The sequence below is a fragment of the Equus przewalskii genome, chromosome 9 (genome assembly GCF_037783145.1).
Source record: "Equus przewalskii isolate Varuska chromosome 9, EquPr2, whole genome shotgun sequence".
NCBI lineage: Eukaryota > Metazoa > Chordata > Mammalia > Perissodactyla > Equidae > Equus > Equus przewalskii.
The window spans coordinates 13,614,891-13,755,455 of record NC_091839.1 but is presented as its reverse complement, the minus strand read 5'-3'; the positions used below and the strand labels follow the sequence as shown (position 1 = coordinate 13,755,455).

Here is a 140,565-nt window from a genome sequence, read left to right as displayed (position 1 = left end):
TGTTAATTTGGAAAAGATATTAAGAAACATATAGCTTTCTTAAGAAATTAAAGAAATATTTTGTTTCTGCTTTACAAGTCTTTATTTATAATAGGGGAATTATTTAAAATTTATCGAATAGCATTTATAGAAGAAAAATTTATCAAATATATTTTAACAACCATTGAGATGATTGTTTGTGATACATATATTTCTCCACTCAGCAGTTTTTATTGAATGCCTTCTAGAGCCAAGTGTTGTTCTGAGCATTGGGGCACAGCATACCTGTTGGATAGACATACTTTTAGTAAAGGAATTCAAGATATGTTTCTTAATTATAATTATCAGTGTTTTCTCACTGTCTTAAGGGCCATCACACACAGTGCTGCTTTATTTTATATGGAGGGTTTTGACATAGATTTTAGTAGGTTTTTTTTTTAAAGAATTCTACTGCTAAAAAACAAAAATGAAAACTTGGGTTTCATTCCGAGCTCACCTACATCTTCACTGTGTGACCTTGGGCAAGTTACATGAACTCTCTGAGACTTCATTTCCTTCTATGTAAAAAAAATTAATAAATAATGTCTCAGTCAAAGGATAGTATTGGAACCAAAGGTTGTGAGTATTAAGTGGAGAATGCCTCCAAAGCTCTTAGCCTATGCTTACCTCATGGTAAATGTTTCATAAATGTTAGCTATTATTGCCATCACTCTCAGTTCATGAGTCAGAAATTCCAAATTAAAAGGTCCTCAGGCTTATGGAATGGGAAATTAAATCATATTCTCCTCTGCTCCTGATTTTGTATGATATTTGTATTTAATCTGTTAATATAATTGTTAGATTTTCTAATTCTGAACCTGCATTGTTTTACCTAGGAAAATTCAACTTGGCTATGGTATGTTGATATTTTAATATATTGTGGCATTCTCTTTTTTGTGATGAGATATACATTTATGCAGAAAATCCAATGAAGTCTTGCTTTTGTAAAAAAAGAAAATAAAGTGACATAATTTGTGATGTGGCTTTTCTCTGGTCTGAAAACAAAGGCAGTGTTCTTTGTCCAGCTCTCATATCTGAATCTGGATATTTCTTTGCATTTTGTTCCTTAGTTCATTGTCTTTCTCTACATCAAAGGCTTTTCACTAACTTAGAATTAGATATCTTGAAGTGCTTATTGCTTCCTTGTCTGCATATTCTCTTTTGTGTCTCTTTGTTCTTTTATTAGCTGATATTTCTTGATTTCAGAAACATGTCTGCACCATTAATCTGGTTAGAATTCTCTGAGCCAGAAGAAATTATCTTTGAAATGTCTTTCCTTTCCTGTCCTATCACTTGAAGATTCATAACTTCCTCTCTGCCACCCATCCCAAGCCTGCTTGACCTCAGGTGTACCCAAACAAACACCACTGGAGAAGAAAGGATTTATTTATTGAGCACCTTAATCTGTACTACCTTCTGGGACATGACCTCACAGAAATCCCACCAAAATCTTGCAAGGGAAGTTGACCGTTACTGCATACAGAAAAATCGAGACTCATAAAGGATAGTTTTACTGGAAATATCGAGTTTGGAACAAATATTCTTGTGACTACATGATGTTCTCTCTTTGGTGCTGAGCATCTTCATGTCTTAAATCCATGCTGATGGCTGCACAGTATATATGGAATTAGGATTTGGAGTCTGATACTCTTGGGTCTGATTTTCAGCCGCACCTTTTATTAGCTGTTACGTCACGGGCAAATTACTCTTTTTCTGAGCTTTCACTATCTTATGTATAAAATAGTGATATTTTTAGTCCTTCCTCTAGGACTGAGGTGATGCTCTCTGAGATAAAGCTCTTACCACAGTGTCGGGCACATAGTTCATATTCCAGCTCTTCTCTTTCTCTCCCTGTTCCCTTCCTCTTCCCCCAGTCTTGACTCCTCCTCCTCTCCCCACTGTTCTCTATCTCCCCACCTTCCTTACTCACACCTCCTTCTTCCCCTCCATCTCCTCTCCTTCCCAACACCCTCCTCATCACTTTCTCCTCCTCTCTCATTCCTCATCACTAACTCCCTTGTCATTTCTTTTATTTTATGAAGCTACTAGTATCCTTGACTAGGAGAAATAGCTAAGATGTGTGTTCTTGGGAGAATTAAGTGTGGTTGACATTGAGTGGAAAGGAGTAATGGTGTGCAAGGAGAGACCATGATCAGGTGAAACAGACACTACATCCACTGAAAGTATCAATGATATAATTGACTCAAGGCAAGGAGAGCAACAAGGATATCTCATTTCTTGTGTTAGGGGTGATATGTTTTTTCTGCTTTATCTCCCAAAATCCCTGCGGTAGATAGTTGTATATCTTAGCTGAAGGTCCTTCTAGTTGTGGCATGTGGGACGCCGCCTCAACGTGGCCTGACGAGTGGTGCCGTGTCCACGCCCAGGATCTGAACCAGCGAAACCCTGGGCCGCTGCGGCAGAGTGCACAAACTTAACCACTCGGCACGGGGCCGGCCATGGGGGTCATATTTAATAAACATAGCTCTTCTTTGAAAAGCGGAACATGTCAGAGCCACAAGGAAAATGGAAAAAAGGAAATGGGAGTAATACTCTTCTTGCATTTTCTGTCTTTATCAATTTCTTCTCTAGAGTAGCTTTTTACTCCTAGAATAAGAGTACTTAATGTGCAAAGCCCACATTAAACACCATGAACTTTAATAATTGTTTTGAAACTCATGTACAACCCATAATATTTGTATATCCCACTAAAAATCCTACTATATTCCCCTCCTAAAAAAATTCAATAGGTAGAAACCCCATTAAGCCAAGATTCCCAGTGAATCTTTTCCTAGCATCTTTGAGTGTCACAAATAACCTCATGTATTTGGTGTAATTTTGAACTCACTGAGAAATTTGTGTCAGGTCAGGCAGGCAAAAGTAGATACATAGACAGAGATGGAGACATGGGGAGCAGAAACAGAAAGGAGAGATAAAGCAATTTTGCTTTCCTCTTTCAGTGTGAGGTATGAGAACAGAAACAGTGAGAATCATATCAGATTCTCCATACTAGAAGGAGGGTGGAGATCTGCAGGTTACCAGACAATGGGCCATTGATGCCACTCCTAACACTTTGATAGTACTGGTAGGATCATGAAAGAAATAGCTATGTTGTTCTGATCACCTCCTATTTACTCCATTGGTGATGGAAGGATACCCACCCTTAAATTGTGTGAGATGACCAAACACACAACACTCAACACTGCACAGAGGAGGTTGACAGCAGTATAGAAGTCACATATATTCACAGCCTGGGGGAGGAGGACTTGGTACATCCCACAGGGACCCCCAGCAGTTGCACTCTGGAGCAGAGTGAATAAGCAGGGACTGTAAGAGGCAGGCTTTGCGGTAATAAGAGAAGGAGGTGTTCCCTGGTTCTCTTAATTCAATGGAAAATTCCAACTATGAAAATTCATGAGGTTGATGCAGGAGGGTAATGTGTCTATAGATTAATCCATGGGAAGATATCTAGGACTTTCTGATGAGTATCAAGAACATTCAATCCCTGGAAGAGAAAAACTCGGTGTCCATCTCTCCGGCTGACTGAATATTAATCCAGGCCGTGGGACCCAGTGTAAGCATCCAAGAAACTTCCCTTTTCTCTTGTTTTTAAAAAGAGATTTCTGAAGTAGTTTGTGTACCTTAAAATACACCTGTTTGAACTGTACAAAACATTGTAGAGAGAAATTTAAGAACATTTAAATCAATGGAAAGACATCCCATGTTCTTAGATGAGGAGACTTAACATGGTTAAGATGGCTGTACTCCCCACATGGATCTTATTATTGTCTCTGCCCTTTCCTCTCTTCTTCTGGTGCTCCCATTGTGCATATGTTGCTATACTTGATGGCGTCTCATAAGGCTCTGAGATTCTGTTCACTTTTCTTCATTCTTTTTCTTTCTTGTCTTCTCATTGGATAATCTCTATTGATCTACTACCAAATTTACTGATTCTTTTGCTAGTTCAAAACTGCTGTGGAGCCCCTCTAGTGAGGTTTTAATTTTTGTTATTATACATTTAAACTCCAGAATTTCTATTTGATCCTTTTGGAAAAAATAATTTCTAACTGTCTCTTGGTATTCTTTCTTTGATGGGTCAGTGTCATAATACTTTCTTTTCTGTAATGGGTGAATCAGTCATGGGCCCTTTAAGACCAGGCTGTCAATATCTTATGTTTGATAGTTTTTCTGGGGATATTCACCCTTGGTCTTAGTATCTAATAAAGCCAGGTATCATGGCATTCATCTCAGTTGTGCTGAATTCTAAGCCTACTTATGGTGGCATAGCTCTCCTGCTCACATCCCCCGCTCTTCCAGGAAAAGCTTTGCACCTTAAGCTTGCTCTGGGCTGCAAGGTGCTGTGGCTAGAATGTGGTATATTCCTCCCCAGAAAGGTATTTTTGCCTCTTCTGCCCCTGCCAGGGTTGTCCCCTGTTGTGGGGTTCTTTTTATCCAGTTTCCAGTTCTCTCTCAGAGGAAGTTGTTCCACATGTAGTTGTAGATTTGTTGTGTCCGTGGGAGGAGGTGAGTTCAGAGTCCTCCTGCGACACCATCTTTCCAGAAATCCACATAATACTTTCTTTCAATTCTACAACATGATTTCTTTTTCTTCTTTCAACATATTCGTAATGTATGCTTTGGAGTCTGCGTCTCGTAAGTCCACCATCAGCACTGCTCAGAGACAGCTCCTACCAATTGTTTTTCTCCTGTTTAGAGGACCATTTTTCTTTCTTTGCATATCTCATAACTTTTTGTCAAAAAGGTGATAGATTGTCACCAATATGAATTTTGATTCACTCCCCAATCCAGTGTTATTTATTTATGTTGTTTATTTGTCTGTTCCTGGACTAATTCTGTGGCATCTGCTTACCCTGCCATGACTGTGATGTTCCAGTTCAGTTGTTCTTTCTAAGTTCTTGTTTTTCTTTTTAAACCTGGCTTCTCAGGGGTCACCTCTGTTTCAGCATAGCATAGTGGCGAGCCAGTGATGGGTCAGAGGGAGTTTGAAATATCTTGAGTCAGTCCACTTACACCATGTTCTGGCAGATCTTTGTATGAATTGGGCAGCACATTTAAAGTCTGGGCAATGGACAGTTATGCACCAGGTTTTACTTTTTATGGACACACTGCCTTACAGTCAGCCAGGAACAAGTAGACAACTAGGGCGCTCTTTGGTCTCACACAGGCCTGCACATGAGCCTGGACTTCTAGATCCCCAAGGATATGTTGCAGCTTATCTAGTCCTACTTGGGCCATCTTATTCCCTAGATCCCCTGTAGAACGTGGTTAGTCTGCTGCTCTGTTTTTTGCCCACCGGCCCCACAACATTGCTGTGATGTGGATCTGTCTTAAAGTTTGCCCCTGGAGGTTGCTGTTGTTTCTGACAGATTTCTATGGGTATGTATTTCTGTGATGGCTGAAGCAGAGAGGAAGATGAGTTGGGAATGGAGGTCATCTAGGAGAGGTGTGCTGAAGGATAGGCCTGGAGAGTTACCTTCAAAAAGGTCACATTTTTCAAGGTGAGAGTTAAGATACTCTACTTTTCAGCACACAGTGTGTGGTTAAATTAGAGGGCTACAGGAGGCACAGAGGACAGACAGAAGGACCCGTGGATTCCCACTCATGGTGAGCTTGTGTTCACAGAACACCTATTGTGTATGGAGTCCACACAACAGCTTGAAGTTTCCAATATACATATGGCACTGTAAGGAAGGGATTATTATGCACATTTTGCAAGTGAGAAAATTGAAGCTCACAGCAAGGGTTTAGCATTTCATAATGAGTAAAGGAGATCCCCAGGCCTTTCTTCTCTCCTCTGGAAAACGGGCTGTGTGTCCAGTGTGTCTTGAGCTTTGAGCTAGAATGGAGAACCTGTTTGTGGGAGATTAATATGGTCAGGTGTGGCACGTGGCAGGGAAACTTCCACTCTGAAAGTATTCACTAGGCTAGGTGGGTTCAACAGCCGGTCTGCCCCAACTCACCCTGTGCCCTTAAGGAGTTCTCTGAGCCTGTTTCCTCCTCCTTTAAATGGTGACTTGCATGGCTGCCTCATCAGGTTGCTTTGAGGCTCCAACAGGAAGCTGGTTGAGCTTTGTGCCTGATGCTGAGTCTGTGGTCAGGAAATGAGATGGATGCTGTTGAACACCCATGAGAGAAAATGGTCTTTTTCTTCTCCCTTCACCCTCTTGCCTGGTAATGGAATACTGAAACTGAAAAAGATTTTACAAACATTTTTGCCTCATTTTTAATGTATTTTAACAATTGAGGCTCAGGGACATTAAATTGCTAGCCAATGTCCTGTGCATGCTACCTGAGAGATAAAATTGAGCTTCATGCTATAAAGCTTAAGAATGCACAAGCACTCTCCTGGTGAGGTTGATTCTCATCAGGCTGATGCTGTTTGGTGTAAGGGGTAACAGGGTATAGAAAATGGCAGTGACTTTGTTGATGTTGTCTGTCCAGGGAAGGCAATCTGCCATGGCACCACATTTGGGAATCTTTCTGATTTGGGCTGTTGCCTGTGTATTCTACAACTGGATCATTTCAATCGAGATGAGGGAGGGGAGATGGGCTGGAATTGGTGTGGAAGAACCTGCACCAGAAATGGATTGACGTGTAATGGAATGATTATAATAGTGGCACCATATATATCTGCCAATTCTTGGTATGCCTCAAGGACCAGACACTATTAAGGGCTTTACATTTTAAAAAATTTTCAAACAAACCTTTGAAATGTAAACCTAGTCAGTCTTACTCAAAAGCCCACAGTGTTATTGGCTAACAACCCTCATGACAGCTGTCTCATTCCTAAATAACCATTCCAATGTCCCAGATCTGGGCAGCCTATACACAGGGTTAGTCATATTGTTCAAAGGAAGAGTTTTTGATGTAAAGAGGGTTTAATGTTTGGACGAACAGAAGAGGTGTAATCTCAGGGAATGTCTTACAATTGTTGTGGTGTAGAGTCTCAGCTTTGTTATTGAATTCATGTGTGTCAGTATGATAGCAACGAGAAAGTATATGATTCTTACTCATCTTTTATGCTTAGCCCTCTAGTACACACTAGAGTGTTTCTATTCAGAAGAAGCAGGGATGTCAAAATGTGAAAAAACATTACAGTTTTGCTAACTGTAGTCTCTATTGTACAGTAGATCTCTAGAACTTACACTTAAAAATGTGTTGTGGGAAGATTTCGTGTCAAGTGTTCTTGCTACAATAAAAAATTATAAAATTATAGTCAGAAAAAAAAGAAAGCTAAAGATCCAGAGAAGGTCCTACTATTGAATGTATTCAGGTTGCCTTAATTTTGTTCTCACTCTTCCTCCATCCAATTACTCTACTCCTGAATTTCTTCCAGTTTGGCAGCTCCTTGAGACCTGCCCTTTTGCTGAAGTGAACCCAGGAAACTGATGTTGGAAAATAATGAAAACAAAACAGCAATATAAAATAAAACAAACTAATGTGTGTGGGGTGGTAACTTTGATTGGGTCTTCTGAGGTATTTTACATGCAAGAGCTAACTTCGCCCTCTCAGTAACGGGAGGAGGCAGATGCAGACATACCCCAGGCTGTATGTGAACAAAGGGCCCTCCATAGAGGTGATTACTCATCAAGGCCAAGCAGCCTGTAGATAGTGGGACTGGAATCTGAACTCAGGTCAGGGCTTCAGAGCAGGTGCCATATGCTGAGATAGACAGGGCCTCATTCCAACAAACAGTGTTCTAATAACGGAGCCTGTCCAAGAGGCATAAGGCAGGATTTGGTGGGGAAATAGTATTCAAATATAAACATGCACGTGAGTTGTAGAGAGTTGATACTTGTGTCCAGTAAATCCAGTGATGAGGCTAGGAGAATTCATCCAGGTCAAAGATGCCTCAGCCCAGGTCCACATAACCACAAAGCCCTCTGGCTTCTAGTAGTTTTCATCTTCGATCCATTCAAATGCCTAAGTCAGTGCACACCGAAACTATCTTAGATATACCATGATGTGGCTCAGATAGAAATCAAGCTTCCATATGATGTGAGGCAGAATATTAATGACAAGAACAAGAAATTGCTTGTGTTCACAGAGATAAAATCTCTTTAGACTTTTGTTGTTGAATGTGGGAAAACAGAAACTACAATTCTAGATGTGACAGGATAACAGGTGATAAAAATTATGATGCAAAATCAGGCTACTTTGTTGTCTGGCAAGCTCGTCCATTGCCTGGCGCTCCAACATCCATGAGAAATGACACTGGGTAAATAACATGTCACTGGAAGAACCTTCCTAGTCCCTGAGGGCAGAGACCACATCACAATTACCTTAAAAATTCCTGATCCTTAGTAAAGGGCTCTGTACATGGCAGGCCCTTGGTGGTGATGAGCTAGCTGGAACAGAAACTTTGCCAGAGTTACTGCAGAGATAATGATACCCTGAAGAGCTGATGAAGAGAAAGTCTTTGCTTTTTACAAGATAATAAATGTATTTTCCATTCACCCATGTAGGCAGTGGTATTTGGATTGCACTGATGATGATTTCCTATACTATTGGTGCCCTCTAACTGAAAATTATTTGGAGAGATGCAAGGATTGTACTGAGGAAGTTGTATATGCTGCTTTTCCTCATGTGAAGAGCATGTGGCTTCCAAGTTGAAGGGAGAACTTCCATAACTGCTCCCTAGATGGAAGTCTCAGGAGTTACCTTGTCTTGCTCCACTTGTTCCATTCATGTCCCTTTCTCTTGATAAGATAAAAAAAAAGTTTCCACCAAGAACATTCTTACCCATTCCTCCTACTTTTCAGACTACACCCAACGTGTCTTTCCCTTTCTCTATCATGGCCAAACATATGACAGTAGTACAACAGCTGGGAGTGTCCTTGGGATGTCTTTGTGCTCAGTCACTGCTAAGTATGACCCTGATGGAGCTGGGAAATATTTCCAGTAATAAAAGGCTAAGCGGCTGGGGAGGATGAAAAAAGAGAGGAGTGAGCAAAAAAGAAGTAGAGCTGGATAAAGAGATGAAGTAAGGTGACACAGAGAGGAGTGAGAAGGCAAGAGGAGACAGGTGGAGGGATGGGGTAAGGTAGAAAGGATGCAGGAGAAAGAGTGAGGAGTAGATATTTGTAGAGGAGAGAGAGAGAGGGAAAAGACAAGAATAGTTGGAAAGAGAGTAAGAAACAAAAGGCAAAACGCGGAAGATGCAAAGTCAGAAAGGAGGAAGAAAGAGAGTTTTCAGGGTTAACAACGCAACGATGAGTATCTGGGGAGGATTAGTGGCAAGAGAAGGTAGTGGGAAAGAAGGTGAGAGGGGAAAGAGAAAGCGCATTACAGTCTTTTAAGCAAGTGTGTAAGAGCAGGAGTAGAGATGGGGAAGAGCAGAGAGAGAGGAGAAAGAGGAAAAGAGAAATAGACCTTCACACTCCTATGACTGACAGGAAAAATAAACAGAACTCATTAACATTGACACCAACACCATGTTAAACTACTGTACAGTGAATCTACCCGTGGCCATGGAAGCAATCAAGTCTTTGAAACCTAAATGAAGAAAATCAAGCAATCTCAAGCATGAAGGTGATGACCTGTGTGACAGAGGTGAAATCCTTTCCCTGAAACTCCACCATGTTCCCAATGTGCATGGGTTCAATTGATAAACCACTTTCTCTGCAGGAGTTGTCTTGTTTTCCCTTCGTGAAAGGACCCCTCTTTCCAATGGGAGGGTCTTAGTGTGCCCAGTTTGATCACACAGGATCTTTATGTCCTGCCCCCTCCCCCTCCAGACCCTGATGGAACATCAAGACACATCAGAATTGCCTTTTCCGTGGACTTGATTGAATGGCAGTGTAATGTTGAGGTCACTGGGGTGAGGGTGGGAGGAAGATCCCAGAGGGTATGGAGGACTGGTCCCTATCATAAATGATTTGTCTTTCATAAGCATTTGACTTAAGTTAAGTCTTATTTCTTCCTGGAGATATTCTTCGACTCCCCAATATAAGGAGTCCTGATTATGTCCTTCTAGTTCATCCACTCTCTACTTTCAATTAAACTATCCATCTTCCCTGGGGGACTGGAATCTTTGGGAGGACAAGATGAACTGTGTCCTTTGCCCTGGCACCAAGTACTAAGTGCAGAACCTGGCACCTCCTTAGCCCTCAGACGTTTTTCAAAAGACCTACTACCCTTTTATTTAAAAAAAAAAAAATCCAGATATTCTAGAAAAATAATATTTCAGTAAATAGCTGGGCTTGAATGAGTCAAAGTTAAATTCACATATGCCAGAAATTAAAAAGGACCTCGAAGGGTTGGCCAGGTGGCATAGTGGTTAAGTTCACGAACTCTGCTTTGGCTGCCCTAGGTTCATTGGCTTGGATCCTAGGTGTGGACCTACACACTGCTTATCAAGCCATGCTGTGGTAGCATCCAACACAGAAGAACTAGAGGGACTTACAACTAGGCTATACAGCTATGTACTGGGGTTTTGAGGAGGAAAAAAAAGAAAAAGATTGGCAACAGATGTTAGCTCAGGGCCAATTAAAAGCATAGCTTAAAAAAAAAAAGAAGACAAATTATAAATTCTTTTTTTTTTTTCTTAAAAAAAAGACCTTGAAGGTAAAGCCTGAGCTTTCTTCTGGTGCATGAGCAGCCCAGAGAGATATGGAAAAGTGACTGTAGGACGTGGGGACGACTTTTTAGTCACAGTTCAAGGAGATCATCATTCGTGGCCTCTATGATGTTGGAGTTAGTAATTGAGATTAGAACTTAAAACCAGGTCAGTGTAAGGGCTGACCACTTAAGGAGACGGAAAGTCTTCTCTTGTGGTCCCGGAGAACTGGAAACAAATTTCTATTTTTGTCCCTCTGAATGGGTTATAGAGAGACCTTTATTCAAGAAAATGTACTAAATACCACTCAGAACATCAAGAGTCTGTGGGACTTTATGGTCCCCACTCAGCCTACCACCCAATCACAGTTCTGTGTGATGAAAGTAACGTTATGAGCAACACTATGAGATCAGGGAAAAGATAGACAGCACTGCTAGAATGACTGTCTTTCCAGGGTGACTGGGTGTATGCCCAAGGAGAGAAAATGGACATCACTGAAATAGTCCAGCCAAGTCACTAAACAAACAAACAACAAGCTCTGGGTAGTTAGTAATCATTGTTCAGAGATGGGTCAATATGTTATATGAAATGTCTAGGTTTCAATAAAGAAAATTGAGACATTCAATGATATAAGAAAGTATGACATACACAAAGTTGTAGGGTACAAAATAATTTTAAAAATCAATTGTATTTGGATACACAGGCAATGAATAATCCAAAAACAAAAAGAAGAAAACTATTTCATTAACAATAACACCCAAAATAATAAAATAGGAATAAACTTAACCAAACAAGCACAACAGTTATACTCATAAAAATGAGAAAATATTATTGAAAGAAGTTAAGGAAAGCCTGAATAATGGAAAGATTCCCTGTTTATGGATTGGAAAACTTAATATTGTCAAGATGGCAATACTCCTAAATTGATCTCCAGATGCAATTCAATCCTTATGAAAACTCCAGCTGTCTTCTGTGCAGAAAGCGACAAGCTGATCCTAAAATTTGTATGGAAATTCAAGGGACCCAGAATAACCTAAACAGTCTTGAAATGAAAGAACTAAATTGGAGGACGCACACTTCCCAACTTCAAAGCTTAGTGCAAAGCCACAGTAATCAAGACAGTGTGGTTCCGACGTTTGGATAGACCATAGAATCGAACTGAGAGACCAGAAAAAAATCTTCATACTTATGGTCAAATGATTTTTGACAAGTGTGCCAGTACTATTCAATGGGCAAGAGAAGAGACTTTCAATAGATGGTGCTGGGACAGCTGGCTATCTACATGCAAAATAATGAACTTAAAGCCCTGTGTTAATTTCCTAGGACTGGTATAACAAAGTACCACAAACAAATGGCTCAAAACAGCAGAGGTTCAGGGGGCCCGCCCCATGGCCAAGTGGTTAAGTTTATGCGCTCAGCTTCGGCAGCCCAGGGTTTCACCAGTTCGGATCCTTAGTGCGGACATGGTACCACTCGTCAGGCCATGCTGAGGTGGCGTCCCACAGCCACAGCTAAAAAGACCCACAACTAAAAAATATACAACTGTGTACTGGGGGGAATTTGGGGAGAAAAAGCAGGAAAAAAACCCCAGCAGAAGTTCATTCTCTCACATATTTGGAGGCTAGAAGTTTGAAATTAAGGTTTTAGCAGACCCATGCTCTCGCTGAGACTCTGGATAGAACCTTGCTTGCCTTTTCCTAGCTTCTAGTGGTGGCTGTTGATCCTTGGTGTTCCTAGATTTGCAGCTGTATCAGCGCAATCTTTGCCTCTGTCATCACAGGTGCTCTCCCCGTGTGTCCCTTTTTTTCTTGGAAGCACACCAGTCATATTGGATGAGGGCACACCCAACTGACTTCATACTAACTTGGTTACATCTGCAAAGAACCCATTTCCAGATTAGGTCTTTGTATTAAATAATATAAACATGTCTTGTTAATTATAGCCATTCTGACCAGAGTGAGGTGACAGCTCATTATAGTTTTGATTTGCATTTCCCTGATGGCTAATGATGTTGAGCATCTTTTCATATGCCTGTTGGCCATCCATATATCTTCTTTGGAGAAATCTCTGTTCAGATCTTTTGCCCATTTTCTAATCGGATTGTTGGTTTTTTGTTGTTGAGCTGTGTGAGTTCGTTGTATATTTTGGATATTAACCCCTTTTCTGATAAATGGTTTGCAAATATCTTCTCCCAATTGTTAGGTTGTCTTTTCATTTTGTTGATGGTTTCCTTTGCTGTGCAGAAGCTTTTTAGTTTGATGTAGTCCCATTTGCTCATTTTTTCTTTTGTTTCCCTTGCCCGGTCAGACATGGGACTTGAAAATATGCTCCTCAGACAGATGTCAAAGAGCGTACTGCCTATGTTTTCTTCTAGAAGTTTCATGGTTTTGGGTCTTAAATTCAAGTCTTTAATCCATTTTGAGTTGATTTTTGTGCATGGTGTAAGGGAATGGTCTACTTTCATTCTTTTGCATGTGGCTGTTCAGTTTTCCCAACACCATTTATCGAAGAGACTCTCCTTTCTCCATCGTATGCGCTTGGTTCCCTTGTCGAACATTAGCTGTCCATAAACGTGTGGGTTTACTTCTGGGCTCTCAATTCTGTTCCATTGATCTGTTTTTGTGCCAGTACCATGCTGTTTCGGTTACTATGGCTTCATAGTATATTTTGAAATCAGGGAGTGTGATACCTCCAGCTTTGTTCTTTTTTCTCAGGAATCCTTCGGCTATTCAGGGTCTTTTGATGTTCCATATAAATTTTAGGATTCTTTGTTCTATTTCTGTGAAAAATGTTGTTGGAACTTTGATAGGGATTGCGTTGAATCTATAGATTGCTTTAGGAAGTATGGACATTTTAACAATATTAATTCTTCCAATCCAAGAGCATGGAATATCTTTCCATTTCTTTGTGTCTTCTTGGATTTCTTTCAACAACGTTTTATAGTTTTCGGTGTACACTTCTTTCACCTCTTTGGTTAAGTTTATTCCTGGGTATTTTATTCTTTTTGTTGCAATTGTAAATTGGATTGTATTCTTAATTTCTCTTTCTGTGACTCCATTGTTAGTGTATAGAAAGGCAACCGATTTTTGCACATTGATTTTGCATCCCTTGACATGACTGTATTCCTTTATTGTTTCTAAAAGTTTTTTAGTGGAATCTTTAGGGTTTTCTAGATATAAAATCATGTCATGTGCAAAGAGTGACAGTTTCACTTCTTCTTTTCCAATGTGGATCCATTTTATTTCTTTTTCTTGCCTGATTGCTCTGGCTAGGACTTCCAATACTATGTTAAATAAGAGTGGTGACAGTGGGCATCCTTGTCTGGTTCCTGTTCTGAGAGGGATAGCTTTCAGTTTTTCTCCGTTGAGAATGATATTTGCTGTGGGTTTGTCATATATGGCCTTTATTATGTTGAGGTATTTTCCTTCTATACCCATTTTATTTAGAGTTTTTATCATAATTGATGCTATATCTTGTCAAATGCTTTCTCTGCATCTATTGAGATGATCATGTGATTTTTATTCTTCATTTTGTTAATGTGGTGTATCACGTTGATAGATTTGTGGATGTTGAACCATCCCTGCATCCCTGGAATGAAACCCACTTGATCATGATGTATGATCTTTTTAATGTATTGTTATATTCAATTTGCTGGTATTTTGTTGAGGATTTTTGCATCGATGTTCATCAGTGATATTGGCCTGTAATTTTCTTTTTTTGTGTTGTCCTTGTCTGACTTTGGAATCAGGATAATGTTGGCTACATAGAAGGAGTTAGGAAGCCTCCCCTCCTCTTCAATTTTTTGGAAGAGTTTGAGAAGGATAGATATTAAGTCTTCTTTGAATGTTTGGTAGAATTCACCAAGGAAGCCATCTGGTCCTGGACTTTATTTTTTGGGAGGTTTTTGATTGCTGTTTCGATCTCCTTACGGGTGATTGGTCTATTCAAATTTTCTATTTCTGCTTGGTCCAGTTTTGCAAGGTTGTATGTTTCTAAGAATTTATCCATTTCTTCTAGATTATCCAATTTGTTGGCATATAGCTTTTCACAGTATTCTTTTATTATCTTTTGTATTTCTGAGGTGTCTGTTGTAGTCTCTCCTCTTTCATTTCTGATTTTATTTTTTTGAGCCTTCTCTCTTTTTTGCTTGGTGAGTCTAGCTAAGGGTTTGTCAATTTTGTTTATCTTTTCAAAGAACCAGCTCTTGGTTTCATTAATTTTTTCTATTGTTTTTTTTTAGTCTCTATTTCATTTATTTCTGCTCTGATTTTTATTATTTCCTTCCTTCTGCTGATTTGGGGCTTTGTTTGTTGTTCTTTTTCCAGTACCTTTAGATGCAATTTTAGATTGTCTATTTGGGATTTTTCTTCTTTGTTGAGGTAGGCCTGAAATGCTATAAACTTCCCTCTTAGAACCGCTTTTGCTGTATCCCACAGATTTTGGCATGTCGTGTTTTCATTTTCATTTGTCTCCAGGAATTTTTTGATTTCTTCTTTGATTTCTTCATTGACCCAATCGTTGTTCAGTAGCATTTTGTTTAATCTCCACATTTTTGTGGCTTTTCTGGTTTTCTTCCTGTAGTTGATTTCCACTTTCATACCTTTGTGGTCAGAAAAGATGCATGGTATTATTTTGATCTTCTTAAATTTATTGAGACTTGTTTTGTGGCCTATTATGTGATCAATCCTGGAGAATGTTCCATGGGCATTTGAAAAAAATGTGTATTCTGTGGTTTTTTGACGGAATGTTCTGTATATATCTGTTAAGTCCATCTGGTCTAATGTGTCCTTTAAGGCCAGTGTTTCCTATTGATCTTCTGTTTGGATGATCTATCCATTGGTGTAAGTGGAGTGTTAAAGTCCCCTACTATGATTGTGTTACTGTCTATTTCTCCTTTTATGTCTGTTAATAATTCCTTTATATATTTAGGTGCTCCTATGTTGGGTGCCTAGATATTTACAAGTGTTATGTTTTCTTGTTGGATTGTTCCCTTTATCATTATGTAGTGCCCGTCTTTGTCTCTTGTTACAGTTTTGGTTTTAAAGTCTATTTTGTCTGATATAAGTATTGCTACCCCTGCTTTCTTTTCTTTGCCATTTGCATGGAATATCTTTTTCCATCCTTTCACTTTCAGTTTGTGAGTGTCTGTAGGTCTGAAGTGTGTCTCTTGTATGCAGCATATACATGGGTCTTGTTTTTTTATCCAGTTGGCCACCCTATGGCATTTGATTGGAGCATTTAGTCCATTGACATTTAAAGTAGCTATTGATAAGTATGTTTTTATTGCCATTTTGTCACTTTTTTTTCTGGGTGTTTAAGTAGTTCTTCTCTGTTCCTTTCTTTTTCTCTTGCTCTCTTCCCTTGTAGTTTGATGGCTATCTTTAGTAATATGTTTGATTTCTTTTATCTTACTTTTTTTCTTGCTTGTTATAGGTTTCTGATTTGTGATTATCATGAGGATCCTATCGAGTATACTATGCATATAACAGTCTATATTGAGTTGATAGACTCTTCAGCTTCACCTCTTTCTAAAGCTCTACTTTTTCACTCCCCTCCTTCTACATTATATGTTTTTCAAATCATATATAGTCTCTTGTTTAGTGTGTGTCTATCCATTACCCTCTTATCATTGAAATAGGTGATTTTAGTACATTTGTCTTTTAACCTTCATATTATCTTCACAGGTAGTTGATCTGCTACCTTACAAGTGATTTTATTGCCTGTTTGTTGTTGTTGTTGTTGTTTTGCTTTTTTGATAATTTTTTTAATCTCTATTTGTGGTCATTGTTTTCCCACTTACATAAGTCCCTCAGCATTTCTTGCAGAACTGATTTCTTGGTGGTAAACCCCTTTAATTTTTGCTTGTCTGGGAAGCTCTTTACCTTTCCTTCCATTATGAATGACAACCTTGATGGATAGAGTATTCTTGACTGTTGGTTTTTTCCTTTTAGCACTAAATATGTCATGCCATTCTCTTCTCGCCTGTAGGGTCTCAGCTGAGAAGTCCACTGATAGCCTGATGGGCTTCCCTTTATATGTCACTTGTGGCCTTTCTCTTGCTTCTTTTAGGATTCTCTCTTTGTCTTTAATTTTGGACATTTTGATTATAATATGTCTTGGTGTGGGCCTTTTGGGGCTTATCTTGTTTGGAGCTCTCTGTGCTTCCTGAACTTGGATGTCTTCCTCAGGTTAGGAAAATTTTCATCTATTATATCTACAAATACATCTGCCCCTTTGTCTCTCTCTTCTTCTTCTGGGACACCTATAATCCGAATGTTAACATGCTTGATATTGTCCCAGAGTTCCCTTAGACTGTTCTCATTCTGTCTACTTCGTTTTTCTCTTTTCTGTTCTGCTAGGGTGATTTCCTCTAGTCTTTCGTCTAGCACACTGATCCATTCTTCTGCTCCCTCTACTCCGCTATTGAGTCCCTCTAGTGAATTTCTCATTTTGAGTGTTGTATTGTTCATTTCTGATTTTTTTTAATGTCTTCCAGTTCTTTGCTGATGTGCTCACTGTGTTCATCCATTCTTCTCTGCATATCTGTGAGCATCCTCATGATATTTTGTTTGAACTCTTTGTCCAGCAGGTTGCTAGTTTCTGTTTCAGTTAGTCCTTTTTCTGGGGTTTTGAACTCTTCCCTTGTTTGAAAAGTATTCCTTTGCCTCCTCATTATGCCTCTTTCTCTGTGCTTATTTCTATGTATTAGGTGAATCAGCTATGTCTCCTGATCTTGGAGAAGTGGCCTTATGTATGAGATGCCTTATGAGGCCCAGCAGTGTGCTTCCCTCTTGTCACCAGTCCATAAGAAGCAGGAGTGACCTCTTTGTGGGCCACTTGTGTCCTTCTGCTGTGGCAGGGTTACTCCCACTGCAGGTACCCAGGGAGTCTAATCTTTCCTTCCCTGGCCAGCTGTTTGTAAATTCGGTTTGGGGAGCTTCAGCACTATTGGCTACAAAGTCTATCAGCATACTCCTATTGCAGTTTTCCTCTTAATTGGGTTGGTACCTAGTGTAGCTGGTTGCTAGGCTCAGGGGCATACAGTTGTGATAGGCCTCAGGCCTACAAGGCTGTTGTCAGTTCTCTTAGGAGTGCAGCTGAGTGGGGCTGGCCCTAAGCAGGGAGCACTCGATTGTTCCAGGCTTTGGAATGTGGGGCTGATCCTTTTTATGGTTATTTGTGAAGCACAGGTCTTCTGCTGCTGATAAGCCTCACCCCCCTCATGACCATAAACACCATCACCACAGTCCTGGTCCATGCACACTTCTCAACCACCTGGAGTGTACCCCGATGCCACACTGCAGAGGCCCCCACCTCTCCACAAATGCCCCCCACAGTTCACCTGGTCCTCACACAGGCCCTGCCCCACAGACGCAGACACCATTGCCTGCCTGTAGAGGATCAAGGCATCCAGTCAATGCGGGCTGAAAAGTAGCCTGAGGGCTTGCTGTTAGGTGGTGCGGGTCTCTAGGGCGGGTTGCCTGCCCTGGCTGAACTGGATTAAATCTGTTCTCTAGTGGGTGTGGCAGACCCCTGGGCTAACAGGCTAAGAGATGAACCTCAATGGCTCCCACTGGGGTCCATGTCAACACACCTGGACCAGCTCAGAACAACGGTCCCCACCAATGTGTCAGTCTCTGGAGAGGTCCCTCCTCTCACTAAGATGCCCCCAGAGCCCACCAGGTGAGTCTCGTTTCACCAAAGGACTGTCAGCCTTCTCTCTGGTGATTTTAGGTTGCTGCAATGAGTGAGTTTGTGTGTGGGCCCTTTAAGACCTGGGTCTTTTTGGCTTTCACCAATAGCTTTTCTGGGGGTATCCTTGCTGCAGTTAATAGCCAGCAAAGCCAGACAGTAAGACCTCTGTCTCAATTGGGCTGCGTCTGAAGGATGCTTATAGCAGTATCGGCCCCCGCTCAGGACCTCACTCCTCCAGGGAGGGCTGCGTACCTTAGGGTGGCTCCCACCTGGCCAGCTGAGAAGATCCACTGCTCCCAAAGGTGGCTTTTTTCCTCTCCAGCCAGAATTACTGCCTCTTCTGCCTTCGTCAGGACTGTCCCTTGTTGTGGGGGTTCTTTTTATCCAGTTTTCGGTTTTCAATCTGGGGCAATTGTTCCAAAAACTGTTGTAACCTGGTGTGTTCATGGGAGGAGACAAGGTCAATGTCTGCTCACACCACCATCTTGATGAGATCTTGTGATCCTTTTTAGTTATTTCCTACCCCAAACCCCATTCTAGATAAGCACACATCTGCTTTCTGTCACTTTAGATTTAACTTTCATTCTCTAAAGTTTATATAAATGCAATCATACAGTACAGACTCTTTGTTTTTGTGCAGAGTCTTTCATTCAGGATAATTATTTTGAGATTCATTGTGTTGCTGTAGGTATCAATAGTTCATTCCTTTTTTTTTTTTTTACTGATTAGTATTCCATTATAAAGACATATCATAATTTATTTATTCTTTCACTGTTGATGGGCATTTGAGTTGTTTCCAGCTTTTGGCTATTATAAATAAAGCTGTTATGAACATTTGTATAAAAATCTTTGTATGGGGGTTGGCCCCGTAGCCAAATGGTTGAGTTTGTGCATTCCACTGTGGTGGCGAAGGGTCTCACTGGTTCAGATCCTGGGTGCGGACATGGCACTGCTCATCAGCTCATGCTGAGGCGGGGTCCCACAAGCCACAACTAGAAAGACCCACAACTAAAATATGCAACTATGTATGGGGGGAGCTTTGGGGAGAAAAAGGAAAAATAAAATCTTTAAAAAACAATCTTTGTATGGACATATGTTTTTGTTTCTTTTTGAAAGGAATGGTTGAATCCTATGGTAAGTGTACGTTTAATTTTTTAAAAACTTCCTAAGATTGAGAACAAAGCAAAGTGTCCACTCTTATTAATTTTATTCATTGTACTAGAAGTTCTAGCCAGTGCAATAAGAAAAAAAAGAAATAAAAGACCTAAAAATTGGAAAGAAAAAAACCTGAACCTATTTGCAGATGACGTGATTGTCTACTTAGAAAACCCCATGAAGATCCAGCCCTGATGGCCTAGTGGTTAAAGTTCAGTGCCCTCCACTTTGGTGGCCTGGGTTCAGTTCTTGGGCATGGAACCACACCACACATTTATCAGTAGCCATGCTGTGGCAGGAGCTCACATAGAACTAGAAAGACAGAATATACGACTATGTACTGGGGCTTTGGGGAGGAAAAAAATGGAAAAAAAAAAGAGGAAGATTGGCAACAGATGTTACCTCAGGACGAATCTTTCCCAGCAAAATAAATAAATAAACAAACATCATTTAAATAGAAAAAAAGAAAATCCCACGAAATCTACAAAAGAACTCCAAAACTAATAAAGGAGTTCATCAGAGTGGCAGGATATAAGGCCAACACACAAAAATCAATTGCATTTATTCTGTATAGTAGCAATGAAAAATTGAAAAAATTAAATTTACAAGAACCATTTACAATAGCTTCCAAAAAGTGAAATAAGTATGAACTTAATGATATATGTTGTGGGATCTATATCCTGAAAACCACAAAAGTAGAATTCTCATATATTACTGGTGGGGAAAAAAAAGCACTGTGGAAAAGAGTTTCTCAATTTCTTGTGAAGTTGCACACACTCTTGCCATGTGATCCAGCAATCTTAGTCCTAAGTATTTACTCTAGAGAAATAACACTTTATGTTTGTATAGAAACATGTGCACAAATGTTCAAAGCAGTTTAATTCATAACTGCCCCAAACTAGAAACAACCCAAACATCCTCAATGGGTTAATGGATAAACAAATTGTGGTACATCTATACAGTAGAACAATATTTATCAATAAAAATGAATAAACTGTTGATATAAACAACAATATAGATGAATCTCAAAGGCATTATGCTAAATGAAAGTAGCTGGTCTCGAAATGTTCCATACTGTATGATTTCATTTCTATGACATTTTTGAAAAGGCAAATCTATAGTGATAGAGAACAGATCAGTGGTTGTCAAGGGAGGATGTGACTACAAAGGAGTAGAAAGAGAGCTTTTGGGGAGAAAAAACCTGGTATTCTGATTGTAGCATTGTTTACTAGACAAGTGATATTTTGCTCTCAGAGAAATTTCTTATTTTTTTTTTTAACATAGTGCTGGTTTAATGATGTGTTGCACATCCAAAAAATGTGTCTGTCACATTTTTCTTATCTGTTCCCCTAGTAATGATATTTAAGTTGCCTCAAACTCCCCACCAGAAACACACTGTGGGATTACACAAATTGTATTTCTAAAGTTCTGAGCATAGAGCCAGAAACAGATTAATTTCCCAATAAACGATAATTATTTTTATTAACATTAAATTATAATAAAAGGACCTAAACAATTAGTTTCCTAGCCCATGATCAAAGCTGACTCCCACTCTGATCTCACTGCCCCAAATCAGGATGTGCCCCCATGGCCACTATAACACCATTGAGGAAACAGAGGAATCTTCAAATTCTTACCTTTTTGCAATGCCCATTCTTCTTAAACTTCTGCCTCTCTTCTTCTTCTCTACCCTCTAGAACTTAGTGCCTTTTTTCTCCATATTAGCATCAAGTGTAAGGTAATTGGTTGCAGTTGGTGGTGGTTAGTTTAGTTGTTGGAGAGAGGTATGTGTGTGTAGGGGAAGTTTGGTTCACTTCAATAAGCAGTTCTGGAAGACCCCAAACATCAAGTTTCCAGTCATATCTTATGGGTGCTGTTAAGTTGTAAAGCTGTTGGAAACAAGGCCTGTCCCTGAGGCGCTGCTAACTTGTTGGAGGAGACAATACTTTGTGTAGGACACAGTAAAATATTGAAGCGAGGCAGGCAGATGTGCTGGGGCTATACTGAGGGAGATCAGTGAGTGCTGGAGAAGTCAGGAAAGGTCTGCTGGAGTTGGCAGTGAGGTGTCTAATGGGGCCCTCATGGGTGGCTAGGTGGGAAGGGGACATGGAAATTCAGGGAGAGAAAAACATGAACACAGCCCTGGAGGGAGCAATGAGTATCATTTGTGGCAACAGAGGCCAAGTTGAGATTGATGAAGGAGCAGATGTTTGGCAGGATTCTATTTTGCTATTACTGTTGTCTCCCTGCTCCCCAATTCTTTATCCTACTTCTCTTGCTCCTTATCCTCCCCACCCCGCAATTCAGTCAATAGGGCTATTACTACAGAAATGCAAAGAGCCAGAGTGAGTGATGTCAGCATCATGGCGGAATGACCTGTTTCCTTAGTCTCTCCTCACCTAAGTTACAACCAAACAGACATTCATTAACCAACAGAGGATTCCCTACAAAGCACAATAGGATGTCTGAGACATCCACACAGCCATACATTTGAGGGAGGGGTACTGGATCCCAGGGAAGCAGTGGAAGGAGGTGAGCAGGAATCCCCTCCCCCACCCCACAGCAGCAATCCAGGTGGCAGGTCCTCATGCAACAGCTGGTGTGCAACTGTAAGAGGGGGCAGGAGAACAGGCAGACCTGTACATGAATGCTTTCACTTTCAGAGTGGCAGCCCAGCCCGCAGGAACACTCTACATTGAGTGGTGTGGCTCAGCCAGTGTGTAGGTGCCCTCACAAAGAGCCACAGCTGAGGCAAACCACCCATGAGTGCAAAGTGGGCCCATGTGTGCATGAAAGAAAGCAGCACCCCACTTTATCTAGTAGACCAGCTCAGCTGGTCCCCAGCCAAGGCAGCGGTTCTGCACCAGAGCACCTGCAGGTGCGTGTGTGACCCACCAAGCAGCTGTGCCCAGTGGGCAAATTGCAGACGAGCCCTGTCAGCACAACTTCCCCGCAGATGTGGCAGGTTCAGAAAAAACAGCTCTTGCCCGCCCCCCAGTGGTGGCAAGTAGAATCTGCGACCTGATGCTACCCATTATGTGCTAGCAAAGGATTACACTTCATCAAACACTAGGAAGAACTACATTAACACTCCAGAGCATAAGGAAAATGAGAAGTCTCCAGAAATCAACCCTGAACTCACAGAAATTTACAATCTAAATGACAGAGAATTAAAAATAGTTGTCATAAAGAAAAGCAACGAGTTGCAAGAAAACTCAGAAAAACAGTTTAATGAAGCCAGGAATAAAATTAATGAGGAGAAGGAATTCTTCACAAAAAAGATTGGAACTCTAGAAAAAAACCCAAACAGGAATTCTAGAGATTAAGAACACAATTAATGAGATAAAAAAAAATCTAGAAACCTTAAAAAACAGAGCTGATTTATGGACAGAATTAGTCATTTAGAAGACAGAAATATAGAAATGCCTCAGGAGGAGGAGAGAGAACTAAGACTTAAAAAAAATGAAGAAATTCTCGAGAAATATCTAACTCAATTAGGAAATGCAACATAAGGATTATAGGTATTCAAGAGGGAAAAGACAGGGAGAAAGGAGCCAGAGAGCTTGTTCAAAGAAATAATAGTTGAGAACTTCCAAAACGTGAGGAGGTATCTGGACTTACAAGTACATGAAGCCAATAGAACTCCTAACTACATTAACACAAAAAGACCCTCTCCAAGGCATATAATAGTAAAACTGGCAAAAGTCAATGGCAAAGAAAAATATTAAGGGTAGAGAGGCAGAAGAAAATAATCTACAAAGGAACCCCTATCAGGCTTTCAGTGGATTTCTCAGCAGAAACCTTACAGGCTAGGAGAGAGTGGAATGATATACTCTATCTAGCAAAACTATCCTTCAGATATGATGGAGAACTAAAAGCTTTCCCAGATAAACAAAAGCTGAGGGAGTTCATCACCACTAGACCTCCCTTACAAGAAATGATCAAGGATGCCCTCATACCTGAATCAAAATGGCAAAGGTTTACAAATGCTTGAGCAAGGAAATAGACAAAATCAGAAAATTGCAGCTCTCTGTCAGAACAGGTTAGTAAACACTTAATTCTAACAGAGAAGATAAAGGGAAGGAAAGCATGAAAAACAATTATAAACATTTTATTTTAATTAAAAGCCCACAACACAAAACAGAATAACTTGTGACAACAAGAACTTCGATGGGGGAGAAGAACGGGATGGGACCTGCTTAGGCTAATAGAGATAAGAGGTTATTGGAAAATGGACTATCTCATCTACGAGATCTTTTATACAAAACTCATGGTAATCACTAAACAAAAAATCAGAGCAGAAACACAAATCATAAATAAAGAGAAAACTGAGAAAACCATCACAGAAAACCACCAAACTGAAATGGCAGTCAGAAATACAAGGGAAGAGAAACAAGGGAAATAGAGAACAACCAGAAAACAAGAGAGAAAATGGAAGTATTAAGCCCTCATATGTCAATAATCAGTCCAAATGTAAATGGATTGAATTCTCCAATCAAAAGAGACAAACTTATATGCCCCCTTATTAAAATTTGTTTGTGCTCCCTCTCCCTCTTTGGAGAGATTCAGGAAACTGACATGAGGGGGAAATGTATGACTAGGGACAAAGATAAAGTATTAGCTGGGGGGAGTGGTTAGCTCAAAGAGTTGGTTAGAACTAGAGAACTTTCCAGAAAGAACTTGACTGGAATATACCATGGCCAAGCTCCTCCATCCTGTCCTTTGTGGGAGGGGTCAATAGTTTGCAATAAGTCTCTCTGCCCACCCCCTGTGCAGTTTACCATATGTCAATTAAGCCCAATAAAACTGTTCTTAAAAAAAAAACCAAAAAACAAAAACTGTTCTTAAAAAATGAAAAAAAAATCTGTTCCCCCTTACCTTCTCTACTTTTACTTTGTTCTATACAACTTCTAGTTCATTGGAGTCTTTTACAATAAGATATATTTTGTGTGTCCTTGAGAAATAAGTAAACAAATAAGCAGAATCTAACCAAAACTTCCACCCAGGGGCTGGCCCAGTGGCATAGTTGTTACATTTGGTGTGCTCTGCTTTGTTGGTGCAGGTTTGGATCCCAGGCGTGGACCTACACCACTCATCAGCCATGCTGTGGTGGCAACCTATATACAAAATAGAGGAAGATTGGCCACAGATGTTAGCTCAGGGCGAATCTTCCTCATCAAAAACAAAAAACAAAAAGCTTTCCCCCAATAGTCCCAAGCCGCCATTCATCACAGCCTACTGAGCCCCAACTACCCTCCCGAGTCCTCTCTGCCCACTGAAGAAGTGTGAAGTAGGAAGCAGAGAAGGGAAGGAATGATGCAAAGTTGGCAAGAGACATACAGGACACAGGAAGATGGAGACCATTATAATGGAAGAATTGGGAGTCTGATTTTTCTCATTCTGCCATACCTCCCAGGGAAATATTATAACCGCAAAACCGTTGACTTTGTCCATAAGATTGGGCTGGGAGTGCTCTGGAGGAATCTAATGCTAGTCTCTCACCCAGCTAGCAAGAGAAGTTAGCCTATTAGAGTGAAAGGAAAACCAGACTTTAGGTCAAACTATCAAATTTCTGGTCTTGGCTCTGTTCATAGCTATGTAAATGTGAGAAACTTGCTAAAGTGTTCCAGATCTCCAATTTCCTTTCTGCAAAATGCGTGGGTTGGAGAAGACGAATTTTAAGGGCCCTTTCAGCACTAAAATTCCACTTCCAGTCTTAGGTCATACACAAATCACAGCAGAAACTTTATTAGAAATGTCAAATAAATCCACAGGAACACTCTGTTCTTCAAATCTGCACCCGCTCCTCAACTTGTTGATGACCAGCAGTCAGAAGGTTCCCAGTAAAAAGAGATCCTTTGACTCTGGACCAGAAGTGCCTCCTCAGGAACAATGGACAACTGATTGCAGTAACAGCAGCAGCAACAGCTCTAACCTCCAAACCGAAAAGAGAAGCCAGGTGGCCCCATTTTCAGCTTTTCGGGGCTGAATGAGAGACGGGTACTGACATACTTCCTTCACCCACATGGGTCCTACTGTAAAGACCCCAGCCATCAGCCTGCAACCAATCACGGATGTACAGCCTTTGACCTCCAAAGGTGAGTTGATGCCTCCTATGGAACAAGAAAGGATGGGGAGACACACAGATGCTTTAGGAAATCACAGAGGAATCTAGTCCTCCCTCCTTCCTGGAACCCTGAGTGTCAAAACCTCTTGGGATCCACTCAGACGTTTGGTTTTCAAGCCTCTGAAACCATCAACTGTTCAGTTTACCTCCAATGATCTGAAGTTTTCCTTGATAACATCGAGTCGTATCATTAGGACAGGGAAGAGAAGGAGCATTCAAACAGGTCCCCAAAGCCACACAGGTTGGGCAGTGGAGGTTTGCCGTCACCCTGGGAACTGGAGGGGGAAAGAGAGGGACATTTAAGGATATGTCCTGCCTCTGGAGTTGTCTCTCCTTGCTTCCTTCTCTTTCACAAGTATTTCCGGCTGACACCACTCTAAGCAAGGCCTATTACTGCAACCCCCTACCCTTCTCCAGTTGACTCTTCCCTGCTGTCAGAACCCCATTCAATATGACTCCCAAACTCTGTGCTTAGGTGTGGAGATACAGAGATGAAAAGGACACAATTTCTGTCATCTAGGATCATTGTCTAGAAGGAGAAAGACATGCAAGGAATTAAGTACAACTCAGTAGGCACTGTGTCCAAGATATAATGGAAAAGGCATGGAGGAGTACGTAACTACCTAAAAGAATTTGGTAACTACACAATATCGGGGCCTTGAAAGGGTGTAGGTTTGACCTCAGACTCCTGAGTCTGAGGGAGACAGGCCTAAAAGACCCCTAAAAGAATTTGCTATTCACACAGCGGATACCTGAGTTGAGATGGAGGATGAATAGAGGTTATTCACTGTGTGAAAATAGGGGTTGGATAGGGATAGCAAAGGAAACAGCAAGGACAATTGCCTGGAGATGTGAGCCAGCTTGGTGGATTCGAGGAATTGTGAGAAACTGCAGTACTGATATTCAGCTGGTAGGCACCGGTAGGGCTGGACTAGTTTTACAGCCAGCATCCATTCTGATTGGCCTGTCCCGTATCCATTGTTAAGTATTTTGAATACTTGCCCCCAGCTGGAACCCAATAAATGAGAGAGGGAAGAGAAGGAAACGAGTTGCAAAAATAGGGCCAGACTACTATAGGTCTTGAGGCCAAATGGAGGGAAGTGGGCTGTGGTTGTGCAGCAATGGGGAAGCAATAATAGTTACACCACACCCTGCTCAGAATCCTCCACTGACATGTTACTGTTTAGTAAACAGAAAACCCAATTTACACCCCACCTCTCAGTGATATCCCTCTGCTCTGAGCAGTGTTCAGACCCCAAGGTAACAATATAGAAAAAGAAAGACAAGCAGAAGTTCTGAGGTCCTTTTGTGTATGGCCCACTTGGGCCCAAGCCAAGAAAGAACACAAAGAAGGAAGACCTACTCTTCAGGGGTTTCTAGAGTTTCTCTTAGCACCCATCTCTCCCCTCCCAAGGTACCTTCGTTACGTTCTGGCTTCCATATCTGAAGTAAGTCCTCCATATCGTTGCAAAAGGACTCCTCACAGTAGTTACTGTAGGAGACTGTGACTATGCCGGGCGGTGGAGAGTGCTGGATAAACGTCATTGCCGGTGACCCTTCTGTGGTGCAGCCCTTAGAGGCCAAAACTGCTGTCTTGTTCCCTGTTATGAGACAAGAGGGAAAGAAAGTGGACGGCAGGCCTAATGCTTGGCCTGGGGCAGGGGGAATCTCATTTACATGGACACAATCACCCTTCCTCCCACCCAACCCAACTGCCCCTTTCTCTTTTTACCTGCTTTAATCAACAGCACAGATTCCTGGCAAAATGACCCATTGTCACAAGCCTCAACTTTCCCAGTGGTCCAGTTAAATGCATGTCTTGGATCATCTTCTATACTTATGTATACACCCTGGTGACAATACAAATTTTGTGCCACTGGGGAGACAATGAGAGAAGGATGAGCATTTGCCCTTCTCGGTGGGGCCCAAATCACTCTTTTTTCACCAGAAATCCATCCTCTTGACCCAGCTGCTCTTCCCCCCATCTCCCATACATACAGCTCAAGGGGGAGGCTCCCAGGAGAAAGAGCAACAGCCAACCCTGGAGAGGACGGGTTCCCATGGCTTCTTCTAGAGAGGCTTGGAAGAGCCGATCAGGATCTGTGATCTGAGGGAGAGGAAGAAACCTTTCAAACACACAGAATGAAATTAAATCTTCTTTCTGACAGGTACTGACTTCAGGGCAGAGTTTACTGTATATGAGACCATGACCTCTATAGTCAGTCCGTCCCTATCTAGCTTGTGAGTTTGAGCAAGTTAACGGGTTTACTGTGCCTCCGTTTCGACAGCTGTAACTCTCGGACCCAGCCACCTATTCACTTAAGACCCAGGAGTTCAACAATGTAATACCCTCCAACCTAGGGCCCCAAGAGTCTGGCCCAAAGGCCCGTCTCCCTCAGACTCGGGAGTCTGAGGTCAAACCTACACCCTTTCAAGGTCCCGGTATCTCAGCCCCCAGCCCCCAGCTCCATCAGAATCCGGAGTTCTGAGATCCCAGTCCCGGCCGACCTAGGGACCAGGAGTTCAGGTTCAGTCACCGTTTCCCACAGGACATGATTCTGGGACCCCAGCCCTCGACCCCGACAGATCCAGGAGGCCAGGCCCCCAGCCCTCGCCCCGCCTCAGACCCAAGAGTCCTGGCCCCCAGCCTTCTCTTTCCTCAGAACGCAGGAATCTGAGTCCCCAACCCCCTTTTTCTCTTCAACGGACAAAAATTCTCCAGGCTTCCAGAAGATCTCACAAGAATCTCACGGTGCTGAAGGCTCGACGTCGAACACCCCTCTCCACAACCTGGCTTGTCTTACGAGCTCCTCATAGCACGGAAGGCGGGACCAACCTCACTTATGGGTCACTCGAAGCCCCATTGGTCGACGCGGAAATGTCTGATGAGCTCATTGGATGAGCCTGGAGGAACGCCACGCCCCATTGGCCCAGGAAAAGCCTGTTCCTGGTAGTCTTGAAAGATGCGCATGCGCAGAATGGTGAGCAGCGAGCAGCGAGCTTGGGGAAGGAGAGCTGGGTTTTGAAGCGTTAGGCGTGCAGTGGCGGGCAGGGTCGCACATCCCGAAATGGATTTGCTTACCCTTCTCCCTCGGGTTATGGAGTCTCTGCTTGTCCAGCCACACTAGGAGGGCAACCCCTTGGCCGTAATCCCTGAACTTCCCTCCCTATCCAAATGGCCTCTCATGTTCCCAGCTGGGCCCCTGCCCCAGCACCCACCCAGTGGCTATAGCCGCTGGGAGTCGACTTGGCCTCCTCACTGTTCACTTGCTCTGGTTCCCGCTCAGCCCAGGCATCATCTTCTGATCGAATCATGGCCCCAGCCCCCTCCATGGTCTTCTGGAAGGCTGAATAGAGGAATGCCGACTTCAGTGTTATTTCCGGCGCTCCGAAAGTATAGATTTTTAGTACTCCGATTGAGTAGTAACTGTGTGTTGACACAGGTTGCCGTCATCTCTAACGCACTTGTCCGGGTCAGCGCCACAAGTAAGATGTGTCATTTAGATTACTTGTGCCTGGCTGGAAATTCTATTTCATGTATATATACGCATATACATATATATGCAAGCTTTTCAGATGCAACATGAAGTAAAGATGCCCTTTATGTGCTTTCAGACTTGGTACTGTTTCTGTGAGTTTTATGGTATAAACGAATATTTATTTTTAATAGCGAAAATACCACAATAGGAATGGTGTGGGTAAAGCCTTTAATTTTACGTAAAAATATATTAAGAACTTTCAAGTGGTAAAAAAAAAAAAAAACTATGGACAGTTAATACAAATATTAAGAGAAAGCAACTTAACTAGCTTAGAAAGAATAAGTCCTTCTAGAACCCCCAAAAAATGTTTTAAGAAATTTAATAATCAAGACAAAAGAGCTATAATTAGATTTTATTGTGGCCCTAATTATTTGATGGTCTAACATTCAAAACGCTAAGAATAAGCTTTGATTCATGGAAAGGATGGGAAATAATTAGGTATCAGATGCCCTTAGGTCCTGGGGCTACAGGACAGGATGAGTTGGGGTCATCAGGAGACAGGAAAGGATGAAACATCTCAGAAAAGGGCGATGGCCAATCCCAGCCTTGCACCAGCGACCAGGCCAGCGGCAGTGCCCACAGACTTCAGGGGAGGGGGTCTCTCTGTTTTGATGGTAGTGAGCATTGGTGATTCCATCATCACTGTCTGGCTGGCATATTCTGGAAGCTTTGGCAGTTCTTAGAATAACTGAAGGGACTGTCTTGACTGGTGCCATTTAACAAGGAGCAGACTTGTGGGCCGGACAGTCTTCAGTGCTCATGTCATTTTGATCTCACTTCCAGGAGCAAAGTTACAGGAAAGACAGCAAGAAATTCACCACTAATACTGGGTCTCTGATGCCCCTGGTCCTCTCATCAGTCAGGAACCTATGGATCCCTGTCCCTAGTTACCTCCTGCCTCAGGCTGGGGAGTCCAGGCCCTCAACTCCTCCTCCCTCAGAGCCAGGAGTCCAGGCCCTCAACTCCTCCTCCCTCAGGCCCAGGAGGTCAGGCCTTCATGATCTTCCTCCCCTAGTACCCAGGAGTCCAGGCCCCCAGCCTACTATCATCAGGACCCAGAAATCTAAGTCACTATCCCAAGTTCTTTCTTTCTTTTTTTTTGGTGAGGAAGATTGGCCCTGAGCTAACATCTGTTGCCAGTCTTCCTCCTTTTTTTTTTCTCCCCAAAGCCCCGGTACATAGCTGTGTGTCCTAGTTTTAGGTCATTCTAGTTCTTCTATGTGGGATGCCACCATAGCATGGCCCAATGAGTAATGTGTAGTCCTCGCCCAGGATCCAAACCGGCTAACTGTGGCAGCTGAAGCAGAGTGCATGAGCTTAACCACTTGACCACGGGGCTGCCTCCAACTCTTGGCATCTAGATGTAACATGAAATAAGGATACCCTTTGTGTACTTTCAGAATTGGTGCTGTTTCTGGGAGTTAAGCATAAATGAGTATTTTTTAATAGCAAAAATGCCACAATAAGAATGGTGTTGGTAAAAGCTCTTAATTTTGTGTAAAAATATATTAAGAACTTTCAATTGGGGACAGTTAATATTAATAATATGATTAATAATATAATATGATTATTAATATTATTATCAATATACGCATTAGGGACAAATATTGAGATAGTCCTGGTCCTGAAGACCCTGTCCCTTAGGACCCAGGAGTCTAAGCCGCCCTCTCTTCTTTTCAGGACTCAGGCATGAAAAGGACTCAAGACTCATCTCCTTCCATCTGTAACAGTATGCAGTTTTCTGGGGCACTGTATAACTACAGGCATGGGGCAGGGTCCTGGACCCTGGCCGCAATTGCCAGTGTAGGGCCAATGGGTTAGAGGAAACTGGAGGGCAGAGAAGGTGGTTGGGAGCTGCACAGCCACCTGCTTTGAGCACCAGAAACTTGTCTCTGGTCCCTCATCCCTCCCCATGTCTCTGCCTAGCACTTGCTTTTCCTCTTCAGTTCTGCAGCTGGCTTCTAGGACCTGTACTGAAGGTCATCTTTATTTTATTTTATTATTTTTATTGAGGTAATGTTGGTTTTAACATTATATAAATTTCAGGTTACATCACTGTATTTCAGTTTCTGGGTAGATTATATCATGTTCACCACCCAAAGACTAATTGCCATCCATCACCATACACATGTGCCTAGTCACCCCTTTCTCCCACCTGCCTCCCCCCTCCTCTCTGGTAACCATCAATCTAATCTCTGTATCTATGTGTTTGTGTGTTGTTGTTGTTGTTTTTGTCTTCTATTTATGAGTGAGATCATATGTTATTTGATTTTTTCCCTCTGACTTATTTCACTCAGCATAGTGTCTCAAGGTCCATCCATGTTGTCACAAATGGCAAGACTGCATCTTTTTTTAGGACTGAGTAGTATTCTGTTGTGTATATATACCACATCTTCTTTATCCATTTGTCCCTTAATGGGCACTTAGGTTGTTTCCAAGTCTTGGCTATTGTGAATAATGCCACGGTCAACATAGGGGTGCATATATATTGACGCATTCATGTTTTCATGTTCTTCAGATAAATACCAAACTGTGGAATAGCTGGATCGTGTGGTAGTTCTATTCTTAATTTTTCTAGGATACTCCATACTGCTTTCCATAGTGGCTGCACCAGTTTGCATTCCTACCAGCAGTGTATGAGAGTTCCCTTTTCTGCACACCCTCTCTAACACTTGTTATTTCTTGTCTTGTTAATTATAGCCATTCTGATGGGAGTGAGGTGATATCTCATTGTAGCTTTGATTTACATTTTCTTAATAATTAGTGATGCTGAACATGTTTTCATGTGCCTGTTGGTCATTTGTGTATCTTCTTTGGAGAAATGTCTGTTCAGATCTTTTGCCCACTTCTCAATTGGGTTGTTAGCTTGTTTTGTTGTTGAGATGAATGAGTTCTTTATATATTTAACCCCTTATCAGATATATGGTTTGAAAATATCTTCTCCCAACTGTTAGGTTGTCTTTTCATTTTGTTGATGGTTTCCTTTGCAGTGCAGAAGCTTTTTAGTTTGATGCAGTCCCATTTGTTTATTTTTTCTTTTGTGTCCCTTGCCTGAGTAGACATGGTATTTGAAAATACGCTGCTAAGACTGATGTTGAAGAGTGTACTGCCTATGTTTTCTTCTAGAAGTTTTATGGTTCCAGGTCTTACATTCAAGTCTTTAATCCATTTTGAGTTAATTTTTGTGTATGGTGTAATATAATGGTCTATTTTCATTCTTTTGCATGTGACTGTTCAGTTTTCTCCACATCATTTATTGAAGAGACTTTCCTTTCTTTATTGTATGTTTTTGGCCCCCTTGTTGAAAACTAGCTGTCCATAGATGTGTGGGTTTATTTCTGGGCTCTTGATTATCTTCCATTGATGTGTGTGTCTGTTTTTGTGCCAGTACCATGCTGTTTTGATTACTATGCCTTTGTAATATATTTTGAAATTGGGGAGTGTGATACCTCCAGCTTTGTTCTGTTTTCTAGGATTCCTTTTCTTTTCCACTTAAATAAGTTCCTTTAGCATTCTTGTAATGCTGGTTTCTTCGTGATAATCTCCTTTAGTTTTTGCTCGTATAGAAAACTCTTTCTCTCTCCTTCCATTCTGAATGATAAGCTTGCCAGGTAGAGTATTCCTGGCTGTAGGTTTTTTCCTTTTAGCACTTTAAATATATTATGCCACTCCCTTCTAGCCTGTAAAGTTTCTGCTGAGAAGTCAGCTGATAGCCTTATGGGGTTTCCTTTGTACTTAACTTGTTGCCTTTCTCTTGCAGCTTTTAGGATTCTCTCTTTATCTTTAATTCTTGACATTTTAATTATAATGTGTCTTGGTGTGGGCCTCTTTGGGTTTATCTTGTTTGGTACTCTCTGTGATTCCTGTACCTGGATGTCTGTTTCCTTCCTCAGGTTAGGAAAGTTTTCAGCTATTATTCCTTGAAATAGATTCTCTGCCCTTTGTCTCTCTCTTCTCCTTCTGGGACATCTATAATACAGATATTAGCGTGCTTGATGTTGTCCCAGAGGTTCCTTAGACTGTCCTTGTTCTTTTTAATTCTTTTTTCTTTTGTCTGTTCAGCTTGGGTGATTTTGTCTAGTCTTTCATCCAGCTCACTGATCCGTTCTTCTGAATCATCTACTCTGCTATTGAGTCCCTCTAGTGAATTTTTCATTTCCAGTATTATATTCTTCATCTCTGATAGGTTCTTTTTTATATTTTCCTCTTCTTTGCTGAAATTCTCACTGGGTTCACCCATTCCTCTCCCAAGATCTGTGAGCATCCTTATGACTAGATAGATTGTTTATCTCTGCTTCATTTAGTTCTTTTTCTGAGGATTTGTCCTTTTCCCTTATTTGGGGCATATTCCTTTGTCTCTTCATGTTACCTATTTCTCTGTGCTTATATCTATGTATTAGGGAGATCAGCTATGTCTCTTGATCTTGTAGAGATGGCTTTATATAAGAGATGCCTTATGAGGCCCAGCAGTGTGCTTCCCTCTGCTCGTTAGTTCCAAATGTTCCATGAGTGTACTTTATGTGGGCTATATGTATCCTTTTGTTTTGGCAGCATTGCTCTTGCTGAAGGTGCATGGGGAAGGTAGGCTGTGACCCTGGCTGGCTGGTTGTAATTCTCAACTGTGTAGCTGCTTTTGTCCCTTTGGTCATTTTATTGGGCATGGGGAGCCCCAGCACAGTTGGCTGCAAGGTCTAATAGCATGTTCTGGCTGCAGTTTTTCTGTTAAGTGAGTAGGATCCCAGCATGACTGGTTGCTAGGCTCAGGAGCATACAATTGTTGTAGGCTTCTGGCCTGCAAGGCTGTTGTCAGCTCTCTCAGGAGTGCAGCTGAGTGGAGTTGGCCCCAGGCGTGGCAACACACAATAGTCTCAGACATTGGAATGTGGGGTCAATCGCCTATGAGGCTGTTTCAGAAGCACAGGTCGTCTGCAGCTGACAAGCCCCACTACCTGCAGGCCCACACATCTCATCAACACAGTCCTGCCCTATGCACACACCTCAACCCACTGAAGAGGACCCACTCACTCCACGGCAGAGGTCCCACACACTCCGCCTATGGGGGCCCACAAGTTGCCCAAGGGCTTGCTCTTGGGTGGGGCCAGTCATTAGGGTGGGCTGTCTGCCCTGGCTGAGCTGGATTATTGCAGTGCTCTAGTGGCTGGGGCAGACCCCTGTGCTAACAGGCCAGGAGAATAACTCCAATGGAGTTCTGAACTAGCCCACAATAATGGCTGCTGCCAATGTCTCAGTCCCTGGGGAGGTGGTCCCAGTCTGGGGAGGTCTCACCTCTTGCAAGGTGCACCCAGAGCCTATCAAGTGAGTCTGTTTTCACCAAAGGACTGTGCACATTTCTTTCTGGTGATTTTAGGTTGCTTTCTGAAATGGGTGAATTTGTGCATGGGCCCTATAAAAGCCAGCTTTTCCTTTCCCTTATTTTCAATAGCTTTTCTGGCGATATTCCCCATTGTAGCTAATCGCCAGCAAAGCCAGATATTATGATACTCATCACAGTTGTGCTGAGTACGAAAGCTGCTTATTGTGGCAAAACCCTCCTGTTCAGATCTTGTGCTCCGCCAGGGAAGGCTTTGTACCTTTAGATTGCTCCTGGCCATGAAGCACAGAGGCTAGAATGTGGCTTTTTCCTCTCCAGAAAGGTATTTCTGCCTCTTCCACCTCAGTCAGCACTATCCCTTGTTGTGGGAGTTCTTTTTGTCCAGTTTCCATTTCTCTCTCAGGGGTAATTGTTCAAAGAGTAGTTGTGTCTGTGACAGGAGGTGAGTCAGAGTCTGCGTATGATGCCATCTTCCCAGCAATCACAAGGTCATCTTAAGTTGACTCTTGGCCTGTGTATTTGTTTGCTAGGGCTGCATTAACTGAGTACCACGGACTGGAAGGCTTAAACAACAGAAATGTATTGTCTCACAGTTCTGGAGGCTGGAAGCCCAAAATCAAGGTGTCAGCAGGGTTGGTTCCTCCTGAGGGTTCTTAGGGAAGAATCTGTCCCAGGTCTTTCTCCTTGGCTTGTAGATGGCTATCTTCTCTTGTGTCTTCATGTCATTTTCCCTCTATTCAAGTCCAAATTTTTGCTTTGTGTAAGGACATCAGACATATTGGATTAGAGCCTACCCTAATTACCTCATTTTAACCTGACTGTCTCTGTAAAGACCCTATGTCCAAATAAGGTCACTCTCTGTGGTAATGGGGGTTAGGACTTCAATGTATGAATTTGGGATGGGGGAGGGGACACAATTCCACTCCTAACAGACTGGTACAGAGATTTGTGTTCAGACTAAGTAGTGAGTATGGAATAGTGAATAGTGCTCCAGAGGCATCCCAGGACCATTTTGTAATTTCCTCTGTCTTAGTATCATTCCTGATGCAGCCTTTGCTTCTCATGGAGGCTGCCTTGATGGCTGGTGAGTGAGGATGTAAAGATGCAAGATGGAGGGGGTATCCCAAGAGTGAGTCAGGGGCCTGGAGGCTCACTGAGCAATTCCACAGGGGCAAGAGGAGTGAGTTGAATTCAGGGTCCCCTGTTCACACAAGGTATATACAGGGCATCCCAGTGAGTGTGTGGAGGGATCACCCCTTTCCACCCTAGCATACTCACCTGACTCTATTATGAGAAGACTAATGGAAGAGACCACCTGGGCACATAGGTCTGATTATTAGGGGACACTGTGGGATTTCGCTTGCCTTCAAGTTTGCCCCATCTTTGACGTATTTGAATGATTAAACATCAAAGGATCGGGGAGAAAGTACCCCCATTATCATCCCATGTCTGTCCCTTCAGGTTCCCAGCTTGAGAAAGTGATCAAGTTTTTAAGTCACACTCTGAGCGACCTGGCCACAGAGTCCCTCAATCTCAGATGTAGAAGGAACCTAAGCACCCCTCCTCTATCCTTCACCCCATTTCTGCTTATACATTTGTACAGATCTCCTCTCACCACCACCCCTTCTTGGAGAAGTGGCTCTGCCTTTTTTGGTGTAAGAGAAATCCATGGATCTTCCTTAGCCTGAGCTAATCTCTTTTCCTTTCTGAGCCTCAGTTTCCTCATCTGGAAAATGAGAATGTCTGAAGCAATGGTTGGCAAATTATTTATGAAATTACAGGGAGCATTTGTAAAACAAAAAAACCCAGAAATAATCTAATGGCTAACATAGTGAGGACACCTTTTTTAAAACACTTATGACACCATCATTTTTCACCTGGATTATTGCAATACACCCTGCCCTTGCCCCACTTCAATCCATTCCCCAACTGGTATCAGAGTGCTCTGTTAAACATAAGCCAGATTGCGTCCCTCTTTTGTTTAAAACTTTCTGATTGATTCCCATTTTACCCCAAGCAAGATTATAAGTCCTTAAAATGGCCTATAAGGTCCTCCATATCTGGTTTCCCCTACTTCTCTGTCCTCATGTCCTGCTCTGCTCTTGTTTGCTCATTCTGCTTCAGCCACACTAGCCTCCATGCTGTTCCCTGAATACATAGCAGACACACACACCTACCTCAGGGCCTTTGCATCTGCCTCCCTTACCGTGGAACCATCCTTTCCCCTATCCCACTTCATCACTTCATTCAAGTCCTTGTTCTGCCATCACTCTTTGCTGACTCTGTTATGTAGAAGAGCAGAACCTAAGTCGATCTCTGGCACCTTGCCCTGCTCAAATTTCTTCTTAGAACTTATCATGGCCTGATGTAGTATTTGTATGTTCAATGACTAAGTTTCCCTGACAAAAATGTAAACTCCAAGGCCGGGAATTTTTTGTTGTTCTGTTTGTTCCCTGGTGTATCCCCAGCATTTACCACAAAGCCTGGCAGTAGAAGGGGATCATTAAATAAGTATAGATCACATTAGTGAACAAGGCTCAATGAGGTGGTGACAATCAAAAGCTGGGACTAGAACACATCTTTCTGTTTGAGACACTAGGCTTTTAACTGCTGTGCTCTCTTGACTGTGCCAGCCCACCACTCTCACTGGGACCACCACCCAATTGCTTAGGGGGCTGTCAAGACTATTCACATTCCAGCCCTTCTGTTCTTCTTCAGCCTGAGCTCCTGCCATGGCTCATCTTGGGTAATCTTTCTCTTGCCCCCAGCCCTCTCCCACCCCCATGCCTTCATAGGCGCTGTTCTGCCACCCAAGAATGCCCTTCTCTCATCCACTTATTCCCTGAAATCTTATATCTAGCTTATGATGCCTGGTCTTGCTGATGCTCAAGAAATATTTGCTAAAGTGCTGATGTCCAAAGTCTCTTGTCTGTGCTTTTGTGTTAGGAATTTTTGCTTTGTTTTATAGTGGCTGTGTGTGTGCATGCATGTTTGTGTGTGCACATCTGTATGTGTGCGTGTCTATGTCTCTGTGTGCATATGTGTGTCTGTGGTGCATGTCTGTATGTATGTGCCTATCTGTGTCTATGTGTATGCTGTGTGTGCATGCATGGCTGTATGTGTAGACTGTGTCTGGGTGTATTTATGTGTCTGTTTGGTTCCTTCCAGCTAGGTCTGATCCATCTCTGTGTACCCAGTACATGATTACAGTGTAGGCATCCAGTAAATGCTTGCTGTTATATAAAACTCCTATGACCATTCATATACAAGCCCTTGTTTGAACATATATTTTTATTTTCATGGGTACATGTGAAACTGCTGGGGCATAGGGTAGGTGCATATTAGGTTTTATAAGGAACTTCCAGGCCTCCTTCCAAAGTGGTTGCACCATTTTACATTCTCATCGACAATGTATGAGAATTCCAGTTTCTCCACATCCTTGATAACCCTTGGTTTTGTCAGACTTTTAAATTTAACCATTCTAGTGGGTGTGTAATTGCATCTTATCATGCTTTTCATTTGCATTTCTCTGATAACTAAAAATGTTGAGCATCTTCTTATGTTGTCATCTTATTATTGCATTATAATAGTTCTTTGTGTTTTCTATATATCTACTGCGAATATTTTCTCTTAGTCTGTGACTCGTGTTTTTACCATTAAGAAAATGACATCTTTTGAAGAGCAGTTTTTCATTTTGAGAAAGTCCAGTTTATCAATTTTTTCTTTTATAATTCATGTTTTTTGTATTCAATATAAAAATCTTCATCTACCCTAAGGTCACAAAGATTTCCACTATGTTTTCTTCTAGAAGATTTATCATTCTACATTTGCGTTTAGGTTTATGATCCATTTTGAGGTCATTTTTGTGAATGGTGTGAGGTAAGGATTGAGGTCCATTCTCCCCTTAAATCCACTGGTTCCAGGACCCCTGTAGCAAAGATTGTCCTTTCCCATTAAATTAATTTAATTTCACACCTTGAATTGAAAATCAATTGACCATATGCATATGTATCTATTTCTGCACTCTATTCTGTTGTATTTGCCCTATATGTCTAGATGATACCCACGCTGTTTGATTGCTGTATTTTTATAGTAGACTTAAAATCAGATAGTATAAGTCCTCCAACTTCCTTATGCTTTTGTAAAATTGCCTTAGCTATTGTAGGTCTATTCTATATCATAAGTTTTAGAATCAACTTGTCCACTTCTACACAAGGAATGCTATACTTTTGATTGGGATTGAGATTTTATTTTGATTGATTGGGATTGCATTGAATCTGTACATCAATAAGGGAGAATTGATATCTTCACAATATTGAGTCTTCTAATCCATGAACGTGGTATATCTCTCCATTTATCTAACATTTCTTTAATTTCTGTTAGCTAGACTTACTAGCTTTCAGTGTACACATTTTCTACATATTTTGTCAAATTTATTATTTGGTATTTTATGCTTATAGGTACTATTGCAAATGGTAATTTTTAATGTTTCACTTTCCAGTTCATTGCTAATGTATAGAAATATTTAAAAATACATAATATAGAATAATATAAATATTTAAGTTTTGTTAGCATGGATATAAAGTAGACTTTATTCCGTGGCTGGTTTAGCCCTATTCCTAAGATGAAACTTTTCTGGGGTCTCTACTGAAGGTCCTATGTGTTCAACAAGATCCCTCTGCCTGGCTTATGGGAATTTGAATGTTCTCTTTCTGTGTGGGCTTTGGACATTTTTCCACATATAGCTCCCTGGAAGGTTTTTTTAAGTTTGTTTTTACAGAGTTCACAATTCACAAGCTTAAAGGGCTTTTTTTTTTTTTTTTTTTTTTTTTTTTGCCTATTCTACAGTACATTGCCTATAACTGCTCACTTAATCCTGGTCAAGGAAATGTGGCATTTTTATTTGTGTGCTTTAAATTTGTTTTTGGCTCTTTGAAGATGGCCCCAACCCACTTCTAAATAAAGTAATAGAAAAGCAGGCATTCAAAGTTAGTGTGGGTTTAAAATTTTATTTGTTGATGTGAATAAAGTAACAGTAAATCTTCCTTTAGTTTCAGTTTTTAGAGCCACCAAAAACTTAGTGAAAAGCCAGCCCTGATGGCCTAGTGGTTAAAGTTTGGTACACTTCACTTCCCAGGTTCCCACAGCCCAGGTTCAGTTCCTGGGCATGGAACCACACCACTCGTCTGTCAGTAGCAGTGCTGTGGTGGCAGCTCACATAGAAGAACCAGAAGGAGTTACAACTATACACAACTATGCACTGGGGCTCTGGGACGGGAATGGAAGGAAAAGGAGGAAGATTGGCAATAGATGTTAGCTTAGGGTGAACCTCCTTCTTAAAAAAAAATTAAAAAGGAAATAATTTGACACCAAAGGCTGTTGTGGGTGATTTTTCATAAGAAGCAACAAATACTTAAAAAAAAAAAACTCAGTGGAGATTCTTAAGAATTCACTATTAATAGTGAAAATGACAAACAGATGGAAAGGGAGTCAATGAATTCATTCACCTTTGTCTTCAGGTAATTCAGATCCCAAAGTGGTCAGAGGTTCTTTGACTGAATGAGAGGTTCTCAAGTCCCTGAAACTAAAGAAGCAAAGAAAATTCTACAGAGTGCCAGGCCTCTGTGTTGGGAGACAGCTGCAGAAAATAAAGCCACCTCCTCAACTAAAACATTTTATGTTGGTATATGGTGTAGATTGTTTAATGGCTACAGATTCCTCCCATCCCTATTCGCATATCCCTTTGCAATGTGTCTTTGCTGCTCTTCCCACCCAAAGTTGTAGTCCGTTTCTCCATCCCTTAAGGCTAGGTGTGGCCATGTGACTTACTTTGGCCAATGGTATCTTAGCAAACATGAAGCACTTGCACACTGGGGTTTCCCATATTTTACTGCCTGGAGGCCGTCACCTGAAGAAACCTAGGCTAAGCTTGAGCATGAGAAATCTTGTAAACAGAGAGGCCCAGCTCACAACCGGCACCACCTGTCAGACATGTGAGTGATCCATCTTAGACCATCCAGCCTCAATCAAATTATCAGACAAATGTAGCCACATGAGCATTTCCAGGTGCAACCAGCAGAAGAACCACACGTTGAGCCCAGTTCTATTTGGTGACCCATAGAATCGTGAACAGATAAAATAGCTTGTGTTTTAAGTGACTGGGATGGTTTGTTATGCATCAGTAGATAATTGATATAATGTAGTGTTGGAAAACCCAAATGACCATTTGTGGCTGGACCTGGGGAAAGTAGTGTTGAAGAAAAATCTTAGACATGACACGTGACCACTGAGTATTTTTATTTCTTTTTTTAAAAGATTGCCACCTGAGCTAACAACTGTTGCCAATCTTCCTTTTTTCCCTTCTTCTTCTCCCCAAAGCCCCCCAGTACATAGTTGTATATTCTAGTTGTGAGTGTCTCTGGTTGTGCTGTGTGGGACACTGCCTCAGCATGGCCTGATGAGCTGTGCCATGACCACGCCCAGGATCCGAACCAGCAAAACCCTGGGCCGCAAAGCAGAGTGCACGAACTTCACCACCCAGCCACAGGGCCGGCCTCCAGTGAGTGTTTTTCTTGTTAGCAAAAGAGAACTCTCTGACAGGTTGGCTAGAGCTCAACTAAAATGCTTTAACAGGAAGTACAACTATGAGCTTATATTCAATTTAAGCATAAGTTTGGGGTTGAAAAGTTACTGATTGGTTCTTGGCTGGGTTCATATATAAATCTGAGTATCCTTATTAATCTTTCTCATTGGAAGGTTTGTAAGAGTTAAAAAAAAGTCAGATGAAATATATGGCTCTGGTCACCCAAGTTTTGTAGTTGTCTCATCTGAGTGGTCACAGGCCAGTACAGAGCATAGAAAGAATTTTGTCTATTGTTTCTGATTTTTTGTCAGCTTTCAGTGGCCTGCGCCCGTTGCTTTCTCTTTTACCACCTTTCTTCTACCAGGAGAATCTAGCCTTCTTATGTCTTTGGAACTGTGGGTGGCTGCCCCTTGACCATGTTGGGTGGCTTCTCAAGCCATAATAGGGAGACCCACAGAGCCGATGGTCTCAGTGCTCACACACCACACACTTTGGCTATTGGAGTGCACATTTTTCTGGCAGTGACCACACTTGGTCCTTTACCCACCCACCCAGAGGTGAGGGTACCCTGATGGGTTCAGAGACAGAAGGGAGGCCAAGAATCAGTTTCAAAAGAATTGAGAGCTCAGAGGATCCTCAAGTGCTCTCAGGGCAGGGTATAGTCATGCCAACATGTGTACACTCACTGGCTCTCTCAAGGGGTGTGGGTAGTAGCGTGCTGGATCTGACTCCGACTGGTCCACGAGAGCCAATGTTTAAATTTTCAGGAATTTCACAAGCCAGTTGCTAAACCCACAGCCATTATTAAAAATTAAATTATAGGGGCCGGCCCAGTAGCACAGCAATTAAGCATGCACATTCTGCTGTGGCAGCCCGGGGTTCGCCGGTTTGGATCCTGGGTGTGGACATGGCACTGCTTGGCATGCTATGCTGTGGTAGGCATCACACATATAAAGTAGAGGAAGATGGGCATGGATGTTAGCTCAGGACCAGTCTTCCTCAGCCAAAAGAGGAGGATTGGCTGCAGTTAGCTCAGGGCTATTCTTCCTCAAAAAAAAAAAAAAAAATTATATGAACTTACAGCTAAATTGTATTAAAACGGGGCCTGCCTGGTGGCATAGCGGTTAAGTTCACACACTCCACCTCAGTGGCCTGGGGTTCAGTGGTTCAGATCCCGGGTGTGGACCTACTCACTGCTTATCAAAGCCATGCTGTGGCGGGCGTCCCACATGTGAAGTAGAGGAAGATGGGCACGGATGTTAGCTCAGGGCTAATCTTCCTCAAAAAACTAAATATATAAATTATATTATAAAATCTTTAAAAAAAAAAAAGGGCTGGCCCCGTGACCGGGTGGTTAAGTTCGCGCGCTCTGCTGCAGGCGGCCCAGTGTTTCGTTGGTTCGAATCCTGGGCGCGGACATGGCACTGCTCATCAAACCACGCTGAGGCAGTGTCCCACATGCCGCAACTAGAAGGACCCACGATGAAGAATACACAACTATGTACCGGGGGGATTTGGGGAGAAAAAGGAAAAACTAAAGTCTTAAAAAATAAATAAATAAATAAATAAATAAATAAATAAATTATATTAAAACAAAGGTAACAAATACTCAAAAATCGTTCCTTCCTAATTATCTTCATACATTTTACTATTACCTGTGCTCTTGAGCTTATTAACATCTATCGTATCTGTATGGTCTCAATATTATATGATGGTTGCTCTTGGGCATTTCTTCCCAACTCCGTGTTCAGTGACATCATGGTAGCTTGAAATGAACCATGGTAAAAGTATTTACACCATGGAAATTGGCAAATGCTAAACAAATCAGAGCTTTTTTTTCTCCCCTTGGGGAACCATTTGTTAAATGTTTTACCAGCACACCATTAGTGTGTGTGGCACTCAGATGTGGATTTATGTAGAAAGGAGCCTTCTCCTCATTTCAGTATTGAACCTTTTTATACTGGTTATATAACTATGAAGTGCATGGCACCCGCCCTGGACACAGAGCCTTTGTGCAGTGCGCAACCTGACCTAGGTTCACAGTGGTCCTGACTCTCTGTTATGTATTGTCGCAACAAACTATATATTTAAAATACAGGATTACTCTCAACTCCTGCACCATCCTTTGTGCTGACTCTGGATCCAATGTTACATTTGTAAGCAGCAGTTCCTTTAATAAATTCTACTCAGATTACCCAATTTGTGTAGACTATTCATTTCCTGCTGGGACCCTGATCAATTCAATAATTAGGATCAGGAGTGACACCCAGAAACAGACCAATAAAATTGTATTCTGGGGTTAGGTTTCCACCACATAGGAGAAGCACAGACATAACCACCTTGATGGAGGAAGATGGGGCACAGGTGAGACAAGTCCTATGATAATTTCACAATTGCTCAGATTAACACTGGTGGTAGCAGTGAAAGAAATGCAAGGAGAAACTAGGTTTGGGGAGTTGAAGTGGCTGTGGCACTTTGTTACTACGGCAACCACAGTGACTATGTTGATTGCAGAGTCAGTTGGTTTCTTTGGATGATTAGAGTGCTAACCTGGAGAATAGGAGCAATTGAAAGATGAGAATGTCCAAATGGGAAAGTGATGGACAACCAGAAAGCTTCCTTGGCAGAGTATCCTTTGTCACCTGTAGTCCCAGGGCAGATATAGCTGAGGACCAAGCCCAAGCCTGAGAGAAAGGGTTGCAGAGTTTCACCTCCAGGTAAGCGTTCAACCCTGCCAGGTTGTGCTAAGGTGAAGGCACTGGTGGAGAATGCAATGTGACCCTCAGACATGGGATGGAGACCTGGAACAGACCAAATCCACCACACGTGGCTGCCAATGAAGAGCCCCCTATCTCCCATCTGAGGGAACCAGCCTTCCCCTGCATAAAAGCATGCCAGTCATGCTCCTGTGGCAGTTACCTCGCAAAAGAATGCTTGTTCTCCTCCTGACCCCCAACAAGAATGAGGTTCTACCACAGCCCAGATGAGCACAGGGCCTGGTCTGGGAAGAGCACGCCACACCCTGAGAGTGTTACAGGACCTCACCAACATGCACCGGCAGGAGCCCCAGAGCATAGGTGTGAATAGATTCTGTGCCAGTGATGCATTTATTGCCTCTCAGCTCCACATCCTCTCGCCATCGCCCTGCTGGATCTTGCAGGCATCTTTCATCATCTTCCTGGTGTGACTTCAGGCTTTGCCAGTAGAGGGCGCCAGAGGGACATGGCAGGAGGAAGGGCTTCTCTCCAGGCCCAGTTAGTGGTAGAGGTTGCTGGCTGTGTCTGCTATTCCCTTCTTCTTTAGAATTCCCTTCACCTTTCAGTAACAGATCCCTGTTAACTCTAATCCCCTGTTACTAGTTAACTATTCTTAATATTGAACATTCCTGTTAAAATTACCATGTGGCTTCTGACTCCTGCCTGGACCCTGACTGATAGAGATTCTAAGGGTGTGAGACCAAATAGGACCAAGAAGAAGGCTTGATGGGACTGATTCTTTCACATGGGATATAGGCTTTAAGCTGTTGGCTCAAGCATCTGGGAACATCATTACTAGTCTGCTAGGGTAGTGAGTTAACATCTGAAGTCTGTGCTAGAATTTCTCTGGCACGTTGGAGAGAAATAGAGTCCCAAGTTTGGGAACGCGCAAAAGGTGGAATGAGTCTGTCATGTGCAGCCTCCTCAGTCACCTCCTTACCATATCCCCTGGGAAGTCATTAAGAAATACAGGGAGGAGGGGACACATCAAGAGTTCTCTGGTGGCTCATCCCTGAGACAGAAGATGCTGATGGAAGATGCTGGAAAAAGAGGATCCCGGAGTGGCCAAGTGGTGACACTGAGCATGCAGAGACAAAGTGGCCCCAATCACTAAAACAAACCGCGGAGCAAAAAACCATCAAATTTTGACAGGCAGAGATGTGTGGTAAAGCTCAATGACCAGAGGGGCCCTAAAAGTGAAATCAATGGGAAGCCTACTAAGGTGCTGCTTGATAGCAGTGGAGATTTCTAGTTCTGATGGGAAGAAATATGACTTGAGTCACCATGGCGGGTATTGTTGACGTCTTTTCCAGTTCCCAGACTGAGCTGGTTCACAGTCCTGGAACCCCATGAATGAGAGGGGAGGGTGGGTCTGTTTGAGAAGGACCTGCAGCACAACCACACGTGTAGACAGTAAATCTTCCCCTACACTGGAGGGACCAGGCACCATGCACCTGGGGAGCTGGGCTCTGGTTAAGGGGAAATGCTCAGGCCTTGTAGAGATTATGTGGATGGTGACGCATGCTACTCCTCACCGTGAACCAGGTCAGGGCATAGATGGACTTTTGGCTCAAGTCTCTTTCCCAGTAGACCACATCCTCATCTTGTTATTTATATCATCCCAGAATGTGTAATAGGAATAGGTAAGTGGAAAAGCCCCCACGTAGGTTCCCTGACCCATGGTGTGAGGGCTATTATGGGAGGAAAGGCCAATTGATGCTTCTGATACTATCACTGCCAAGACAGTAAATTAGGACCAGTAATGCCCCCCTGGGGGAATTTCTGAGATAAGTGCTAACAAAGCTTGAGAGATGTGGGAGTTGAGATGGCTACCACATCTCCATTTACCTTGCCTGTTCAGTCACTGGAAAAGGCAGAAGGGATTGGAGAATGACAACAGGTTATGGCAAATGTAAGTGGCCATGACAAATTCAGCTGCCATTCCGGGTGTGGTTTCTTATAGACTCTGGATATGCAGTTACAGATCTAACAATTCATTTTTCCGTATTTATTCGCAGAGATCATCAGAAGCATTTACATTCATATTGGGAAGAAGAGTACCTCTTCACTTCTGGCCTCATGTTTTGGTCAGCTCTTCTGCTTTCTTCTACAATATAGTCCAGAGGGACCTTGAGCATCTGATTTTCTGCAGAACATCATGCTTGTTCGCTTCGTTGATGAATTTATGTTATTTAATCAGACACAGTGATCAAGAAATAGCAAGCATCCTTGATGATTCAGGGATACGACACATGTATGCCAGAGGGTGGGAGATAAACTGTGCAACATCCGGCCCTCCATCACACTGGTGTAAATCCTAGGGGCCTGTGGGTCTGGGGCTTGTTCCAATATTCCTTCTAAACTGATAGACAATTTGCTACACCTTGTATGGCTGCCTTAATCCAAAGAGATAGGTCCCTTAGACTTTGGGGGAGAAAATGTAGCACATTTGATACACTACTCCTACTCATTTGTGAGGGAACCCCTAAGTTGCCAGTTTTGAGTGGATCCTAGATCAAGAAAGGGCTCTGATGAAAGCTCATGCTGGAAACCCAGATGCCATGAACCTTGGACCATATGACCCAACAGACCTGATGTCATGGAAAGTTTCTGTGACATAAAGAGATCACAGGATAATCACAGTGCATAACCTCAGGGTTTTGGAGCAAAGGTATATCTCCTTCTACAAATAACTACCCTTCATTTGGAAAGCATTCCTGGCTTATTACTGGGTCCCAGTGGAGTCTCAATACTTGATGACTGGACACCAAGGGCATTGTGACCTGAACTGCACATGATGTATTGGGTGCTGTCCCAGCTACCAAACCATGACATTGGGCATGCACAGGAGCATGCAGCATCTGTTAAAAAGGTGTGTATGGGATCAGGCTCAAGCAGGAATGAAGAGCACAGGTGAAAGCCCCAGCAGGTGGCCCAGACGACCATGTCACCTGCTCCTCCTGCCCCTGCCTCCACTCACACTGTGGATTCGTGGGAATTCTCTGATCTGTTTACAGAGGAGGGAAAGTTCAGACTGGGCTTATGGGTGGATCTGCATGGTGAGCTGGCTCCGAACGGAAGTGGATGGCTGCTGCATTAGCACTCCGTAAATATGGCCCTAAGGTGTGATGTAGGGAAATCCTTCAGGTGGCAAAATTCCATGGGTCCACCTTGTGGGAGAAAGGGACGTACTTAGGTCAACTTCTGCATGGATCCATAGTGAGCCACCTGATCAAGGACTTGGAAAGAATAAAAGCATAAAATTAAGACAGGGAGGATATGTGGATGGTCCTCCGGGGATGGGCACAGAATGTGGAGAAGTTCACAACCCACATGAATGTGCATGAGACCCATGCACTGAGGAGGAAGCTCTTGGTATGTAGTGGACAGTGTCAATCAGCTGCTTTCCCCATCAGTGCTTGCTCACTGGGCCCATGCGCAAAATGGCCATGTGGGCAGGGGTGGAGGCTGTGCATGGTTACAACAAATGGGCTCACTCACCCGAAGGCTGACCTGGCTATGACTGTACTCAGTGTTCAGACAACAAAGGTAGAGGCCAACGCTAAGACCGTTAGGGCATCATTCTTTGCCAGGGCTACACAAGATATGCCCCATCATGGAGGGGACTGAGGTTTATCCCCACAGAGACAGACACAAACTGTGGTCTCTGATTTGCCCTCCTTGTACTCAATGCTTCTGTCAATACTGCCATTTGAGAACTTACAAAATGTGTTTTCTATTGCTATGGTACCCCATGAAGTATTGTTTCCAATGAGGGGATACATTTTAAGGCAAAGGAAGTGAGGCAATCAACTCAAAACCAAGAGCTTGCTCCACTACACAGAGACAGTTGGCCTTTCAGGATGTGGAATGGCCCATGATGGCTTAAGAGGGCACCAGGTGAGATACAGTACCCTGTCACCCAACAGGAAATGCTGTATTTCTTAAACCAGTGGCCAGGCTATCATGTCACTTCCCCCATAGCCAGAATGTAGGAGCCCATGAAACAAGGGGGGATAAGGGAGTGCCCCCTCCCTCTAGTACACCAACAGCCCACTTAAAGGACTTTTGCTTCTGCTCCCTGTGACTTTGGAGTTGGTGTGGGTGAGGAATCCCATCATAGTTCCAATCAATTGGAAGTCATGACTGCCCCCTGGCCATTTTGTGCTCCTCATGCTGCTCAAACAACAGGCAGCGAAGAGGGTCGCTGCGCTGATTGCCAGAGGGGACCTGACTACCAGAGGGAGGTTGGGCTGCTGGGTCAAGGAGGACTCTGGCAGCCAAGTGATATGTTCGTGCGTACATCTTCCTATTTCATTGGCAAGTGGCCCTGTTTAGTGGAAGACTGCAGAAACTCAATAAAGACAAGCCCATCAAACACTCTCTTCCCATCAGAATGAAGATTTGCATCACACAAGAGTTGTTTAAACTAGGTGTTGGCAGGTGGTAAGGACTGTGGAACGGGTGGTAGAGTAAGGCAGCTGATTACCACCAGGTCCACACCCAGGATGCTCGCAGCTTTGTTTTACAGGATTTTATTCTCCATCCTCCTCTCACTATGGTATTTGAAGAACTGTTCAGCTAACACTGTGGGAGTATGATTCATTGTCCTTAGCAAACCACGTTACAATGATTAGGTAACAGATGGGAATTGTGTGCCTTCAATATTGAGGACTCTGATTTTCATTTGGACAAAGGAAAAGGGTGGATACTGGGGAGGAAAAGGGTGGGCTGTGCTGGACACTTTCTGTTTCCTTCTCCAGATTCACTCTCTCCTCTTCTCCCCCCTGCCCTGCACTGTGGGTGGCAGAGCTATGAGAACTGCATCAATGGGCTCTCCTGGCTTCCTCCTGCGTTCAGTCAATGGGGAGCCCCAACAGGAGACCAGAGGGAGGACACTGAGTCAGGTTGGGGTATTAACTCCCTAGCTCCCCTCCTGTAGTGTCACTGTGGGCTGGACGGATTATTCAGCCTGAGATCAGAGCTCCTGTCAGGCAGGTCTCTCTAAACCTCTCCCATCCCTCCCTCCAGACTCTAGCAATGGTAATAACCTCTTCTCAGCCTTTCAGGCCTGGATGATAACAGACCCAAGGATATCAGCCTCAGGAAACTGTGCAAACCCACTTGTTTCTCTACTTCAAGCAAACCCTTATGTCAAGATATTCACGTGGGGTGAGCCCTCTGTTTGTGCTGGGTCCCTGAATGCTAAGTAGAAGCCCCATTGGGTGAAGTCCATCTTCACCTCCCAAGTCATGGTGATGTCCAAATAGCTTTGTTGGCCGCACCCTAAAGTCTCTGCTGCCACCCAAGCTGGAATGGAGACATGTACCAGACCAGTGAAGGATGGACCTGAGATGGGGAATCTCCCACAGATTCCTCTCCTCCCCTGTGCCAGATTTCTGGGTGTCCTGCCCTCCCCTCCCCTCACATAGAGAAACCCCAGCACTGGGGGAAAGGACGATGTCTTTATTATCAGACACATGTGGCCACTGCTTGAATGTCAACTCTCCCACAGGGCAAGTCCAGCTGCTCCCAGGCCCTTCCATATGTGTCATCAGGCCACAAAGTGTGTGTGGATGATAATTCATGGAGAGGATGGGAAAATAATCCAGTGTTGGGTTATGAGGTCAGAGGGAGGGTTGGGTTTAGGGGGTTAGGAGGGGCAAAGAATCAAGGGGAAATGGGGTCAGCAGGGAGGGCACCCCACACCAAAGGGCTAAGGATAGCCCCAGTGCCACCAAAGCCGTGTAGGAGGAAGGGGCAGCTCCAGCTTGGGGGGGAAACTGATGCTCCTTCTCATTCTGTTTCTCATTCTCATTATGTTTCTCATTCTCCTTCTCTTTCTCAGTCTCATTCTTATACCAAGAGGTCTCAAACACGGAGAAGACCCCAATATTGCGGACATGGTTCAACAGATATCCGGAAGGTTGGGCCATGCAACCCTGAAGCTTGAATGAGGAGGACAGCTCACCTAGAGAATGAAGATTAAGTCAGAGAACTCAAAGCACAGCCCACTGAAATTCCTAAGACCCAGGAATCCCAGATGCGCCCTCTCCCTGGTCAGACCAGGAGATCAGCCTCTTAGTTCCCTCCTCCCCTAGACCTGGACATCGGGGTCCCCAGTCCCCTCCACCCCCAAACCCGTGAGTCAGGAACTCAGGCCACCTCCAACCTCAGGACCAGTGAATCCAGATCCTAATCCCGTCATCCTTGAGACCATCAGCACTCACCTCCCCTGAGATCAATGGAACCACGGTAACAACCAATGGTGCCCTTGGGGCAGGTAACATTTTCTGAGTTTTGTGAGCAGGATCCAAACAACTCAACACAGGCAGGACACTGCAGGTCTCCTGGGACAGGGGGAGCTGGAGAGCAAAGAGAAGGTTGGGGTGCACAGCTCTGCTCCTCCCTGAAGCCACCTTCTTTGAGCCGCGGAGCCTCTTGTCACTGGGGCCCCATCTATGCGTGTCCCTGGTCCCACCCAGCATGCTGGGATCCCACACCTGGACGGGGGATGGCATCCAACAGGGCACTGCTGTTGTTGGCCCCGTTGCACCCGCTGGAGGAGCAGAACCGGGCGTAGGAGGCGACGAGCATTCCGGGGGGCCCCGAGTGGACGGTGACAGTCGGGGATTCATGTGTCCTGATCTGGGTGCAGCCCTTGCTCCCCACTATGAGTGATCTGTGTCCTGAGGGGTGAGACAGTGAGAGCCGGGCTGAGGGAGGGAGGCTCCGAGGGAGGCAGGAGCTCAGCAGGCAGAGGGTGAGTGCAGGTTCCCTGAGCAAAAACAAGAGCACAGGTCATCTGGAATGTGGGGAAGACGGTGGAGGGCCCAGAGGCTGGGTCCTCCTCCAGCGCTGCCAGCTCTCAGTTCTTGTGCCAACGTCACCTTCGCAGCAGAACCTCCCCTGAGCACCCATTTTCACGTTGCAATCTTCCCCTCAGTTTCGCTCTCTCCTTTCCTTGCAGGATTTCTCTCCACAGCTCTTATCTCCACACCCATATCTTGCTCTTTGTTGTTGTTTTTTTTTCTGTTTCACCCGCCTTAAAGCTGCACAAAGGCAGGTGCAGTGGGATCTAGGGTGCCTGGCACACAGCAGATGCTCAATAAATCTTGAATGAAGCCATTGGGTCCCCCTGTGCCAGCTCTGCTCTCAGCCCTTGGCACGGACTATCAAGCTAGGCTCACGACCACCCAGCAAGGTAGGTATTATTATTGCCCCCAGTTTTCAGAAAGGGAAAGCAAGGCACAGAAAGAAGAAGAGTTGGGTTTAGAGTTCCAGGTGTAAGGGGAACCGGGCAGGAAAGCAGGGACAGAATCCAGGGCAGGGAGGCCCGGGACCCAGCGCAGGGGCCGTACCTCTTGTGCAGCCCACGCACCTACGTCTACCAGCAGAAGCGTCTCCTGACACATATCTCCAGCATCGCACGTCTGGTACCCCCTCGAGGTCCATTTGATGGGTGTCTGAGTTGAGTTTGGCCTTATCTCCACTATGGCTCCCCGTTGACAGGTCAGAAGAGCTAGAGAGAAGGAATTACCAGGGTCTGGGAAGGCTAGGGAAACAGCCATGTCTGTCCCTCCAGGTCTCAGGCTTGGAGGTGATCACATTCTTGAGTCGCACTCTAGATGACCTGGCCATAGAGTCCTTCAATCTCAGATTTAGAAGGAACCCTGGGAGTCTGAGTCCTACCTCCTTTCCTACCTTGTTTTTGCTCAAACACCTGCAGGGACCTCTCCCAAGCCTCTGGAAAAAGGCTGCTCCTCCCTTGGGAGTGAGAGAGATGGAGGGCTCCTCCTCAGCCTGAGCCAATCTCTACTTCCCTCTCAGGATCTCAAGGTCCTCATCCAGGTAATGAGGAGGGCAGAGTGACACCATACGTTTCTTTTCACTGTTGAACCACATGTTCTAAACAAAAAGATTCAAAGGCCTGGTGTGCACTGAGCATTTACTACGAGCCTGGCTGTCCTGACTGCTTTCCGTGGATTAGCCCCCTGACACCAGCCGAGGAGTTTACGATCTGGATCACCTTACTTCTCCACGGAAATCCCCAAAGCAGGTGGTGTTATCATCATCATCCCATTTCAAGATGGGAAACAGAGGCAGAGGAGTTGTTAAGTAGCTTGCTCGAGGGCCCACCACCAGTCAGGGGCCGAACTGGGCTCAGAACTCAGGCATTCTGTCTCCTGGGCTGAGTGATGGGGAAGAGAGGGATCAATGACCGTCCTTGGCTAGCTTGGCCCCTGTGGCCATCAGGAGTCTAGTGTGAAAACCACGAGCCCAGATCTTCTCTCAAGGCCATCACATGGTCAGCCGAGATGCATTCCCTGGGGCAGAAACTCGTGGGCTGATGACGCAGCATCCATAAACATAGGTAACATTCATGACAGTCCTACAAAGGGGGACCGCTCATTCCCCACATCACAGATGACAAAATCATGGCTCCTGCTGCCCTCCTTCTAGCCTGGCCCCTGCTCTCCCCACCCTCATCTTTCCCCACCATGGTCCGTGGCGGCTCCTTTCAGCAGTTGCTCAAGTCATTCCTGACACTCCCCTTTCTCTGACACCCTGTGTTGCGCCCATCAGGAAATCCTGTTGGCTTAAGCTACAAGATACCCCCAGAACCTGACCACGTCTCACCACCTCTACTGCTTCCAAGAGGCCCCTGGCTCTCACCTGCTTCCTCCTGGGTCTTCCTGGCAGTCCCTTCCCTGACTCCCACCTCCCCCTCACTCTATCCTCCACTCAGCAGCCAGATAGATCCCCATAAAGATAAGACGACTCATGTCATTCCACTGCTCAGCGCCTCCATAGGTCCCCATCCCACTCAGAAAAGAATTCTAAGTCCTTAAATCGGCCCCAAAGGCTCTAAGTGATCTGGCCTCCCCCTCCCTCTCTGTCTCCGTATCCTCCTCTTATCTCCCTTGATCACGCTGCTGGAGCCACACTGGCCCCTAGGCTCCACCTTGAACACACAGCAGGCATATGACCACCTCAGGGCCTTTCCATACACTCCCTTGCTCCCGACTGTCTGGAATTGTCTCCTCCTTCCTGAATTGCTTGAAAGAGGCTCAAAGAGGTGGTGATCCTCAACAGCTGGTTCAGTGGCAAAGCCCTGTTGACGAAAATAATCCATAACCAATCTATAAATGAAAATTTGGGTGAGTTTATTCTGAGCTAAAATCTGAGGACCGTGGCCCAGGGCTTTTCTTCCCAAAGGAACAAAGGGCACCGAAGAAGTGAGGTGTACAGAGTGGTTATATACCCCCATACAGGACTTTTCACATATGATTGAAATGTCCCTCCCACAATAGTCACAAGATTGCCCTGTCGCACAGGGCTTGATGGACACAGCAGGTAGTGGGTCTGCTATCTCGGAGGGCGCAGCAGGAAGCAAGTCTTGTCCTGAGCCGGGTGGTCACAGGTGAGTGCAGCAATCAGTTCCTAGCCTAAGAAAAGATGCTTAATCCTTAAGGAAATGCCAACGTTGGGAGGGGGAGGGAAGTTGCACCTTTATCTCAAGGGCCTTTGTTCTTGTCATAGGGAATATCTAAAGCAGATACACAATGCATGCTCAATAGCCACGGTCAGGCCATTTTGGAGGTCAGGCCGAATTAGGTTTACACCAAATGGCTTCCTCATATACTCCAATATATCTTATTGCTTGCCATTTTTATTTGTCAGCCCAGATGGGGAGCCAACATCTCTCTGATTCAGACATTAAGGTCTTCACTGCTGTGCTCTCCTGATTGTGCCACCCCGCGCTTTCCCTGGGACCACCGCCCAGTTGCTTAGGGGAGGTCAAGGCCCTTCACTTTCCAACCCTTTCGTTCTTCCTCAGCTTGGGGTCCTGCTGTGGCCCATCTTGGGCAGCCTGTGCTCTTGGCCCAGCCCTCTGCCACCCCCATGCCTTCTCAGGGGCTGTTCTGGCTCCGGGAATGCCCTTCTCTCCTCCACATATTCCCTGACCTCTTGTCATACCCAGCTTCTGATGCCTGGTCTTGCTGATGGTCAGGAAATACTTGCTAAACTGCTGAACTGAACACAACCAGGGAAGCCAAACACGTTCCAAGATCTGGCTCCAATGTCAAAAGCTAACCAAACATGGATTGTGATAGGAATATTCATTTGTGGCATAAAAGCTGTGTTTCATGTGGCATGTGTGTGGTGTGTGTAGTGTACATGTATGGTATGTGTGCAGAGGTGTAGTATTTGTGTGGGGTGTATGGAGTTTGTGATATGTGTATGGCATGTTTGTATGGTGTATGTAGTGTTTGTGTGTGGTACATGATGTGTGGTATGTGTGTGTACTGATACGGTGTGTGTGTGATGTATGTGGTATGTGTTTGTTGTGAGGGTGTGGCATGGTGTGTGTTCTGTGTGTCTGTGTTTTGTTTGCGTGTGATGTGTGGTGTATGGTGTGTATGGCGGGTGGACTTAGTGGTGTATGAGGTTTGTGGAGTGTGTGGTACACAGCTGGACACCTCTTACTGGCACCCTCACTGAAGTGCCTACCAGGAGAATGCCTCCCTGAGTGAGCAATAAACTCCTAAATTACTCGCGGGCGCTGGCTTTGGTGGGATGTGTTCGGGTGTCCCACTTTCACAAGGGTCACCGTGCCCCAAGGCTGCAGTGCAGGGCACGGCCTCGTCTCCCGCACGAGGGACTCACCTTCAGGGTTGCAGTTCTCGTGCACAGTCAGGGCCCCAATTTTTTGAGTGTTATTAAGCAGGTTGCAGCCTGCTTGAGACGCGCACCCCTGCAATCTCAGATTGGTGGCGATGTCCACTGTGGAAAGGAAGAGAGAGGGAGAGAGGGAGATGCTCCCAGTGGGACCATGCAACCTTCAGGGGAGGCGCAGCTCCACGAAGCCAGGCCCACCCTCCTCCAGGTCCCAGCCCTCAGCTACCCTCCCTCCCAGAGACCCAGATCCCGGCCCTCAGACCTCCCTGTTCCGTGTCCCCCAGGGACCCCGATGTGCCGCCTCACCTCCCCTGATCACGAGGACCCCGTTGTAGCAATGTGTGTCCCCAGAAGGGCAGGTCAGCTCTGTTGCAGACAGACAGCCTTCTGCGGACAAGCAGACTGGGCACCGCACGGACCCCGGGACTGGGAGGTGAGAGACGGAGAGAGAGGAAGAGAGGGCTCTCCCTTCAGATCAGGGGTTTTCTCTCCACCGCGCTTTTGCTTGCCCCAGAAATCAACCTCCCCAGTCTCCCCCAAAACGTGCCCTCCTCGGGCTCCTGTCATGCAGGCCTGGGGTGCAGGGAATTAGGTACTGTCCCTCTGTGCTAACCTCACCCCCTCAGCCCTGCCCCTTCCCTCCTCCCCGCACTCACTTTTCCCTCCTCCTCCTCCCCCTCCTCCCTCAGGCACCTGTTGGGGATAATGAGTCCCAGACAGGGGGCGTGATGGAGACATTGTTGCATAAGTCCCTATTGCGGCACACGTGGGTGTAGGAGACGATGGAGAGGCTGGGGCCTGTCCTGTGCTGGGTGACACGGGCCTTGTGATCTGCCTCCGGGGTGCAGCCCTTGTTGAGCACCAGTTTCACTTGGGGTCCTGGACCAAGAGAGGGAGGGAGGCTGTGGTGGGGTCAGGACTCTGGGTCTTAGAGAGATGGTCTATATCGTGGCCTGGGGTGGGAGACTGGACAGATGGTGACTGGGCACCCAAGACTTTGCCCCAGCTGGGGAGGGGACAGCTCCTGGTACGACGGGAGGGGTCCTCTGAGTTCCCATACAGAATGCAGGGAGGGCTGGGTGCAGGGAGGGATGTCTCTACACAGGAGAGGGTGGGAGCCAGGCTTGGGGCCTACGGGGCTTTTCTCACCGTTCTTAATGAGCAGCAGCGTGTCTTGGCAACCCCAGCCATCCTCACAGACTTGCTGGTCCTTCACATCCCAGAGGTACGGCATATCTGCTGCGTTGTTCACATCCTCAACTGTCGTGAACTGACAGGTCAGGGCCTGCACTCCTGAAATGGGAAGAGCAAATCCATCTCAGCCCATCCTCCAGGGAAGTCCCCCCCAAGGTTGGGATCCTCACTCACGGGGCAGCATGAGGGTGATGCCCTGGAGGGCCAGCAGCAGGGCAGGGCTCATGATCAGGGCAGCTGGACTCTCTCGCTCCTGCTCTTTCTCTCAGGAAACCGAGACCTTTTATATCTCACCCCATCCCAGGCAGTTCAGGAAAGGGGTGGGGAGGGGAGGGCCTTGCGAACGAGTTAGGAAGCTTCCCCTCCTTTTCAATTTTTTGGAAGAGTTTGAGAAGGATAGGTACTAAGTCTTCTTTGAATGTTTGGTAGAATTCACCAGGGAAGCCGTCTGGTCCTGGACTTTTATTTTGGTGGAGGTTTTTGCTTACTATTTCCATCTGCTTACTGGTGATTGGTCTATTCAAAGTCTCTATTTCTTCTTGATTCAGTTTTGGAAGATTGTATGATTCTAAGAATTTATCCATTTCTTCTGCATTATCCAATTTGTTAGCATATAGCTTTTCACAGTATTCTCTTATAATTTTTGTATTTCTGAATGTCCGTTGTAATTTCTCCTCTTTCATTTCTGATTTTATTTCTTGAAGCCTTCTCTCTTTTTTCTGTGGTGTGTCTAGCTAAAGGTTTGTCATGCTTGTTTATCTTTTCAAAGTAACAGCTCTTCTTGGTTTCGTTGATTTTTTCTTTTTTCTTTTTTTTAGTTTCTATTTCACTTGTTCTTGCTCTGATTTTTATTATTTCCTTCCTTCTACTGATTTGGAGCTTTGTTTGTTCTTCTTTTTTCAATTCTTTTAGGTGCACTGCTAGATTGTTTTTGAGATTTTTCTTGTTTGTTGAGGTAGGCCTAAATTGCTATAAACTTCCCTCTTAGAACTGCTTTTGCTGTATCTCATACATTTTGGCATGTTGTGTTTTCATTTTTGTTTGTCTCCAGGTATTTCCTGATTTCTCGTTTGATTTCTTCATTGACCCAATCATTCTTCAGTAGCATTTTGTTTAATCTCCACCTTTGTGGCTTTTCTGATTTTCTTCCTGTAGTTGATTTCTAGTTTCATACCTTTGTGGTCTGAAAAGATGCCTGGTATTTCAATCGTCTGAAATTTGTTGAGACTTGTTTTGTGTCCTAATATGTGATCAATCCTGGAGAATGTTTCATGAACATTTGAAAAGAATGTGTATTATGCAGTTTTTGAATGGAATATTCTGTATGTATCTACTAAGTCGATTTGGTCTAATGTGTCCCTTAAGGCCAATGTTTCCTTATTGATCTTCTGTTTGGATGATCTATCCATTGGTGTAAGTGGAGTGCTAAAGTCCCCTACTATTATTGTGTCACCTTCTATTTCTCCTTTTATGTCTGTTAATAATTGCTTTACATATTTAGATGCTACTATGTTGGGTACATAGATATTTATAAGTCTTATGTTGTCTTGTGGGATTGTTCCCTTTCTCATTATGTAGTGACTTTCCTTGTGGCAGGCATCTTGAACTGAATTGAGTGCTTGGGGTTTTAAGGAACTCAGCTGAGATTTTTTTTCCTGGAACCCAACTCAGTAAATAAGTGACCTACAGTCAGAGGAATGTAACACAATGGAGGGAGAGGGAGGGACAATAAATATCGAAATGGGAGAAAGCTGTGATGCCTCCCACATCCACCCTTTGCTGTCAGTCAGACATCTTTGAGGAAGTGTCACTCCTTAAACTGTGAGTCCTGCAGAGCAGCCCTTTTCTAATCCACTCCCTGCCCAAATGATACATACATAGGTGAGTCAGGTCCCCTATAAGCTGAACACTTTACTCCCTTCTCTGCTCCCTCCACCCACATAGCTCAGTGCTGGGTGCTCTGGTTTGGTCCCAGGCCCAGGCCTCTAGTTGGTCTGAGAAAACAAGGCCAGGAGGGGCAGGCTGAGAAGGAAGTCAGATGCCAACAGGCATGGAAAGAGACAGATGGGGCTGACATTTTTCCAAGGCCACAAACTCTGGGTGTGTCTTATGACTGTGTCTGTGTTTGGAATCTCATCCTCTTTGTGCCCATTGCAGGGAATCTCCCTCCTACTGCTTCTTTCTCATTACACTTTCTTTCCCTAGTGCACCCCTTTTATGGCCAGAGAATGGCTGTGCAAATAGCTGACAATACAGTGAACATCATTCTGAAAGGTGGATTTTGTTCAGGAGACCTCAGAAATCTTAGGGTGTCCTCTGCCCAGATTAAATTATTAACACTTATTTGAGTGAGAGATGAGGTATAATTATGGAGTTGTGTGATGTTAGGTAAATTATTTAACTTCTCTGACTCAGTTTTTTTAATCTGTAAAAACAGGTATGATATCACTTATGGGATTTTTTGGTGAAGACTAGCTAAATATAAAGCCCCTAGGATTCTGCCTGGTACATAGTGAGCAGTGAGTAAGTGTGAGCTACTAGAATTCTGGGACTAGGCAAAGGTGCCACCCTGGTCATCTAGAGTAGGGAGGCATTTTCTAGCTGGTGTCCTGGCAGGCCAGCCGGAGTTGAAGATGATAGGGGAGGCTTAACTTCCAGGAGTTGAAGGATTGGGTAGCAGTAACTTAGGAACAACATTCTGGAAAATGTCTTAATCCAAGGCAGAAATATTCAGAGAATATGTGGCTTCTGTCACGGTTATTGTCCCTGGGGGTCTGGAAATGTTTCTAGAGTTAAATGGTTTTGCTGAAAGCCAAGCCTAGAAATAAGCTTCAGGGGATGTCTTGCAAATAGCATTCATCTTGCTAAAGGAATTTGATGTTGTGGCCTGGGCATTGTTTTTGTCTTTGTACTGTCTTTATTTATAAGATGTAAAGAGAAAGACTGAAGAAGGATGAAATGAGGAAATGAACGTATAATATAGCAGGGCAGAATTAGGACTGGCATATCTAAGTTACAAGGAAGTATATGTAAGTTTTAAGTGACCATAAAAGGACTTCTTTAAAAAAACAAAACAAAACAGAACTCTCCTTATAAATGTCCATTGAAGCAGAATCACAGAGATGGGTAATATGGCCTCTTTGCTAAATAGTTAGACTGAGGTTAGACTAAGCCACTGAAGAGAAGGGAGATGAAGGAGAAAATGGGCCAGGGTGAGAGAAAATGGGATGGCAAAAGGAAAGGATTGAAAGGAATGTTTACTGAGGGCTCAACACATACCAGGCACTGTGTTTACTGCCTTATGTATCTTAACTTACTCTTTTACTGTCATTTCCTAAGGCAGTTAAGAGTTAATCTATGTTACAGATGAGAAAAAAGAAGCTGAGGGAGGTGAAGGGACTGGTCCAGGGACATCCAGGCACTTAATGGCAGAGCTAGGGTGTTTCACTTCAGAGCTTGTGCTCTTGTCTCTGTCTCAGAAGAAAAGTGAAAGAGGAGGAAGGCAAAGCAAATTTTTGTTGTGGGTACAGTTTAGAAAAGGTAGTTGTGGCAGGCAGAATAATGGCCTCCTCATAACATCCACATCCTGATCCCTGGAACCTGTGAATGTTACTTGATATGGCAGCAGGGACTTTGCAGATGGGATGATGTTAAGGATCTTGAGATGGTAAGAGTATCCCGGATGATCCCAGGGAGCCCAATGTAATCACAAGGGCCCTTATAAGTGAAAGAGGGAGGCAGGAGAGTCAGGGTCAGAATGATGCTGCATGAGAAAGACTCCACCAGCCCTCGCGGGCTTTGAAGATGGGAGGGGAAGGGGAGATATGAACTAAGGAGTGCGGGTAGCCTCTAGAAACTGGATCAGGTAAGGAAGCAATTTGCTCCTTGGACCTCCAGAAGGCATACCATTAGGCTGACACCTTGATTTTAGCCCAGTGAGGCCAATTTTGGACATCTGACCTCCAGAACTGTGAAAACTGGAGAAAAAAAAAAGTATGTAGTTTTTTCATTCCAGGAGGTTACAGTCTGCTACCCCAGAAAAGAGACTGGAAGAAATATGCTGAACGTGAAACAACGATAGGTCTAGATTATAGGTGGAAAATGGAATATGTGTGATATTTTCTTTTTCGTACTTTATCTTAAATTTCAAAAATGGAAAATTAAATATTACCTCATGATGTTATAAATACAGGTATGTCCAATGTACTGAGCACAGAGAGGGAACCATTCACTTGCCTTTGGGAGCCCCTTCAAGAGCTCTGGGAGAGCATGCCATTTGAGTTTGCTAAGGGCAAGGGCAGGCGAAGGAAGAGTGTTACAGATAGAGGAACAGCTTGTGCAAGGGCAGGAAGGGAGAAATGATAGACTTTGTCTTGAGGGGAGGCATGAGACTTTGTCTTTAAATCTAAGAGGTCCATCGCTTCAGTGGATCAAACCCAAAGGAATGCATCTCTAGGCATCAAGGAATATGGTCAGAGACCTTTTATGGGGGGAACCAAGACATTCTGGCAGCTCAGAAACATATCAAGTAGCTTTGGACTTGGTAGCTGAGGAGAATGTGCTTGCTGTGAAATATTTGTTGTCTAAGTCTCTGGCTTTTCTGCTTTCCCCTCCTCTTTTTTCTTGCAGTGGGCAGGGCCTCAGTCCCCAAATAGGTCCCCTGTATTTTGCAGGAGGGTTTGTTTCCTTTGTTGAGGGGTGGATGTGTAGCTTGGAGGTTTTTGTTTTTCCTTTCACCAGCAATTAGGGAAAGGATAGTGTGGCTCCTTTCTCTACTAATCATCTCATAATGGAACCATCTAAATCTCATCTTGATTCCTCCACCCTCTAGGGACCCAGACCTTTTCCTGGTCCTCCTTGATCCTGGGGGACTCAGAGGCCGTGCAGAACACTATGCGAGGAAAAAAAGCCCAATAACAACAAAAAACAAAAACCAGGGGTGAGTAGAAACTGTTGTAATTGCCTCTATTTTCTTAAAGTGTGTGTTACTTTTCTCCCTTCCCCCTGGTGATATCGGCTCAACACAAGGTTGACATAAGGGAAGCCATATTGTAGAGAAGAAACCATATTGTCACTTTGAATGATTAACTAACCCAGACATACTCAGTAGACTTTACAGCCCCTCCCAACTGCTATAAAATGATAATTTTGTTCATTAGGAATGTGATGATTCCCCAAGCAGAAAGTCTATGCTGATAGTCGTCAATGACAACTGAAAGATCAGCATGTAGGATGCTGCTCCAGTCTCTGATGCATATCCAGTGGAACAGAAGACTATGGGGAACTAAGACTAGATGTCTGTCCCATTCTGGAGATCAGATGTAGACCCCACTGGGATTAGGTCTATTTTTCAGGGACTGTTAAAATTTGGGTTGTCTATACTTCTTATCCTTCTGGTCTGATACTTGATTATAAAATGGGCCTTTAGATGTTGTTCTGAAACTGTTGAGCAAGGTACAAAATTCTAATAATACAAAATGTCAACGTGACACTGGGAACAAGAGAATATTTCCAAATGAGTACTAAACAGTTTCATTCCTCTAACCCAGATCTACGCCCTGGTTCAGCAGGAAGGAGCTAGATCAGTTGTAGCCCTGAGTCCTCCAAGAATGAGGAATGACCAAGGAATAGAAGGGACTGAAACAGGCAAACAGGTAGCCATTGATGATTAAGTAGCTAGGAACTCAAGAATTTTTCCTTTTTGCAATTACTGATTATACCTTTTAGCGGTTTAACCTGCCCATCGTTAACTGTGCTGTTTAGGCAATATGCCATCTGACTCCCACTAGGTTCCTAGAGATAACATCTCCCCGGAGCCTGGGTCACCATGATAATGGGTGTTTGAGCTCTTCTTCAGGAATTAGAACCCTTTGTCCACTCCAGGCAGGTTGAGCCACCAACTCATCAACTGGGCCCATGCAGATGTCCAATAGGTGACCTTTTGACATCGAGAAGCTAAAAGCTCCACCCTCAGATCATGCTAATGCTGCCATTTTGTGAGCATGCATCCTATGAAGAGGCATGAAGTCTGACTACACTTGTGCAGATCGTCAATTACCCCCACTCCCCTCGCCTCCAATCACCTATCTGCCTCCACATTTCAGACGACCTTGCCTACCTTTCCTATAAATATCCCTGAACCCCTATTTTCAGGAAAGCAGATTTGAGACTCATGTTCTTGCTTCCTCACATGGCTGCCTTGTGATTAAAACCCTCTCTCTGTTGCAATCTCATTGTTTCAGTGTTTGGTTTTCTGGGCGACAGGCAAAAACAACCCTGGTGCGGTAACACTGGTATTGTAGGGCCGAGTCCTGATCTCTGGGCAAAAAATTGCTATGGTTTGGTTCCATCCACCAAGACAATGGGCCCATATTTTTCTATAGTCAAAGGCCCTTGTGTTTGGCCCCAGGAGTTTCACCTTGAACTTGTGCCAATGCTCAAGACTTCCTGTTCTGTTCCTTCCAAGTCATCTTGGAATCTTCAAGCTTGTGGATGGAGTCGGGGGTCCTGAGTTGTGAGGAGGGAAAGGGGAAAGTTGTGGGAATCCAAGACAGTTGTGCTTGGGAGAGTCTTCTAGGCCTGTCAGTAGAAGAAACAGGATTGTGGAACAGGACACCTGGGTCCTAGTGCTGGTGACTAAACATTGACCTTGAAGAGTAGATTTGCTTCTCTAGGGCTTAGTTTTGCCTGCTGCACAATGAGGAGATTTGACTAGATGAACTCAAACCCTACAACTTGAATGCCCTGGCCATGCATTGCCTTTCCTCTTCCTCATTCAAATTTGTATCATCCCTTCATGGCCCAAGGATCCGGCATCAGATACGACAAGTTGGGCTAATGTTTGTATGAGTGGGGACCAACTGCCAGGTATCATGTACCCAGTTGACTGACCTTTAGGCTAGAGTGGAATGGGTGGATATTTTCGGCCTGGTATTATTTCGGGTTCTCTTTGGTAGCAGGAGGGGTGGGGTCCTACCAAACTGTGAAAGTCTTGACGGCCAGCCTGAGTCTGGACTCTTGTGAGTGGGGATCTACCAGAGGCTTTAAGTGAGAAGTGACCTGGTCAGATCTGAGTTTTGGGACATGCACCCTGACAGCTGATTTGTTGGGAGAACTGTGGCTGTGGAGAGTCCACATGAGAGTCTGAGATCTGAACTTGGAGGTCAGAGGGCATAGAGAGCAGGGGACAGAAGAGTCACTTGAAGAACTGGCAGGCCTTGGTGAGTGACCAGAGAGAAGGGGGTGGTGAGGAGGAGGCTTGAAGATCATTCAGAGCTGCGTTTAGTTTGGGCTTTTGGGTGGATCAGACGTCATTAGCCCTGAGATAAGGATGAGGGATTGGTTGGCTAGGGACTGAGATGCTAAACTCAGCTTGGGATAGGTTTAGATATGATGCCTGTGGACTCTCCAGGTGGAAATAGTGTGTGGGCATTGGGGAGAAGCTCTAGAAGGAGGCTGGGGCTGGTGCGAGTGAGTGGTGGAGGCCGAGATGGAGAAGAGGAGTGAGCCCAGAGTCTGTGCCTGTAGGGTACTGCTCGGCCTGGTCCCATCACAAGCCACAGGGCTGAGTTCTACTCTTCTGCAACATTTTCTCTGTTGATCAGAGTGACTTTTCAGGGTTTTGGCCCAGACAGATATTCTTAGCCTGGGGGTCACTTATTAATTGCCTAAAGGAAAGGAAGGGCTTTTGGAGAAAGTAATAGAGAAAAGCAGGCAATCAAAACACGTCCTATAAAACACTTTAACACTCATTGTAAAACATAGAAACACAATGTAAATTTAAAGTTTTGTTGAAAACACCATGTCCACAGGGCGGAAAGGGAGAGGGTGAGTCGAAGAGGGCAACAGGGAAGAAGTAACTTAGAAGCATTAAGCTAATAGCAAGGCTCCTAGGTCTAGAAATCTCCTTGGCAGGCTCCCTGTAGCTTAAAAGTTACTTGCCCTGTCAATTTCTTGGAAGAAATGAGTTTTATATGTACACATTGCAATGTAAAATACTAACAACCAAAAGGCATGGTGTGCTTACTAATTATCGTACAACTGACAACTAGTGCAACTAAGTGTGTACTAATAGAACAAGTTATAGCCAACAAATACTGTGTGCTTACTGCATGCCAGGCAGTGTGCTAAACACTTTAAATAACTAGATTACCTCATTTGATCCTCACAACAGCACACGTGGTGGGTGCTTTTATTACCCCTATGTTACAGATGAGGGGGCAAGTTGTAGTCATTTGCCCAGGGCCTTGCAGCTCGTGTGTTAGAGCCAGAATTTGCAGCCAGGCTGCCTGGGGGACTCCATAGCAGGTGCTCTTAACCTCTCAGCAGTCCAGTGGGGAAGTGATAAGGTAAGACTTCTCGTAGCGTGGTTCTCAGACCATCTGTATCAGAATTATCTGGGATGTTTGTCAAAAATTGAGATCTAGGAGCCAGCCTGGTTGAGTAGTGGTTAAGTTTGCGTGCTCCACTTTGGCAGCCCAGGACTCACCAGTTCGGATCCTGGGTGTGGACCTACACATGGTTCATCAAACCATGCTGTGGCAGCATCCCACATACAAAATAGAGGAAGATTAGCACAGAAGTTAGCTCAGGGACAATCTGCCTTGCAAAAAAGAAAAAAAAAAAAAAAGAAAAGAAAATTGAGATCTACAGGTCTCACCTTGGACCAACCCAAAGCAGAATTTCTCAAACACTAGTATTTGAGACTTACTGAGTTGGGGCTGGGTGTCTGGGTTCTGGAAGGCAATGGAATCTTGTCTTCTCTAGTCACCTGCAGTTTGGGTATTATCCTTCTGTGAAGTTGGCAATGTAGTCTATGCTGCTTTCTTTGGACTATTGGAGGGGTGCATTCCGTTCTGAGAGTGGGCAAAATCATGCTGACGTTAATGCTGGAGGAGGCATTTTGACACAGTGTCTTGTATTCACATTTTCCTTTCACCTTTCATTTGCTTCTCTCCCCTCTATACCCTCTCCCTGACCACTGCCCCTCACTTCTCGGCCTGTGCCCTGAGTATCTTACCACCTGGGAGGGACAGAGACAGGGGAGGGCAGGGGAACATGGCGCTCAGTGGGGGACGCACCCTGGGAGAGGAGCGGTTGATCTGTGGTTCCTCTCAAGCCCAGCCAGGCTCTCACGTGGAGGGGGAGCTTTCCATGAAGTTTAGCTGCATCATGCTGAGAGTGTGATGGGGAGAGTGGAGTTGCAGCCTGGGGTACGAAGTGGAAATCCTGTCACCCACAGTGGTGGTCTGCACATGTCCACGTCTTTTCTGAAATGAAGGGTTAATCTCCCTAAGAGCTCGGAGCCAGGTGATGCCGATAAACAGGAGGAAATGTGAATCTTTCTTTCATCCACTGGCAAGTTTGCAGGGCTGATCCTCTTACACTCTCTGCCTTGAGTGAGCACAACAGTGAGTTTTATACAGCTCACTTTTTGGGCTTTTCACACACCATGGCCTTGGGGAGGTCCAGAGGTGTGGGGAGGGCCCTGGGCTGGGAGTGAGGAGAGCTGGTTCTGTGTCAGCTAAGCTACCAGTTTCCTTCGTTACCTTGGGAAAGTCACTCACTCACTCTACGCTTGAGTTTTCTCATCTGAAAATTGTTGGATTTGGGTGAGACAATCGTGCGTGTTCCTTCTTGCTCTCAAGTTCTGCTTCTGTGATTAGCAGCAGGGAGGCGGGAGCAGGTGTGGCAGAGCCCTGGATGCTTCTCTTTATTTCTGTCTCATGTGCCTGCCTTCCCCCAAATGAGCAGGTAGTGAGTTCCGTTTGTGTCTCCTCTTGCACAGCTTTGTGTTTCAGAGGCCTGAAGATGCCCACTGTGGGTGTGGTGAGGAGAGTCTCTGGAGCCTGGGGCCCCCTGGGCCCTGGGGAAGGACGGCCTGCTTGGTAGGTTTCCTGCCATCGCACAGACTTCTCATGTTTTAGTTTGATGGGACTTCCCTCCCTGTTCTCCCCCCTCCTCCACAACCTACCCCTGAGCATCACATTCAGTTTCTGGAGTGGATTATGAGTGTTTGATAACTTTCCTGGCTGTTTCCTGCCTGTGGGTCCCTGAAACAAACAGCAGGAAACTCTCATAGACTTCGGGGTCTCTACTTCATGTTTTCCTCTTTCCCCATAGAGCCTGAGAGAACACACAGGGCTCCAGTTCCAGAGAGACACATGTACATGCTCTAGCTCCCAGCATTCCCATATAGTGAAGGGTGGGGTGGGGTTATATTCTTAATTGTCTTGGAGTCAGCATAACACATATGTGAACCTGTGCGGTGTCCTAATGTCCTGTATGTTGTTGCCACTTAAGAGTTTAGAGTGGGTGCTATGTATGTGTTGAGTGTATTACCTGTGCCTGGGTGTGTGCATGTGGGTCAGAGCGTGCGGTCAATTGCAGTTGATGCTGAGAGGAAGTAATTCAGGGGCTGGGGTTGCTCTCTTTATGTTTCTTCTTTTGCACAATGCGCTAGTAACAACTTGTGTTGTCAGAGGGCTGATTGAAAAGATGTTAGAAATTCCCTTAATCCAGTCTGAAATTCACCTTGTTTTATTCTTGGGTGTGTAATATGTGAGGGTGTGAGCAGGTGGAGGATGAAACACCAGACCTTCCTGAACAGTCTGAGGTCAGTTCTCAGAAATTAGCTGTTGACTGTTTGGCCATCACCACCTTGGGATTTGTGAGTAGGACCCAGAGGATGTGAGAGCTTCTGTGGCAGAGATATTCTCCTGTTCTGAGAAGATTAGAGACACATTGACAAGCTGGAAACAGGTCAAATTTGTGGCTTGTTTCTATCCAATATTTAGGCATTCTGACCTTTAAAAGCAATTTAATTTCACTGATATTGTCATCTAGGTACCAAGTGCCAGGTGGTGAGTTTTCAAAGATAAATGAAATTCAATCCTTATCCTCAGGAGCTAATAGTTGGTCTTTTCTTGAACAAGATTTTCTGGGCCTAATTCCCTCCATGGCCAACTCTGTCTCACTGGCAGTCTTCGGGACTCTCAGAACCACACAGGTGAGGTGAGATGCTGGAGTGGCTGATGGAAGAGAGTAGGGCAGGGGTCCAGCCCTTGCACTTTCTGACTCTCCTTTTCAGGTGCACAGTGACCATGGGAAGTAGGAAACTGGGCTCCTTAAGGAATGCTGTGGTAAGTAGTGTGGTGAGGATGGCAGCTCTGATGGTCCCTCAGCTCATCTCTCAGCTCCTCAGGCTACGAGAGCATGCCCTCCAGCACTCCCAGAGATGGAGATTGAGTATATTTCCTTGAGGGACTGGAAACAGGATTTGTTAGCTACTCTTAACAACATTAGCAGTGAGAGAGCAGGGCAATTCGAGGCCTTGTGGAATTGTCTCTGGGGAACTGCAGTTACTTCAGTCCATTCAGAGGAGGAGATTGGGCAGTAGCTAAGGGTGGGACAGAGAAACAGATGTTCAAAAATGCTCTGTGCAAGTTTTTTCTAGGGCTCCCATACTCAGCTCGTATCTCCTCCCCAATATGGCATCCCCTCCACCATGCCTAAGTCAACTGGGGTGTGACTCCCCCTCTCTCTTGAAAACCCATTCTGCTAAGACTTTGTGATGCCCTTTTGTGCCTACTTTCCCCCTTCAATATTGCCTTTGATATTCCTTTTAGCTCCAATGTCACTTCAGTAAAATGCCTTGGGGGAGGGGAAGGGATATTTTTCCAGAACCCCATTCTTAGGGTTGACTCTGGGCCCTGCACATTTCTACTTCTCCAGGATAACCCTGGGAACTTACTTCTAACCTGGGTTCTATTGTAGCTCTTTACCAGCCCAGCTGCACCCTAAGTACAGCTTAGGGAGAGAGACAAACAGAGACAGAGAGAGGCTTCAAGCATTGGGATGTGTCAGGTGTCCATGTGCCTTTGCAGTCAAGTAGAGCAGACCTGGATTGAGATCCTCACTTTGTCTTTTATTAACTGTGTGATCTTGGCAAGTGATGTAAGCTCTCTAAGACTCAGTTCCTCCATCTGTAAAATGGAGATGATGTCCACATCATAGTTAGAATAATAGCAACATGTATTGAGCACTTTACACTTATTATTTCACTCAATCCTCATACATTTCTAGGAATTAGGCACTATTGCAGTTGTCATGTTTCAGATGAGGAAACTGAGGCACAGAGAAGTTATTTAGCAGGCCCAAGTTAATGTAATTTGTAAGTGGTGGAGCTGGGATTCTGAACTTGGACAGTCTGACCTCAGAGCCTGTGCCCTTAACTACTGCACTAGACTGTGTAGTTCACAGAATGTTAACAGGAATTAATTGAGATAAACATTTGAAGCACCAGCTATAGTGCTTGGCACACAGTAGGCACTGAGTAAATGGTAGCTGTTACCACCAGAGCTGAGAAGCCTGCTTCCATGTGGGCATGAGGAAGATGTGGCCCTGGGTCAGGATGAGGCAGAGAGATGGGTCCTCTTGCTGACATGGGGGTTTGCACAGAGTCAGGGCTTCTTCCACCCTCACTCTGTAGGACAGGGCTTGTTGGCAAAGTCTTGTCCCTGCCATCCCAAAGTTGCCTGACAGGCCCTGAAAGGAAAACACAGGAGCTGAAACTGGGTGGCCATAGGGAGGGGCTCCCTCCCAGCCAGCTAATTGTTCAAGAATCCTTTTTTGACTCTGCTTCAGAGGAATCTGGCTGTTCATTTCCTGATGTCTTGCCCATTTGGTCAGGGCTCCCTGATAATCTACCTGTGGAACAGAGTGGGGCTGCTGCTTAAATTGGCACAGGGTAAAGGGTTAATGCCAGGAAGCTAAGGAGACCTTGCAAGGGCCCAGGGAAATCCAGATGTGGGCTTCAGAGGAGGGAGTATCAGGCTGGCTCTGTTTTCCTGTCATGTATACCTTGGCTCTCCACCGGGCCCTGGGAACGGCTCGGTCAGCAGTCAGCAGTTCCGGCACACCTGCGCCACGCCAGGCGCTGGCTGGGCTAGAGGCAGCGTGGCTCATGGCTGAAGGCTTTTGGAGGCTGAGGGACCTGGATTCCCAGGATGGCTCAGCCACTGTTTAGTTGTGTGACCTTGGATATTTATTCATCTTCTCTGAGCCTCAGTTTTCTCATCTGTGAGAAAATTGTGAGGATCAAGTGCAATAACACACATGAAGCCCCTAGAGCAGCAACTTACATGCTGTAGGTGCTCAGTAAATGTTGTGAGCCACGGTGGGTGCAGTGGGGGATGTGGAGAAATAGAAAATACAGTCCCTAATCTTTAAGGAGCTTATAGTCTGGGTAGGGGGAGAAGCAGTAAGACAGGTAAACATAGATCACAGCATCAGGACCGCATGCTCTATAACACAGGTCAGCAGGTGTAATGGGCAGTGAGAGCTTTGGGAGTTCAGAGGTCGGAGAGCTGCCCTGTGGGCTAAGCTGGTCACAGAAGGCTTCCTGAACAGGTGCCCCTTGAGAATGTGCAACGGTTGGAGAGGAAGTTGGAGGGGCATTCAGAAAAGCGTCTGAGATGAGGCCAAGCAGCATAAGTTCAGGGGATGGAGAAGAAAACTGTTGGACTGGAACCAGGGGTTTGTGGGGCAGACTAGAGGGAGATGAGGTTCAATAGGTAGGTTGGGGCTGTTGTGAGGGCTTTGAATGCCACCCTAAGGATTTTGGGGTTTATCTGAAGATTTTTGAGGAGGGAAATGGCATTAATATTATGACCTTGATTCAGTCACTTATTCTTTTAACCTCTCTGGATCTTAGATCCCTCATCTTTAAAGTAAGGAGTTTGGACCATAAAGGAGTTTCTGTAGCTAAGGAGTCTGTGATTCTGTGATAGAGGAGATTATTTTGATGAGAAAGTGCAGAATTGGTTGGAAGGGAGAAATAGAGGCAGAGGGAGTATTTAGGTAGCCAGTGCAATGTCAGGCATTGTTACCGAACCTGAAGTGAGTTCGCTCACCCGTTGCACAGCAAGCCAATCTCTGACACCAGGGGTGGTGGAAGAAAGTAGGAACTTTATTTTTGCACAGCGCTGAGCAAGGAGAGAAGGCAGCTAACGCTGAAATCCCAAACTCCCCGAAAAAGCTAAAAGGAAGGGTTTTTATTTAGGGCTTTAGGTAGGAGAGGGGGAGCATATGGCCTTGCTGGTCGGAGCTTTCCCACCAGCCTGTCTCTGGCCTTGAGACACTTGCAGACAGGAGGGAGTTCATGACCTTGCTGGTCAGAAGCTTTCCCACCAGTCTGTATCTCTTTGTGGGGAGGAGATGGTCCAGGTGCTTGTCCTTGACAGTGTCTGTCTCCATGGAGGATAGTGGATTCTGGAGCCAGGAAGCCAGAGAGTAAGCAGGGAATGAGTGTTTTGCTTTTAACCCCATATATGCTGGGTTTAATGTGGGGAAACTGATATCAGGGTCGATATCAACTCCCCCCTATTTTATGTCTGTCCCTCAATCTTGAGGGATTTGGGGTGGCGACCGATCTAGCTACTTCCTGCTGAAATGGGGCGTAGGTTGTTTCATCTCATTGAACCAGTCTTTTAATAAGGCGGTGATGCTGGTGGGCTCCTGAAGTTAGGCCTGTATCATGTAAGTAAGTAACCAGGTATTTAATAAGAAGTTTTTCTGGAGAAACAAAAAGAGAAAAACACAGTTAATGATTGGAGCAAATTATAAACCAGTTTCTGAGCCCACGGGGCAGCCAATCAAGATTCCTAGAAGTCAGGGTCGAAGCATCTTTTGCAGTTTGAAATGTCTCTGATGGTGTCATCTGGCACTCAGGTAGCTTTCTGAGTGGCTTACACAGCAGTAGACATGAATCTCTCTTAAGTTTATATTGGGTCTTCCAGCTTCAGTTTGTAAGGCTTTAGGAAAAAGGTAAGATTTAGTTTTCAATGACTCTAAATGAAAATAATTGGGGGAAAAAAAAACCCCTGAAAATGCTAGTTTGTAAGTTTTTAGCCAGATATTTCAGGAGACGAAGAATTCAAGATCCAGTCCAGTTAACAGGAGTAAAATAAAAATTTCAAAGACAATTGAAAAAAATTAAAATCTAATATCTATAAGCATGTATTACAGTTTCTATTCAAACATAATCTTCCTCCCTAAAATCACCCTCAATTTCACTAGACATAGCCAAATTAAAACTAACTGGTTTGCAAAATAAGTCTAGTTTTAATAAATTTGGCATAATTATTTACATAAGTACAGCAAGAATAGTAATTGATCATCTAGGCTCTTTTAAATCTGCTTTGCTGGAACCTTATAAGGAATCTCAGGTTGACCTTTAAAGGCCTCTCAAGGAAAGCCAAGCAAAGGACCCATTATCAGATTCTGCCTGCAGTACCTACGGATTTCCGTGAATCCCTCTCTTCGTGAGGTTCCCCAAAATATTGAGGTTCCTTGTACCTGCCAGAGGGAGCGACATTCTTTGCTCAACCTTACCAGGTTACAGAACCCATAAATACAGTACCAGGCCAATATTTCCAAGTGGCTTTATTCCAGAATGTCAACCTTCATTCCTCAAAAGCTGTCTTGTCATATCCAAGGCTGTATGTTTTTTTTAAATATGATATTCCAGTCAAAGTCTTGGTAATATAACCAGTGTTTCCAACTGTGTCCTGTTAAAAGAAGAACAGATTCTTATTGCACTTATGCAAACAGCTATATTGCCATAAGAATAAGAATACTTACTTATCAGAAGTTTTTGCGTTTTGGGGGGCTCAAATAGGGAGGAAAAGACAAATGTTTCAATTTTGTTTATAAATTGCTGCAAGTCATTGTTCTTTAAGAGAATAGAGAAAAAGGTTTTCTTAACTCTGAAAAAAAGCAAAACATTAAAAACAGTAATATCTCAGTTAAAAAGTCATAAAAATTATAATCATCTCTATCAGTTTATTCTGTCCTGTGTAATTGGCTCTTGATTTTAATCTTCTGTCAGCAGTTTGTGAGGTCATCAGTTTCTCTGTTGGAGTTCTGTAATTTTTACCCAGTTTAGTTTTACAATCTGAACATTTATTAGAAACCTGTATTCTAGAGTGCCAGAGTCCTTTCCATGAATTTCTCTGAAGATGAAACATCTTTGCAAAAACATCAAAGTAAAATAGCCACTGTTCATAAACAACAAAACATTTAAAAATGGTAATTGACCATCAAAAAGGGCATTTGACCATCTCTGTGATATACAACATTTTGAGATAATAACCAGGATTATAGCTGACAATCAGAACAGATCAGATAATTTTTAAAATATTTATATCAGTAACATTTATATAATATCATTTAAGAAAGTTTATCATTACTTATCTGACAATGCTTCTCATGTAATTTAACATACAAAATAAGCCTTATTAGTTTAGCTTTCTTTTCTTATAGGAAGAGAGCAAATTTCTCCGAGAAGTCCCAGGGGCCCTCTGAAAATCCCCAGAGAAACCTTCTCTCCTCTTCCAGGTCAAAAGAAAGCTTTTATTCAATACTTGAATATTTGTGTCAGGGGGGAAGGAAGCTTGTCAAAAATATTAAAAGCTTTAAAACATTTGTTCAGATAGGAAACAGAGTTCACTTGTAAAACCATGTTCAGGTATCTATTCAAAGTGACAACAGAAAGAGTCAAGGGGAAACAGTGTTAAAATAGTCAAAAAAAGCCTTTTTATAATCTTTTTATAAAAAGCAGATTAAAAATTTAGGAAAATTATCCTTTTAAGAAAGAGGAAACCAAGTTTTAATTTTGTACCAGTTTATTTTTGACATATAAGTTTATGTACTTAATTGGATTTACTTTAATCCTGGACAACTTGACCATATATAAATCTCTTTAGGGTTTTACTTTTACAAAGCTTTGGTTACTTCTTTTATGTTCAGAATTTGTTCCAGCATTTTAGGACAAATTTATTTTTCTCAACTCAAGAAACAAAAATATTTCCATTTTTTATATCTTTTTATTAAAAAACATATATTTTATTTTCTTTGTATACAGACCTTTTAGAAATATATGTTTTCTCAGCATACATAAAACATGTTTATTAATAAACCTAAGCACTTTTTAGTCTCTTTGATATAAGAAACCAAAGGCAGACAAATATATGCTTAGTAGTTAACCTTTAATATTTTATCTTATGTGGAAATGACCTAGATACCCAATAAACTGTTATTATTTAACTTAACTTAGTAAAGTTATAAAATTTAAGTTTCCCAAAAGATTTTGGAAGCTGTTTTTTAAGTATTCAGATTATAAAACATAATTATTGTACTTAAAACTCTTACCCAGTTTTAACAATTACTCTTAAAAACTTCATGTGACATTACCCCAGTTAACTATTGTCCTCAGTTGTTTTAAGTACATATATCATAATATAATTATTATACATATAATTATACATATAATTATTGTTAAAAAGTTTTTCCAAAAACTTTTATTTTTTATATTTATTTAGTTTACCTGTTCTTAATAATTATATTTAGATTGTCTACAAAAACTCCATGAGACATTAAACAAAATTAGCTATTATACTGAGTTATGAGTTTTGCTGATAAATTTTGTAACAGAGATGACATGAGCTCATTTGACCAGTAAACCCAGGCTGTATGTCTGCATTGTAGCCAATGCTCATAACTTTGAGGACATGTTCATTTTAAATGAAGCCAGCAAACTTAAACAGGCTTTTATTCATCAAAGGTCATTTTATATCATGTTAAATAACTTTGTCTCTTAGAAGTTTTTGCATATTCATTAAAGACTGCATTCCATTATGAGAGATTTTGAATCCTCTTCTGAAACAGGTTTTCATAATGATCGTTACAATTCCCAATTATCTCAAAAGTTTGCTTATTTTTACTTGTTCAATTTTAGATCAGAAATTTTGGGGGAGTTGAAGCGAAGCTCAGCTTGCTGGGAAGCTCAGCAAGAGAGTAGACAACAGCAGCAGATTTGGGTTGGCTGGCTGCTGGCATGTTTAATTATTTAATTATTTTCTTAAAGAGGCAGTAAAGTATTTCTAATTTTATTTAGAAGCCTCAAAAGATTAAAACAGGCTCCCCATTGTTGCAGCTGGCTTTTCCAATTGCATACATTAGTTTGGGTTAACTGTAATTGGCCCGTTTAAGTGTATCAGTTTTTACAAAACTTTATCTTAGTTTTACTAACCCTTATACTTTTAATTATAACTTACATTAGAATTCTATTAACAAGTTTTGGTATTACAATATTGTTCAGCAGAAGCATTCCCAGTTAGACATAACATTTATTCCCAAAGAAAACATCCAGGCAAAGATGACATAACCTCTTCATATAATATTAGCTTAAACACCTTAATCTTTATAGTCTTATTAATCTTAGTAGCCTAACTGTTGCCCCAAACAATTGTTGGTCAGGTTTTTCACTCTGATTTTTGCCTCCTGACCTTTTACATTTTTCAAGCTGGGGTAAATAGAACAGATTTGTCTGATGTCCTTTAATGTTGGGGAGCCAATAGAGGGGTCCCTTTAGCCCATCCAACCTTAGGCAGTGTTTCATTAAAACCTTTGTTTTAACTTCATTTATATCTGTTCCATTCATCCCATTGGGATGAGTCCTGTGACTCTTCCCTTTCTGATTTCTCTTTGTTAACATTTTCTTTAGCATCTGTAAGACTATGAGAAGCTGAGACCCCAAGTTTGATTAAGTTCTTAAGACTAGTCATTATAGTTTCCTCTTAATTTGGTCTTTTCATAGTACCAATAAAACAGTTGTTGATCATAAGAGCTATCTAAAAAGTTTCCCAACTTGAGGATCCATCTTTTGGCCATTTTTTTCTCTCCAGAGTCTAAAGAATATTGTGGCCACGTGGTGTTACAAAAGAAAATCATCCCTCTTTAGACATTGCCTTATAGCTATAGGTCGACCATCATCCAAAGTTTTTCCCAAGGGGCTCTTAGGTGGAATAAATGCAGCATCTCCCATGTTAACACTTTTAAAAGGACAGACAAACAGACAACAACAACAAACACCAAACACGCGTGCATTCCCAAAAACCCTCGGCCACAAACGGAAGCCAAAACAAAGACCAAAACCAAAAACCAAAGTGCTTCCAGCCCCACCTTAGTCCGTGTCCTACACTCGGGGGCGCCCAACAAATGAGGATCCGCCATCCAGATCTTCCCAAGTGAGCAAGGACAAGGGACCTCGGTTGTGCACACCCGGGGGACTCACCAAAACCTGGCCGGGGCGTTGCGGCAACTTCAAAACAAATGGAGCCCAGAGGGCTGCCAAGGTACTCATTATTTCCAGCCGGTCCTGTTGGAAAAGGTTAACACAAAGACAAAGACAAAAACTACCAGCTACTTACAAGAGACGTCTTCCTAAGTCCTAAACCTGGTTTCTTCCACCAACAAAGCAAAAGCGCCGTGGGCCAACGACGTCTGGCTAGCAGCCAGCTGCTTGGGGCTGTCCCTGAGACAAGGGGCTCAGGCAGCTGCAGGACAGCTTCCAAGAGAGGCCTTTAGCCAGAGGCCAGTGTGCCACAGGCGAGACGTCCACCTGGGACATTGTCCCATCTGGGTTGCCAAATTTTTACCGAACCTGAAGTGAGTTCGCTCACCCGTTGCGCAGCAAGCCAATCTCTGACACCGGGGGTGGTGGAAGAAAGTAGGAACTTTATTTTTGCACAGCGCTGAGCAAGGAGAGAGGGCAGCTAACGCTGAAATCCAAAACTCCCGGAAAAGCTAAAAGGAAGGGTTTTTATTTGGGGCTTTAGGTAGGGGAGGGGGAGCATATGGCCTTGCTGGTCGGAGCTTTCCCACCAGCCTGTCTTTGGCCTTGAGACACTTGCAGACAGGAGGGAGTTCATGACCTTGCTGGTCAGCAGCTTTCCCACCAGCCCGTATCTCTTTGCGAGAGGAGATAGTCCAGGTGCTTGTCCTTGATGGTGTCTGTCTCCATGAAGAATAGTGGATTCTGGAGCCAGGAAGCCAGAGAGCAAGCAGGGAATGGGTGTTTTGCTTTTAACCCCATATATGCTGGGTTTCATGTGGGGAAACTGATATCAGGGTCAGTATCAAGCTAACATCTGCTGCCAATCCTCCTCTTTATGCTGAGGAAGATTGGCCCTGAGCTGACATCTGTGCCCACATTCCTCTACTTAATATGTGGGACTCCTGCTACAGCATGGCTTGACAAGCAGTGCATGGGTCTGCATCCGGGATCCAAACCGGCCAACCCTGGGCCGCCAAAGTGGAATGTACAAACTTAACTGCTGCACCACCAGGCCGGCCCCACTCCCTTCCCATTCCTCCTTCCCCTCCCCAACTCCATTTTCACGGGACTCATATCAAGGACCCAGAAACCCTCATTCTTATTCTAAGGTCTCTCTCTGATCCCCACTACTCCCTTTTCTCTCACTTCTACCCCTGGCCGCCATATTTACCATGTGTTGCTAAAAACACCATAGATATTGGTAAAAGCTTAACTGGTGTACCTTTCAAAGTTTCATCATGAAAACAGAAACCCCTCTAGGTATTTCTATCAGAAAGGTCTTTAACATAGGGAATTAGGTGCTTTTAAAACAATTGAAAGGTTGGAGAAATGGAGGTTAGGGAGTTGTCACTGACGTCTGATTTCAAGGTCACACTGCCACAGCCCCCACCCAGAAGTAAAGAAACACCTGCCTCTTCCCATAAAGTGTGTGTCTGCCACACATCAGCCAATCCAATAGCAGAAATAGTAGCTTCCATCTCCCTTCCACCTTCTGAATCTCACACAAGTGTGTCTCAGAATTTAAATTAGATGTGGAAAGCCATTTGTTTGGAGGTAAAAAAAAAAATGGTAGTATTTGGCCTTTCGGTTCTTCTGATATGGGGGGGAATATAGATGCCAAGTGCCAACTGACAACGTATTGCATGACTGGGTCCAAATCCCAGCTCTCCCATTTGCAGCTTGTGTGACTCTGGGCAAGTGACCCCACCTCACAAAGCCTCAGTTTCCTCATGTGATTTCATAGAAAGATGTTTGGTCTTTGTCTTTGTTCCTGGCACAGGGCTCCTAAAACCCTTAGAATTTTCTGATTGATAAGGGTGATAGGAGTGTCTTTTGTTCTAATGAGGTAAGTGTTGATGGGCTTACCATGGGGGCTGGTCACCAGAAAGACCAAGTCTTGATTGGATCCTTGGAACTTTCAGCCCCACCTCTCAGCCTCTGGGGAAGGGAGAGTGGCTAGAGATTGAATTAATCACCAATGGCCAGTGATTTAGCCAATCAAGCCTAGGTAACGAGACTTCTAGAGAAACCCCTAACTGACAGGGTTCACAGAGCTTCCATGTTGGGAAACACATCAAGGTGCTGGGAGGGTGGCATGCCTGGGGGGAGGGGGCACCATGGAAGCTCCATGCCCCTTCTCCTGTACTGTGCCCCATGCCTCTCTTCCATTTGGCTCTTCCTGAGTTGTGTCCTCACAGTAAACCAGTCTTAGTAAGTAAAACCCTTTCCTGAGTTCTGTGAGTCATTCGAGAGAATGATAAAACCTGAGGGGGACTGTGGGAACCCCCTAATTTGTAGTCAGCCAGGCAGACATGTGGGTGGCCTGGGCGCCCCATTTGTAACTGGCATTTGAAGTATGAAACTGAAGGAGCAGTCTTGCAGGACTGAGCCTTCAACCTGGAGGTCTGCATCGACTCCAGGTAGCTAGTGTCAGAACTGAATTAAATTGTCAGACACCCAGTTGGAGAATTGGTTGCTGATGGAAGAAAAAACCCTTTCATCTCATGTGAAACATGACCAGGCAGGTGTGATGCTAGAAGTGATTATGATAATGTGCGTGATCTGCACATAGCAGGTGCTCAGGGAGTTTCAGAAGACTTTGTTTCCACTCTCCTCTCTCCTAAGACCTCTCACACCTTGACAGGTACCCTTCACCCCGTCTCCTTCTCTCTGTTCTCAGAGAGATAGGTCTTAGGCAGTGATTCTCATCCCAGGAGCAGCGGAGGGACCAGCCTGTAGATCTATACATATCACCCATGCAATTTTACGTTTACCTCAATTTAGTTCCACAAGCACACACAGCATGAATACTCGATGGAGATCCTGATGTGATTTACCAAAAAAATGGGTTTATCAGGGTCCCGGAGTCATGGTAATTTTGTGTGTCTCTGTATTTTCTTAGTCAGTAAGAGATATTGTGTATGGGGTATCCATGAAACACTCTGATTGTCCATGCCTTGTTCATTTGTTGATTCCCAAAAAGTGTAATGGGTACCAGGTGCTGTCCTGGGCCTAGAGGCACAGCCATGAACCAGAGAGACAAAACGGACTTGACTGCTGACATCCAACTATGACTTCACAGCTGATATCCAAAAGGCATTTCAAGATGCCCTCAGATTCTTGATCCCAAGCCAAATTTCTGATCTCAGTTTGCTGCCCCAGACTCTTTGCCCATCTCGGGAGGGGCCACCTTGGAGTTTTCCCAGCTCCACTCTTGTTCTCACACCCCACAACCAACCCTTCAGCAAATCCTCTGGACTCCACTTTCAGAACAGATCCAGAGACTGATTCCTTCCCACATGGTCGGGCCACTGCCACCTCTCACTTGGATTACTGCAGTCACCTCCTCACCGGGCTCCCTGCGCTCAACCCAGCAACCACAGGCATCCTGACAGAACATGCATCACTCACGTCCCTCCTCTGCTCTGAACCCTCAGTGGCTGCCCAGCTCACTCAGAATAAAGCCACAGTCCTGGCCACAAGGACGGGAGGCCCTCACCATCCAGCCCCTCTCTCTCTGACTTCATCTGCTCTCATCTCTCCCTCTCTCTGCTCCAGCTGGGCCTCCTCCTTGCTGCTCAGATGCCCACAGAGACGCAGAGCTAGTTCCTTTACTTCCTTGATGGCTTTGCTTAAATGTTGCCTCTTCAGTGAGGATTTCCCTGAACACCATCTTTTAAAGAAAAAGGAGGAAAAAAGGCCACTCCAAGCATGCCTTATTTCATTCTAACATATCATTGTTGTTGTTGTTTGCTTTATTGTGTGACTACCCCCTAGCACATCAGGTCTACGAGGACTCGGAGTCTTGCATGTGGCTCCAAGGTCACCTTGGACTCAACATAGATGGAGGAAGGAGAAGGCACTCCTGCTTCTCAACCACTCAGGCTCAGAAGTGACACCAGTCATTTCTGCCTGCATTTCATTGGTGGGAATTAGTCATCTGGTCCAACAAGAGGCAAGGGGGTGCTGGGAAATGTAGTCCCTGGTTGGGCAGTTTCCACCCACTTTCCAGGTGTGAGCTAGTCACATGGTTCACCTAGAGGCAAGGGTTGCTGGGAAATGTAGTCGCTGGCTGGGCAGTCTCCCCTTGTAACATCTCTACACCCTGAAGGGAGCATGGATCTTTGGTGGGCAGTCATCTCTGCCACATTGTGTGACCTTGGGCAAGTTACTTAACTCCTCTGGGGCTCAGTTTCTTTACCGAAAATATAGGACTATGAATAGGACCTCCCTCATAGTTGTGGTCATGATTTAGTGAGTTGAAACATACACAGTGCTTAGACTAGGGCTTGGAACAGAGTGGGGGCTCATCATATTCATGATTTTTATTGTTTGTTGAGAATCGACTTTGGGTTATATCCCTCAATCCTTACCACGACCACAGGGTGCACATATCCATCACACCTACTTTACAGAGGAGGACGATGAAGGTTGGAGAGGGGACGTCAGTGACCCAAGGCTACACAATCAGGAAGCAGCAGAATCAGCCTGGTAGCAGACAGTGTGTCACACCGGGGACTATCAGACTTGTTGCTAAACAGTCCCACCCCTAGCCTCTGCATTTCCCTCTTGTAAGATGCAGGGCCCCCAGCAAGGTTGCCTTAATATCCTGACTTAGTCTTGCATTGCTGGCCCTGCCAGCCTTTCCAATCTCATCTCCTATCACTCTCCATCTCCCCCACCACGACCCAGCCACCTGCTATCTCTCTAATCCTCACATAAGCCACGCACGGTCCCACCTCAGGGCCTTTGCACCTGCTCTTCCCTCTGCCTGGAATGCTCTTTCTGCGTGTCTTTCCATGGGTGGCTCTTTCTTCTCATTCTGCTCTTGCCTCAAATGTCACCTCCTCAGGGAGGCCCTCCCTGAGCCCAGCTCAGTCACTTCTTTTCGCATTACCTAGTTTCCCCTCTCTGCAGAGAAGCCAGAACCATCTAACATTTTACTGTGTTCATGTATTTGTTAGGGTCTGTCTCCCTCACTAAGCTGCAAGCTCAACACAAGGATTAGCCTCATTCTTTTTGCTCTTCCTATATCCCCAGTAACTGGAACTGTGCCTGGCATGAAGTCCAGCCTCGGAAAAGTAAGACTAACACAAGACATTTAACTGACAACCTATGACCCTATGTACCTCTTTGCCCACGCTTCTTTCCCTACTTCCTCCAGGGACACTGTTTGAGGGCACACACAACTCCAAAGGGCACCACTCCGGACGGCATCAATGTGCCCTGTTGGGAAAGGACGGTGTTTGTACAGTGCACAACCTATACAAACGTAGTGATGCTTCTGTTGCCATATTTCCCTCTCCATTCATTCGTTCAGTAAATATTTATTAAGTACATACGGTCTACCACAGTAGTGGTGTAGATGCAGTGGGAGATGAGAGAAACATGTTTCCGCCTAGGTGGCAAAGTTTAAACTTGCAAACACAAATAAAACAGAACACGTCAAAGTGTCAAAACTAAATATGCAACTGGGAAGCACAAAGTCATTGCTCTTACTTCTCTATATTTTTCTCATCCTCTCCTTTCTCCCTTTCCTCTCTCCTTATCAGATACCCACATTGAGGCTCTGCAGTCACCGACAGATACTCCTCATTCTTTCCTGTCTCTCTCCTACCCAGTGTGCTAGAGCTGGTTGGCACAGGCTCGCAAAAGCCAATTGTTAAATATTTAGGAATGTTGGGAGCTGGTTGTCAAACCGTTGGTAGCTTAAAATCAGGTATGTGTTAGAAGCGATTACACCACAGAAATGGGCCAACAGTGTAAGGCAGGGTATGTTGAGGCTGTTTTTCTGACCAGCTGGTTTTCCAGCACACCATGCTCCCATCTGTTTCTGGCAAAAGAAACTTGGCTTTGTCAAAGAATACCTAATTCCTTCACAGATATTCAGTCTCCACCACCAGCCCCGCCCCCGGCAGACTTCAGCTCCCTCCCGGGTGGTGGGAAGTGTAAACTCTATGGGCCATGTTGTGCTGGAGGAGAGAGAACAGAAGAAGAAGAAAAGCATGAGGAAAGCTTATGAAAAAGGGAATAGAAAGGAAAGCAATGTAGGAAGGAAAGAGAAAGAAAAGAGAAGTAGGAATCCATGAGGGCAGAGGTTAGGATAGAGAAAATGTGGGGACCTGCCAATACCCACCACACAATGTCCTCACAGGCAGTTGGGCCATTTCCCCACCTGGGACCTGAAGTTGGCCAGGTTGCCATGAAGATGAAAGAAACCGCAACACAAACTACCCTGAAACACGGTGGGGGTGGGGACACAGATAGCTGGGCTCAGGAGGGCTGGATCAGTGGTCCTGGGGCCAGGATGCCTCAGATTCTGAACTGTTGAGGGGGTTGGGGGCCTGTATCCTGGGTATGAGGGAGGAGGGGGCTGGGGGCCTGGACCCCTGATCTGAGGGAGGAGGGGACAACCCAGATTTCTCAGTCCCTGATCTGAGGGAGGAGGGAGGACACAGATTTCTCAGCCTTTAAGCCATTGAGATTCAGAGGGTGGGCCCAGGCCTCCTTTAGCAAGGCCCTCCCCTCCCCACCCCTTTCCTGAACTGCCTGGGATGGGGTGACATAAAGTGTCGGTTTCCTGATAGAAAGAGCAGGAGCAAGAGAGTCCAGCTGCCCTGATCATGAGCCCTGCCCTGCTGCTGGCCCTCCTGGGCATCGCCCTCATGCTGCCCCGTGAGTGAGGACCCCAACCTGGGGGGACTTCCCTGGAGGATGGGCTGAGATGGATTTGCTCTTCCCATTTCAGGAGTGCAGGCCCTGACCTGTCAGTTAGGGACAGGTGAGGCTGTGAAGAATGTATCGGACATGCCCCTCCACTGGACGGTGACGAATCAGCAAGTCTGTGAGGATGGCTGGGGTTGCCAAGACACACTGCTGCTCACTGAGACGGGTGAGAAAAGCCCCGTAGGCCCCAAGCCTGGCTCCCACCCTCTCCTGTGTAGAGACATCCCTCCCCGCACCCAGCCCTCCTGCATTCCCTATGGGAACTCAGAGGACCCATCCCCTCCTACAGGAGCTGTCCCCTCCCCAGCAGGGGCAAAGTCTTGGGTGCCCAGTTACCATCTGTCCAGCTCTGATCTAGGCCACGAGATACACCGTCTCTCTAAGACCCGGAGTCCTGACCCCACCACGGCCTCCCTCCCTCTGTCCAGGACCCCATGTGAACCTGGTGGTCAGCAAGGGCTGCACCCCGGAGGCAGATCACGAGGCCCGTGTCACCCAGCACAGGGCAGGGCCCGGCTGCTCCATCGTCTCCTACACCCACGTGTGCCGCAACAAGGACTTATGCAACAATGTCCCCAACACCTTCCCTGTCTGGGGGACTCATTGCCCCCAACAGGTGCCTGAGGGAGGAGGGGGAGGAGGAGGAGGGAAAAGTGAGTGTGGGGAGGAGGGGAGCGACAGGGCTGAGGGGGTGAGGTTAGCACAGCAGGGACAGTCCCAATTCCCTGCACCCCAGGCCTGCATGACAGGAGCCCGAGGAGGGCACGTTTTGGGGGAGACTGGGGAGATTGATTTCTGGGGCAAGCAAAAGCAGGGTGGAGACAAAACCCCTGATCTGAAGGCAGAACTCTCTCTTTCTCTCTCTCGTCTCTCACCTCCCAGTCCCGGGGTCCGTGCGGTGCCCAGTCTGCTTGTCCACAGAAGGCTGTGCATCTGCAACAGAGCTGACCTGCCCTGCTGGGGACACACATTGCTACAACGGGACCCCCCATCAGGGGAGGTGAGGCGGGACATCGGGGTCCCTGGGGGCACTGAAGGGGAGGTCTGAGGGCCGGGATCTGGGTCTCTGGGAGGGAGGGTAGCTGAGGTCTGGGACCTGGAGGAGGGTGGGCCTGCAGTTTGTGGAGCTGCGCCTCCCCTGTAGGTTGCATGCTCCCACTGGCAACATCTGCCTCTCTCCCCTTCCTTCCCACAGGGGGCATCTTCACCAATCTGAGAGTGCAGGGGTGCACGTCTCAAGCAGGCTGCAACCTGCTTAATAACATTGAAAAAATTGGGGCCCTGACTGTGCGTGAGCACTGCATCCATGAAGGTGAGTCCCTCGTGCGGGAGACGAGGCCGTGCCCTGCACTGCAGCCTTGGGGCACTGTGACCCTTGTGAAAGTGGGACACCTGAACACATCCCACCAAAGCCAGTGCCCGCGAGTAATTTAGGAGTTTGCTCCTCACTCAGGGTGTGCAAACGAAGGGATTCTCCTGGTAGGCATCTTCATGGGGGTGCCACTAAGAGGTGTCCCGTTGCAGGGGAGAGAGAGGGCACATGGTCCAGGCGACAGATATTCAGGGCTGGAACCCACCGCTGGATGTTTTAATTGATGATCAGGTTTAGGGCGATGAAGTCAGGGTGGCCTGTCCAGGCGGGAGGGGAACCCCAGAGCAGAGAGGGTGGTCACAGGGGCGGAGAGGGTGGCTGCTGTGCATTCCACTTTCTCCATCAAGTGCGGAAGTGAGGGCAGGAGCGCCCACTGGTTTTCATGCTGGGAGTGACTCACTGCTTCCAATTCCATTCTCCACACCCCTGGCCTAGGGTAACCCTGGGCTCCCACTTCTCCCCTATCACCTCACCCCTACTCACACCCACCCCACCCATGGTCCTGGAGCACCCCAGCAGCCCTGCTGCCTAGGGAAGAAGACCACAGACACTGGAAAGGGTGCTCCCAGTGTGACAGGGGCAAGCAAGAGCCAAATGGGGACACTGGGGGGGTCCCCACTTCCTCACGGAAACCACTCAAGGGCAGACTGAAAGTGGCCTGGGAGTGTCTCCATGGGAATGGCCGCTGCATGCAGGGAGGGTCAGGGGATTTTCAGAGAGGGAAGAAGTGCCGTCCCGGTCTGAGCCTCAGTTTCCTTGTCTGCCCATGGCACCCTGACCCTACAACTTTAAGAAAGAGCTGAGTGAGTTCAGCAAACTTTCCTCTTTGTGCTTCGATGCCTCTGGCTGGACTGGGGGCCTGAGGACAGGGCCTGGACGTCACTGACCGGAGAGTTCCAGACGCTGACAGCACAAGAGCTAGCTCAGGATGGGTGCCCGGGATTTATTTGCAAGTGAGTTCATGCAGGATTCAAGGTCTCCCATGCAGATCCCAGAGGACTCAGACCCCATCCCTGCTCAGGACTAGGAAGGGAGACGTCACTGGAGCAGATGGTCACAGGGCTGTGTGGGAGGGGGTCTGGGGAGCTCAGAGGAGGGAAAATACTTATCTCCTGGGGGTGGGTATCAAGGAGGCCTGCACAGAGGAGGTGATCTGTGAGCTGTGTTTTAAAGATGAGCTCTAACTTATTTGAAGAAGAGGAAAAGGACAGGAGCAGGCAGAGGGAAGAGCATGTGCAAAGGCCTGGAGGTGGGCTTGGAGGCTGCAGTTTCAGGAAGGCGTCCTTGGCTGTGCCTGAGATGGCTCATCAGAGGATGGGTACAGCCAGGCCACGGGTGATTACAAGTTTTCCAGGTAGACGAGGTGGGTGTGGGCGATGAAGGGAGAGCCATTCCAAGCAGAAGGAAGAGCTCGGGCAAAGCCAGGGAGCCAGGAAACGACCTGGAGTATCTTGGGAATGGATATTGGTGGGGACCAGATAGGTGGGTGGGGGCCTGGTGATGTCCCCACAAGGCCAGGCTGAGGAGTTGGCTTTTCTCCTGAGGGCAGGGGAGCCACGGAAGGGGGCTGAGCAGGGAGGGGCAGAGTCTGAGTCTCTCCTTCTGATTAATGCTGGTTTCGTAACCCGTCCGGGCCCTCATCGCTGGGACCTGCTGACATTCGTAATCCAGAAGGTGTTTCAGAAACAGTTCAGACAGAATGCACGCTACACACACACACACAACACACAATACACACACACATGAGGCCACATACACACCACACATCCCATACCACACACATTCCTGTGACATCAAACATGTACCACACACACCACAAACCTTATACACTATACAGACCACCCACCTCACCCGTTACATACAAACAAAACACAGACACATAGAACACACACCATGCCACTCCCTCACAACAAACACATACCACATACATCACACGCACAGTGTCACTACACACACACACACACCAAACATCATGTACCATACACACACACTACACTCACCATACAAACATGCCATACACATATAACACACTGCAGACAACCCCTACACACCACACACATACTACACCCCCACACACATACCATACACGTGTACTACACACACCACACATGCCACATGAAACACAGCTTTTATGCCACGAATGAATGTCCCATCATAATCCATGCTTGGTTAGCTTTCGACATTGGAGCCAGATCTCTTGGAGGATGTGTTTGGCTTCCCTGGTTCTGTTCAGTTCAGCAGTTTAGCAGCATTTCCTGACCATCGGCAAGACCAGGCATCAGAAGCTAGGTACGACAAGAGGTCAGGGAATATATGGAGGACAGAAGGGCATTCCTGGAGCCAGAGCAGCCCCTGAGAAGGCATGGGGGTGGCAGAGGGCTGGCACAAGAGCACAGGCTGCCCAAGATGGGCCACAGCAGGACCCCAAGCTGAGGAAGAACAAAAGGGTTGGAACATGAAAGGGCCTTGACCTCCCCTAAGCAACTGGGCGGTGCTCCCAGGGAGAAGGGTGGGTCTGCTCCTAGCCAGGAGAGCACAGCAGTTAAAGAGCTTGATGTCTGAATCAGAGACATGTTGGCTCCCCTGTCTGGGCTCTGCCACTGAACCAGCTATTGAGGGTCAACACCTCTTTGAGCCTTTTTCAAGCAATTCAGGAAGGAGGAGACAATTCCAGAGAGTCAGGAGCAAGAGAGTATATGCAAAGGCCCTGGGTGGCCATATGCCTGCTGTGTGTTCAAGGAGGAGCCTAGAGGCCAGTGTGGCTCCAACAATGTGATCAAGGCAGAGCAGAGCAGGACAGAGAGACGGGGGGGGGGGGGGGGGGTGGGGGGAGGTGCAGATCACCTAGACCCTTTGGGCCAATTAAGGGACTAGAATTCGATTCTGACTCGGATGGGATTCAGACCACCTATGGAGGGTCTGAGCAGAGGAGAGACAGGAATCAACTTACCTTTATGGGGATCCTTCTGGTTGTTGTGTGGAGAACAGAGTGAGGGATAGGTGGGAGTTTAGCAAGTATTTTGGAGACCCCCATGGAGACGTAGGACAAACAGGCTAGAGCCAGGGGCATCTTGGAAGCTGTTGAGGTGGCAAGACCTAGTCAGGTTCTGGGGGTATCTTGCAGCTTAAGACAACAGGATTTCCTGATGGCGTAACAGGGTGTCAGAGGGAGGGGATTGTCAGGAATGTTCTTGAGCAACTGCTGGAAGGAGCTGCCATTGAGCAAGGTGGGGCAGATGGGGATGGGGAGAGCAGACAAAGGCTGGGAGGAAAGCAGCAGAAGCTGTGATTTTGTCGTCTGTGATGTAGGGAAATGAGTGGTCCTCCGTCATGGGGCTGTCCTGAAGATTACCTATGTTTATGGATGCTGCGTCATCAGCCCGGGAGTTTCTGCCTCAAAGGACAACTCACTGTGATGGCCTTGAGAGAAGATCTGGGCTCAGGGTTTTCACACTAGACTCCTGAGGGCCACAGGAGCCGAGGTAGCCAAGCACGGTCATTGATTCCTGTCTTCCCCATCGCTCACCCCAAGGGGCCACAACGCCTGAGTTCTGAGTCCCCTGACTGGTGGTGGGCCCTCGAGCAAGCTACTGAACAACTCCTCTGCCTCTGTTTCCCATCTTGAAATGGGGTGATGATGATAACACCACCTACTTTGGGGTTGCTGTGGGGAAATAAAGTGATCAAAACACATAAGCTCCTCGGCTCGTGTCAGGGGGCTGATCCAAGGAGCAATCAGGACAGCCAGGCTCGTAGTAAATGCTCAGTGCACGGCAGTCCTTTGCGTCTTTTTGTTTAGAACATGTGGCTCCTCAGGGAAAAAGAATAGATGGTGTCACGCTACCCTCCTCATTACCCGGATGACGGCCTTGAGGCCCAGCGAGGACAGTGGGAATTTGGCCACGCTGAGGAGGAGCCCTCTATCTCCCTCACTCCCAGGGAAGGAGTCGCCTTTCTCCAGGAGCTTGGGAGAGGTCCCTGCAGGTGTTTGAGCAAAAACAAGACAAAGAAAGGAGGTAGGGCTCAGACTTCCAAGGTCCCTTCAAAGTCTGATATTGAAGGACTCTGTGGCCAGGTCACCTGGAGTGTGACTCAGGAATGTGATCACCTCCTCAGCCTGGGACCTGGAGGGACAGACACGGCTGTCTCCATGGCTTTCCCAGACCCTGCTTCATCCAACCAAGCTGTCCTGACCTGTCAACGGGGAGTCATGGTGAATGGATACAAATGGGCTCAGACACCCGTCGAATGGACCGCGAGAGGGTCCCAGACGTGTGAGGCTGGAGAGATGTGTCAGGAGACGCTTCTGTTGGTAGACGTAGGTGCGTGGGCTGTGCAAGAGGTATGGCCCCTGCGCTGGGGCCCAGGCTTCCCCACCCTGGATTCTGTCCCTGCTTTTCCTGCCCAGGTCCCTTCACACTGGAGCTCTAAACCCAACTCTTCTTCTTTCTGTGCCTTGTTTTCCCCTTCTGAAAACTGGGAGCAATAATACTACCTACCTTGCTGGGTGGTCGTGTGGATAGACTCGATAGTCCATGCAAAGGGCTGAGAGTAGAGCTGGCACAGGGGGACCCATAGGCTTCATTCAAGGTTTATGGAGCATCTGCTGCGTGCCAGGCACCCTAGATCCCACTGCACCTGCCTTTGTGCAGCTTTATGAGCCGGGGAAACAGAAACATGGCCAAAACAGAGAGCAAGATATGGTGTGGAGATAAGAGGTGTGGCGCGAAATCCCCCAGAGAAAGGAGAGAGAGAGAGTGAGGGAAGGTTGCACGGTGATAATGGGTACTCAGGGCAGCCTCTGCTGCAAAGGTGACGTTGGCACAAGAACTGAGAGCTGGCAGCGCTGGAGGAGGACCCAGCCTCTGGCCCCCCCACGGCTTCCCACATTCCAGGTGACCCGTGCTCTTGTTTGTGCTCAGGAACCTGCACCCACCCTCTGTCTCCTGAGCCCCCTGCCTCCCTCGGAGCTTCCTCCTCTCCCCAGCGGCTTCTCACTGCTCACCCCTCAGGACACAGATCACTCATAGTGGGGAGCAAGGGCTGCAGCAAGATCAGGACACATGGATTCTCCAACTGTCCACCGTCCCAGCCGGGGCCCCCCGGAATGCTCGTCGCCTCCTACGCCCGGTTCTGCTCCGCCAAGTGGGTGCAACAGGGCCGACAGCAGCAGTGTCCTGTTGGACGCCATCCCCCGTCCAGGTGTGGGATCCCAGGCATGCTGGGTGGGACCAGGGACAGAGATGGGGCCCAGAGACAAGGGGCTCCGGGTCACAAGAGGTGGCTGCCGGGAGGAGCAGAGCTGTGCACCCCAACCTTCTCTCTGCTCCCAGCTCCCCCTGTCCCTGGAGACCTGCAGTGTCCTGCCTGTGTTGAGTTGTTTGGATCCTGCTCAATAGAACTCTGATATTGTTACCTGCCCCAGGTAACGTTCCGTTGTTACCGTGGTTCCATAAATCTCAGGGGAGGTGAGTACTGATGGTCTCAAGGATGACGGGATTAGGATCTGGATTCACTGGTCCTGAGGTTGGAGGTGGCCTGAGTTCCTGACTCATGGGTTTGGGGGTGGGAGGTTGAGGACCCCGATGTCCGGTCTAAGGGAGGAGGGACGAGAGGCTGATCTCCTGCTCTGACCAGGGAGAGGGCGCATCTGGGATTCCTGGGTCTAGGAATTTCAGTGGTCTGTGCTTTGAGTTCTCTGATTTAATCTTCATCCTCTAGGTGGGCTGTCCTCCTCATTGGACCTGCAGGGCTGCATGGCCCAACCTTCCAGATATCTGTTGAACCATATCCGCAATATTGGGGTCTTCTCCTGTGTTCAAAAACCTCTCCACACGGCTACAAGACAAAAAAGACAGTTTTATTACTGAATGAGCATTAAACCAGAATGTGACGTGCACCACAGGCAATCCGCTAGGGAACCGCAAAGACAGAAGGACAGCTCACCCCTTATCTACCCAAGGGACAGACTGCCCCTCACACACGTGTTCTCAAGGTAAACAATACGAGTCCTCATGTAGGAAACTTGATGGGGCCATTGGTCACACTGAGTTCATTCTAAATTCATCTGGTAATTGGGGCCACCATCTGTGTTAGTTAACTGACTTTATCCAAACGAGAATAACCTGCTCATCCCTTTACGACTGGAGGTCATTTTGCACCAGGAGTGAGGTGTCCACCTCAGTTAGGCTCCTGCCCTCCCCAGAAGCTGGGAGACAGGCTGTCTTCCCTGCTGATTGCATTTCAAAGAGAATGGCTTTCCTGTACTTGAGAAAGACATCCCTGGGTTGTAAGGCTGGCGAGGGGCTCATCTACATTTTTTAAAGATTTCCATACATCTCAAAGGGACAGAGAAAGAATTTATAATTATACATTCTGAAAAGAAAGTGGGCTGTCTTTCCCTTTTTGCTCCACGGAAAAGATAAATTTTTTTGCTTTTTCAATTTGTATTGACCCTTACAGGGGTTATTGCAAGAGAAAAGTGGTGCATTGCATCAAATGCTGTAAATCTAGCCTGAGGGACGCCAGGCAGGTTTAGCAATAAAAGTCTGCAAATACAAAAAGAAATCTCAATTCCAGTGCTTTTTCTTCTGGAGTAGCCAACAGTTGGTATTTTTGCAATGGATCAGTCGCTTGCAATGGATTTTAGACTCTTGTAACCTGGTTTCGCCAATACAATTGGGCAAAAACCTTCCTTGCTGTAAGAGGAACTCAGACTTGACCAACCCTCACACTGGCTCTGAAGAAGCAAATCCTGTGCTGATAAATGCGGATACATTTTAATGCCAATAGGGGCAACCGGAAAAGACAGGCTGATGTGGGAAAGAGCCATAAATCAGAAAAAGGACGAACCATGGAAATCACAGAAAATTAGCAAGACTAGAAATTAACCCTAGCCTCTCCTCCCACCAAAATAGTCCACTTGGAAACACTAAAATATCTTCTAAAATACAACTCTGAGGTGATTATATTTAGATATTAACATTGATGTTTCCAACCAGTATATTTGGTATGGTAAACATCTTATAAGCTCCAGTAAGAGAACCACAGTGCAGAACTCCAGGTTTTGGACAAATTTGATGGTTCTTTCTTGGATTAAGCACTCCAACATTTGGAAAAGCTCTCCAGGCTTGTCACTGGGCCCCAGTGGAATCTGATGCCTGGTGCACTGGGCCTAATATTTGTGTTCCCCCAGAATTCGTATGTTGACACCCTAACCCCAGTGTGGAGGTTTTTGGAGCTGGGAACTTTGGGGAGGTAGTTAGGTTCCGAGGGTGGAGCCTTGAGACAGGGTTAGTGCCCTGTCTTAAAGTTCTCCAGAGAAACCGAACCAACAGGATATATAGAGGTGTGTGGAAAGATTTATTATGAGGAATTGGTTCATGCAATTATGGAGGCTAAGAGGTGCCAGGATCTGCTGTCAGGGAAGCTGGTGGTGGAGTGCCAGTCCAAAGCTCAGGCCTGAAACCAGGGGAGCCAATGATGAGACTCTCAGTCCGTGTTTGAAGGCCGGAGAACAAGAGGGTCGGTGTCCAAGGGCAGGAGAACATGGAAGTCCCAGCCCAAGCAGAGAGCAAATTCCTCCTCCACCTTTTTTGCTTGTTCAGGCCCTTGATGGATTGGAAGCAGCCCATTCCCACGGGTGAGGGCCGTCTTTACTCAGTCCACTGAGTCAAATGCCATTCTCTTCCGGAACGCTCCTCCCAGAAACACCCGGAAGATGTCTTACCAGCTGTCTGGGCATCCCTTAGCATAAAGTTGAACGTAAAATTAGCCATCACAGCATCCTTACAGGTAGAAGCCAGAGGCAGCCAGCCCTCTTTGAGCCATGTGAAGTTACAGTGAGACGTCTGCCATATGCAGCCCTGAGGAGGGCCCTCACTGCAAGCTAAAGGCACCCGGCTGCAAACACAAAGGGCATTGTGACCTAAACTGCACATCACCTACTGGGTGTAGTCAAGCTTCCAAACAACAACGGTGGGCATGCACAGCAGCATCTGTCGTCTACTAAAAAGCTGTGTGTGGGATCAGGCTCAAGCAGGCATGCAGGGCACAGGTGAAAGCCCCAGTAGGTGGCTCCGACGCCCACGGCAGCTGTTCTTCCTGCCTCTTTCTCACCCAAACTCTGGGCTCATGGGAATTCCCTGTGATCTGTTTACAGAGGAGAGAAAGCACAGACCAGATTTGGAATGGGTCTGCAACTCTCCCCAAGGCCCACCTGGCTGTTGACTGTTCTCAGTGCCCAAAGCAACAGAGGTAAAGACCAACACTAATCTGTTATGGCATCATGCTATGGCAGTGCTACAAAGGACACGCTCCAGCATGGAGGGCACTGAGCTTTGTCCTCACAGGGGTAGATACAAACTGTGGTCTCTGATTCGGCCTCCTGGTACTCATATGATGCTTCTGTCAACTCTGCCATTCAGCAACTTTGAAAATGTCTCTTCTTTGGCTGTGATATGCTACGAAGTACTGTTGCCTATGGGGTCAGACATTTTAAAGCAAAGGAAGGGAGGCAATGAGCTCACACCCGTGGAGCTCACTGATCTTCCCAGGTGCCCCACTACACAGAGAAGTCACTGAGTGAGTTCAGCAGTCTTTCCTCTTTGTGCTTGGATGCCTCTGGCTGGACTGGAGGCCTGAGGACAGGGCCTGGACGTCACTGACCCAAGGTTTCCAGACGTGGACAGCACAAGAGCTAGCTCAGGATGGGTGCCCGGGATTTATTTGCTGAAGTGAGTTCATACAGGATTCCAAGGTCTCCTGTGGAGACCCCAGAGGACTCAGACCCTGTTCCTGCCCAAAGGGCCTCCAGGACTAAGAGGGGAGACATCACAGAGCAGGTGGTCACAGCAGATGGTCACAGGGATGAGGGATCTGGGGAGCTCAGAGGAGGGAAATCATCTCTGGGGGTTGGTATCAAGGAGGCCTGCACAGAGGAGGTGACCTGTGAGCTGTGTTTTAAAGATGAGCTGTAGTTTATTTGTAGAGGTAAAGGTTAGGAGCAGGCAGAGGGAAAAAGCATGTGCAAAGGTCTGGGAGGTGGGCTGAGCCTGCTGTTTTCAGGAAGGCATCCTTGGCTCTGCCTGAGATGGCTCATCAAGAGGACGGGATATAGCCGGGCCTCGGGTGATTACAAGTTTTCCGGGTGGACGTGGTGGGTGTGGGCAATGAAGGGGAAAACCATTTCAAGCAGAAGGAAGAGCTCGGGCAAGGCCAAGGAGCCAAGAAATGAACTGTTGTATCTTGGGAATGGATATTGGTGGGGGACCAGAGAGGTGGGTGGGGGCCTGGTGATGTCCCCACAAGGCCAGGCTGAGGAGTTGGCCTTTCTCCTGAGGGCAGGGGAGCCACGGAAGGGGGCTGAGCAGGGAGGGGCAGAGTCTGAGTCTCTCCTTCTGATTAATGCTGGTTTAGTTGTCCAACACTCATTGCTGGGACCAGCTGACATTCGTAATCCAGAAGGTGTTTCAGAAACAGTTCAGACAGAACGCACGTGACACACACACACACACAACACACAATACACACACACACCATGCCACATACACACCACACATCCCTTACCACACACACATCTCCTTACACCTCACATGTACCACACACACCACAAACCTTACACACTATACATACATTCTGCCTACCTCACACGCAATACACCACATACCACATACAAACAAAACACAGACACACAGAACACACACAGCATGCCACTCCCTCACAACAAACACATACCACATACATCACACACACAGTATCACTACACACACACATACCCCACACATCCCTAACACTCCATACGCACACTACCCACTCCATACAAACATGACATATGCATATCACAAACCCCATACACCACACAAATACTACACCTCTGCACACATACCGTACATGTACACTACACAACACCACACATGTCACATGAAACACAGCTTTTATGCCACAAATGAATATTCCTATCATAATCCATGTTTGGTTAGCTTTTGACATTGGAACCAGATCTTGGAGGATGTGTTTGGCTTCCCTGGATCTGCTCAGCTCAGCAGTTTAGCAAGTATTTCCTGACCATCGGCAAGACCAGGCATCAGAAGCTGGGTACGACAATAGGTCAGGGAATATGTGGGAGAGAAGGGCACTCCTGGAGCCAGAGCAGCCCCTGAGAAGGCATAGGGTTGCAGAGGGCTGGAACAAGTGCACAGGCTGCCCAAGATGGGCCACAGCAGGACCCCAAGCCTAGGAAGAATGAAAGGGCTGGAACATGAGCTCCTTGACCACCCCTAAACAATTGGGCAGCTGTCCCAGGGAGAAGAGTGGGGCAGCACAGTCAGGAAAGCACAACAGTTAAAGAGCTTAAAGTCTGAATTAGAGGGACGTGGGCTCCCATCTGAGCTCTGCCGCTGAACCAGCTGTTGAGGATCACCACCTCTTTGAGCCTCTTTCAAGCAATTCAGGAGGGAGGAGACAATTCCAGAGAGTCAGGAGCAAGGGAGTGTATGCAAAGGCCCTGGGTGGGCATATGCCTGCTGTGTGTTCAAGGAGGAGCCTAGAGGCCAACGTGGCTCCAACAATGTGATCAACGGAGAACAGAGCAGGACAGAGAGACAGAGAGGGAGGGGGAGGCCAGATCACCTAGAGCCCTTGGGGCCAATTTAAGGACTTAGAATTCGGTTCTAGTGGGATGGGGACCTATTGGAGGCTTCTGAGAAGAGAAGTGACATGAATCAACTTACCTTTATGGGGATCCTTCTGGGGCCGTTGGGTGGAGAATGGAGTGAGGGGAAAAGGAGGAGTGAGGAGGGGACCCCCATGGGAGACCCAGGAGGAAGCAGGTGAGAGCCAGGGGCGTGATGGAAGTAGCAGAGGTGGCGAGACCTGGTCAGGTTCAGGGGGTATCTTGGAGTTTAAGACAACAGGATTTCCTGATGGGGGTCCAACACAGGGTGTCAGAGAGAGGGGATGGTCAGGAATGACCTGAAAACTGTTGAAGGAGCTGCCATTGAGCAAGGTGGGGAAGATGGGGATGGGGAGAGCAGAGTAAGGCTGGAGGAGGGTAGCAGGAGCCGTAATTCTGTCGTCTGTGATGTGAGGAAATGAGCGGTCCCCCTTCGTAGGGCTGTCCTGAATGTTACCTATGTTTATGGATGCTGAGTTTCTGCCTCAGTGGATGCATCTCAGCAGACCATGTGATGGCCTTGAGAGAAGATCTGCTCTGTGGTTTTCACGCAGACTCCTGAGGGCCACAGGGTCTGAGGGGAGGCAAGGACGGTCATTGATCTCTCTCTTCCCCATCACTCACCCCAAGGGGCCAGAACACCTGAGATCTGAGCCCAGTTCGGACCCTAACTTGGTGGTGGGACATCGAGCAAGCTACTTAACAACTCCTCTGCCTCTGTTTCCTGTCTTGAAATGGGGTGGTGATGATAACACGACCTCCTTTGGGGGTTGCTGTGGAAAAGAAGCTAAATCCCAGGCACAAAAGCTCCTTGAGAGGTGTCAAGGGGCTAATCCAGGGAGCAATCAGGACAGCCAGGCTCGTAGTAAATGCTCAGTGCACGGCAGGCCTTTGCATCTTTTTGTTTAGAACATGTGGTTCCTCAGGGAAAGAAAATACATGGTGTCACGTGACCCTCCTCATTACCTGGATGAGGGCCTTGAGGCCCAGCGAGGACAGTGGAAATTGGCTCAGGCTGAGAAGGAGCCCTCCATCTCTCACTCCCAAGGGAGGAGTTGCCTTCCTCCAGGAGATTGGGAGAGGTCCCTGCAGATGTTTGAGCAAAAACAAGACAAAGAAAGGAGGTAGGGCTCAGACTTCCAAGATCCCTTCTAAATCTGACATTGAAGGACTCTACGGCCAGGTCATCTAGAGTGCGACTCAAGAACGTGATCACCTCCAAGCTGGGGACCTGGAGGGACAGACACCGCTGTTTCCCCGGCTTTTCCAGACCCTGGTGATTGCTTCTCTCCAGCTAATCTGACTCCTGTCAACAGGGAGTCATGGCTAGGATGCAGCCAAACTCGGCTCAGACACCCTTGAATGGATCGCAGGTGGATACAGGAAGTGCGATGCTGGAGAGAACTGTCAGGAGACGCTTCTCGTGGCAGCAGATGTGTGTGGGCTGCAAAAGCAAGCACGGCCCTGCGCTGGGTCCCAGGCTTCCCCACCCTGGATTCTGTCCCTGCTTTCCTGCCCAGGTCCCTTCACACCTGGAGCTCTAAAGCCAGCTCTTCTTCTTTCTGTGCCTTGTTTTCCCCGTCTGGAAATTGTGGGCAATAATACTACATACCTTGCTGGGTGGTCGTGTGGATAGACTCGATAGTCCATGCAAAGGGCTGAGAGCAGAGCTGGCACAGGGGGACCCAAGGGCTTCATTTGAGGTTTATGGAGCATCTGCTGTGTGCCAGGCACCCTAGATCCCACTGCACCTGTCTTTGTGCAGCTTTATAAGCCAGGGGGGAAACAGAAACATGGCCAAAAACAGAGAGCAAGATATGGTGTGCAGATAAGAGCTATGGAGCTAAATCCCACAGGGAAAGGAGAGAGGGAGAGTGAGGGGAAGGTTGCAAGGTGATAATGGGTATTCAGGGGAGGCTCTGGTGAGAATTGACGTTGGCACAAGAACTGAGAGCTGGCAGCGCTAGGGGAGGGCCAAGCCTCTGGCCCCCCCCACCGTCTTCCCCACATTCCAGGGGACCTGTGCTCTTGTTTGTGCTCAGGGAACCTTCACTCACCCTCTGTCTGCTGAGCTCCTGCCTCCGTCGGAGCCTCCCTCCCGCAGCCGGCTCTCACTGTCTCACCCCTCAGGACACAGATCACTCATAGTGGGGAGCAAGGGCTGCAGCAAGATCAGGACACATGAATCCCCGACTGTCACCGTCCACTCGGGGCCCCCCGGAATGCTCGTCGCCTCCTCTGCCGGTTCTGCTCCTCCAGCGGGTGCAAACAGGGTCGACAGCAGCAGTGTCCTGTTGGATGCCATCCTCCATCCAGGTGTGGATCCCAACGGGCTGCGGGTGGGGACCAGGAGCACGCATAGATGGGGCCCCAGTGACAAGAGGTTCCGCGGCTCAAAGAAGGTGGCTGGCAGGGAAAGGAGCAGAGCTGTGCACCCCAACCTCTCTCTGCTCTCAATTGCCCCCTGTCCCAGGAGACCTGCAGTGTCCTGCCTATGTGAGTTGTTTGGATCCTGCTCACAAAACTCTGAAACTGTTACCTGCCCTAAGGGCTCCATTCGTTGTTACCGTGGTTCCCTTGATCTCAGGGGGAGGTGAGTGCTGATGGTCTCAAGGATGAAGGGGTCAGGGGCTGGAGGCCCGGACTTCAGGGTTGGGGTGGAGGAGGCTGAGACCAGAATGTTGAGGTTGAGGAGGACTCAGGAAGCTGAGTCCCTGGTTGGAGGGAGGGTGTGTCTGGGATTCCTGGGTCTTCGGAATTTCATTGGGCTGTGCTTTGAGTTCTCTGACTTAATCTTCATTTTCTCTAGGTGGGCTGTCCTCCTCACTGGACCTTCAGGGCTGCATGGCCAACCTTTCCAGATATTTGTGGCACCACGCACCCTATATTGGGGTCTTTACCGTGATGGAGAACTCTAGCAATGGGAATTGGCCTCTCTCCCGAAGCTGGAGCTGCCCCTACCTCCTACATGGTTTTGGTCGTGGTGCTAGAGCTACCCTTAGCCCTTTGGTATGGCGTGCTCTCCCTGATGACCCCATTTCCCCTTGATTCTTAGCCCCTCCTGAAACCCCCTAAACCCAACCCTCCCTCTAATCTCATAACCGAGCACTGAATTATTTTCCCATCCTCTCCAGTCAACCCACCAACCCAGCATGGCCTGATGGACGAGGAAGGTGGGTAACAGCTGGAAATCTGCCCTATGGAGAGTTGACATTTGAGCAGTGGCCACACGTGCCTGATAATAAAGGTATCGTCCTTTCCCCCAGTGTTTGGGTTTCCCTATGTGAGGGGAGGGCAAGACACCCTGAAATCTGGCACAGGGAGGGAGAGGAATCTGTGCCAGAGATTCCCCATCAGGGCTCCGTTCCTTCACTGGTCTGGTGCATCTCCATTCCAGCTTGGGTGTGTGTCTTAAACAAGTGGCCAGGCTATCATGTCGCTTCCCCCCACAGCCAGAATGCAGGGGCCATGAAACAAGGGGGTGATAAGGGAATGCCCCCTCACTCTAGTACACCTAAGTGCCCACTGAAAGGACTTTTGCTTCTGCTCCCTGTGACTTTGGAGTTGATGTGGGTGAGGAATCCCATCATAGTTCCAATCAATTGGAACTGATGTACCGCCCCTGCCATTTTGTGCTCCTCATGCTGCTCAAACAACAGGCAGCAAAGAAGGCCACTGAGCTGATTGCCAGGGGACCTGACTACCAGAGGGAGGTTGGGTGGCTGGGTCAAGGAGGACTCTGGCAGCCAAGTGATATGTTCGTGCGTACATCTTCCTATTTCCATTGGCAAGTGGCCCTGTTCAGAGGAAGACTGTAGAAACTCAATAAAGACAAGCCCATCAAACACTCTCTTCCCATCAGAATGAAGATTTGCATCACACAACAATTGTTTAAACTAGGTGTTGGCAGGTGGTAAGGACTGTGGAACGGGTGGTAGAATAAGGCAGCTCTGATTACCACCAGCTCCACAGCCAGGACCCTCGCAGCTTTGTTCATAGGATTTCCTCCTCCACTCCCTCCTCTCACTGTGGTATATGAACTGGTCGTCTAACACTCTGGGGTCTGACTCATTGTCCATAGCACATTACAGTGATTAGGTAACAGACGGGAATTCTGTGTCTTCTGGATAGAGGACTCTGATTTTCATCTGGACAAAGGAAAAGGGTGGATTCTGAGGGAGAAAAGGGTGGACTGTGCTGAACACTTTCTGCTTCCTTGTCCAGATTCAGTCTCTCCCCTTCTCCCTGTGGCTCTGCACTGTGGGTGGCAGAGCTAGGAGAACTATGTCAATGGAATCTCCTGGCTTCCAGCTGGGTCCAGTCAAAGGAGACCAAAGAGAGGACATTGAGTGAGGTTGGGGTGTTAATTCCCCAGCTCCCTCCTTACAGGGTCACTGTGGGGCTGGGCAGATTATTCAGCCTGAGTTCAGTTCCTCTCTGACAGCCCTCTCCAGATAGTGTTCTCTCTCTGTCTCTGTCTCTGTCTCTCTTCTGTGATGCAATGTCCCCATGTTCCAGCAGGATGGTAACAAAAACCCAGTGCTATCGGCACCAGAGAACTGCTCTAACCCTTGTGTTTCCTCAACAGGCTCATACTTTTGTCAATTATCTCGTTTTCAATCGCTTCTCAAGTTACTCAGGTGGACTAGTCTGCTTTTGTGCTGGGTCCTGACTGCTAAGTAGAAGCCTCTTTGGTGGAAAAACCCACTGTCACCTCCAAGGTCATGGTGATGCCCACCCTGAAGGCTCTGCTACCATCCATTGCTCCATCCAATGGAGACATGCACTAGATCAGTGTAGGATGCGCCTGCAATGGGGAATCTCTCTCTGGTTTCCTTTCCTCCTGATGCCAGATCTCTAGGTTCCTGCCCTCCCATCACATAGAGAAATCCTCTCATTGCAGAAAAAGATAGTGTCATTATCATCAGACGTATGTGACCACTGCCTGAAAGTTTCTTCTTCTAAAGGGTGAGTTCAGCTGCTCTTGAATCTTCTCATGTAGTGTTATGAAGTGATAAACTGTGTGTGAGATTTGGAAGGGATGGGGAAATACTTAGGATCAAAGGCCATTAGGTCACATGCTCATAAAGAGGGTTGGACTTGGGGATATTAATGGGAGGTTGGGAATTAGAGGTCATGCTATCAGTAGGCCAAAGGCCAGGGCAGCCATGTGGGAAAGTTCCAGTTGCTCTTCCTCGACATCTGATGTTGTCAGTTCCTTTGTTTTTAGCCATCTTAGTTTGCTTTCCTCACACTTTTGTTTAAAGTCTTTCCATTCTCCTGGGGGCCGAGACATTTGAATCACAAAAGCCAAGAGCGGACACCCTTTTCTCTGTTAATACCATATATCCCTTCTCTGAGAGAATAAGCGTTCTAGGGGATGAGCTCTGGGTCCCTGATGACATCATCACTGTGGGAATGGGAGATCTAGCTTTCTGAGGGGGAGGGGACTGTTACGGGATGAATTGTGCCCCCCAAAATTCTGTATGTTGAAGCTCTTCCCCCGAGTGAGAGCCTCAGAATGTAACTGTATTTGTGGGCCTTTACAGAGGCGATTGGGTTAAAATGAAGCCTTTCGGATGGTCCCTAATCCAGTCTGACTGGTGTCCTTATAAGAAGAGGAGATCTGAACACACAGAGAGACACCAGGGATTTGTGGGCACAACAGAAGGAAAAACCACGTGAGGACACAGGGAGAAGGCAGCCACCTGCAAGCCAAAAAGAGAGAGGCCTCGAGAGAAACCAAACCCAGTGACACCTCGATCTGTACTTCCATCCTCCAGAACTGTGGGAGAATAAACATCTTATCGTTTAAGCTGCCAGGTTTCTGGTACTGTTACTGCAGCTCCAGCATGCTAACAGAGGGACCATGGGCGTTGAGATGCCAGTGGGGACAGATGACACCAAGCACCAAATTCCACTCCTGCCCCCACCCCAACACTATTACACAGCCCCTGAGTGACAAGACAGGACTTCAAACTCAGGTCTGCTGGCCTGGTGAAGAGCACTCTATACACACTATTTCTAAACCTCATCACTTGACTTCCCTGCAAGGCAAAAATTGTCACCATTTTTAAATATGGACACTGAGACTTATAAAGGTGAAGTCATTTCCTGAAGGATAGGAGATAGTATATAGTGGCCCTTGGGCCAGCTCTGCAGCCCCAAGATCGCAGACTTGAGAATCAACCTAGGGGTCCTTTCTTCCTCAGCACCTGGGGAAGGCTCTTCTTTAACTAAACTTTCATTTTCAAGATGAAGATTAGCCCTGAGCTGACATCTGCCACCAATCCTCCTCTGTGAGGACATCGGCCCAAGCCATCCGTGCCCATGTTCCTCTATTTTATATGTGGGATACCTGCCACAGTGCGGCTTGATAAGCTGTAGGTAGGTCCACGCCAGGGATCTGAACCAGTGGAGCCTGGGCTACGGGGGCAGATCATGTGCACTTAACTGCTGCACTACCAGCTGGCCCTCTTCTTTAATTTTAGAAGACCTCCCAGACAGGTAGTCCCAGTGGGTTCTAAAACACAACTTTTATGAGGAGGAATGCAATATGATTAGGGGACCACTCTTCCAAGGCTGTGCCTTTTCTGTCCAGAGCTGTGGGCAGGAAAATCTGCAGATAGACCCCCACCTCTCTATCCCTACCTTCCCCCTTTTTTTGAGGAGGATTAGCCCTGAGCTAACATCTGCTGCCACTTTCTCTTTATGCTGAGGAAGATTGGCCTGAGCTGACATCTGTGCTCACATTCCTCTACTTTATATGTGGGACTCCTGCTACAGCATGACTTGACAAGCAGTGCATGGGTCTGCATCCGGGATCCAAACCGGAAAACCCTGGGCCGCCAAAGTGGAATGTACAAACTTAACTGCTGCACCACCAGGCCGGCCCCTCTCCCTTCCCATTCCTCCTTCCCCTCCCCAACTCCATTTTCACGGGACTCATATCAAGGACCCAGGAACCCTCCATCCTTATTCTAAGGTCTCTCTCTGATCCCCACTACTCCCTTTCTTCTGCTCCCACCCTGTGGTTGCACATTTACCATGTGTTGCTAAAAACACCATAGATATTGGTAAAGCTTAACTGTAGTAAATCTTTCAAAGTTTCATCATGAAAACAGAAACCCCTCTAGTATTTCTATCAGAAAAGGTCTTTAACATAGGGAATTAGGTGCTTTTAAAACAATTGAAAGGTTGGGAGAAATGGAGGTTAGGGAGTGGTTTACTGACGTCTGATTTCAAGGTCACACTGCCACAGCCCCCACCCAGAAGTAAGAAACACCTGCCTCTTCCCATAAAGCTTGTGTCTGCCACACATCAGCCAACCCAATAGCAGAAATAGTTGCTTCCGTCTCCCTCCCACCTTCTGAATCTCACACAAGTGTGTCTCAGAATTTAAATTTGATGTGGAAACTCATTTGTTGGGAGGTGAAAAGGTAGTATTGGCCTTTCGGTTCTTCTGATATGGGGGGGAATATAGATGCCAAGTGCCAACTGACAACATATTGCATGACTGGGTCCAAATCCCAGCTCTCCCATTTGCAGGTTGTGTGACTCTGGGGCAATGATGCCATCTCACCAACTCAGTTTCCTCATGTGATTTCACAGAAAGATCTTTGGTCTTTGTCCTTCTTCCTGGCTCAGAGCTCCTAAAACCGTTAGAATTTTCTGACTGATAAGGGTGATAGGAGTGTCTTTTGTTCTAATGAGGTAAGTGTTGATGGGCTTACCATGGGGGCTGGCAACCAAAAAGACCAAGTCTTGATTGGATCCTTGGAACTTTCAGCCCCACCTCTCAGCCTCTGGGGAAGGGAGAGTGGCTAGAGATTGAATTAATCACCAATGGCCAGTGATTTAGCCAATCAAGCCTAGGTAACGAGACTTCTAGAGAAACCCCTATCTGACAGGGTTCACAGAGCTTCCATGTGGGAAACACATCAAGGTGCTGGGAGGGTGGCATGCCTGGGGGGAGGGGGCGCCATGGAAGCTCCATGCCCCTTCTCCTGTACTGTGCCCCATGCCTCTCTTCCATTTGGCTCTTCCTGAGTTGTGTCCTCACAATAAACCAGTCATAGTAAGTAAAACCCTTTCCTGAGTTCTGTGAGTCATTCGAGAGAATGATAAAATCTGAGTGGGGCTGTGGGAACCCCCTAATTTATAGTCAACCAGGCAGACATGTGGGTGGCCTGGGCACCCCGTTTGTAATTGGCATTTGAAGTGGAGCAGTCTTGCAGGACTGAGCCTTCAACCTGGGGGTCTGCACCGACAGAACTGAATTGAATTCTCGGACACCCAGTTGGAGAATTGGTTGTTGATGGAAGAAAAAACCCTTTCATCTCATGTGAAACATGACCAGGCAGGTGTGATGCTAGAAGTGATTATGATAATGTGCGTGATCTGCATATAGCAGGTGCTCAGGGAGTTTCAGAAGACTTTGTTTCCACTCTCCTCTCTCCCTAAGACCTCTCACACCTTGACAGGTACCCTTCACCCCGTCTCCTTCTCTCTGTTCTCAGAGAGATAGGCCTTAGGCAGTGATTCTCATCCCAGGAGCAGTGGAGGGACCAGCCTGTAAATCTATACATATCACCCAGGCAATTTTACGTTTAACTCAATTTACTTCCACAAGCACACACAGTGTGAGTACTCGATGGAGATCCTGATGTGATTTACCAAAAAAATGGGTTTATCAGGGTCCCGGAGTCATGGTAATTTTGTGTGTCTCTGTATTTTCTTAGTCAGTAAGAGATATTGTGTATGGGGTGATGAGAATTTTAGGCTGGTTGTTTTTAAAACTACAGATGAGAAGCAGGCTCTGAGGACTGGAATTTTGCTTGCCCTTTTGAGAGACATTTGCATTTGTGAAGGAAGGGGGGGATGAGCTTGCAGGGACCTGAAATTGGCCACCCCAAGATATGACTCTTTGGCATCGGGATTGTTTTGGACTAATTGCTTTCGATAAAATGGGACAGGGAAGGGGGCTCTGGGGAATGGAACTTGCCCTTGTTGGGACACATTTACATTTGTAAGGTAAATCTCTATCTGTAAAAGGTGCCTCCCTCTCTGTACCAGGAAGAAGAGGAGAGATGACCTTATCCCTAGAAACTCTTAATGGGGAAGGCAAGAACTTAAGTTGGTTGCTGTCTGGCAATCTCATGTAACTGGTTTAGGGTGGTGGCCTCTATCCTTTCTAACCTTTACTTAATCCCATTTGATTCTTATCTAAAAGTTGTGGGACCACCCAATGGCCAGAGCCCACCTGCACTGATACCATTTTAATTTTTTTCCATGTTCTTTCCTTTGTCTTGGTAAACAGATGACTTACATACCTATGCCTTAAAATTAGCACTAACCCTCAACTCGAAGCGGCAGCAGGAGCTCTGACTGCCCGTGGGTCCTGTCCCCATGCCAGCGGGGGCAGCAGCAGCAGCTCTACCTGCCCATGGGCCCTGTCCCCATGCCAGCGGGGGGCAGCAGAAGCGGCGGCAGCAGAAGCTCTGCCCATGGGTCCTGTCCCCATGCTACACTATTCTCTAAATAAAAGAGTGCTACTGCCAGATCTTAAGAGTCTAAGAAATCTTTCTTTCAACTCCTCGGCTCACCGACCCCGCATCATGGAGTGTCCAGGAAACACTCTGATTGTCCATGCCTTGTTCATTTGTTGATTCCCAAAAAGTGTAATGGGTACAAGGCGCTGTCCTGGGCCTGGAGGCACTGCAGTGAACCAGAGAGACAAAACGGACTTGACTGCTGACATCCAACTATGACTTGACAGCTGATATCCAAAAGGCATTTCAAGATGCCCTCAGATTCTTGATCCCAAGCCAAATTTCTGATCTCAGTTTGCTGCCCCAGACTCTTTGCCCATCTCGGGAGGGGCCACCTTGGAGTTTTCCCAGCTCCTCTCTTGTTCTCACACCCCACAACCAACCCTTCAGCAAATCCTCTGGACTCCACTTTCAGAACAGATCCAGAAACTGATTCCTTCCCACATGGTCGGGCCACTGCCATCTCTCACTTGGATTACTGCAGTCACCTCCTCACCGGGCTCTCTGCGCTCAACCCAGCAACCACAGGCATCCTGACAGAACACGCATCACTCACGTCCCTCCTCTGCTCTGAACCCTCAGTGGCTGCCCAGCTCACTCAGAATAAAGCCACAGTCCTGGCCACAAGGACCGGGAGGCCCTCACCATCCAGCCCCTCTCTCTCTGACTTCATCTGCTCTCATCTCTCCCTCTCTCTGCTCCAGCTGGGCCTCCTCCTTGCTGCTCAGATGCCCACAGAGACCCAGAGCTAGTTCCTTCACTTCCTTGATGGCTTTGCTTAAATGTTGCCTTTTCAGAGAGGATTTCCCTGAACACCATCTTTTAAAGAAAAAGGAAGAAAAAAGGCCACTCCAAGCATGCCTTATTTCATTCTAACATATCATTGTTGTTGTTGTTTGCTTTATTGTGTGACTACCCCCTAGCACATCAGGTCTACGAGGACTCGGAGTCTTGCATGTGGCTCCAAGGTCACCTTGGACTCAACATAGATGGAGGAAGGAGAAGGCACTCCTGCTTCTCAACCACTCAGGCTCAGAAGTGACACCAGTCATTTCTGCCTGCATTTCATTGGTGGGAATTAGTCATCTGGTCCAACAAGAGGCAAGGGGGTGCTGGGAAATGTAGTCCCTAGTTGGGCAGTTTCCACCCACTTTCCAGGTGGGAGCTAGTCACATGGTTCACCTAGAGGCAAGGGTTGCTGGGAAATGTAGTCGCTGGCTGGGCAGTCTCCCCTTGTAACATCTCTACACCCTGAAGGGAGCATGGATCTCTGGTGGGCAGTCATCTCTGCCACATTGTGTGACCTTGGGCAAGTTACTTAACTCCTCTGGGGCTCAGTTTCTTTACCGAAAATATAGGACTATGAATAGGACCTCCCTCATAGTTGTGGTCATGATTTAGTGAGTTGAAACACACACAGTGCTTAGACTAGGGCTTGGAACAGAGTGGGGGCTCATCATATTCATGATTTTTATTGTTTGTTGAGAATCGACTTTGGGTTATATCCCTCAATCCTTACCACGACCACAGGGTGCACATATCCATCACACCTACTTTACAGAGGAGGACGATGAAGCTTGGAGAGGGGACGTCAGTGACCCAAGGCTACACAATCAGGAAGCAGCAGAATCAGCCTGGTAGCAGACAGTGTGTCACACCGGGGACTATCAGACTTGTTGCTAAACAGTCCCACCCCTAGCCTCTGCATTTCCCTCTTGCAAGATGCAGGACCCCCAGGAAGGTTGCCTTAATATCCTGACTTAGTCTTGCATTGCTGGCCCTGCCAGCCTTTCCAATCTCATCTCCTATCACTCTCCATCTCCCCCACCATCGACCTAGCCACCTGCTATCTCTCTAATCCTCACATAAGCCACGCACGGTCCCACCTCAGGGCCTTTGCACCTGCTCTTCCCTCTGCCTGGAATGCTCTTTCTGCGTGTCTTTCCATGGGTGGCTCTTTCTTCTCAGTCTGCTCTTGCCTCAAATGTCACCTCCTCAGGGAGGCCCTCCCTGAGCCCAGCTCAGTCACTTCTTTTCGCATTACCTAGTTTCCCCTCTCTGCAGAGAAGCCAGAACCATCTAACATTTTACTGTGTTCATGTATTTGTTAGGGTCTGTCTCCCTCACTAAGCTGCAAGCTCAACACAAGGAATAGCCTCATTCTTTTTGCTCTTCCTATATCCCCAGTAACTGGAACTGTGCCTGGCATGAAGTCCAGCCTCGGAAAAGTAAGACTAACACAAGACATTTAACTGACTACCTATGACTCTATGTACCTCTTTGCCCACCCTTCTTTCCCTACTTCCTCCAGGGACACTGTTTGAGGGCACACACAACTCCAAAGGGCACCACTCCGGACGGCATCAATGTGCCCTGTTGGGAAAGGACGGTGTTTGTACAGTGCACAACCTATACAAACGTAGTGATGCTTCTGTTGCCATATTTCCCTCTCCATTCATTCGTTCAGTAAATATTTATTAAGTACATACGGTCTACCACAGTAGTGGTGTAGATGCAGTGGGAGATGAGAGAAACATGTTTCCGCCTAGGTGGCAAAGTTTAAACTTGCAAACACAAATAAAACAGAACACATCAAAGTGTCAAAACTAAATATGCAACTGGGAAGCACATAGTCATTGCTCTTTCTTCTCTATATTTTTCTCATCCTCTCCTTTCTCCCTTTCCTCTCTCCTTATCAGATACCCACATTGAGGCTCTGCAGTCACCGACAGATACTCCTCATTCTTTCCTGTCTCTCTCCTACCCAGTGTGCTAGAGCTGGTTGGCACAGGCTCGCAAAAGCCAATTGTTAAATATTTAGGAATGTTGGGAGCTGGTGGTCAAACCGTTGGTAGCTTAAAATCAGATGTGTTAGAAGCGATTACACCACAGAAATGGGCCAACACTATAAGGCGGGGTGTGTTGAGGCTGTTTTTCTGACCAGCTGGTTTTCCAGCACACCACTGCTCCCATCTGTTTCTGGCAAAGAAACTTGGCTTTGTCAAAGAATACCTAATTCCTTCATAGATATTCAGTCTCCACCACCAGCCCCGCCCCCTGGCATACTTCAGCTCCCTCCCGGGTGGTGGGAAGTGGAAACTCTATGGGCCATGTTGTGCTGGAGGAGAGAGAACAGAAGAAGAAGAAAAGCATGAGGAAAGCTTATGAAAAAGGGAATAGAAAGGAAAGCAATGTAGGAAGGAAAGAGAAAGAAAAGAGAAGTAGGAATCCATGAGGGCAGAGGTTAGGATAGAGAAAATGTGGGGACCTGCCAATACCCACCACACAATGTCCTCACAGGCAGTTGGGCCATTTCCCCACCTGGGACCTGAAGTTGGCCAGGTTGCCATGAAGATGAAGAAACCGCAACACAAACTACCCTGAAACACGGTGGGGGTGGGGACACAGATAGCTGGGCTCAGGAGGGCTGGATCAGTGGTCCTGGGGGCCAGGATGCCTCAGATTCTAACTGTTGAGGGGGTTGGGGGCCTGTATCCTGGGTGTGAGGGAGGAGGGGGCTGGGGGCCTGGACCCCTGATCTGAGGGAGGAGGGACAACCCAGATTTCTCAGTCCCTGATCTGAGGGAGGAGGGAGGACACAGATTTCTCAGCCTTTAAGCCATTGAGATTCAGAGGGTGGGCCCAGGCCTCCTTTAGCAAGGCCCTCCCCTCCCCACCCCTTTCCTGAACTGCCTGGGATGGGGTGAGATATAAAAAGTGTCGGTTTCCTGATAGAAAGAGCAGGAGCAAGAGAGTCCAGCTGCCCTGATCATGAACCCTGCCCTGCTGCTGGCCCTCCTGGGCATCGCCCTCATGCTGCCCCGTGAGTGAGGACCCCAACCTGGGGGGACTTCCCTGGAGGATGGGCTGAGATGGATTTGCTCTTCCCATTTCAGGAGTGCAGGCCCTGACCTGTCAGTTAGGGACAGGTGAGGCTGTGATGAATGTATCGGACATGCCCCTCCACTGGACGGTGACGAATCAGCAAGTCTGTGAGGATGGCTGGGGTTGCCAAGACACGCTGCTGCTCACTGAGAATGGTGAGAAAAGCCCCGTAGGCCCCAAGCCTGGCTCCCACCCTCTCCTGTGTAGAGACATCCCTCCCCGCACCCAGCCCTCCCTGCATTCCCTATGGGAACTCAGAGGACCCCTCCCCTCCTAATAGGAGCTGTCCCCTCCCCAGCAGGGGCAAAGTCTTGGGTGCCCAGTCACCATCTGTCCAGTCTCCCACCCCAGGCCACGATATAGACCGTCTCTCTAAGACCCGGAGTCCTGACCCCACCACGGCCTCCCTCCCTCTCTTGGTCCAGGACCCCATGTGAACCTGGTGGTCAGCAAGGGCTGCACCCCGGAGGCAGATCACGAGGCCCGTGTCACCCAGCACAGGGCAGGCCCCGGCCTCTCCATCGTCTCCTACACCCACGTGTGCCGCAACGAGGACTTATGCAACAATGTCCCCAACACCCTCCCTCTCTGGGACTCATTGCCCCCAACAGGTGCCTGAGGGAGGAGGGGGAGGAGGAGGAGGGAAAAGTGAGTGTGGGGAGGAGGGGAGCGACAGGGCTGAGGGGGTGAGGTTAGCACAGAGGGACAGTCCCTAATTCCCTGCACCCCAGGCCTGCATGACAGGAGCCCGAGGAGGGCACGTTTTGGGGGAGACTGGGGAGATTGATTTCTGGGGCAAGCAAAAGCAGGGTGGAGACAAAACCCCTGATCTGAAGGCAGAACTCTCTCTTCCTCTCTCTCCGTCTCTCACCTCCCAGTCCCGGGGTCCGTGCGGTGCCCAGTCTGCTTGTCCACAGAAGGCTGTGCATCTGCAACAGAGCTGACCTGCCCTGCTGGGGACACACATTGCTACAACGGGATCCTCCTGATCAGGGGAGGTGAGGCGGGACATCGGGGTCCCTGGGGGCACTGAAGGGGAGGTCTGAGGGCCGGGATCTGGGTCTCTGGGAGGGAGGGTAGCTGAGGGCTGGGACCTGGAGGAGGGTGGGCCTGGCTTCGTGGAGCTGCGCCTCCCCTGAAGGTTGCATGGTCCCACTGGGAACATCTGCCTCTCTCCCTCTCTCCTCCTTTCCACAGGGGGCATCTTCACCAATCTGAGAGTGCAGGGGTGCACGTCTCAAGCAGGCTGCAACCTGCTTAATAACATTGAAAAAATTGGGGCCCTGACTGTGCGTGAGTACTGCATCCATGAAGGTGAGTCCCTCGTGCGGGAGACGAGGCCGTGCCCTGCACTGCAGCCTTGGGGCACTGTGACCCTTGTGAAAGTGGGACACCTGAACACATCCCACCAAAGCCAGTGCCCGCGAGTAATTTAGGAGTTTGCTCCTCACTCAGGGTGTGCAAAGGGAGGGATTCTCCTGGTAGGCACTTCGATGGGGGTGCCACTAAGAGGTGTCCGGTTGCAGGGGAGAGAGAGGGCACATGGTCCAGGCGACAGATATTCAGGGCTGGAACCCACCGCTGGATGTTTTAATTGATGATCAGGTTTAGGCCGACTAAGTTAGGGTGGCCTGTCCAGGCGGGAGGGGAACCCCAGAGCAGAGAGGAAGGTCAGAGGGGCGGAGAGGGTGGCTGCTGTGCATTCCACTTTCTCCATCAAGTGCGGAAGTGAGGGCAGGAGCGCCCACTGGTTTTCATGCTGGGAGTGACTCACTGCTTCCAATTCCATTCTCCACACCCCTGGCCTAGGGTAACCCTGGGTCTCCCACTTCTCCTCGATCACCTCACCCCACTCACACCCACCCCACCCATGGTCCTGGAGCACCCCAGCAGCCCTGCTGCCTAGGGAAGAAGACCAGAGAACACTGAGGGTGCTCCCAGTGTGACAGGGCAAGCAAGAGCCAAATGGGGACACTGGGGGGGTCCCCACTTCCTCACGGAAACCACTCAAGGGGCAGACTGAAAGTGGCCTGGAGTGTCTCCATGGGAATGGCCGCTGCATGCAGGGAGGGGTCAAGGGACTTCAGAGAGGGAAGAAGTGCCGTCCCGGTCTGAGCCTCAGTTTCCTTGTCTGCCCATGGCACCCTGACCCTACAACTTTAAGAAAAGAGCTGAGTGAGTTCAGCAAACTTTCCTCTTTGTGCTTCGATGCCTCTGGCTGGACTGGGGGCCTGAGGACAGGGCCTGGACGTCACTGACCGGAGAGTTCCAGACGTGGACAGCACAAGAGCTAGCTCAGGATGGGTGCCCGGGATTTATTTGCAAGTGAGTTCATGCAGGATTCAAGGTCTCCCATGCAGATCCCAGAGGACTCAGACCCCATCCCTGCTCAGGACTAGGAAGGGAGACGTCACGGAGCAGATGGTCACAGGGCTGTGTGGGAGGGGGTCTGGGGAGCTCAGAGGAGGGAAAATACTTATCTCCTGGGGGTGGGTATCAAGGAGGCCTGCACAGAGGAGGTGATCTGTGAGCTGTGTTTTAAAGATGAGCTCTAACTTATTTGAAGAAGAGGAAAAGGACAGGAGCAGGCAGAGGGAAGAGCATGTGCAAAGGCCTGGAGGTGGGCTGAGGCTGCAGTTTTCAGGAAGGCGTCCTTGGCTCTGCCTGAGATGGCTCATCAAGAGGACGGGGTACAGCCGGGCCACGGGTGATTACAAGTTTTCCAGGTAGACGAGGTGGGTGTGGGCGATGAAGGGAGAGCCATTCCAAGCAGAAGGAAGAGCTCGGGCAAAGCCAGGGAGCCAGGAAACGACCTGGAGTATCTTGGGAATGGATATTGGTGGGGGACCAGAGAGGTGGGTGGGGGCCTGGTGATGTCCCCACAAGGCCAGGCTGAGGAGTTGGCTTTTCTCCTGAGGGCAGGGGAGCCACGGAAGGGGGCTGAGCAGGGAGGGGCAGAGTCTGAGTCTCTCCTTCTGATTAATGCTGGTTTAGTTGTCCGGCCCTCATCGCTGGGACCAGCTGACATTCGTAATCCAGAAGGTGTTTCAGAAACAGTTCAGACAGAATGCACGCTACACACACACACACAACACACAATACACACACACATCATGCCACATACACACCACACATCCCATACCACACACACATCTCCTTACACCTCACATGTACCACACACACCACAAACCTTATACACTATACAGACCACCCACCTCACCCGTTACATACAAACAAAACACAGACACATAGAACACACACCATGCCACTCCCTCACAACAAACACATACCACATACATCACACGCACAGTGTCACTACACACACACACACACCAAACATCATGTACCATACACACACACTACACTCACCATACAAACATGCCATACACATATAACACACTGCAGACAACCCCTACACACCACACACATACTACACCCCCACACACATACCATACACGTGTACTACACACACCACACACATGCCACATGAAACACAGCTTTTATGCCACGAATGAATGTTCCTATCACAATCCATGTTTGGTTAGCTTTCGACATTGGAGCCAGATCTCTTGGAGGATGTGTTTGGCTTCCCTGGTTCTGTTCAGTTCAGCAGTTTAGCAAGCATTTCCTGACCATCGGCAAGACCAGGCATCAGAAGCTAGGTACGACAAGAGGTCAGGGAATATATGGAGGAGAGAAGGGCATTCCTGGAGCCAGAGCAGCCCCTGAGAAGGCATGGGGGTGGCAGAGGGCTGGCGCAAGAGCACAGGCTGCCCAAGATGGGCCACAGCAGGACCCCAAGCTGAGGAAGAACAAAAGGGTTGGAACATGAAGGGCCTTGACCTCCCCTAAGCAACTGGGCGGTGCTCCCAGGGAGAAGGGTGGGGCGGCCCAGCCAGGAGAGCACAGCAGTTAAAGAGCTTGATGTCTGAATCAGAGAGATGTTGGCTCCCTGTCTGGGCTCTGCCACTGAACCAGCTATTGAGGGTCAACACCTCTTTGAGCCTTTTTCAAGCAATTCAGGAAGGAGGAGACAATTCCAGAGAGTCAGGAGCAAGAGAGTATATGCAAAGGCCCTGGGGTGGCCATATGCCTGCTGTGTGTTCAAGGAGGAGCCTAGAGGCCAGTGTGGCTCCAACAATGTGATCAAGGCAGAGCAGAGCAGGACAGAGAGACGGGGGGGGGGGGGGGGGGAGGCCAGATCACCTAGACCCTTTGGGGCCAATTTAAGGACTTAGAATTCGATTCTGACTCGGATGGGATTCAGACCACCTATGGAGGGTCTGAGCAGAGGAGAGACAGGAATCAACTTACCTTTATGGGGATCCTTCTGGTTGTTGTGTGGAGAACAGAGTGAGGGATAGGTGGGAGTTTAGCAAGTATTTTGGAGACCCCCATGGAGACGTAGGAGCAAACAGGTGAGAGCCAGGGGCATCTTGGAAGCTGTTGAGGTGGCAAGACCTAGTCAGGTTCTGGGGGTATCTTGCAGCTTAAGACAACAGGATTTCCTGATGGGCGCAACACAGGGTGTCAGAGGGAGGGGATTGTCAGGAATGTCTTGAGCAACTGCTGGAAGGAGCTGCCATTGAGCAAGGTGGGGCAGATGGGGATGGGGAGAGCAGAGAAGGCTGGGAGGAAAGCAGCAGAAGCTGTGATTTTGTCGTCTGTGATGTAGGGAAATGAGTGGTCCTCCGTCATGGGGCTGTCCTGAAGATTACCTATGTTTATGGATGCTGCGTCATCAGCCCGGGAGTTTCTGCCTCAAGGGACAACTCACTGTGATGGCCTTGAGAGAAGATCTGGGCTCAGGGTTTTCACACTAGACTCCTGAGGGCCACAGGAGCCGAGGTAGCCAAGCACGGTCATTGATTCCTGTCTTCCCCATCGCTCACCCCAAGGGGCCACAACGCCTGAGTTCTGAGTCCCCTGACTGGTGGTGGGCCCTCGAGCAAGCTACTGAACAACTCCTCTGCCTCTGTTTCCCATCTTGAAATGGGGTGATGATGATAACACCACCTACTTTGGGGGTTGCTGTGGGGAAATAAAGTGATCAAAACACATAAGCTCCTCGGCTCGTGTCAGGGGGCTAATCCAAGGAGCAATCAGGACAGCCAGGCTCGTAGTAAATGCTCAGTGCACGGCAGTCCTTTGCGTCTTTTTGTTTAGAACATGTGGCTCCTCAGGGAAAAGAAATACATGGTGTCACGCTACCCTCCTCATTACCCGGATGACGGCCTTGAGGCCCAGCGAGGACAGTGGAAATTGGCTCACGCTGAGGAGGAGCCCTCTATCTCCCTCACTCCCAAGGGAGGAGTTGCCTTTCTCCAGGAGCTTGGGAGAGGTCCCTGCAGGTGTTTGAGCAAAAACAAGACAAAGAAAGGAGGTAGGGCTCAGACTTCCAAGGTCCCTTCAAAGTCTGATATTGAAGGACTCTGTGGCCAGGTCACCTGGAGTGTGACTCAGGAATGTGATCACCTCCAAGCCTGGGACCTGGAGGGACAGACACGGCTGTTTCCCTGGCTTTCCCAGACCCTGCTTCATCCAACCAAGCTGTCCTGACCTGTCAACGGGGAGTCATGGTGAAGTTGCAGACAAACTCGGCTCAGACACCCGTCGAATGGACCGCGAGAGGGTCCCAGACGTGTGAGGCTGGAGAGATGTGTCAGGAGACGCTTCTGTTGGTAGACGTAGGTGCGTGGGCTGTGCAAGAGGTATGGCCCCTGCGCTGGGGCCCAGGCTTCCCCACCCTGGATTCTGTCCCTGCTTTCCTGCCCAGGTCCCTTCACACCTGGAGCTCTAAACCCAACTCTTCTTCTTTCTGTGCCTTGTTTTCCCCTTCTGAAAACTGGGAGCAATAATACTACCTACCTTGCTGGGTGGTCGTGTGGATAGACTCGATAGTCCATGCAAAGGGCTGAGAGTAGAGCTGGCACAGGGGGACCCATAGGCTTCATTCAAGGTTTATGGAGCATCTGCTGTGTGCCAGGCACCCTAGATCCCACTGCACCTGCCTTTGTGCAGCTTTATGAGCCGGGGGAAACAGAAACATGGCCAAAACAGAGAGCAAGATATGGTGTGGAGATAAGAGGTGTGGCGCGAAATCCCCCAGAGAAAGGAGAGAGAGAGAGTGAGGGGAAGGTTGCACGGTGATAATGGGTACTCAGGGCAGCCTCTGCTGCAAAGGTGACGTTGGCACAAGAACTGAGAGCTGGCAGCGCTGGAGGAGGACCCAGCCTCTGGCCCCCCCACTGTCTTCCCCACATTCCAGGTGACCCGTGCTCTTGTTTGTGCTCAGGGAACCTGCACCCACCCTCTGTCTCCTGAGCTCCTGCCTCCCTCGGAGCTTCCCTCCCTCAGCCCGGCTCTCACTGTCTCACCCCTCAGGACACAGATCACTCATAGTGGGGAGCAAGGGCTGCAGCAAGATCAGGACACATGAATCCCCGACTGTCACCGTCCACTCGGGGCCCCCCGGAATGCTCGTCGCCTCCTACGCCCGGTTCTGCTCCTCCAGCGGGTGCAACAGGGCCGACAGCAGCAGTGTCCTGTTGGACGCCATCCCCCGTCCAGGTGTGGGATCCCAGCATGCTGGGTGGGACCAGGGACACAGAGATGGGGCCCAGAGACAAGGGGCTCCGGGTCACAAAGAAGGTGGCTGCAGGGAGGAGCAGAGCTGTGCACCCCAACCTTCTCTCTGCTCCCCAGCTCCCCCTGTCCCCGGAGACCTGCAGTGTCCTGCCTGTGTTGAGTTGTTTGGATCCTGCTCAGAGAACTCTGATATTGTTACCTGCCCCAAGGGCACCATTCGTTGTTACCGTGGTTCCATAAATCTCAGGGGAGGTGAGTACTGATGGTCTCAAGGATGAAGGGATCTAGGTTCTGGATTCACTGGTCCTGAGGTTGGAGGTGGCCTGAGTTCCTGACTCATGGGTTTGGGGGTGGGAGGTTGAGGACCCCGATGTCCGGTCTAAGGGAGGAGGGACGAAGGGGCTGATCTCCTGCTCTGACCAGGGAGAGGGCGCATCGGGGATTCCTGGGTCTTAGGAATTTCAGCGGGCTGTGCTTTGAGTTCTCTGATTTAATCTTCATCCTCTAGGTGGGCTGTCCTCCTCATTGGACCTGCAGGGCTGCATGGCCCAACCTTCCAGATATCTGTTGAACCATAGCCACAATATTGGGGTCTTCTCCGTGATCGAAAACCTCTCCACACGGCTACAAGACAAAAAAGACAGTTTTATTACTGAATGAGCATTAAACCAGAATGTGACGTGCACCACAGGCAATCCGCTAGGGAACCGCAAAGACAGAAGGACAGCTCACCCCTTATCTACCCAGGCAGATACTGCCCCTCACACACGTGTTCTCAAGGTAAACAATACGAGTCCTCATGTAGGAGGACTTGATGGGGCCATTGGTCACACTGAGTTCATTCTAAATTCATCTGGTAATTGGGGCCACCATCTGTGTTAGTTAACTGACTTTATCCAAACGAAGAATAACCTGCTCATCCCTTTACGACTGGAGGTCATTTTGCCCCAGGAGTGAGGTGTCCACCTCAGTTAGGCTCCTGCCCTCCCCAGAAGCTGGGAGACAGGGTGCTGTCTTCCCTGCTGATTGCATTTCAAAGAGATGGCTTTCCTGTACTTGAGAAAGACATCCCTGGGTTGTAAGGCTGGCGAGGGGCTTATTTACATTTTTTAAAGATTTCCATACATCTCAAAGGGACAGAGAAAGAATTTATAATTATACATTTTCTGAAGAAAGTGGGCTGTCTTTCCCTTTTTGCTCCACGGAAAAGATAAATTTTTTTGCTTTTTCAATTTGTATTGACCCTTACAGGGGTTCTTGCAAGAGAAAAGTGGTGCATTGCGTCAAATGCTGTAAATCTAGCCTGAGGGACGCCTGGCAGGTTTAGCAATAAAAGTCTGCAAATACAAAAAGAAATCTCAATTCCAGTGCTTTTTTCTTCTGGAGTAGCCAACAGTTGGTATTTTTGCAATGGATCAGTCGCTTGCAATGGATTTTAGACTCTTGTAACCTGGTTTCGCCAATACAATTGGGCAAAAACCTTCCTTGCTGTAAGAGGAACTCAGACTTGACCAACCCTCACACTGGCTCTGAAGAAGCAAATCCTGTGCTGATAAATGCGGATACATTTTAATACCAAATAGGGGCAACCGGAAAAGACAGGTCATGTGGGAAAGAGCCATAAATCATAAAAAGGACGAACCATGGAAACCACAAAAAATTATACTAGAAATTAACCCTAGCCTCCTCCCACCAAAATAGTCCACTTGGAAACACTAAAATATTCTTCTAAATAACTCCTAGGTGATTATATTTAGATATTAACATTGATGTTTCCAACCGAGCACATTTTGTATGGAACATCTTATAAGCTCCAGTAAGAGAACCACAGTGCAGAACTCCAGGTTTTGGAGAAAATCCATGGTTCTTTCTGCACGTAGCACTCCAACATTTGGAAAGCTCTCCAGGCTTGTCACTGGGCCCCAGTGGAATCTGATGCCTGGTGCACTGGGCTGAATATTTGTGTTCCCCCAGAATTCGTATGTTGACACCCTAACCCCAGTGTGGAGGTTTTTGGAGCTGGGAACTTTGGGAGGTAATTAGGTTCTGAGGGTGGAGCCTTGAGAATAGGGTTAGTGCCCTGTCTTAGAGTTCTCCAGAGAAACAGAACCAACAGGATATGTAGAGGTGTGTGGAAAGATTTATTATGAGGAATTGGTTCATGCAATTATGGAGGCTAAGAGGTGCCAGGATCTGCTGTCAGGGAAGCTGGTGGTGGAGTGCCAGTCCAAAGCTCAGGCCTGAAACCAGGGGAGCCAATCGTGAGACTCTCAGTCCGTGTTTGAAGGCCGGAGAACAAGAGGGTCGGTGTCCAAGGGCAGGAGAACATGGAAGTCCCAGCCCAAGCAGAGAGCAAATTCCTCCTTCCTCCACCTTTTTGCTCTGTTCAGGCCCTCTATGGATTGGAAGCAGCCCATTCCCACGGGTGAGGGCCGTCTTTACTCAGTCCACTGAGTCAAATGCCATTCTCTTCCGGAAACGCCCTCCCAGAAACACCCAGAAGTAATGTCTTACCAGCTGTCTGGGCATCCCTTAGCATAAAGTTGAACGTAAAATTAGCCATCACAGCATCCTTACAGGTAGAAGCCAGAGGTAGCTAGCTCTCTTTCAGCCATGTGAAGCTACAGTGAGACGTCTGCCATATGCAGCCCCGAGGAGGGCCCTCACTGCAAGCTAAAGACACCTGGCTGCAAACACAAAGGGCATTGTGACCTAAACTGCACATCACCTACTGGGTGTAGTCAAGCTTCCAAACAACAACGGTGGGCATGCACAGCAGCATCTGTCGTCTACTAAAAAGCTGTGTGTGGGATCAGGCTCAAGCAGGCATGCAGGGCACAGGTGAAAGCCCCAGTAGGTGGCTCCGACGCCCACGGCAGCTGTTCTTCCTGCCTCTTTCTCCACCCAAACTCTGGGCTCATGGGAATTCCCTGTGATCTGTTTACAGAGGAGAGAAAGCACAGATCAGATTTGGAATGGGTCTGCAACTCTCCCCAAGGCCCACCTGGCTGTTGACTGTTCTCAGTGCCCAAAGCAACAGAGGTAAAGACCAACACTAATCTGTTATGGCATCATGCTATGGCAGGGCTACAAAGGACACGCTCCAGCATGGAGGGCACTGAGCTTTGTCCTCACAGGGGTAGACACAAACTGTGGTCTCTGATTTGGCCTCCTGGTACTCAATGCTTCTGTCAACTCTGCCATTCAGGAACTTTGAAAATGTCTTTTCTTTGGCTGTGATATGCTACGAAGTACTGTTGCCTATGGGGTCATACATTTTAAAGCAAAGGAAGGGAGGCAATGAGCTCACACCCGTGGAGCTCACTGATCTTCCCAGGTGCCCCACTACACAGAGAAGTCACTGAGTGAGTTCAGCAGTCTTTCCTCTTTGTGCTTGGATGCCTCTGGCTGGACTGGGAGCCTGAGGACAGGGCCTGGATGTCACTGACCCGAGGTTTCCAGACGTGGACAGCACAAGAGCTAGCTCAGGATGGGTGCCCGGGATTTATTTGCTGAAGTGAGTTCATACAGGATTCCAAGGTCTCCTGTGGAGACCCCAGAGGACTCAGACCCTGTTCCTGCCCAAAGGGCCTCCAGGACTAAGAGGGGAGACATCACAGAGCAGGTGGTCACAGCAGATGGTCACAGGGATGAGGGATCTGGGGAGCTCAGAGGAGGGAAAATACTTATCTCCTGGGGGTTGGTATCAAGGAGGCCTGCACAGAGGAGGTGACCTGTGAGCTGTGTTTTAAAGATGAGCTGTAGTTTATTTGTAGAAGAGGAAAAGGTCAGGAGCAGGCAGAGGGAACAGCATGTGCAAAGGTCTGGAGGTGGGCTGAGCCTGCTGTTTTCAGGAAGGCATCCTTGGCTCTGCCTGAGATGGCTCATCAAGAGGACGGGATATAGCCGGGCCTCGGGTGATTACAAGTTTTCCGGGTGGACGTGGTGGGTGTGGGCAATGAAGGGAAAACCATTTCAAGCAGAAGGAAGAGCTCGGGCAAGGCCAAGGAGCCAAGAAATGAACTGTTGTATCTTGGGAATGGATATTGGTGGGGGACCAGAGAGGTGGGTGGGGGCCTGGTGATGTCCCCACAAGGCCAGGCTGAGGAGTTGGCCTTTCTCCTGAGGGCAGGGGAGCCACGGAAGGGGGCTGAGCAGGGAGGGGCAGAGTCTGAGTCTCTCCTTCTGATTAATGCTGGTTTAGTTGTCCAACACTCATTGCTGGGACCAGCTGACATTCGTAATCCAGAAGGTGTTTCAGAAACAGTTCAGACAGAACGCACGCTACACACACACACACACAACACACAATACACACACACACCATGCCACATACACACCACACATCCCATACCACACACACATCTCCTTACACCTCACATGTACCACACACACCACAAACCTTACACACTATACAGACCGCCCACCTCACACGCAATACACCACATACCACATACAAACAAAACACAGACACACAGAACACACAGCATGCCACTCCCTCACAACAAACACATACCACATACATCACACACACAGTATCACTACACACACACATACCCCACACATCCCTAACACTCCATACGCACACACTACCCACTCCATACAAACATGACATATGCATATCACAAACCCCATACACACCACACAAATACTACACCTCTGCACACATACCGTACATGTACACTACACACACCACACACATGTCACATGAAACACAGCTTTTATGCCACAAATGAATATTCCTATCACAATCCATGTTTGGTTAGCTTTCGACATTGGAACCAGATCTTGGAGGATGTGTTTGGCTTCCCTGGATCTGCTCAGCTCAGCAGTTTAGCAAGTATTTCCTGACCATCGGCAAGACCAGGCATCAGAAGCTGGGTACGACAAGAGGTCAGGGAATATGTGGAGGAGAGAAGGGCACTCCTGGAGCCAGAGCAGCCCCTGAGAAGGCATAGGGTTGCAGAGGGCTGGGACAAGTGCACAGGCTGCCCAAGATGGGCCACAGCAGGACCCCAAGCTGAGGAAGAATGAAAGGGCTGGAACATGAAGCTCCTTGACCACCCCTAAACAATTGGGCAGTGGTCCCAGGGAGAAGAGTGGGGCAGCACAGTCAGGAAAGCACAACAGTTAAGAGCTTAAAGTCTGAATTAGAGGGACGTGGGCTCCCATCTGAGCTCTGCCGCTGAACCAGCTGTTGAGGATCACCACCTCTTTGAGCCTCTTTCAAGCAATTCAGGAGGGAGGAGACAATTCCAGAGAGTCAGGAGCAAGGGAGTGTATGCAAAGGCCCTGGGTGGGCATATGCCTGCTGTGTGTTCAAGGAGGAGCCTAGAGGCCAACGTGGCTCCAACAATGTGATCAACGGAGAACAGAGCAGGACAGAGAGACAGAGAGGGAGGGGGAGGCCAGATCACCTAGAGCCCTTGGGGCCAATTTAAGGACTTAGAATTCGATTCTAGTGGGATGGGGACCTATTGGAGGCTTCTGAGAAGAGAAGTGACATGAATCAACTTACCTTTATGGGGATCCTTCTGGCTGTTGGGTGGAGAATGGAGTGAGGGGGAGGTAGGAGTGGAGGAGGGGACCCCCATGGAGACCCAGGAGGAAGCAGGTGAGAGCCAGGGGCGTCATGGAAGTAGCAGAGGTGGCGAGACCTGGTCAGGTTCAGGGGGTATCTTGCAGTTTAAGACAACAGGATTTCCTGATGGGTCCAACACAGGGTGTCAGAGAGAGGGGATGGTCAGGAATGACCTGAAAACTGTTGAAGGAGCTGCCATTGAGCAAGGTGGGGAAGATGGGGATGGGGAGAGCAGAGTAAGGCTGGGAGGAGGGTAGCAGGAGCCGTAATTCTGTCGTCTGTGATGTGAGGAAATGAGCGGTCCCCCTTCGTAGGGCTGTCCTGAATGTTACCTATGTTTATGGATGCTGAGTTTCTGCCTCAGTGGATGCATCTCAGCAGACCATGTGATGGCCTTGAGAGAAGATCTGGGCTTGTGGTTTTCACGCAGACTCCTGAGGGCCACAGGGTCTGAGGTAGGCAAGGACGGTCATTGATCTCTCTCTTCCCCATCACTCACCCCAAGGGGCCAGAACACCTGAGATCTGAGCCCAGTTCGGACCCTGACTGGTGGTGGGACATCGAGCAAGCTACTTAACAACTCCTCTGCCTCTGTTTCCTGTCTTGAAATGGGGTGGTGATGATAACACGACCTCCTTTGGGGGTTGCTGTGGGGAAATAAAGTGATCGAGGCACAAAAGCTCCTTGAGAGGTGTCAAGGGGCTAATCCAGGGAGCAATCAGGACAGCCAGGCTCGTAGTAAATGCTCAGTGCACGGCAGGCCTTTGCATCTTTTTGTTTAGAACATGTGGTTCCTCAGGGAAAAGAAATACATGGTGTCACGCTACCCTCCTCATTACCTGGATGAGGGCCTTGAGGCCCAGCGAGGACAGTGGAAATTGGCTCAGGCTGAGAAGGAGCCCTCCATCTCTCTCACTCCCAAGGGAGGAGTTGCCTTCCTCCAGGAGATTGGGAGAGGTCCCTGCAGATGTTTGAGCAAAAACAAGACAAAGAAAGGAGGTAGGGCTCAGACTTCCAAGATCCCTTCTAAATCTGACATTGAAGGACTCTACGGCCAGGTCATCTAGAGTGCGACTCAAGAACGTGATCACCTCCAAGCCTGGGACCTGGAGGGACAGACACCGCTGTTTCCCCGGCTTTTCCAGACCCTGGTGATTGCTTCTCTCCAGCTAATCTGATCTGTCAACAGGGAGTCATGGTGAGGATGCAGCCAAACTCGGCTCAGACACCCGTCGAATGGATCGCAGGTGGATACAGGAAGTGCGATGCTGGAGAGAACTGTCAGGAGACGCTTCTGCTGGTAGACGTATGTGTGTGGGCTGCAAAAGAAGTACGGCCCCTGCGCTGGGTCCCAGGCTTCCCCACCCTGGATTCTGTCCCTGCTTTCCTGCCCAGGTCCCTTCACACCTGGAGCTCTAAAGCCAGCTCTTCTTCTTTCTGTGCCTTGTTTTCCCCGTCTGGAAATTGTGGGCAATAATACTACATACCTTGCTGGGTGGTCGTGTGGATAGACTCGATAGTCCATGCAAAGGGCTGAGAGCAGAGCTGGCACAGGGGGACCCAAGGGCTTCATTTGAGGTTTATGGAGCATCTGCTGTGTGCCAGGCACCCTAGATCCCACTGCACCTGTCTTTGTGCAGCTTTATAAGCCAGGGGGAAACAGAAACATGGCCAAAAACAGAGAGCAAGATATGGTGTGCAGATAAGAGCTATGGAGCTAAATCCCACAGGGAAAGGAGAGAGGGAGAGTGAGGGGAAGGTTGCAAGGTGATAATGGGTATTCAGGGGAGGCTCTGGTGAGAATTGACGTTGGCACAAGAACTGAGAGCTGGCAGCGCTAGGGGAGGGCCAAGCCTCTGGCCCCCCCCACCGTCTTCCCCACATTCCAGGGGACCTGTGCTCTTGTTTGTGCTCAGGGAACCTTCACTCACCCTCTGTCTGCTGAGCTCCTGCCTCCGTCGGAGCCTCCCTCCCGCAGCCCGGCTCTCACTGTCTCACCCCTCAGGACACAGATCACTCATAGTGGGGAGCAAGGGCTGCAGCAAGATCAGGACACATGAATCCCCGACTGTCACCGTCCACTCGGGGCCCCCCGGAATGCTCGTCGCCTCCTCTGCCCGGTTCTGCTCCTCCAGCGGGTGCAACAGGGTCGACAGCAGCAGTGTCCTGTTGGATGCCATCCTCCATCCAGGTGTGGGATCCCAACGGGCTGCGTGGGACCAGGGACACGCATAGATGGGGCCCCAGTGACAAGAGGTTCCGCGGCTCAAAGAAGGTGGCTGCAGGGAGGAGCAGAGCTGTGCACCCCAACCTTCTCTCTGCTCTCAATTGCCCCCTGTCCCAGGAGACCTGCAGTGTCCTGCCTATGTGAGTTGTTTGGATCCTGCTCACAAAACTCTGAAACTGTTACCTGCCCTAAGGGCTCCATTCGTTGTTACCGTGGTTCCCTTGATCTCAGGGGAGGTGAGTGCTGATGGTCTCAAGGATGAAGGGGTTAGGGGCCTGGAGGCCCTGACTTACAGGTTTGGGGGTGGAGGGGGCTGGGGACCCAGATGTCTAGGTCTAGGGGAGGAGCGAGGAAGAGGCTGAGCTCCTGGTCTGAGTGGGGAGAGGGTGTGTCTGGGATTCCTGGGTCTTCGGAATTTCATTGGGCTGTGCTTTGAGTTCTCTGACTTAATCTTCATTCTCTAGGTGGGCTGTCCTCCTCACTGGACCTTCAGGGCTGCATGGCCAACCTTTCCAGATATTTGTGGCACCACGCACCCTATATTGGGGTCTTTACCGTGATGGAGAACTCTAGCAATGGGAATTGGCCTCTCTCCCAAGCTGGAGCTGCCCCTACCTCCTACATGGTTTTGGTCGTGGTGCTAGAGCTACCCTTAGCCCTTTGGTATGGCGTGCTCTCCCTGATGACCCCATTTCCCCTTGATTCTTAGCCCCTCCTAACCCCCTAAACCCAACCCTCCCTCTAATCTCATAACCGAGCACTGAATTATTTTCCCATCCTCTCCATGAATTATCATCCACACATACTTATGGCCTGATGACATTATAGGGAAGGGCCTGGGAACAGCTGAACTTGCCCTATGGGAGAGTTGACATTCAAGCAGTGGCCACACGTGCCTGATAATAAAGGTATCGTCCTTTCCCCCAGTGTTTGGGTTTCCCTATGTGAGGGGAGGGCAAGACACCCTGAAATCTGGCACAGGGGAGGAGAGGAATCTGTGAGAGATTCCCCATCTCAGGTCCGTCCTTCACTGGTCTGGTGCATCTCCATTCCAGCTTGGGTGTGTGTCTTAAACAAGTGGCCAGGCTATCATGTCGCTTCCCCCCACAGCCAGAATGCAGGGGCCATGAAACAAGGGGGTGATAAGGGAATGCCCCCTCACTCTAGTACACCTAAGTGCCCACTGAAAGGACTTTTGCTTCTGCTCCCTGTGACTTTGGAGTTGATGTGGGTGAGGAATCCCATCATAGTTCCAATCAATTGGAAGTCATGACTGCCCCCTGGCCATTTTGTGCTCCTCATGCTGCTCAAACAACAGGCAGCAAAGAAGGCCACTGAGCTGATTGCCAGAGGGGACCTGACTACCAGAGGGAGGTTGGGCTGCTGGGTCAAGGAGGACTCTGGCAGCCAAGTGATATGTTCGTGCGTACATCTTCCTATTTCCATTGGCAAGTGGCCCTGTTCAGAGGAAGACTGTAGAAACTCAATAAAGACAAGCCCATCAAACACTCTCTTCCCATCAGAATGAAGATTTGCATCACACAACAATTGTTTAAACTAGGTGTTGGCAGGTGGTAAGGACTGTGGAACGGGTGGTAGAATAAGGCAGCTCTGATTACCACCAGCTCCACAGCCAGGACCCTCGCAGCTTTGTTTTATAGGATTTCCTCCTCCATCCTCCTCTCACTGTGGTATATGAAGAACTGGTCGTCTAACACTCTGGGGGTCTGACTCATTGTCCATAGCACATTACAGTGATTAGGTAACAGACGGGAATTCTGTGTCTTCTGGATAGAGGACTCTGATTTTCATCTGGACAAAGGAAAAGGGTGGATTCTGAGGGAGAAAAGGGTGGACTGTGCTGAACACTTTCTGCTTCCTTGTCCAGATTCAGTCTCTCCCCTTCTCCCTGTGGCTCTGCACTGTGGGTGGCAGAGCTAGGAGAACTATGTCAATGGAATCTCCTGGCTTCCAGCTGGGTCCAGTCAAAGGAGACCAAAGAGAGGACATTGAGTGAGGTTGGGGTGTTAATTCCCCAGCTCCCTCCTTACAGGGTCACTGTGGGGCTGGGCAGATTATTCAGCCTGAGTTCAGTTCCTCTCTGACAGCCCTCTCCAGATAGTGTTCTCTCTCTGTCTCTGTCTCTGTCTCTCTTCTGTGATGCAATGTCCCCATGTTCCAGCAGGATGGTAACAAAAACCCAGTGCTATCGGCACCAGAGAACTGCTCTAACCCTTGTGTTTCCTCAACAGGCTCATACTTTTGTCAATTATCTCGTTTTCAATCGCTTCTCAAGTTACTCAGGTGGGATGAGTCTGCTTTTGTGCTGGGTCCTGACTGCTAAGTAGAAGCCTCTTTGGTGGAAGTCCACCTTCACCTCCAAGGTCATGGTGATGCCCACCCTGAAGGCTCTGCTACCATCCATTGCTCCATCCAATGGAGACATGCACTAGATCAGTGAAGGATGCGCCTGCAATGGGGAATCTCTCTCTGGTTTCCTTTCCTCCTGATGCCAGATCTCTAGGTTCCTGCCCTCCCATCACATAGAGAAATCCTCTCATTGCAGAAAAAGATAGTGTCATTATCATCAGACGTATGTGACCACTGCCTGAAAGTTTCTTCTTCTAAAGGGTGAGTTCAGCTGCTCTTGAATCTTCTCATGTAGTGTTATGAAGTGATAAACTGTGTGTGAGATTTGGAAGGGATGGGAAATACTTAGGATCAAAGGCCATTAGGTCACATGCTCATAAAGAAGGTTGGACTTGGGGATATTAATGGGAGGTTGGGAATTAGAGGTCATGCTATCAGTAGGCCAAAGGCCAGGGCAGCCATGTGGGAAAGTTCCAGTTGCTCTTCCTCGACATCTGATGTTGTCAGTTCCTTTGTTTTTAGCCATCTTAGTTTGCTTTCCTCACACTTTTGTTTAAAGTCTTTCCATTCTCCTGGGGGCCGAGACATTTGAATCACAAAAGCCAAGAGCGGACACCCTTTTCTCTGTTAATACCATATATCCCTTCTCTGAGAGAATAAGCGTTCTAGGGGATGAGCTCTGGGTCCCTGATGACATCATCACTGTGGGAATGGAGATCTAGCTTTCTGAGGGGAGGGGACTGTTACGGGATGAATTGTGCCCCCCAAAATTTGTATGTTGAAGCTCTTCCCCCGAGTGAGAGCCTCAGAATGTAACTGTATTTGTGGGCCTTTACAGAGGCGATTGGGTTAAAATGAAGCCTTTCGGATGGTCCCTAATCCAGTCTGACTGGTGTCCTTATAAGAAGAGGAGATCTGAACACACAGAGAGACACCAGGGATTTGTGGGCACAGAGGAAAAACCACGTGAGGACACAGGGAGAAGGCAGCCACCTGCAAGCCAAAGAGAGAGGCCTCGAGAGAAACCAAACCCAGTGACACCTCGATCGTGGACTTCCATCCTCCAGAACTGTGGGAGAATAAACATCTTATCGTTTAAGCTGCCAGGTTTCTGGTACTGTTACTGCAGCTCCAGCATGCTAACAGAGGGACCATGGGCGTTGAGATGCCAGTGGGGACAGATGACACCAAGCACCAAATTCCACTCCTGCCCCCACCCCAACACTATTACACAGCCCCTGAGTGACAAGACAGGACTTCAAACTCAGGTCTGCTGGCCTGGTGAGAGGCACTCTATACACACTATTTCTAAACCTCATCACTTGACTTCCCTGCAAGGCAAGAATTGTCACCATTTTTAAATATGGACACTGAGACTTATAAAGGTGAAGTCATTTCCTGAAGGATAGGAGATAATATATAGTGGCCCTTGGGCCAGCTCTGCAGCCCCAAGATCGCAGACTTGAGAATCAACCTAGGGGTCCTTTCTTCCTCAGCACCTGGGGAAGGCTCTTCTTTAACTAAACTTTCATTTTCAAGATGAAGATTAGCCCTGAGCTGACATCTGCCACCAATCCTCCTCTTTTTGTGAGGATATTGGCCCTAAGCTAACATCCGTGCCCATGTTCCTCTATTTTATATGTGGGATACCTGCCACAGTGCGGCTTGATAAGCTGTAGGTAGGTCCACGCCAGGGATCTGAACCAGTGGAGCCTGGGCTACGGGGGCAGATCATGTGCACTTAACTGCTGCACTACCAGCTGGCCCTCTTCTTTAATTTTAGAAGACCTCCCAGACAGGTAGTCCCAGTGGGTTCTAAAACACAACTTTTATGAGGAGGAATGCAATATGATTAGGGGACCACTCTTCCAAGGCTGTGCCTTTTCTGTCCAGAGCTGTGGGCAGGAAAATCTGCAGATAGACCCCCACCTCTCTATCCCTACCTTCCCCCCTTTTTTTGAGGAGGATTAGCCCTGAGCTAACATCTGCTGCCAATCCTCCTCTTTATGCTGAGGAAGATTGGCCCTGAGCTGACATCTGTGCTCACATTCCTCTACTTTATATGTGGGACTCCTGCTACAGCATGACTTGACAAGCAGTGCATGGGTCTGCATCCGGGATCCAAACCGGCAAACCCTGGGCCGCCAAAGTGGAATGTACAAACTTAACTGCTGCACCACCAGGCCGGCCCCTCTCCCTTCCCATTCCTCCTTCCCCTCCCCAACTCCATTTTCACGGGACTCATATCAAGGACCCAGGAACCCTCATTCTTATTCTAAGGTCTCTCTCTGATCCCCACTACTCCCTTTTCTCTCACTTCTACCCCTGGCCGCCATATTTACCATGTGTTGCTAAAAACACCATAGATATTGGTAAAAGCTTAACTGGTGTACCTTTCAAAGTTTCATCATGAAAACAGAAACCCCTCTAGGTATTTCTATCAGAAAGGTCTTTAACATAGGGAATTAGGTGCTTTTAAAACAATTGAAAGGTTGGAGAAATGGAGGTTAGGGAGTTGTCACTGACGTCTGATTTCAAGGTCACACTGCCACAGCCCCCACCCAGAAGTAAAGAAACACCTGCCTCTTCCCATAAAGCTTGTGTCTGCCACACATCAGCCAACCCAATAGCAGAAATAGTTGCTTCCGTCTCCCTCCCACCTTCTGAATCTCACACAAGTGTGTCTCAGAATTTAAATTTGATGTGGAAACTCATTTGTTGGGAGGTGAAAAAAAAGGTAGTATTGGCCTTTCGGTTCTTCTGATATGGGGGGGAATATAGATGCCAAGTGCCAACTGACAACATATTGCATGACTGGGTCCAAATCCCAGCTCTCCCATTTGCAGGTTGTGTGACTCTGGGCAAGCGACCCCACCTCACGAAGGCTCAGTTTCCTCATGTGATTTCACAGAAAGATCTTTGGTCTTTGTCCTTCTTCCTGGCTCAGAGCTCCTAAAACCGTTAGAATTTTCTGACTGATAAGGGTGATAGGAGTGTCTTTTGTTCTAATGAGGTAAGTGTTGATGGGCTTACCATGGGGGCTGGCAACCAAAAAGACCAAGTCTTGATTGGATCCTTGGAACTTTCAGCCCCACCTCTCAGCCTCTGGGGAAGGGAGAGTGGCTAGAGATTGAATTAATCACCAATGGCCAGTGATTTAGCCAATCAAGCCTAGGTAACGAGACTTCTAGAGAAACCCCTATCTGACAGGGTTCACAGAGCTTCCATGTTGGGAAACAAATCAAGATGCTGGGAGAGTGGCATGACTGGGAGGAGGGGGCGCCATGGAAGCTCCATGCCCCTTCTCCTGTACTGTGCCCCATGCCTCTCTTCCATTTGGCTCTTCCTGAGTTGTGTCCTCACAATAAACCAGTCATAGTAAGTAAAACCCTTTCCTGAGATCTGTGAGTCATTCGAGAGAATGATAAAACCTGAGGGGGACTGTGGGAACCCCCTAATTTGTAGTCAGGTAGGCGGACATGTGGGTGGCCTGGGCGCCCCATTTGTAACTGGCATTTGAAATGGAGCAGTCTTGCAGGTCTGAGCCTTCAACCTGGAGGTCTGCACCGACTCCAGGTAGCTAGTGTCAGAACTGAATTGAATTGTCGGACACTCAGTTGCAGAATGGTTGTTGGAAGAAAACACCCTTTCATCTCATGTGAAACATGACCAGGCAGGTGTGATGCTAGAAGTGATTATGATAATGTGCGTGATCTGCACATAGCAGGTGCTCAGGGAGTTTCAGAAGACTTTCTTTCCACTCTCCTCTCTCCTAAGACCTCTCACACCTTGACAGGTACCCTTCACCCCGTTTCCTTCTCTCTGTTCTCAGAGAGATAGGCCTTAGGCAGTGATTCTCATCCCAGGAGCAGCAGAGGGAGCAGCCTGTAGATCTATACATATCACCCAGGCAATTTTAGGTTTACCTCAATTTACTTCCACAAGCACACATAGCATGAATACTCGATGGAGATTCTGATGTGGTTTACCAAAAAAAAAAAGTTTATCAGGGCCCCAGAGTCTTGGTAATTTTGTGTGTCTCTGTATTTTCTTAGTCAGTAAGAGATATTGTGTATGGGGTTCCAGGAAACACTCTGATTGTCCATGCCTAGTTTATTTGTTGATTCCCAAAAAAGTGTAATGGGTACCAGGCACTGTCCTGGGCCTGAGGGACAGCAGTGAACCAGAGAGACAAAACGGACTTGACTGCTGACATCCAACTATGACTTGACAGCTAATATCCAAAAGGCATTTCAAGATGCCCTCAGATTCTTGATCCCAAGCCAAATTTCTGATCTCAGTTTGCTGCCCCAGACTCTTTGCCCATCTCGGGAGGGGCCACCTTGGAGTTTTCCCAGCTCCTCTCTTGTTCTCACACCCCACAACCAACCCTTCAGCAAATCCTCTGGACTCCACTTTCAGAACAGATCCAGAGACTGATTCCTTCCCACATGGTCGGGCCACTGCCACCTCTCACTTGGATTACTGCAGTCACCTCCTCACCGGGCTCCCTGCGCTCAACCCAGCAACCACAGGCATCCTGACAGAACACGCATCACTCACGTCCCTCCTCTGCTCTGAACCCTCAGTGGCTTCCCAGCTCACTCAGAATAAAGCCACAGTCCTGGCCACAAGGACGGGAGGCCCTCACCATCCAGCCCCTCTCTCTCTGACTTCATCTGCTCTCATCTCTCCCTCTCTCTGCTCCAGCTGGGCCTCCTCCTTGCTGCTCAGATGCCCACAGAGACCCAGAGCTAGTTCCTTCACTTCCTTGATGGCTTTGCTTAAATGTTGCCTTTTCAGAGAGGATTTCCCTGAACACCATCTTTTAAAGAAAAAGGAAGAAAAAAGGCCACTCCAAGCATGCCTTATTTCATTCTAACATATCATTGTTGTTGTTGTTTGCTTTATTGTGTGACTACCCCCTAGCACATCAGGTCTACGAGGACTCGGAGTCTTGCATGTGGCTCCAAGGTCACCTTGGACTCAACATAGATGGAGGAAGGAGAAGGCACTCCTGCTTCTCAACCACTCAGGCTCAGAAGTGACACCAATCATTTCTGCCTGCATTTCATTGGTAGGAGTTAGTCATATGGTCCAAAAGAGGCAAGGGGGTGCTGGGAAATGTAGTCCCTAGTTGGGCAGTTTCCACCCACTTTCCATCGGTGGGAGCTAGTCACGTGCTTCACCTAGAGGCAAGGGTTGCTGGGAAATGTAGTCGCTGGCTGGGCAGTCTCCCCTTGTAACATCTCTACACCCTGAAGGGTGCATGGATCTTTGGTGGGCAGTCATCTCTGCCACATTGTGTGACCTTGGGCAAGTTACTTAACTCCTCTGGGGCTCAGTTTCTTTACCGAAAATATAGGACTATAAATAGGACCTCCCTCATAGTTGTGGTCATGATTTAGTGAGTTGAAACATACACAGTGCTTAGACTAGGGCTTGGAACAGAGTCGGGGCTCATCATGTTCTTGATTTTTATTGTTTGTTGAGAATCGACTTTGGGTTATATCCCTCAATCCTTACCACGACCACAGGGTGCACATATCCATCACACCTACTTTACAGAAGAGGACGATGAAGCTTGGAGAGGGGACATCAGTGACCCAAGGCTACACAATCAGGAAGCAGCAGAATCAGCCCGGTAGCAGACAGTGTGTCACACCGGGGACTATCAGACTTGTTGCTAAACAGTCCCACCCCTAGCCTCTGCATTTCCCTCTTGCAAGATGCAGGACCCCCAGGAAGGTTGCCTTAATATCCTGACTTAGTGTTGCATTGCTGGCCCTGCCAGCCTTTCCAATCTCATCTCCTATCACTCTCCATCTCCCCCACCACCACCCAGCCACCTGCTATCTCCCTAATCCTCACGTAAGCCACGCACGGTCCCACCTCAGGGCCTTTGCACCTGCTCTTCCCTCTGCCTGGAATGCTCTTTCTGCGTGTCTTTCCATGGATGGCTCTTTCTTCTCATTCTGCTCTTGCCTCAAATGTCACCTCCTCAGGGAGGCCCTCCCTGAGCCCAGCTCAGTCACTTCTTTTCGCATTACCTAGTTTCCCCTCTCTGCAGAGAAGCCAGAACCATCTAATATTTTAGTGTGTTCATGTATTTGTTAGGGTCTGTCTCCCTCACTAAGCTGCAAGCTCAACACAAGGAATAGCCTCATTCTTTTTGCTCTTCCTATATCCCCAGTAACTGGAACTGTGCCTGGCATGAAGTCCAGCCTTGGAAAAGTAAGACTAACACAAGACATTTAACTGACTACCTATGACTCTATGTACCTCTTTGCCCACCCTTCTTTCCCTACTTCCTCCAGGGACACTGTTTGAGGGCACACACAACTCCAAAGGGCACCACTCCGGACGGCATCAATGTGCCCTGTTGGGAAAGGACGGTGTTTGTACAGTGCACAACCTATACAAACGTAGTGATGCTTCTGTTGCCATATTTCCCTCTCCATTCATTCGTTCAGTAAATATTTATTAAGTACATATGGTCTACCACAGTAGTGGTGTAGATGCAGTGGGAGATGAGAGAAACATGTTTCCGCCTAGGTGGCAAAGTTTAAACTTGCAAACACAAATAAAACAGAACACGTCAAAGTGTCAAAACTAAATATGCAACTGGGAAGCACATAGTCATTGCTCTTTCTTCTCTATATTTTTCTCATCCTCTCCTTTCTCCCTTTCCTCTCTCCTTATCAGATGCCCACATTGAGGCTCTGCAGTCACTGACAGATACTCCTCATTCTTTCCTGTCTCTCTCCTACCCAGTGTGCTAGAGCTGTTTGGCACAGGCTCGCAAAAGCCAATTGTTAAATATTTAGGAATATTGGGAGCTGGTTGTCAAACCCTTGGTAGCTTAAAATCAGTGTTAAGATTTTAACTTAACAATTAAAAGAAGTGTTAGAAGCAATTACACCACATAAATGGGCCAACAGTATAAGGCGGCGTATGTTGAGGCTGTTTTTCTGAAAAGCTGGTGTAGGGGAGGAAGACATTTCCTCCTCCCAAATGGGGGTTCGTCTGGCTGGAGAATGAATTAAATTCGCATGAGACAGAATAGCAAGAGAAAATTAAACAAAGCTTTTGAGGAACCATGGCCCGGGGCCTTTCTTCCCGAAGGAAGAAAGGGCACCGAAGAAGTGGGGTGCACAGAGTGGTTATATACCCCCAAACAGGGTGTTTCACATGTGATTGAAATGTCCCTCCCACAATAGTCACAAGATTGCCCCGTCGGCACAGCGCTTGATGGACACAGCAGGTAGTGGTCTGCTGTCTCAGAGGGCGTAGCCAGAGGCAAATCGATTGTCTGGAGCTGGGCGGTCACAGGTGAGCACAGCAATCAGTTCCTAGCCTAAGGAAAGATGCTTAATCCTTAAGAAATGCCAACGTTGGGAGGGGGAGGGAAGTCAGTTACAGGAGGTTACCAGACTAGCACAATAAAATGCAGATTTAAGTCCTTGCCTTTGGTATTGCTTAAGAGTTTTTAGAGAGAAGGTCATCTCCTTTCTTCTTCCTGGTACAGAGAGGGAGGCACCCTTTACAGATAGAGATTTACCCCACAAATGTAAACGTGTCCTAACAAAGGGCAAGTTCCATTCCTCAGAGCCTCCTTGCCTGTCCCAGTTTATCAAAATGAATCAGCCTCAAATAATCCTGATGCCAAAAGGACATGTCTTGGGGTGGCCAATTCCAGGTCCCCACACTGGTTTTCCAGAACACCACTGCTCCCATCTGTTTCTGGCAAAGAAACTTGGCTTTGTCAAAGAATACCTAATTCCTTCATAGATATTCAGTCTCCTCCACCAGCCCCGCCCCCTGTCATACTTCAGCTCCCTCCCGGGTGGTGGGAAGTGGAAACTCTATGGGCCGTGTTGTGCTGGAGGAGAGAGGACAGGAGAAGAAGAAAAGCATGAGGAAAGCTTATGAAAAAGGGAATAGAAAGGAAAGCAATGTAGGAAGGAAAGAGAAAGAAAAGAGAAGTAGGAATCCATGAGGGCAGAGGTTAGGATAGAGAAAATGTGGGGACCTGCCAATACCCACCACACAATGTCCTCACAGGCAGTTGGGCCATTTCCCCACCTGGGACCTGAAGTTGGCCAGGTTGCCATGAAGATGAAGAAACCGCAACACAAACTACCCTGAAACACGGTGGGGGTGGGGACACAGATAGCTGGGCTCAGGAGGGCTGGATCAGTGGTCCTGGGGGCCAGGATGCCTCAGATTCTAACTGTTGAGGGGGTTGGGGGCCTGTATCCTGGGTGTGAGGGAGGAGGGGGCTGGGGGCCTAGACCCCTGATCTGAGGGAGGAGGGACAACCCAGATTTCTCAGTCCCTGATCTGAGGGAGGAGGGAGGACCCAGATTTCTCAGCCTTTAAGCCATTGAGATTCAGAGGGTGTGCCCAGGCCTCCTTTAGCAAGGCCCTCCCCTCCCCACCCCTTTCCTGAACTGCCTGGGATGGGGTGAGATATAAAAAGTGTCGGTTTCCTGATAGAAAGAGCAGGAGCAAGAGAGTCCAGCTGCCCTGATCATGAACCCTGCCCTGCTGCTGGCCCTCCTGGGCATCGCCCTCATGCTGCCCCGTGAGTGAGGACGCCAACCTGGGGTGGACTTCCCTGGAGGATGGGCTGAGATGGATTTGCTCTTCCCATTTCAGGAGTGCAGGCCCTGACCTGTCAGTCAGGGACAGGTGAGGCTGTGATGAATGTATCGGGTATGCCCCTCCACTGGACGGTGACGAATCAGCAAGTCTGTGAGGATGGCTGGGGTTGCCAAGACACGCTGCTGCTCACTGAGAATGGTGAGAAAAGCCCCGTAGGCCCCAAGCCTGGCTCCCACCCTCTCCTGTGTAGAGACATCCCTCCCCGCACCCAGCCCTCCCTGCATTCCCTATGGGAACTCAGAGGACCCCTCCCCTCCTACCAGGAGCTGTCCCCTCCCCAGCAGGGGCAAAGTCTTGGGTGCCCAGTCACCATCTGTCCAGTCTCCCACCCCAGGCCACGATATAGACCGTCTCTCTAAGACCCGGAGTCCTGACCCCACCACGGCCTCCCTCCCTCTCTTGGTCCAGGACCCCATGTGAACCTGGTGGTCAGCAAGGGCTGCACCCCGGAGGCAGATCACGAGGCCCGTGTCACCCAGCACAGGGCAGGCCCCGGCCTCTCCATCGTCTCCTACACCCACGTGTGCCGCAACGAGGACTTATGCAACAATGTCCCCAACACCCTCCCTCTCTGGGACTCATTGCCCCCAACAGGTGCCTGAGGGAGGAGGGGGAGGAGGAGGAGGGAAAAGTGAGTGTGGGGAGGAGGGGAGCGACAGGGCTGAGGGGGTGAGGTTAGCACAGAGGGACAGTCCCTAATTCCCTGCACCCCAGGCCTGCATGACAGGAGCCCGAGGAGGGCACGTTTTGGGGGAGACTGGGGAGATTGATTTCTGGGGCAAGCAAAAGCAGGGTGGAGACAAAACCCCTGATCTGAAGGCAGAACTCTCTCTTCCTCTCTCTCCGTCTCTCACCTCCCAGTCCCGGGGTCCATGCGGTGCCCAGTCTGCTTGTCCACAGAAGGCTGTGCATCTGCAACAGAGCTGACCTGCCCTGCTGGGGACACACATTGCTACAACGGGATCCTCCTGATCAGCGGAGGTGAGGCAGGACATCGGGGTCCCTGGGGGCACTGAAGGGGAGGTCTGAGGGCCGGGATCTGGGTCTCTGGGAGGGAGGGTAGCTGAGGGCTGGGACCTGGAGGAGGGTGGGCCTGGCTACGTGGAGCTGCGCCTCCCCTGAAGGTTGCGTGGTCCCACTGGGAGCATCTCCCTCTCTCCCTCTCTCCTCCTTTCGACAGGGGGCATCGCCACCAATCTGAGAGTGCAGGGGTGCACGTCTCAAGCAGGCTGCAACCTGCTTAATAACACTCAAAAAATTGGGGCCCTGACTGTGCGTGAGTCCTGCAACCCTGAAGGTGAGTCCCTTGTGCGGGAGACGAGGCCGTGCCCTGCACTGCAGCCTTGGGGCACGGTGACACTTGTGAAAGTGGGACACCCGAACACATCCCACGAAAGCCAGCACCCGCAAGTAATTTAGGAGTTTGCTCCTCACTCAGGGTGTGCAAAGGGAGGGATTCTCCTGGTAGGCACTTCGATGGGGGTGCCACTAAGAGGTGTCCAGTTGCAGGGGAGAGAGAGGGCACATGGTCCAGGCGACAGATATTCAGGGCTGGAACCCACCGCTGGATGTTTTAATTGATGATCAGGTTTGGGCCGATTAAGTCAGGGTGGCCTGTCCAGGCGGGAGGGGAACCCCAGAGCAGAGAGGAAGGTCAGAGGGGTGGAGAGGGTGGCTGCTGTGCATTCCACTTTCTCCATCAAGTGCGGAAGTGAGGACAGGAGCGCCCACTGGTTTTCATGCTGGGAGTGACTCACTGCTTCCAATTCCATTCTCCACACCCCTGGCCTAGGGTAACCCTGGGTCTCCCACTTCTCCTCGATCACCTCACCCCACTCACACCCACCCCACCCATGGTCCTGGAGCACCCCAGCAGCCCTGCTGCCTAGGGAAGAAGACCAGAGAACACTGAGGGTGCTCCCAGTGTGACAGGGCAAGCAAGAGCCAAATGGGGACACTGGGGGGGTCCCCACTTCCTCACGGAAACCACACATGGGGTAGACTGAAAGTGGCCTGGAGTGTCTCCATGGGAATGGCCGCTGCATGCAGGGAGGGGTCAAGGGACTTCAGAGAGGGAAGAAGTGCCGTCCCAGTCTGAGCCTCAGTTTCCTTGTCTGCCCATGGCACCCTGACCCTACAACTTTAAGAAAAGAGCTGAGTGAGTTCAGCAAACTTTCCTCTTTGTGCTTCGATGCCTCTGGCTGGACTGGGGGCCTGAGGACATGGCCTGGACGTCACTGACCGGAGAGTTCCAGACGTGGACAGCACAAGAGCTAGCTCAGGATGGGTGCCCGGGATTTATTTGCAAGTGAGTTCATGCAGGATTCAAGGTCTCCCATGGAGACCCCAGAGGACTCAGACCCCATCCCTGCTCAGGACTAGGAAGGGAGACGTCACGGAGCAGATGGTCACAGGGCTGTGTGGGAGGGGGTCTGGGAAGCTCAGAGGAGGGAAAATACTTATCTCCTGGGGGTGGGTATCAAGGAGGCCTGCTCAGAGGAGGTGATCTGTGAGCTGTGTTTTAAAGATGAGCTCTAACTTATTTGAAGAAGAGGAAAAGGACAGGAGCAGGCAGAGGGAAGAGCATGTGCAAAGGCCTGGAGGTGGGCTGAGGCTGCAGTTTTCAGGAAGTCGTCCTTGGCTCTGCCTGAGATGGCTCATCAAGAGGGCAGGGTACAGCCGGGCCTCGGGTGATTACAAGTTTTCCAGGTAGACGAGGTGGGTGTGGGCGATGAAGGGAGAGCCATTCCAAGCAGAAGGAAGAGCTCAGGCAAGGCCAGGGAGCCAGGAAACGACCTGGCGTATCTTGGGAATGGATATTGGTGGGGGACCAGAAAGGTGGGTAGGGGCCTGGTCATGTCCCCACAAGGCCAGGCTGAGGAGTTGGCTTTTCTCCTGAGGGCAGGGGAGCCACAGAAGGGGGTTGAGCAGGGAGGGGCAGAGTCTGAGTCTCTCCTTCTGATTAATGCTGGTTTAGTTTTCCGGCCCTCATCGCTGGGACCAGCTGACATTCGTAATCCAGAAGGTGTTTCAGAAACAGTTCAGACAGAATGCACGCTACACACACACATACAACACACACACACCATGCCACATACACACCACACATCCCATACCACACACACATCTCCTTACACCTCACATGTACCACACACCATAAACCTTACACACTATACAGACCACCCACCTCACACGCTACATACAAACAAAACACAGACACACAGAACACACATCATGCCACTCCCTCACAACAAACACATACCACATACATCACACGCACAGTGTCACTACACACACACAGACACACCCCAAACATCATGTACCATACACACACACTACACTCACCATACAAACATGCCATACACATATAACACACTGCAGACAACCCCTACACACCACACACATACTACACCCCCACACACATACCTTACACGTACACTACACACACCACACACATGTCACATGAAACACAGCTTTTATGCCACGAATGAATGTTCCTATCACAATCCATGTTTGGTTAGCTTTCGACATTGGAGCCAGATCTCTTGGAGGATGTGTTTGGCTTCCCTGGTTCTGTTCAGTTCAGCAGTTTAGCAAGTATTTCCTGACCATCGGCAGGACCAGGCATCAGAAGCTGAGTAGGACAAGAGGTCAGGGAATATATGGAGGACAGAAGGGCATTCCTGGAGCCAGAGCAGCCCCTGAGAAGGCATGGGGGTGGCAGAGGGCTGGGCCAAGAGCACAGGCTGCCCAAGGTGGGCCACAGCAGGACCCCAAGCTGAGGAAGAACAAAAGGGTTGGAACGTGAAGGGCCTTGACCTCCCCTAAGCAACTGGGCGGTGGTCCCAGGGAAAAGGGTGGGGCGGCCCAGTCAGGAGAGCACAGCAGATAAAGAGCTTAATGTCTGAATCAGAGAGATGTTGGCTCCCTGTCTGGGCTCTGCCACTGAACCAGCTATTGAGGGTCAACACCTCTTTGAGCCTTTTTCAAGCAATTCAGGAAGGAGGAGACAATTCCAGAGAGCCAGGAGCAAGGGAGTATATGTAAAGGCCCTGGGGTGGCCATATGCCTGCTGTGTGTTCAAGGAGGAGCCTAGAGACCAGTGTGGCTCCAACAATGTGATCAAGGCAGAGCAGAGCAGGACAGAGAGACAGAGAGAGGGGGAGGCCAGATCACCTAGAGCCTTTGGGGCCAATTTAAGGACTTAGAATTCGATTCTCACTGGGATGGGATTCAGACCACCTATGGAGGGTCTGAGCAGAGGAGAGACAGGAATTAACTTACCTTTATGGTGATCCTTCTGGTTGATGGGTGAAGAATAGAGTGAGGGATATGTGGGAGTGGGGGAGGGGACCCCCATGGACACCCAGGAGGAAGCAGGTGAGAGCCAGGGTCGTCTTGGAAGCAGTAGAGGTGGCGAGACCTGGTCAGGTTCTGGGGGTATCTTGCAGCTTAAGACAACAGGATTTCCTGATGGGCACAACACAGGGTGTCAGAGGGAGGGGATGGTCAGGAATGACTTGAGCAACTGCTGGAAGGAGCCACCATTGACCAAGGTGGGGCAGATGGGGATGGGGAGAGCAGAGCAAGGCTGGGAGGAAGGCAGCAGAAGCTGCGATTTTGTTTTCTGTGATGAAATGAGTGGTCCTCCTTCGTGGGGCTGTCCTGAAGATTACCTATGTTTATGGATGTTGCGTCATCAGCCCGGGAGTTTCTGCCTCAAGGGACAACTCACTGTGATGGCCTTGAGAGAAGATCTGGGCTCAGGGTTTTCACACTAGACTCCTGAGGGCCACAGGATCCGAGGTAGCCAAGCACGGTCATTGATTCCTGTCTTCCCCATCGCTCACCCCAAGGGGCCACAACGCCTGAGTTCTGAGTCCCCTGACTGGTGGTGGGCCCTCGAGCAAGCTACTGAACAACTCCTCTGCCTCTGTTTCCCATCTTGAAATGGGGTGATGATGATAGCACTACCTACTTTGGGGGTTGCTGTGGGGAAATAAAATGATCAAAACACATATCCTCGTCAGCTAGTGTCAGGGGGCTAATCCAGGGAGCAATCAGGACAGCCAGGCTCGTAGTAAGTGCTCAGTGCACGGCAGGCCTTTGCGTCTTTTTGTTTAGAACATGTGGCTCCTCAGTGAAAAGAAATACATGGTGTCACACTATGCTCCTCATTATCTGGATGAGGACCTTGAGGCCGAGAGAGGACAGTGGAAATTGGGTCAGGCTCAGGAGGAGCCCTCCATCTCCCTCACTCCCAAGGGAGGAGTTGCCTTTCTCCAGGAGATTGGAAGAGGTCCCTGCAGGAGTTTGAGCAAAAACAAGACAAAGAAAGGAGGTAGGGCTCAGACTTCCAAGGTCCCTTCAAAATCTGATTTTGAAGGACTCTGTGGCCAGGTCACCTGGAGTGTGACTCAGGAATGTGATCACCTCCAAGCCTGGGACCTGGAGGGACAGACACGGCTGTTTCCCTGGCTTTCCCAGACCCTGCTTCATCCAACCAAGCTGTCCTGACCTGTCAACGGGGACTGATGTTGAAGTTGCAGCGAAACTCGGCTCAGACACCCGTTGAATGGACCGCGATTGGGTCCCAGACGTGTGAGGCTGGAGAGATGTGTCAGGAGACGCTTCTGCTGGTAGACATAGGTGCGTGGGCTGTGCAAGAGGTATGGCCCCTGCTTTGGGTCCCAGGCTTCCCCGCCCTGGATTCTGTCCCTGCTTTCCTGCCCAGTTCCCTTCACACCTGGAGCTCTAAACCCAACTCTTCTTCTTTCTGTGCCTTGTTTTCCCCTTCTGAAAACTGGGAGCAATAATACTACCTACCTTGCTGGGTGGTCGTGTGGATAGACTCGATAGTCCATGCAAAGGGCTGAGAGTAGAGCTGGCACAGGGGGACCCATAGGCTTCATTCAAGGTTTATGGAGCATCTGCTGTGTGCCAGGCACCCTAGATCCCACTGCACCTGCCTTTGTGCAGCTTTATGAGCCGGGGGAAACAGAAAAATGGCCAAAAACAGAGAGCAAGATACGGTGTGGAGATAAGAGCTATGGAGCGAAATCCCACAGGGATAGGAGAGAGAGAGAGTGAGGGGAAGGTTGCACGGTGATAATGGGTACTCAGGGGAGGCTCTGCTGCGAAGGTGACGTTGGCACAAGAACTGAGAGCTGGCAGCGCTGGAGGAGGACCCAGCCTCTGGCCCCCCCACTGTCTTCCCCACATTCCAGGTGACCTGTGCTGTTGTTTGTGCTCAGGGAACCTGCACTCACCCTCTGCCTGCTGAGCTCCTGCCTCCCTTGGGGCCTCCCTTCCTCAGCCCGGCTCTCACTGTCTCACCCCTCAGGACACAGATCACTCATAGTGGGGAGCAAGGGCTGCAGCAAGATCAGGACACATGAATCCCCGACTGTCACCGTCCACTCGGGGCCCCCCGGAATGCTCGTCGCCTCCTACGCCCGGTTCTGCTCCTCCAGCGGGTGCAACAGGGCCGACAGCAGCAGTGTCCTGTTGGATGCCATCCCCCGTCCAGGTGTGGGATCCCAGCATGCTGGGTGGGACCAGGGACACTCAGAGATGGGGGCCCAGAGACAAGGGGCTCCGGGTCACAAAGAAGGTGGCTGCAGGGAGGAGCAGAGCTGTGCACCCCAACCTTCTCTCTGCTCCCCAGCTCCCCCTGTCCCTGGAGATCTGCAATGTCCTGCCTGTGTTGAGTTGTTTGGATCCTGCTCACAAAACTCTGATATTGTTACCTGCCCCAAGGGCACCATTCGTTGTTACCGTGGTTCCATAAATCTCAAGGGAGGTGAGTACTGATGGTCTCAAGGATGACGGGATTAGGATCTGGATTCACTGGTCCTGAGGTTGGAGGTGGCCTGAGTTCCTGACTCACGGGTTTGGGGGTGGGAGGTTGAGGACCCCGATGTCCAGGTCTAGGGGAGGAGGGACGAAGAGGCTGATCTCCTGGTCTGACCAGGGAGAGGGCGCATCTGGGATTCCTGGGTCTTAGGAATTTCAGTGGGCTGTACTTTGAGTTCTCTGATTTAATCTTCATCCTCTAGGTGGGCTGTCCTCCTCATTGAACCTGCAGGGCTGCATGGCCCAACCTTCCAGATATCTGTTGAACCATATCCGCAATATTGGGGTCTTCTCCGTGATGGAGAACTCTGGGTATGAGAATGAGGATGGCCCTTTTCTCCAAGCTGGAGCTGCCCCTACCTCCTACACGGCTTTGGTGGTGGTGCTGGGGCTATCCTTAGCCCTTTCGAGTGGGGTGCCCTCCCTGCTGACCCCATTTCCCCTTGATTCTTTGCCCCTCCTAACCCCCTAAACCCAACCCTCCCTCTGACCTCATAACCCAACACTGGATTATTTTCCCATCCTCTCCATGAATTATCATCCACACACACTTTGTGGCCTGATGACACATATGGAAGGGCCTGGGAGCAGCTGGACTCGCCCTGTGGGAGAGTTGACATTCAAGCAGTGGCCACATGTGTCTGATAATAAAGACATCGTCCTTTCCCCCAGTGCTGGGGTTTCTCTATGTGAGGGGAGGGGAGGGCAGGACACCCAGAAATCTGGCACAGGGGAGGAGAGGAATCTGTGGGAGATTCCCCATCTCAGGTCCATCCTTCACTGGTCTGGTACACGTCTCCATTCCAGCTTGGGTGGCAGCAGAGACTTTAGGGTGCGGCCAACAAAGCTATTTGGACATCACCATGACTTGGGAGGTGAAGATGGACTTCACCCAATGGGGCTTCTACTTAGCATTCAGGGACCCAGCACAAACAGAGGGCTCACCCCACGTGAATATCTTGACATAAGGGTTTGCTTGAAGTAGAGAAACAAGTGGGTTTGCACAGTTTCCTGAGGCTGATATCCTTGGGTCTGTTATCATCCAGGCCTGAAAGGCTGAGAAGAGGTTATTACCATTGCTAGAGTCTGGAGGGAGGGATGGGAGAGGTTTAGAGAGACCTGCCTGACAGGAGCTCTGATCTCAGGCTGAATAATCCATCCAGCCCACAGTGACACTACAGGAGGGGAGCTAGGGAGTTAATACCCCAACCTGACTCAGTGTCCTCCCTCTGG

At 47.6% G+C, this 140,565-nt stretch overlaps 5 protein-coding genes and 6 long non-coding RNA genes across 15 annotated transcripts; 6 read left to right on the top strand and 5 right to left on the bottom strand.

The window, feature by feature from the left end:
- Positions 1-25,168: 25,168 nt before the first annotated feature.
- TEX101 (testis expressed 101) lies at positions 25,169-28,448 on the bottom strand. Of its 3 annotated transcripts, none has more exons than XM_008509785.2 (6): positions 28,315-28,448; positions 27,573-27,681; positions 27,307-27,450; positions 26,993-27,175; positions 25,721-25,849; positions 25,169-25,560 (listed from the first exon to the last, which is right to left on the bottom strand). In XM_008509785.2, exons 2-6 carry the CDS (start codon positions 27,634-27,636, stop codon positions 25,331-25,333), a joined length of 750 nt encoding a protein of 249 aa, XP_008508007.2. In that variant the 5' UTR covers positions 27,637-27,681; positions 28,315-28,448; the 3' UTR covers positions 25,169-25,330. The 3 variants fall into 3 exon arrangements, with proteins under 3 accessions (XP_008508007.2, XP_070488893.1, XP_070488892.1); XM_070632792.1 differs by having other exon boundaries at positions 28,083-28,382; XM_070632791.1 differs by having other exon boundaries at positions 27,573-27,683; positions 28,235-28,370.
- A 20,782-nt stretch (positions 28,449-49,230) lies between these two features.
- On the bottom strand, positions 49,231-55,921 carry LOC103542851 (CD177 antigen). Its single transcript, XM_070559544.1, has 9 exons — positions 55,836-55,921; positions 55,617-55,760; positions 55,161-55,346; positions 54,774-54,893; positions 54,456-54,572; positions 51,166-51,306; positions 50,288-50,473; positions 50,015-50,149; positions 49,231-49,755 (listed from the first exon to the last, which is right to left on the bottom strand). The coding sequence occupies exons 1-9, from the start codon at positions 55,885-55,887 to the stop codon at positions 49,430-49,432; spliced, it is 1,407 nt and encodes a 468-aa protein (XP_070415645.1). The 5' UTR covers positions 55,888-55,921; the 3' UTR covers positions 49,231-49,429.
- A 13,688-nt stretch (positions 55,922-69,609) lies between these two features.
- LOC139073512 (uncharacterized) lies at positions 69,610-86,054 on the bottom strand. The gene is made up of 2 exons (XR_011522330.1): positions 85,887-86,054; positions 69,610-75,540 (listed from the first exon to the last, which is right to left on the bottom strand). It is a non-coding gene; the product is annotated as an uncharacterized lncRNA (long non-coding RNA).
- LOC139073511 (CD177 antigen-like) lies at positions 81,441-82,543 on the top strand. The gene is made up of 4 exons (XM_070558012.1): positions 81,441-81,513; positions 81,587-81,730; positions 81,993-82,180; positions 82,447-82,543. Exons 1-4 carry the CDS (start codon positions 81,462-81,464, stop codon positions 82,510-82,512), a joined length of 450 nt encoding a protein of 149 aa, XP_070414113.1. The 5' UTR covers positions 81,441-81,461; the 3' UTR covers positions 82,513-82,543.
- Positions 82,764-88,001, top strand: LOC139073514 (uncharacterized). 2 transcript variants are annotated; one of them, XR_011522332.1, is made up of 4 exons: positions 83,738-83,889; positions 86,753-86,952; positions 87,100-87,258; positions 87,949-88,001. It is a non-coding gene; the product is annotated as an uncharacterized lncRNA (long non-coding RNA). The 2 variants fall into 2 exon arrangements; XR_011522333.1 differs by lacking the exons at positions 83,738-83,889; positions 86,753-86,952 and adding an exon at positions 82,764-82,876.
- Positions 88,002-88,029: 28 nt separating this feature from the next.
- Positions 88,030-89,499, top strand: LOC139073515 (uncharacterized). Its single transcript, XR_011522334.1, has 3 exons — positions 88,030-88,138; positions 88,270-88,404; positions 88,658-89,499. It is a non-coding gene; the product is annotated as an uncharacterized lncRNA (long non-coding RNA).
- LOC139073516 (uncharacterized) lies at positions 88,625-90,805 on the bottom strand. Its single transcript, XR_011522335.1, has 2 exons — positions 90,666-90,805; positions 88,625-88,774 (listed from the first exon to the last, which is right to left on the bottom strand). It is a non-coding gene; the product is annotated as an uncharacterized lncRNA (long non-coding RNA).
- Positions 90,806-106,662: 15,857 nt separating this feature from the next.
- Positions 106,663-114,988, top strand: LOC103545590 (CD177 antigen-like). Of its 2 annotated transcripts, XM_070632787.1 has the most exons (9): positions 106,663-106,982; positions 107,056-107,199; positions 107,470-107,655; positions 107,923-108,042; positions 108,242-108,358; positions 112,574-112,735; positions 113,429-113,614; positions 113,750-113,884; positions 114,141-114,988. In XM_070632787.1, the coding sequence occupies exons 1-9, from the start codon at positions 106,931-106,933 to the stop codon at positions 114,290-114,292; spliced, it is 1,254 nt and encodes a 417-aa protein (XP_070488888.1). In that variant the 5' UTR covers positions 106,663-106,930; the 3' UTR covers positions 114,293-114,988. The 2 variants fall into 2 exon arrangements, with proteins under 2 accessions (XP_070488888.1, XP_070488889.1); XM_070632788.1 differs by lacking the exon at positions 113,429-113,614.
- Positions 109,231-111,893, top strand: LOC139085465 (uncharacterized). Its single transcript, XR_011543776.1, has 2 exons — positions 109,231-109,369; positions 111,720-111,893. It is a non-coding gene; the product is annotated as an uncharacterized lncRNA (long non-coding RNA).
- Positions 114,108-116,351, bottom strand: LOC139085464 (uncharacterized). Its single transcript, XR_011543775.1, has 2 exons — positions 116,147-116,351; positions 114,108-114,256 (listed from the first exon to the last, which is right to left on the bottom strand). It is a non-coding gene; the product is annotated as an uncharacterized lncRNA (long non-coding RNA).
- A 15,893-nt stretch (positions 116,352-132,244) lies between these two features.
- Positions 132,245-140,003, top strand: LOC103545636 (CD177 antigen-like). Its single transcript, XM_070632786.1, has 9 exons — positions 132,245-132,397; positions 132,472-132,615; positions 132,886-133,071; positions 133,339-133,458; positions 133,658-133,774; positions 137,965-138,126; positions 138,821-139,006; positions 139,145-139,279; positions 139,536-140,003. Exons 1-9 carry the CDS (start codon positions 132,346-132,348, stop codon positions 139,802-139,804), a joined length of 1,371 nt encoding a protein of 456 aa, XP_070488887.1. The 5' UTR covers positions 132,245-132,345; the 3' UTR covers positions 139,805-140,003.
- Positions 140,004-140,565: the final 562 nt, after the last annotated feature.

Excerpts from the sequence above, each read along its gene's own strand:
- TEX101 (XM_008509785.2), bottom strand. The coding sequence starts at position 27,636 with ATGGGAACCCGTCCTCTCCAGGGTTGGCTGTTGCTCTTTCTCCTGGGA. Across the intron at positions 25,850-26,992 it reads GAAGCCAGAACGTAACGAAG|TTCCCAGGGTGACGGCAAAC; the intron begins GTACCTTGGGAG and ends TTCCCCCTCCAG. Across the intron at positions 25,561-25,720 it reads AAAACTTCAGATCATTGGAG|GAGGCATCAACTCACCTTTG; the intron begins GTAAACTGAACA and ends CTTGTTCCATAG.
- LOC139073511 (XM_070558012.1), top strand. The coding sequence starts at position 81,462 with ATGAGCCCTGCCCTGCTGCTGGCCCTCCTGGGCATCGCCCTCATGCTG. Across the intron at positions 81,514-81,586 it reads CATCGCCCTCATGCTGCCCC|GAGTGCAGGCCCTGACCTGT; the intron begins GTGAGTGAGGAC and ends TTCCCATTTCAG. Across the intron at positions 82,181-82,446 it reads GGACTCATTGCCCCCAACAG|TCCCGGGGTCCGTGCGGTGC; the intron begins GTGCCTGAGGGA and ends CTCACCTCCCAG.
- LOC103542851 (XM_070559544.1), bottom strand. The coding sequence starts at position 55,887 with ATGAGCCCTGCCCTGCTGCTGGCCCTCCAGGGCATCACCCTCATGCTG. Across the intron at positions 55,761-55,835 it reads CATCACCCTCATGCTGCCCC|GAGTGCAGGCCCTGACCTGT; the intron begins GTGAGTGAGGAT and ends TTCCCATTTCAG. Across the intron at positions 55,347-55,616 it reads GCTGCTGCTCATTAAGAACG|GACCCCAAGTGAAACTGGTG; the intron begins GTGAGAAAAGCC and ends CTCTTGGTCCAG.
- LOC103545590 (XM_070632787.1), top strand. The coding sequence starts at position 106,931 with ATGAACCCTGCCCTGCTGCTGGCCCTCCTGGGCATCGCCCTCATGCTG. Across the intron at positions 107,656-107,922 it reads GGACTCATTGCCCCCAACAG|TCCCGGGGTCCGTGCGGTGC; the intron begins GTGCCTGAGGGA and ends CTCACCTCCCAG. Across the intron at positions 112,736-113,428 it reads GCTTCTGTTGGTAGACGTAG|GACACAGATCACTCATAGTG; the intron begins GTGCGTGGGCTG and ends CTCACCCCTCAG.
- LOC103545636 (XM_070632786.1), top strand. The coding sequence starts at position 132,346 with ATGAACCCTGCCCTGCTGCTGGCCCTCCTGGGCATCGCCCTCATGCTG. Across the intron at positions 139,007-139,144 it reads GGATGCCATCCCCCGTCCAG|CTCCCCCTGTCCCTGGAGAT; the intron begins GTGTGGGATCCC and ends TCTGCTCCCCAG. Across the intron at positions 139,280-139,535 it reads TTCCATAAATCTCAAGGGAG|GTGGGCTGTCCTCCTCATTG; the intron begins GTGAGTACTGAT and ends TTCATCCTCTAG.